The 130,500-nt window shown below is 35.0% G+C and overlaps 3 protein-coding genes and 1 non-coding gene across 7 annotated transcripts; 1 reads left to right on the top strand and 3 right to left on the bottom strand.

Annotated features, from left to right (window-relative positions):
• Positions 1-9,254: 9,254 nt before the first annotated feature.
• On the bottom strand, positions 9,255-21,704 carry LOC136031209 (tRNA (guanine(37)-N1)-methyltransferase-like). 4 transcript variants are annotated; one of them, XM_065710578.1, is made up of 3 exons: positions 21,583-21,704; positions 20,702-20,871; positions 9,255-10,606 (listed from the first exon to the last, which is right to left on the bottom strand). In XM_065710578.1, the coding sequence occupies exon 3, from the start codon at positions 10,596-10,598 to the stop codon at positions 9,261-9,263; it is 1,338 nt and encodes a 445-aa protein (XP_065566650.1). In that variant the 5' UTR covers positions 10,599-10,606; positions 20,702-20,871; positions 21,583-21,704; the 3' UTR covers positions 9,255-9,260. The 4 variants fall into 4 exon arrangements, with proteins under 4 accessions (XP_065566650.1, XP_065566649.1, XP_065566651.1 ...); XM_065710577.1 differs by lacking the exon at positions 20,702-20,871 and having other exon boundaries at positions 21,583-21,681; XM_065710579.1 differs by lacking the exons at positions 20,702-20,871; positions 21,583-21,704 and adding an exon at positions 20,464-20,587.
• Positions 21,705-21,847: 143 nt separating this feature from the next.
• On the top strand, positions 21,848-60,416 carry LOC136031210 (transcription factor E2F1-like). Its single transcript, XM_065710582.1, has 8 exons — positions 21,848-21,989; positions 33,272-33,444; positions 36,244-36,425; positions 44,460-44,809; positions 46,932-47,020; positions 49,598-49,755; positions 51,607-51,964; positions 54,484-60,416. The coding sequence occupies exons 2-8, from the start codon at positions 33,345-33,347 to the stop codon at positions 54,600-54,602; spliced, it is 1,356 nt and encodes a 451-aa protein (XP_065566654.1). The 5' UTR covers positions 21,848-21,989; positions 33,272-33,344; the 3' UTR covers positions 54,603-60,416.
• A 3,806-nt stretch (positions 60,417-64,222) lies between these two features.
• On the bottom strand, positions 64,223-64,296 carry Trnat-agu (transfer RNA threonine (anticodon AGU)). Its single transcript has one exon. It is a non-coding gene; the product is annotated as a tRNA-Thr (tRNA).
• Positions 64,297-69,499: 5,203 nt separating this feature from the next.
• Positions 69,500-127,478, bottom strand: LOC136031208 (dolichyl-diphosphooligosaccharide--protein glycosyltransferase subunit 2-like). The gene is made up of 11 exons (XM_065710576.1): positions 127,222-127,478; positions 116,817-116,954; positions 104,859-105,007; positions 94,837-94,976; positions 94,295-94,467; positions 91,073-91,260; positions 86,059-86,262; positions 82,708-82,912; positions 80,232-80,417; positions 75,577-75,672; positions 69,500-69,856 (listed from the first exon to the last, which is right to left on the bottom strand). The coding sequence occupies exons 1-11, from the start codon at positions 127,423-127,425 to the stop codon at positions 69,644-69,646; spliced, it is 1,896 nt and encodes a 631-aa protein (XP_065566648.1). The 5' UTR covers positions 127,426-127,478; the 3' UTR covers positions 69,500-69,643.
• Between the last annotated feature and the right edge of the window lie 3,022 nt (positions 127,479-130,500).

Here is a 130,500-nt window from a genome sequence, read left to right as displayed (position 1 = left end):
CTAGGAGAATACCTTGGGGCACTCCATTGTGGACAGGAAGTTGACTGGAATAACGATTCTAATTTTTGACTACCTGTGATCTATTTGATAAAAAGGAGGCAACCAATTTAACCAGTAAGGAATCAATATTGAAATCAGTAGCAAGTTTATCTACTAAAATATTGTAGTTAACAAGGTCAAATGCTTTTTGAAGGTCAATGGCAATTAAATTTAGCCTGCAATTAGGTTTTTTGAAGAATTTTTCGAGAATTGAGTCAACAAGAAAAACAAGGTAATGGTAAGTAGTAGTGGACTTGACGTTTCCGGATTGTCTCAGGTAAGTAAAAGGTAAGAATTTCTCCTTTAGCCTGTCTGCAAGGAATCTTTCATGTAGTTTAGAGAATATAGGAGTGAGTGAAATAGGGCGAACACCTTCAGAGGCAGGTTTTCTGTTTTAAAGGGGGTTTTGAAACCCTATTTCCAAATTTTCGGATATTGACCAGACTCAGTAGTCTCATTCAAAGTAACAGACAAGGGCTTTGAGAGAAAGCCACTGAAAGCACTTATAAGTGAAAACGGGATATCGAAGGGGCAGACATTTGTTTTTTGTAGTTTCCCAATTCTTCTCTCCATCTCAGACGGAGATATGGAGGGGAAAGCAGGTGGGAGAACATCAGCAGGTAATTGATAAGACAATGTCAGAAGGTTCTGGACGATAGAAGCAAGAATCTTGTTAAGATTATTTGCACTAACTTCTGCGGATTCAGGTAGGTTGAAATCAAGCTGATCTAGACTCCTACCATACAACTTTTTTACCTCGGAATATCGATTTTTCAATTATTGGGAAACAATTCCTTGACCTTGTTCTTGTAGCAGGATCGGGCAGATTTGCGTGTTTCCTTTTTAATTGCTGTTCTTAGTTCATTAGCTTCATCCAGCTTGCCATTTCTGAAAAGATTCAATTTTATCTAATTAGCGCTTTTATGGGTTGATCAATGAATGGTTTGTCACTGGAACATTTTTTAAATCTTTTTTCTGTGAAAGAAATTAGACATTTATCGTTTAGATTCTTTTGAAATATAGTGATTTTATCATCAAACAAGCAAATTATAAATATCAGACCAATCCTCAGTACTGGGCCAAGTTCCAAAAGAAAGAAGGCCAGCATTTTCAAGGAGGTATAAGTTACTGAGAATGTAAGCTTAAAATCAAAAGAGGGGGACAGGAGGAGGGGAAAATGATAACTCCCACCCAATGGAGGCAAAGCTGAGGGGGAACTGTAAAAATTATTCAGACTAGTTAGAATGACATCTAGAGAGGTATTTCCCCTAGTTGTTGGTATTTTAACTGTTTGTTTAGCTTTTAGAGAGGAGAAAATTGAACTCATTTTAAGTTCATTGGCGTCATCAACCAGTACCGTTTGGGAACTTAGAGATCACCGCTTGTCTGCAACTACTGGAGAAATTTGCGTTTTAAATTAATATTTTGGTTTGCCGAGAAATAGAAGACAGCGAATGCTATGATATTATAGGGACTAGTAATTACAGATTGAACTTGTAATTACAAGAAAACTTTCACGAACTGTTCAATCAGTAGCTCAGAACGAGTGGCTCGAAGTAGAAGCGAAAACAGATCATTCTCATGCGATTCAAAACTCCCACTTTGACCCCTCTTAAAGAAAATTAAATAAAAAAAACAAGTTTTTTAACGGAAAGTAAGGAGCGAAATTAAAACTTAAAGCGAACAGAAATTACTTCGTATAGGAAAGGAGATGCTTCCTCATCAACACCCCGCTCTTTACGATAAAATTTGACTCTTTCTCTTAACTCTACTTTTTAAAACAGTAAAAAACTTTAGCGTAAAGAGCGGGGCGTTGATGACGAAGCATCTCCTTTCATATACAAAGTAATTTCTGTTCGTTTTAAGTTTTAATGTCGCTCCTTACTTTCGGTTTAAAAACTTGTTTTTTTTATTTAATTTCTGAACGTTTTTGAATCAATGCATGTTTTGATTTTGGCTCTCCGCAAATGAATAATTAAAACGAAATTTGCATATTTATTTTATTTTGCTAAATGGCTTTCTCATAGTTTTGATCGAATGATTTTGAGAAAAAAGGAGCGGGGGAGGAGGCTTAGTTGCCCTCCGATTTTTGGTTACTTAAAAAGGCAACTAGAACTTTTGACTTGTTTACGAAAGTTTCTATTAGAAAAGATATACGTAACTTACAAATTAGCTTACGTAGCGAACTTCTGCATTCTCATGTTTTTGTTACGTATACAAAGGTCTCACCCCCTCGTCAGAACCTCGCTCTTTACACAAAAGCTTAAATTTTGTTCCAATTTCTTAAGAATGACCCCTGAATCACAAAAGCCGTAGAATAAATAGTTGAAATTACTAAAAATCCTTTAGCTTTAAAAAGGAGCGAGGTATTAGGAGGAGGTGAGCCCATCATATGCGTAATAATTGCTGTTCGTTTTAAATTTTAATGCTTTTCCATACTTTCAGTTGAAAAAACTTTTTCATATTTATTTTTTAATTGTATTTTTTAAATAATGCTAGATAATCCTGCGCTCCTTTCATGAAAATTTTCTTCCCCCGTGACAAATTCCTCCAAGAACATTTCCCCCAACATATCCTCCTCTTCTCAACTCCTCCCCCAACCTAAAATCCCCCTAAAAACGTCTGTACACTGCCAAATAACCATTACTATATGTAAGCACCGGTCAAAGTTTGTAACTTGTGGCCCCTCCAACGGGGACTGTGGGGGAGTAAGTCGTCCCCAAAGACATAGCTATAAGGTTTTTTGACTACACTGAATAAAATGGCTATCTCAGAATTTTGAACTGGTGACTTTGGGAAAATAATTAGCGTGGGAGGGGGCCTAGGTACCCTCCAATGTTTGGAGGGTAAATAAAAAGGGCACTAGAACTTTTAATTTCCGTTAGAATGAGCCTTCTCGCAAGATTCTAGGACCACTGGGTCGATACGATCACCCCTGGAAAAAAAAAAAAAACAAACAAATAAACACGCATCCGTGATCTGCCTTCTGGCAAAAAAATACAAAATTCCACATTTTTGTAGATAGGAGCTTGACACTTCTACAACAGGGTTCTCTGATACGCTGAATCTGATGGTGTGATTTTCGTTAAGATTCTATGACTTTTAGGGGTTGTTTTTCCCTATTTTCTAAAATAAGGCAAATTTTCTCAGGCTCGTAACTTTTGATGGGTTATTTATCAGGCTCTGATATATTTAAAGTCATCATAAAAATCCATTTCTTTTGATGTATCTATTAGTATCAAAATCCTAATTTTTAAAGTTTCGTTTACCATTGAGCCGGGTCGCTCCTTCCTACAGTTACTTTTGATGGGTTATTTATCAGGCTCTGATATATTTAAAGTCATCATAGAAATCCATTTCTTTTGATGTATCTATTAGTATCAAAATTCCAATTTTTAAAGTTTCGTTTACCATTGAGCCGGGTCGCTCCTTACTACAGTTCGTTACCACGAACTGTTTGAAACTCGAAGTCAAATGCCCCAATGCCAAAAGAATCGTGCTTTTATTTCAAAAAAGGTCACTGTAAATGGGGATCAGAATGCCGACTCAGTCATGAAGAAAAACTGCCACCGATCTGCCAAAACCATCAAACAAGTAAAGACTGCCTGATTGCTCCGGGATATTGTGGAGGGATCCATCCTCAAAAGTGCAAAAATTCGCAGCCACTTGAAGCAGGGGATTACCCTGCAAATACTACCATGCAGACATCAAACCAACCCCAAATCCAAAAACTGACCAGCCTAAAACAAATATATAAAAAAACTGGAGATGAGCCCTAGACCACCACCCACCGGAAACGAAAGAATCAACCAAATGGTGGCCGCGATTTTTCTACAGAACTGGCTCAGATACAACCAGCAAGGACCATATCGATGACAACTAGTAGAACACCTCAAAAAAGGTTGCAACTTCATCAGAAAGGAATATCCATATGCTGGAATCTATCTTTGTGGGACTTCAACGACCTGAAGCCAAACTGGATTGCAAGCTCCACTGCCCTTCATCAAATAGTTAAAGTGAAAATACGGGGAGAAAACACCCTTGACTTGATCTTCACTACACTTGGTGGTTTCTACTTAGATCTTTTGGCAGAAGCGCCACTCTCAACCAGTGACCATGCAACAGTTAAGTTACAACCAAAGTCAGCAATGAAACTTAGTAAACCAACCCAGTTCATCTACCGTCCACTGACAGAAGAAGGTATAATTGGCTCAAATCAGTATGTTGGGCGCAAACAGCATGACCGAACTCCACTATAAATAAATGATTCGAGAGTACGAACGATTCTTCCCTGAAAAGCGAGTTACAATTAGGGCACAGAATAAACCATGGTTTATTCCGACACTTAAAGCCGCAATGGCATAGCGAGACATGCTTTATGAGAAAAAGCCACACTCTGGAAAATATAAACGGATGAAAAACAGAAAATAAAGCAAGCTAAGTGTCTGTATGAACACCAAATTAATGCTAAGGTGTCAGCCAGTGACCCAAGGAAGTTCCAAACAACTGTACAGAAACTAACGGGACAGCAGAAGTCTCAATCCACCCTGAGGGACGGGCAAGGAGAGAATAGAATCGCAGAAACAATTAATGCACACTTTTCAAATATTTGTCACCAACAGCCTCCCTTCAAGCAGGGTTGCCAACTTGCACACTTTTCGTGTGAAATACACTCTTTTTTTATTGCACCCTTTCACTCCACGGACCAGAGTTACACTCTTTTTGCCCATTATTTGCTCTTTGCATTCTTTTTTGCAGTCTTTTATAAAATGATTATAGAAAAGGTATTAAACGACATAAAAAATCCAAATTAAATTATTGAAGTGTGAAAGATAAAACAGCTAGCCGGTGTGATCTCTCTAATCTCTGCCTGGGCCGTCCCCCAGGCGTCTTTCTGGTATTCGCAACCACTTATAAAGAAGTAGATCAAGCATAAATAACAGGTGAAAACGTGGTAGATTCAACATCAAATCTTACAGAAGGAAGTTAAAAGTTATTGGGCAAAACTATTCTTCTTGGAAATGGAAAGTGAGTATGGAACATGCAGTAGGGAGAAGGAGAAACAACAACCAAAACAAACCTTTTCAAAGTCTACTCTTGAACTGATTAAATTCTGCAAAGACTTTAGGCCTATGCACCATTTTAAAGCACGAATGACCAATCACAGCTTGTGATCGCAAATCTTTCTAAAATAAAAACCCTATCTTACCTGCCACGGGTCCAAGAATTTGCTTTGGATGGGACCCACACTATCAAAATTTCATAAAAGGGTATATTAGGAAAATATGGGGCCTATAAAATATAGCCTAAAATTGTAGTTTAGATACTTCTTGCTATCTTGGAAAGCAGCTGAGTTAGGTGAATTACACTTCCAGAAATAAATCCACGGCCAAAATTGCTGGAGCCAATTGAAAAATAACATGAAAAATGGATAAATATTGAGCAGTTCATATTATTGACCTATGAATAAAGTAAAATACCACTCGATGCCTTTTCTTATGCTCTTTCCGAAAATAATAATCGCTTCTCCATCGCTGTATACCAATTCAGGGTATATATTTGCACAATGGGAAGGGAGGTAAAGTTCGAACTTACCTCTATAGTCAGAATTACATCCTGAATCCAAATTTAACATTCATTTGCGCAAGAATGGCCTTCCTATTACTCAACAGAATTAATTTATTTCCTGATATTTCTAATGCAGGAAATTATCTTTTTTTTTTACATAGGAAGAGAGCGTAAACAAACACGTTATTGTTTTAACCTACCTGTTTTTCAGACTTGTATACTGTCCATTGTGTGTCAGTTGCATTTTAATCTTGATTGTTCTATAGAGTTCTATGGTATTTATGATTCTGCAGTTTATTAATTAAACACTATGCTTACAAAAGGCTAAGATATTCCATTTCTTACATATTTTGTAACTCGTTCGATTGCTAGTTTTAACAATTATTTTATCAATATGAGTTAGAACCTACACATAATTTTGTGTTAATACCCGTCATTCTATTAAAATCGCAAGATTTTCGTGATTTTTCCTATGGTTTCTTGTTATCTGTGTTCTTTTTTTTAAATTTGTGTTCTATTTGAAATTTTGGACCGCTCCAAAGTCACTTTCTGCGTATGTTTCTCATCACAAGGGTGAACTTCTGCCTTGAAGATTATCGTATCCTCCTGGGTTTTTTTAATCATTTGTGGTAGCATATGCTTGTAGTTGTAAAAATTATAGTTGTTTACAACTACAATTCTTGTAGCTCTAAAATGAGCTGGGAGTAAGTTGTGATATATTGGTGTTTGTGCGCTGGGAACTATTGTTTGAAGATATAATAAAAAAATTGTTTTATCAACTTTATTATTGTTTATGAAATTCTGTGTAGTTATCGACAGGCTCCGACTTCTCCTCGATCCACACTGCAAATACATCAAAATAAAATGTTATGCCACATGTATCACTGAACATTTTTGCAAGCTATTGATGTTGTTTTTCTATAGCATAAAATTTAAATTTGCACTTCTCTGTTGTTGGGATAAACAACCCAGAAAGACCCTTTTCTCTTATTCAAATCTAAAATACCCTTTCGCAGGAATCTTGTCTCATTCGCATTTATTCATATTTATTAATGTGCTCTAACTTAATGTGCTCAAAGCAAACCAGTACATTCACCAAACAAGCAACTATTCACTTTCTGGGAATGTCCCAGAAAACTACTCATTTCACATAAAAGTTAAAAATAAACTTACAAGAAAAGGAAGAAGGATAAAATCCAGTGGAGGGAGAATAAGAATCATTTTGTGTGACTAAGAATATTTTCACCATTTTTTTTTCGCTGCTAAGGTTACTTGGACCTCTTATATTCCTTTCAAAACATTTGGATGAAATTGAGACGAAACTTTATCTAAACATTTGGTGAAGTCAACTAAAGTTCAGTTAAAGATCCAAGCAATCAAAATATAAACCAGCAAATTTCAAGAAGAGCATTATATTTTAGGCTAAAAAAAGAATGAAGATCACTAACCCATCATTTAGAGGTTGATTTAAGTAGGGAGTTTTCCTAATTTTATTTTAAATACATTTGAAAAAGGAAAAGGTAATTGGTTTATTGATTGTAGGATAATTAATAATTATTTGTAAATACCATAAGAGGGATCAGATCAGTAAAAGGGGTTGCGAACGTGGCGGCAGCAACGCCTGCTCAAATTTTTTGACTTTCACCCTTTTTTAACAATTTGCATTCTTTTTTGTACTTAATTTTATACGTCAGCAGTTGGCGACCCTACCCTCAAAACTTTCCCATAGAATGGTTCAATTGAAACCATCCCTCTCATTAAAGTTCCCCAGTCCAAGAAAAACTCGAAAACTTAGACATTAGAAAAACATCGTACCCTAGTGAAATTTGTATAGGCTGATACATGTATGCTCCCCCTTACTGGCAACACCATTGGCTATGGTGTATAACCACTGCCTACTGTTAGGCATTTTCCCAGATAAGTTCAAAAAGGCATTTAGGACATCAATTTCAAAGAAAACATCACCAACCTCACCATCTGGTCCCAGGCCAATTTTAAAGACGCCCATCTTTTCAAAAGTTTTCAAAGATTTTATTTTACATTGGCTACAAGCAGAAGTGGAACACAAAATTGATCATATGCAGTTCGGTTTTTGTCAAGGACACAGCACAACACATTATCTGGTCAGATTACTACATGATCTATGAGAAATGAGGCCCTTGCTGAAAAAATCATTTCTGATTTCATGAAAGCTTTCGATCAGCTAGATCATGAGACTATAATCAACAAAGCCCGAGCTCTGGAAGTCTCAAAGTTTCTCCTATGTACCACCACAAGCTTCCTTTCTGGTCGTCAACAGTGCGTACAACTCGAAAACATCAAATTTCCAAGACATCACATGTGGAGCAGCCCAAGGAAACAAGTTAGGTCCAATCTTATTTGTGATAGTCATCAACCAACTGATGAGGCAACAAACAGAGGCATAAATTTGCAGATGATCTTCCGCTAGGCCTGCTGTACCCCTGTTACAAAACCCAGTCAACTCATACCCCTAGTTGCAGAGCTTCAACATCAAGCTGATCAATCAAGTGAAACTCCAGCTAAGCCTTGAGAAAAGCTGCGTAATGCATATCAAATACCTGAAGAAGAAGAGCATAGACGAATCTGCAACTCTCTAGTCAAAGAAATCAGTAAAAATGCATGACATTACATTAAGTGACGATTTCCCGTTAGGGCATCACATCAGCCAAACCACAGGGAAAGCAGATGATTTTATAAACTCCTTTGTAAATCTCAGAAGGTCTGGAATGACATAGCAACTCCTTCTTTCGTGCTATAAAACTTAAGACATGCCCGTAAAGTCTGGAACCCGTCACTTGCAGAAAAACACAAAAACCAACTGGAAACAATTCAGAAGAGAGCCTGCAAAATAATTCTTGGGCTACATTACAGAAACTATGGGCAAAGCTTGAGCAAACTCAAGCTCTCAACCCTGGATGAAAGGAGGAATAAAATGCTGATGAAATTTGAGCTGACATCCTGAAGTCCTCAGCACACTGAGATTTCCTGCCTCCATTTAGTTCAGAGACCCAAGCACACAAAACAAGGTTGGTAACTCTGAAAAAGTAAAACAAAAACTGTTAGAATGACCAGCTACAGACTCGACGACAAGATTTTTAAACTCCTTCGTGCCCAACAACGTTTGGTGTTGCAACAGCAATGTCCTGAAACGAGGTGATGGCTCATCATTTGTGTTTTCGGTGTTGTGTCTTTTTGTTCTTTTCTTTGATGATATCCATGTTATTGCAGTGTGATAAAGGGAGCTAATAAAGGTTATTATTATTATGTTATTATCATATTATATTTTTTGGCATATTGTGGCAATAATAAAAACTTGAAATTGGTTCATCAAATGTAAAGCCCTTCACGATTTATGCTGGGTACAACACGGTTAGGGGAGAGCCTAGTGGTTCCTTAAAAAGATACATGTTCCAAAAGATGAGTCCATAGAGTAATACATAGATAGATAAAAGAGCTAGTGACAAACAAGTATTGACCTGCAATATTTTTAGTGGCAAGTAACTTACGATCCTTTGGAATCATTTCTAATATTTGATTCTCTTAACTTATTGTAGACTCACTCAATTGTCACGTTCCTAATCCACCAGGGTAAATATTGAAATCAGTAAACTAATCAAAAACTAAACTCCATTTCAAACTTTTATTTTTTTCTCAGAGGGTTCTACCGAAGATTCGTAATCATATATTATACTTCTAGGTAGTCTAAAGGAAACACGAATCATTTCCTTATTCGGAGCAACATTTCTTACGCTGAAAGATTCCAGTAGATTACCATCTAGAGTGGTTCCTAATTTAGCCTCTACTAATTTCACTGCTTGACATAGATAGTCAGAATCCCCTTTAACAAACGTATATACGTGTACAATTGGCATTTCAATGTCATCTTTTATTGTTGCACCAGCAAAGATTCCTTGAAATGTGGGAAGAAATTCAACAGCCATTGCTGGCAAATTCATTACAATATGAGATTTAAACGAGACGGTCTCTGACTTTTTCAAGAACTCCTCTTTAAACACAGTTCTAAGGAATACAGAGCCATCCAAATTGTTTATTTTTATCTTTTGGCTAACTTTATTTTTTACCACATTTTCTGAAAGCCATTTCACAGACTCAGGATTTAAATCATTGGCTATAACCTCACAATTCTTTAATTTCGCAGCTGGGATAGAAAATGGTCCAACACCAGCACAGACATCATAAATTACCGACTTGGGCTCAAACTTCTGAACAAGTCTTTCATGTTCAGTGGATAATCTTGAATTCCAATAAACCTTTGAAAAATCAAATGTGAAGCAGCACTTGTTCTCAGATACGGTTGTCACCATATCGTTTTCACCAGCAATTATTTCCATTTGAAAATTCCTATATGTGTTATCAATAGTGTTAATTTTATTGACAACACAACGAATACCTTTAATCTTATCTAAAATAACTTGCCCAATTAAGTTTCTATATTCTAAAAGGTGGTCTTTCAAATTTAAATGAATAATGTGCCCAACTCTAGTGTAACTTTTACAGCCTTCATCACCCCCAAGAATAACATTCAAAATATCATCTAACTTAAAATGTTCATAGCCAATATAAAGCTCTTTCACTCCAAAATTGTCTTCGGTTATGCAGCTATGTTCCAGTATTTTTCTATCTTCTTCAATCAGAGAAGAAAAGTCACTAAATTTACTTGGGTTAAGGAAAACTCCCTTTTTGTTACTCTCAGTGTTAAAGACTGGCTCCAATCTAGGTAGCTTCAGTATGTATCCTTTCAAAGCCTTTATAGCACGATTCATATCTTCTCCTACAGGCAATTGAACATAGGGAACTAGTATTTTCTTCGAAAAAGCTTCTCTGTTTAAGACTTGCATTCCTCTCACATTAGCAGGAGGCAGCAGCAAGGGGTCTATTTTCATAGTTCTGTAATTCCGCTTAGCAAAAGTCCAAGTATTACTTATAAAGAAACACCGAAAAAAACTCATCCAATAACCTGCAAAGATAGGTAGAGATTTCAAAATTAGACATATTAAGACAACAATGGGCAATGCACATAAAAACCAAGCTGCTAATACTGTGAAAAACTTGTTATAGCATTTAGTCACCAAAGGCACAGACGCTGGTAAACATATCTTCTCTGTCTATCCAAATAAAACTAACTATTGTGAAGTTCACTGACTACTATAATTCTTACACTCAAATGCAATTGTGGCAGGGCAGGAATCAGTTTTTTTTTTTTTTAGCATAGCATCAGTGGTCTTTGACACTTAAATTGAGCAAGACGATAGATCTGTGAGATGTTGGATTTCAAAAATAGCCAATAAGGTGGTTGTTGAATAACAAATTTCTTAAGAGCGCCGACAATTTCCAAGCCCAGCTTCGTCCGATTTTACAAACGCTTCGCCTGTCTTTTCTTGCTTTGCTTCTAGGAGCTAAAAGGTCAAACCTGAATAATCTTTCTAAGCACACACAGTGGCTGGTATGTTGTATATGTGACTTAATAGACTGTATCAACCAATAAAAATAATCTACATCTAAACTATATAAAAAAACGTTTTAGATTAACAAAAAGCAGCAATAAGGTTAAAGAAAACTAACCTGTGGCTTTAATATGCCAGTCAGATAAGTATAAATCATTTATGTTATCAGAGTCCAAAGAAAACTAGCCAATAACTATTTATATTACTGTTTCTATCCTTGCTTTTGTATCCTTGCTAGTAGGTTTTTTTATTTATTTTTTAATTTATTTTTTTATTACCTCTTCTTCTTCATTTTTAATGTTTATTCTTTACATTAGACTATCTCCAAGTGTATAGCATTTGGGGGTAACAAAGATTCTTTAAAAAAATAAAAAGTACGGAAGGCACTTTATTTATCAAATATTCTGAACAATATAATTATTTAAATGAAAATTAAGACTAAAACTAAGTTATGCCCTCCAATTTTCCTGTGGAGTTCTTTGGACCAAACCTTGGCGAAGGTGTATCCCCCATCTCTCCTGTTCAATTGTCACATACTTACTCATTTGAAGAGTTAGGAGACAAAATGATAGTAGCGTCTTCCTTCTAGTTTATTATGCAAGATTATGCTCCAAGGAAATAGTTCATGTCACTTAATACCCATTCAGCACTTACATTGAATTGCCATTTTGTTGACTGAAATCGGTCGAGAACTTGAATCACAGGCAGCGCAATAGCGCTGTACAAGTAAAGAGCAATATCGGCACAATGTATTTCTTATTTATTTTATTTGTTAATATTTTATTTATCTTTTTTACCTGGGCACTTTGTACAGAAGGAGTTGTCGTAGAAACTTCGAAAAGGGCTCATTCAATTGGAAACTGAAAGGGCATTTCCCAAAACACATCCAATTGAAGTTTTGTGATAGTCGTTTTTTTTAGTATAGGTGAAAGGTCTGGAAATAATCTCTTTGAAGATGACGACCCCCCCCCCCAAGCCCTGAGGGCAAGGGTTGTAAGTTATGCCCTGCAGGCGTTTGAGGGTTTTATAGAAAGGGCAGTCGTATAAAATTCGGAGGGGGCTCATTGGATCAGTTACAGGAAGTTCTAGTGCCCTTTTTAAGAGTCAAAGTGATGGGAGGGTAACCCCCCCCCCCAAAAAAAAAGTCATATTTTTCCGAAATGAATCTGATAGAAATTCTAATATGGCCATTTGTTGTCGTAGAAACTTTCAGAAGGCCTCATTCGTTTGGAAATTGAATAGTCAAAATTGATTGGAGGGCAACCAGCCCCCCCACGCCCATAATTTCCCCAAACACATCCAATCAAAATTTTGAGATAGTCATTTTGTTCAACATAGTTGGAAGATCTGGAAATTATGTCTTTGAGGATGACAACCCCCCTGCACAACCCTCAGCAAGACGGTTGTAAGTTATGTCCTGAGGGCATACAAGGTTTTTATGGAAAGTGTGGTTGTATAAACTTCGGAGGTGGCTTATTGGATTGCAAATCAGATGTTCTAATGCGCTTTTTAAGAGTCAAAATGTTCGGAGGATATCCCCCACCCGCACATCGTATTTTCCCCAGATACATCCAATAGAAATTTTGAGATAGCCATTTGTTCAAAAACAGTGCAAAGATCATATAACGAGGCCTTTGCGATTGACACAACATTTTGTTACCAACAGTCCATAGACCATACAACAATGTTTCTAGGGTGGGCACAACACCTCCCCCAGAGCCCAGGGGCAAGGGTTGTAAGTTATGCTCCAAGGCACATAAGGTTTTCATGGAACCGGTGGTTTTGTGAAATTCGGATCAGATGAAGCTTATTTTACTCGAGGTCGGAAGTTTTACTCCCCTTTTTAAGAGTTACAAGTGAATGAGGGCAATCAGCCCTCCCCCTCCCTCAAGCCTATCATTAGCAAAAACAAATCCGGTCAAAATTTTAAGAGAGCTATTTTGTTCAGCATTGTTGAAAGGTCCACTAATTAAGTCTTTGGGGATGGCAACCTCCCCATAGTCCTTTAGGCTGTAAGTTGGGCAATTTGTTGCATTGTTGAAAGGTCCACTAATTAAGTCTTTGGGGATGGCAACCTCCCCATAGTCCTTTAGGCTGTAAGTTGGGCAATTTGTTCATTGTTTACATATAGTATATGTTGTTGGGAAAGGTATGCATGTTTGAGTGAGCCTTTCATATAATATTTAATTAAATCAAAACACACATTATATGTATACGGATTGTAAAAAGGGCATAACTCATAAATAACTGAGCATATAAATTCTGAAAATTCAGGAAATGATAAGGGAGATGATCAAAAAGACAATATTTGCATGCTACCAATACTACTACAACCACCAACACTTCTACTACCATACTACTCAATCAACAATACTAAGGGAAAATTTGAACTAAATAAAAAGATGCCATGTGCATGCACATTGTCAAAAAAGCACATCTCGAGAACTGATTTGGGAGATCACTTGGAACTTTCAGAGAATGCTTAAAGGGGAAGGTCATCTGACCAAAAGGTATTATGTCCACACTACTGCTAACACTACTACTGCTAACACTACTACTGCTAAATTTACTACTACTACTGCTGTTGCTATTACCACTTCTATTGCAAATACTTGTAAGGCTAAGAGTATTGAGATGAAATTTTGTATATGAACATTCAATTTATGAAAAAGGACACATCAGAAATGCCACAGCAATGTTTAATTATATTAAGTTGAAAATTCCGGGACTTGTTGAGAGGGATATTTTACTGACTAAAAGGCGAAACCTTAATACTACTCTGGCTACTATCACTACCGCCATTACTATTAATACTATTACTTACAACTATGCCTAAGGGTGTGAAGGTGAAATTTTCGAAGAATTCTGAGGGGAGGTAAACTGAATCACAACACGCCATCGGTATGCAGGTAGTCAAAAGGGCGTACTCCAATATCTTAGGAACAGTTTAGTGTGTGAAGTTGAAACTAACAGAGCTTGTTGTGAGGGATGTTGAGCTTGTTAAAAGAAAATATTTACATACTAATTATACTGCCTTTACTCAGATTACTACTACTGTTATTATTATTTCTACTTCTTTTGCTTCCTCTAAAGCCAAGGCTACAACTATTAATTCTACAACTACTACTACTACTTCTATTAAAACTAAGGGTATTAAGGCAAAAAATTTGGGATACATAGGTACACAATGGAACTAAATCTATGTCCATAGAAACTATGCCCATACAGGTTGTCAAGCGGACGTATTAGAAATGCTTCAGGAATGGTTGATGGTATTAAACTGAAACTTTCAGCCTGTATTGAAGGGGATGTTGAAGAAACCAAAGGTGTTATGCACATACTGCTACAAATATTGCTATTACGCAAGCCAAGGGTATTAAGGTGAAGCTTTTAATGAATATTTAGGCGGATATTGAACTAAATCAAAACAAACTGTGAGCATGCAAACTTTCAAAAAGGCGACAAAAGCAATACCTCACGAACAACTTATATTACAAAGTTAGACCTATAAGGGTAAGTTGTGGGGGGTTTTGAAGTAGCCAGAAGGGACTGTGTGTATACTATTAATGCTACCACGAGAGTTACCGTAGCTAATGATGCCAAGGGTTTTAAGGTGAAACTTCTAGGGAGTTTTTAGGGGCAGTTTCATTTAAACGAAAAAACTGTATGCATGCAGGTTTTCAGAAGCGTAAACAAGCAATATTATAGACAGCACCACTCTATAATAGCTAGAAATATCATTGGAACTTTTAATGAAGCTAATTCAATTCGAAATTGAAAGTTCTAGTCCCCTTTTTAAGAGTAAACAGAGAATGGAGGGCAAGGAGCCCTTCTCTCCAGCCCATTGATTTTCTACACATATCCAGGCAAAATTTTGAGACACCATTTTGTTAAGCATAGTAGAATGGTCCAGCAGCTGTGTCTCTAGGAATATTGGGCATCTCAACACCCCTGAGGAGTCAAAGCTCCTCCTAGAAATCCACTCCCCTTTTCACTACGAAAAACCCTTTGACTTTTCCCCTCAAAGTAAGAAAAATCACAAAGTTTATATACTTTCAAAGCCAATCTGATTTTAGTCAATTTTTTTTTTAATAAATACAACTTTTGTTTTTCTGATTTATTCGAGCCAGGATAAGCGTGCTTTCTCAGCTCTATCATTCAATGAAAAATTCTATATATTATCAATCACATCCCTCACATAAAGTGAATACCGGGAAAAACTGCAGGAAGTCAACACCTAGATCTGAAAGAACTGTAAGAATCAGTAATAATTAAGAAATTTAAAGCTTATCTCTTAATAGCTTTTACCATCAAACTGTTGACATATTTAACATCTCAAATCAACTTTTACCAGAATTATAACCAAATTTACTGTGATTATGATTACTTTTTTCTATGCAAAATTTTTTTGGCTACTGGTAAACTTTTTCTTCAGAAGACTTGAATAACTTTAATAAAGGTTGTTCGACTTTATGAAAGTACTTTACTCAAAATTCAGTTGAGCTATTTGACAGCAGAACTGAAAATTGGCAGTTTGGCATAGCTACTTCCAGAATAGAGGAAGCTGCTATTTGGTTATAATTTTGGTAAAAGTTAAAAGGACTCAAATATTATGGAACATGGCCCGTAAAATCTGATTTTACTAAGTAATTCAGTAAACTCATCACTCAGTGGGAAGTCCTAATCCTTTGTATTTATCAAAACTGCCAGTATCTTTAATATCATTTGCAATAGTTTCCTTTGGCTCATTAAATTATGAATGAATAGAAAGCATCAAACAACCAACTTCAGATGTATCCAAACAGCTATTTATAGTCATTTGCAGTTCAGTCTATTCACCATAATGAGTAAAGTCCAGCCATGCAAAAAGTGAGGTAGCAAAGTAACAATGATACTTGGCAGTTTTCAAACTTGTTGGCAGATTCTGTTTGAAAATACCATTTTTATATATAAAAATAATTTTCTCTCAAAGGAAAGCTGTCAAAACACAAGCTGTGCTCTGCTGTGCAAAAAGTGGGGAAGCATAGTAGCAATGCTATTTGCATTTTTCATGGACTAGTAAAATTTGTTGGCAGATTTCGCCTGAAAATACCAGTACTTCCACTATCCCCAAAATTTTGGAGATTTCCCCAAAAATCTGTCTTCTTATTTTGTTCCTTAAAAATCCTCTTTTGCTCAGGGTTGCCAGCCCTAGTGATTTATCATTAATGACAATCCACCTCTAGTAACTATCACTTTCACTTAACTTAACATAATTTTCTCAATACTTTCAAAAGTTTTGTCTAAATTATTGACTAGACATCAAAAACCAGACATAGATCATTGAATTACTGACCTTTCTTCCTATGCTAGTAGAAGCATAATGTTTATAAGACTATACTATTTCATCAAAGATTCTCCTGTGACTTGTGGTAAAGAATTTCATTTGAACACATTACATTCAGTGTAATTCTGAGCTTTGATACAAAGACGGTTATTTTAGACAACTGGACCATGAGTTTAAATTTTCTTTTCTTTTGCTATTCTATTTAATTTGCAAAGCTCTGAAAATATGAGAGTGTTAAATTGAAAAATCATTCCAAAGCAAAAAATGGAAAGCAAGGTGCTTATGCAGAGACAGATAAGGGGATTTCGAGATAAATTTAGAGATATTTTCATTATTGACCTATAAATTAGATGAGCATACCACTGGAGACCTTTTTTTATGCTCATTCAAAATATAACTGTTATTTTACTCAGAAATTAAATGGACCCTTTAAGATGATACCCTTTTATCTTGTTTTCTGCAATTTAGTTTGAGTCTTATTTTCCTTTCCTCTAAGTTTTGGGCATATTAATATTAATCTTAAATATACAATAATTGAAATCGTGATACATTAAAGGGTACTTATGTATTATAGCACCAACACTCAAGTTTATACTGTGTAAAACTCAGATCTAACTGGTTGTACCTGTCAAAACAAGAAGAACAATAGGGAATTCTTTTCACAAGACATTGGAAATCTAATTTGAATGAATATTTTGGCTGTATGTCCAAGGGCCGTCCTCAGCAAAACATAAATATATAGAAGAAAAAAACTTACAACAATATACAACCAATAGAACTAAAATGAATTTTTTTTTTAAATAGTCCCAGCATCCTTACTCCAGCAAATTTCAACCAGGACTGATAAATAAAGTGAGATGAAATGAGGCAATTAATTGAAATGAAAGAAGAATAATTAAAAAACGTTTTTAGAAATAATCTTGCTTTTTTGGCAGCTGACCTCAAAGGTCTGTTTGTGACTGGTTCTAGTGTTTTTTTGAAATGTTTTGTAAGGTCGTTTTTAATTAAATTTGTATATAGAGCATTTAGTGAATATTTCCCCAAGTGTCCCTATTTAAGGAGATATTATTACTAATCTTAAGTTTGATTTCAATTGCTTCTTGAACTACCTGCTTTATACCAATATCATTGCTAATGAGGGCAGATTCTTCTAAAAGTATTTTGTGGTTAGGATTTTCAAATACATAGCTGCTTATAGCAGAATCAAAAGAAACAGCAGGAATATTAGAATTTACAGCTTTGGTAATACCATCTTTATGCTGTTTAGGCATTTCTCTAAATTCTGGTGAGTTGTACCTACAAAGTATTTTCCACAGTCGCATGGTACTTGATAGACCCCTCTTTGGCAAGTAATTGGGGTTTTGTCTTTACCAGAATTTAGGAGATTTTTAAATTATTGGCAAATACAATATACAGATTACTTTGTGTGCAGACTTTTTTAAGATTCGTAGTGATTTTTGGGATGTATGGGAGGTAAATTATGTTTGAGGGCTTATCGGGATTCTCACATAGTAAACTACCATTGATTTTATGGGAGTGTCTTTTCAGTTTGTTGTTAATTGTATTATTAATAAATAAAATAGGATACCCAGTTCAAAAAAGTATGTCCCTGATAAAGTGTAGTTCTACTGTGATGTAAGAATCAGAACAAATATTTAGAGCATGATCGACAAGAGAGATGACGACAGCTCTTTTAACTTTTGTGGGGTGGTTTGATTTAAAATGCAAATATCTTTTGTTTTGTGTTGCTTTTCTGTAAACAGTAAAATTGAGTTTATCTAAGCTATGAATAATTAACACATCTAGGAATAATATTTTATTTGTAATTTCAATTTCTAAGGTACACTGTAAATTTCTTTCATATATATTAAGTTTATCTAAAGAAAAAAAAACCTAAGTTCATTTTCCCATAATTCCAAAATGAAATTACATCATCCATGTAATGTCCACAAAAGATATGTTTCAAGAAATACAAATTTAACACCTAATTTTCAATATTAATTATTAAATTACTAATTAATTAATTATGTAAAAGGGACACTCCCATGAATAAACTATTGATTTGCTGGTAACAAGAAATTACGGAATTGGAAATACATTGAATACTTGTCACAAAGTTTAACAAAGGTCATTAAGACTTTGGAATCTATTCCTTCTGCTGAGACTTCTATTAAATGATCATTTTTGTTTGTTTTATTTTCTAATAATTGTTCAGATCCTGCTACATCAATATTAGTATACATAGAAACAATGTCAAAACTACTGATAATTGCATTTTCTGAGATAATTATGGTTTTGAGTTTTTCAACTAAATCTATAGAATTACATATATATGGTTTTTGAGAATAAAGCAAAGGTTTGAAGACTGTACATAACCATTATCCAATATTGGAGGAAGGGGCTTTTGTTCAAGCTATGATGTGCCTTAAAGGAATACCTTGCTTATGTAATTTTGGTGAACCATAAAATTTTGGACAAAAGCTGCCCCAAGAGAAAAATTTATTATATAATGGTGGAGTAATTTTACCATTTTCTTTTAGATTCTATTTCGTTTATGATTTCGTTACCAAACTGATCAGTATTATCATGGGTTATAGCTGTATATGTAGTTCTGTCATTTAGATGTAAATAAATTTTTGTGTTGTAATCTGGCATACCTATGACAACCAGAGAATTGCTTTTATCTGCTTGATCAATCATGCAGACGAACCATAAAAATTGGAGCCCTCTCCTCTGCCCATCTTAACGAGACAAGATTAAGCTATAGATCATACAAATATTCAGGGAATAGTTGACTAAAACAGTAGCAACCCCAAAACATGAATTATAAAAAATTGTTTAATATAGCCAAAAAGGAAAACTTTGGCTATTATTTCCAGACTGTTTTCCTGTAAAGTTTTATATTATTTTCAGACTTTTTTTTTACAAATGGCTGGTCTTTATTTCTTGCTCTGCTACCTAATTTCTGTGTTTGAAGACTGATCAAACAGTAACTCAACCAAACAGGAACCAAAACTCAAAAAGAGCAACTAAAAAAAGAAAGAGCTGTTTTCGCTTATGATATTCTTTTTTTTACCAGGTGATGTATCTCTTCTGAAATAGCTCTTTTCACAATATTTATATATCTCTTCTCTTCTGCAAGAAGAGATGTATCTCCTCTCATGCTACTGCTTTTTAAAACTTGTTCAAACTGAAAGTTCATTGAGTTTCAATGTTGCTATGTGAAAATTTACTTTAATGTTGTTATCCTTTGTCCTAGTGGTCAAGTTTTACTTACTCTACTTTTTTTCAACTGAAAATGATTATTTGTCAAAATCTTTCATAAATAGCTAAATTCTCTCAAAACTATTTATTCTTCAGTTGACAGAATCTTAAAATGGCATAGCAAGTGCTGAATAGCTGCTTTGCACCCATGCCCAATTTAGCTTATTAGTGCTAATGTTCTTAGTTTCTTGCCCTGGCAATGTAGATAACCAAAAACTTGACCCTTTTGACTTTGTTTATTTCAATATTCATGACAGCCATAATAAAAAAAAATTGACAAACTTTATTCACTTCTACAGATAGTGATGCTATCTAGATTTGTCAATCAATGGCAATTTCGACTTCTAAAATGGCCACCAAATGACAATGTTGTTATGTTGCCAGAAACCACCTACAGATGCGCAAGCAGAGGCAAGTGCGGAAGTAAAAGGAATAAGTGGCAGTTTATCCCAGTGCAAGTTTCAGATCTGTTGACCAGATTGCTTTAATAATAAAAAATCTTTTAAAAACCCAACTGGTGTGGTGTGTAATTGAATGCAAAATTTACAAGATTATTATTGGAAATGGTTTTAAAAAGCATATAATAATGAAAGGAAATGCATTAATCTGACCAGCAGAAATATGCTAGACATTATATAGTAATAATTTCATTCTGTGGTGTTTTCTTTTAGTTTACAGATATTCCTTTGGCTGCATAGCTTAACTATGGGACCATCAGGAGGGAGGGGGGTAAATTTGCAAGTAAGCAGAGCATAAAAAGGAATCAAGTGGTATGTTTGCCTTGTCTTTGTCAGCTATAAAATCTTTGGTAAAATTCTAGTAGAGTGACTTCTTCCTATCTCAGAAAGGGGTTAGGTTAGGAAAATGAAACTTTCAGGGATGGGTCTACAGGCTAGAGTATATCCTGGAAAGGTATTTTAAAGTACCCACCTCAACTCCTTCTCCCTCAAGAGAGCCCTGAAATTTGCCTACATGACAGATCTATACCTATTGAAATTTTGACAAAACAACATTTTACCTTAATTTTCAGTTACCAGTTGCTTTTTCTCTGCCTTTAATTCTGAAAATGCAATTCCTGTTATTTGAGTAGAATTCTGAGCCACATTAATGTTTTTTTTTTTCAAAATTTAGGAATGTATTTGCATATCTTTAAAACCTTATAAATTGGGATTGAGCAAAGTTGTGAAGCTGAAAATAATTTTGTTATACTTTAATCAAGCAAAAGATCTATTTTGCAAGGTTTCACTTTTATAACACACATATTTTGGTAAAATTCTAGTTAATTGACTTCTTGCTATCTTGGAAAGGGTTTAGGTTAGGAAAATGAAACTTCCAGGGATGGGTCTACAGGCTAAAGTATTTTCTGGAAAGGTATTTTAAAGTACCCACCTCCACTCCTTCTCCCTCTAGAGGGCCCTAAAATTTGCCAACATGACAGGTCTATACCTATTGAAATTTTGACAAAACAACATTTTACCTTAATATTCAGTTACTAGTTGTGTTTTCTCTGCCTTTAGTTCTGAAAATGTATTTCCTGTTATTTGAGTAGAATTTTTTAGCCATATCAATGTTTTTTTTCCAAAATTTAGGAAATGTGTTTGCATATCTTTAAAACCTCATAAAATGGGATTGAGCAAAGTTATGAAGCTGAAAACAATTTTGTTGTAGGCTACTTCAATTAAGCAGAAGATCTATTTTGCAAGGTTTCACTTTTATAAGACACATATTTTTAAAGGTCATCAAAGATCAGGGCCCTCTAGAGGGAGAAGGAGTGGAGGTAGGTACTTCAAAATACCTTCCCAGGACATACTTTAGCCTGTAGACCCATCCCTGAAAGTTTCTTTTTCCTAACCTAAACCATTTTGTAGATAGCAAGAAGTCAATTAACTAGAATTTTACCCATATTTTTGAAAGTCATCAAAGATCAGGGCCCTCTAGAGGGAGAAGGAGTGGAGGTAGGTACTTCTAATAGCCTACCTCCCCAGGAAACAACCGTGTTTTTCCTTTTTGAATTATTTGCCAGACAGCTTTGCGAAGCAAGTAAGGCAGTAGATTAATTAGGAGCCAAAATAACGACTATTCATTAAAAAAGAAACTCCAAACAGAAATAAGTCTTCTTCCTAAGAATCTGTTAAATAATATTTCCTTTAGAATGAAATGAAAAACAATGCTGCTACTATATAAATTATCTTGAGAAAAGCATTCTAAAAGTTTTGCGAAAATTTCGCTAAGCTTCAATAGAAATCTGGCGGGAAAAAATAGTCGCTATTCTTTAGAGAAATCTGGCTGTATTCCAGTAAATTAAGGTGGTTATTCCCATGATATTAAATTAAGCCTAATTCTTAAACTAGGACTCAATTTACATTTGTTGTACCATTAGGGATTAAATCTTGTCAGATGGGTTGCCTTTTGCTAAAGGAAGATGAACTAACTTGAGATCATCAATCTGCTTGAAGTCAAGATTAATTTGGCCTATTAAGAAAGAAATAGGCTAATCATAAATGCATGACCTTCAAATACCCTAGTCTAGAGAGCACAATAATCAGATTAAAATATTTATCATACTTTTCATTCTGGGTAAAGTTTCTCTCAGCCTATTTAATAAAAAGTAGGCTGGTTAAACTAAGTGAATTTGATTTCTAAGCTGATTCATGAAAGCTCTATTCAACTGGCCCTAATGTGTTCTTTCACAAATCAAAGGATAAATATTCAGAAAGTGGTTGTTAAGGCTATCATAGGTCTATGTGTTTGCTTTTTATGAAATGTTTACTAATCTAACCTTTGTTAGGTTGCCTACTTAAGCTAATAGTTATCTTATTTTTGGTTTACCATTGCCTTTGTGTGCTTATCTCTCATCAAAAGTTGGTTCATAAAGCCAATTTCAAGAGAAGTATTAGAACTTAATGTAGGCAGCCTATTCATGCTGATAGTTTTCTTATTTTTATTTAGCCTACTTGTGTGCTTATCTTTCATCAAATGTTGGTTCACAAGCCAATTTCAAAAGAAGCATTAGAACTTTTAGGGAATCACTTTCTATTGTAACCACTTGTAAGGCTCAGGGCTTTGAGATGAAAATTTCAAGAAGTTTTTAAACATACTGGTTATTAAAAGGACATATCATCAATGTAACAGCAATGGTTAATTGTTTTAATTTGCAACTACCAGGACTTGATGAGAGCAATGCTCAACTGACCAAAAGCAAATATGTCCATACTACTGCTGCTACTAGGACTAGGCCTACTGCTATTACTGTTAGTGCTACTACTAGTAATACCAATATTACTATTTTGACTTCAATTACACTAATGGTATGAAGGTGAAAATTTCAAGGAATTTTTCGGTGAAAGATGAACTAAATCACAACACACCATCTGTATGCAGGTTGTCAAATGTGCATAAAAGCAATATCTTAGAAACAGTTTGATGTGTACAGTTGAAACAACCAAAAAGAAATATTTGATCAAATGTTGGTTCATAAAGCCAATTTCAAAAGAAGCATTAGATCTGTCAGGGAATCACTTTCTATTGTAACCTCTTGTAAGGCTCAGGGCTCTGAGATGAAAATTTCAAGAAGTATGTAAACATACTCACCACCAGCAAGAACTGCAGGAGGATCTACCACCAAATCTCACTGGCAAATGCAATTTAAGGTAATGTCATCAATGTAATAGCAATGGTTGAACTAACCAAAGAGAAATATTTGCATCCTAATGCTGCTGTTATGCTCCTACTAGCCTACTTCTACTACTGCCACTAAAGCTAAGGCTGCTTAAAAAATTTGGAATGTATTGAATGAAATTAAAACACACAATGCCTACACAGGTTGTAAAGACGATTTATTAGGAATAGTATGAAGTTGAAACTTACAGCATGTGTTGAAGAGGATGTTGAAGAAACCAAGGTGGTGTGACCATATACAATTTAGGCTAACAGTATTAAGTTGAAGCTTTTAGGGAATATTTAGGCAGATCCAGGGGGCCTTTGGCACCTTTGTCACATAGCCCCTCCCTGATTTTGCTCTGGATCTGCCCCTGGGCAGATGTTGAACTAAGCAAAACAAAGTATGAGCATGTGGATTTTTGAAAAGATGACAAAGCAATATTGCTAGAAAAGATTACACTATTAATTTTGAACTTTAAGGATAAGTTGATGTGGCTTTGAAATAGCCAGAAGGCACTGTGTACACAATTATTACTACCTTATTTAGTTGCTCTAACTAATGATGCTAAGGTTATTAAGTTAAAACTTTCAGGGAATGTTTAGGTCAAGTTAACCAAAACAACATGTATCTAAGTTTTTAAAAGGCCATATAAGCAGTATCATCAGCAGTACTGCTCTAGAATAGCTATCATAAAAACTTTTATAAGAGCTAATTTGAAATCAAAAGTTCTTGTGCCACTTTTAAGAGTAAAACAGATTGGAGGCCAAGCATACCTTTTTGCAATCACATTAATTTTCTGAACACATCCTGTCAAAGTTTTGAGACAGCTATTTTGTTCAGAATAGTAGAATGGTCCACCAGCTTTGTCTCTGGGGATATTTGGTACATATATCTCCACAATTATACAATTGACTCATTTTGCTTTAAAACTAAATCAAAGGGCATTGTATGCATGGTTGCCAATAAGACACTTCAGCAATATCTAGAACAACTAGGAGTATTAAGTTTGAATTTTTAGGGCTACTGCTTTTAATGCTTCTGCTGTTACAATTTAGATAAGTCAAGAGAGTGTAAGTGTGTCCAGATTGTCAAAGAGCATAGATTGATTTTTTTTAGGAATGATATTAAGCTTTATGTTTCAGGTCAACTTGATGGGGTAAAAAATTGAATTAAACATTACTAGGCTGCTATAAGAATTGTTGACAAAATTTCTTCAACATACAAATAGCAAGCCAAACTATATATTCTCATAGAAAAAAAAACAAACAGAAACTAATTTTTAAAATTTTCAAAGAAAAGTAATGAGCTTCATTAAGCAAAAAATGAGCTGAAATAAATTCAAATAATCTTCCAAGCAAAAAAATACCACAAATCACCATCAGTAAATAATGAAACCCAAAACAAATATAATTTACAGTAAATAACCAAGTCAAACTCAAAACAATCAAAAATTAAAATGAATAGGGCTGACAACACCCTTGCCTTCTCAAGAACAGAACATAATTTGCACTTTACTGTAAAAAAAAAAAAATCACAGATTTTCAGTTTAATTTTTATATACTGATATTTATCCCTTAGAGTTTTGATAATTTTTTATTTATTAAAGTAAAAAAGGTGAAACATTTAAAACATGCTTTGTTTTGAGCAAAGTGCAAATTATGCTCTGGTCTTGAGAAGACCTGAGGGGTTTTCAGTCCTACTCATGTTAATTTTGGCTTCTTTTGAGTTTGACTCAGTTATTTATTGTAATTTCTGTTTGTTTCAAGTTCCATTTATTTATTGATGGGGATTTTTTATTAGTTTTATGTTTTCAAGATTATTTGAATTTATTTTTGGCTTAATGGAGCTTTTTTCCTTGAAGGACTTGTTTTGTGGAAAACTTTTTTTTAATTTTAGGTCATAGAATGGCCCATAATTTAACATGGTATTCACATGATGGTAAGACAGCTAACCTCATTGATTATGTTGTTGTAAACCAAAGACTGGCAGGATTGGTACAAGATACTAGGGCATATTGGACTGTTGTTATTGATGATCACCTTTGAGAAGTGTCTTGTGTTAATTTGAAGCTGAAGTTTAGTAGACTAAGGGTAACTCCCTTCTTGGAAATCATGACATTGTTAGACTCCAGGACAAGAATTTGTGAGAATCGTACCAGGAACAGTTGAATACTAAACTGGGGAATTGGATATTGTGGAAGATAAATAGAATAATTGTAGAAACATCATTTTGTAAAGTTGGAAAGAAAGTTAGAGATGCAGCAAGGAATGTTAGTGAAAATGCTTAAGTTTAATAGAGAGGAGGATGGGCTTTTACAAGAGATATTTGGGTTTCAGATCATGTGAAATTAAGAGAAATGTAAATAACATGGAGGAAACAATAAACTATGAATTAAAGAAGTGTGAAATGGAGGCAATGGATAAGATTGCCAAAAATCTTTGTGCTGCTATGCTAAAAAATTGAGAGAGAATGGGCAGACCATTTTGAGAATGTGCCAAACTCTGATAGAGTTACAGGACAAGCTATAGAAAAGAACAAAAAGTTACTGACACTAAATGTAAAGGAAGAATTACTTGAGTGCTCAAAGGATTAAAAAATAATAATGTTGTGGGTGTTGATAGTTTGGTAAATGTGTGCTTTATTTTAATATAGGGGTTGTGAGGTTAGAGATAAGTTACTGAAGATTATGAATATGATCTTGAAAAAAGGGGAAGGAGTTAGAAAATTTAGGACAATCAAACCCCTCCATAAGAAAGGTAATAAGAGTGAGTGTTGCAATTATAGAGGCATTAGCCTGATTTCTGTAGGAAGTAAATTACTTAGTATGATTGATACTTTTTTAGACTTAGAGATGTTGTTGATAATGTTTTAAGAAAAGAAGAGTGTGGTTTTAGGAAGGGTAGAGGATTGATTGACCTAATTTTGACTCTTAGATCAACAATTGTGAATTGTTTGAGTCATCATACCTCCTAGTTTTAGTTTTACAGATCATAAGCAAGCAATTTAATTCAGCTTATAGAAGAGCTTTACTAAAGATCCTATCCTTGTAGGGTTAACCAGATAAATTCATTAAAGTAATTAGTACTATGTACAAGAATAACACTGCTGCAGTCATGGTGGGAAATTAGGTTAGTAGCTGGTTTTGTACTTAATCAGGGTTGTATTCTCTCTCCATTTTATATTGATTATTGTGATAAACTTTGTACTAAGATAAAGTCCACAGCAAAGGCAATGGGGGATCACGGAATCAAATGGGGAAGTAAAACTACTAGAGTTATATTATACTGATGATTTAAGAACATGGATGAAAATGGTAGCAAAATGAATAAATTTTTAGAGGTTTTGCTAGTTCAGGGCACAAATTCAAGCTCAGTAAGTTTGTTTACTTGGGCAGGAAGAATGGGGTACATAGGCAGGAAGTTGGGCTCATGATTAATTGTTTTTAACTTCCTCCCCATATAAGATGCTAAGTTATGGTATAAGCTGCTAAGTCTTCTTTAGATTGAATAAGTATTAACAATGGAATACAAATGGCTCATTTTATGACTAAAAAGTGCAGTCTATCATTCATAGTAGCATATGCCCCTATGGAACTTACTAATGGAGATAATAGTGACTTAGATGAATTTTAATTGCAGCTACAGGGACAAATAGAAAGGGCCCCAGTTAGAAATATAGACTTTTTGTAGGATATTTTAATGCCCAGGCTGGTAGAAACGAGAATAGATGTTATCCTAGCCTAGGCAACTTTGGTATAGGAAAAAAAAAGTAATTTTTATCCAACTGCTGCAATTTTGTAGATATAACAATCTAGTTTCAAATATTTAAGTATTTGGTAATAAAATGGTCCATAATTAACATCTTATTTGCAGGATAGTAAGAACTGTTGTTGTAAACTGAATACTGGCAGTAGGAGTTCTGTTGTAATGTTAAAAGTAAAGACCACAATCTAGTAATGTCTAGGGGTTAAAAGCTGAAATTTAGAAAGGTTAGCTACCTTCTGATAACCTATAATGTTGATAGATTCCAGGAACAGCTGAATACTAAACTGGAGAGTTTAAAATTTGAAAAAGTAGAAAATAGATGAAATAATTTTAGGAAAATAGTCTGTGAGGTTTCTGATGGTATTTTAGGGGAGTTAGCTAAAATTGGAGCTAGGAATATTGGTGAAAATACTTTACGTTTAATAGAGAAGAGGACGAGTCTCTACAAGAATTATTTGAGTGGTAGCTCATTTGAAAATAGAGATATGTAAAGCAAGCTGAGAAAGTATTAAAATATGAATTAAGGAGGTGTGAAGCGGAGGTCATGGATAAAATTGCTGAAGATGAGTAAGATGCAGCCAGACAGCATAAAAGTAAAATATTGTACTGGTGTGTTAATAAATTTAGAGCAAATAGTCAAACTGAAATTCTCCCAGTTGAAGACAGGAACAGGGTCACAATTAGTGATAAGGAAAGAGTTACAGAGAGAGGTGCAGAACATTTTGAGAGTGTTCTAAACTGTGTTAGGGCCACAGAAAAATATACACAGAAAGGAAAACGTTTCTGACACTTTGGATGTGAAGGGACAGATCCTTCTAGTCGTCAGTTGATAGATTATGAGCAAGCGTTGATGCAGCTGATAGAAGAGGTCAGTGTAGGTCCTGAAGGTAGGAATTGAGGCTAGGAGCTAATTTAGCATTAAATCACGAGTGAAACAGGGTTGCATCCTATCCCATTTATGTGGGTTGTTTTGACAGACGTATGTCCTAAAGAGCAAAACAAAGGCAAAGTGAGAAAACGTTAGTAAAATTCTCCTAGACTTAAATCATGCTGAGCATCCTATATGAAAATGTTAGCAAAATGAAAGAATTCTTAGAGATTTTGTGAGTTCAGGGTGCAGGGATACCTTTGAAAGTTAATGTTCATGAGACTAAGTTGCTAAGACAGGGAATTAGTGAAGGTAAAGAGGTGATGATGGGTCAGAAAAAGATTGATCAAGTGGACAGGTTCACTTGCCTAGGTAGTATTATTAGTTAAAAGGGTGGGTGCAACAGAGATGTTTGGAATCAAAACAAGTTTGGAAGAATAGGCAGAAAAGTCTGCACACCAAGATTAGAATATTGGAAGCTTCAGCAATGGTAGTTTAAAAGTATGATTCATAAGCATGGGCACCCTGAAAAAAGAGGAAGATATGCTAGATGTATTCCAGAGAAATTACATACAGGTTGTTTTGGGTGCCTGGCTTATGTATTGTATCCCAAACAGTAATCTATAGAAAAAGTTGGAGTCAATCCTGCTTTCTGGGGCTATAAGGAGAGAAAGGTTGAGATGGCCAAGACACATCCTGTGGATGAATCATGGCAAATTGCCCAAGGTTGTTCTTATTGGGCCACTATCCAAGGCCCTACAATAAACAGGAGGTCCCCAAATGGGGTAGATGGATATTGTAAGGAAAAATAAGGAAAATGGGTTTATTTTCCCTATTGAAACCACTGATAAGAAGGGATTATCTGTCTGCTTTGCCTGTGACTTAGTCAAGAATAATCAGTTAAGAATAGGCTAAATTAAGAAAAAAAAATCTTGTACTTTACTAATATTCTGAAAGGGAACCTTATGATTCTATACATATTCATCAGGCTAAGAAAAAGAAGAAAAATGCCCTTTAAAGTTAGAACAATAACTCAAGGCACTCATTTTAAAGCAGAAAATAAGTAAATTTTTTTGCCATTTATCTTATCAAAGAAATCAACATTGAACCTTAACTTAAAAAAAAATATCATATTTTATTGTGGTATTTAGCATTGATTTTTTCGGCAAAGATGTCTGGAAAAACTTACGTCCTCTACCACCCCTGAAACCTGGTAGGATTTGATGTTGAAAACACTTATGTTGAGGTATTTTCATTGAAATCTTTTTTACTTTTCTGTTAAAAAAAATTGAAAAACAGTAAAATTGCCTCTCTGCTATATCCCGAAAGTTACATCTTCTTCCCTCCCTTGTACATATTCGTGAATGGGTGCCCCTCTCCAACGTCTGAAAAATAATTAAATTGTACTCTTAGTTTTGTTTTTAGAAATACAATAATATTCATAAAACTAGAATAAAGGAGATAGTAGTGTTTTAGGCTAGGGGCCAGGTTAGAAAATAAAGTTAGGTGAGGTCTGTGGATCTGCCAACTCTCCAAACCAACTGATATCTTGTAGTTTTTGTGCCTGTCATGTGCATAGGGTTGGGGGGGGGGGGTAATTCCATTCCTAAGTCTAAAAAGTCTAAGCTTAAGTCTTAATTTTATCCATTGAGGCCATAGATAAAGTTGCTGAGGATCTGGAAGGTACAGCTAGATGGCATAATAGTAAAATATTGTATTGGTATGTTATTAAATTGAGAGGGAGCAGTCAATCCAGACTTGTAACAGTTAAAGATAGAAACTGGGCCACTATTAGTGATAAGGAAAGAGTTAAAGAGAGATAGGCAGACTATTTTGAGAATGTGCTAAACTCTGATACAGTTGCAGGAAAAGATATTTATGAAAATGGAAAAGTTTGTGATACCTTTGATGTGAAAGAAGATTTGTTTTATAAGGCAGAATTAGCAACAGTACTAAAGGATTCAAAAATAATAAGGCTTTAAGTGCTGATAGTGTGTTAAATGAGTTTCTTAAAAGTGATGCCTCTGAGGTTAGAAATAAGTTACTGAAGATTATGAATATGATTTTTGAAAAGGTGAAATACCTAACGATTTTAGGGAAAACTCAATTAAACCACTGTATAAGAAAGGTGATAAGCGTGAATGTTGTAATTATTGAGGCATTAGTCTGGTCTCTGTTGGTGGTAAATTACTTAGTAATATGATACTTTTTAGACTGAGAGATGCTGTAGACAAAATTTTAAGAGAAGAACAGTGCGGCTTTTAGAAAAGGTAGAGGGTGTGTTGAAAAAATTTTCACTCTTAGGTTTATAATTGAGAAGTGCCTTAGTTGTCAAACACCTTTGGTCCTTAGTTTTATAGGTTATGAGCAAGCATTCGACTCTGTTGATAGAAGAGCTTTAGCAAATGTCTTATCCTTGTATGGTATGTCAGACAATACATTAAAGTGAATAGTGCTATGTATGAGAATAACACTACTGCAGTTAAAGTAGGAATTGAGGTTAGCAGCTGCTCCTGTATTAAATCAGGAGTTAAGCGAGGTTGTGTTCTATCCCAATTTATATGAATCTTTTTGATGGACTTTGTCTTAAGGAGCACAGGAAAGGCAATGGAATCAAATGGAGAGGGAAAACTCTCCTGGACTTAAATTATGCTGATGATTTATGCATCCTAGATGAAAGTTTGAGCAAAATAAATGAACTTTTGGAGGTTCTGCAAGTTAGGGTGCTAGAATAGGTTTGAAAATTAACGTTAACAAGGCTAAGAGTAAGTGAAGATGAAAAGGCGTCATTGAGTAAAGAAAAGATAGATCAGGTGGGCAGCTTCAGTTACCTTGGTTTTTTTTTTATTATTATTATAAAGAATGTGGGAGCAGTTAAGATGTTAAAAATAGAATAGCCAAGGCTCAAGGTGCTTTTTCAGTATTAAAGAAAAAAGTTTGGAAGAATAGGAAAATAAGTCTGTTAACCAAGATTAGAATGTTGGATGGTACAGTGGTGAGCGGATGAAGATTTACTAGATGTTTTACATAAAAACTGCCTAAGGATTGTTCTGGGTGCCTGGCTGACTAACTGTATTTCAAACAGTGGTTTGCTTGAAATATGTGGTTTAATCCCACTTTCTAGGGCTATAATGAAAGAAAGGTTGAGATGACTAGGTTACATTCTGCATATGAAGGATGACAGATTGCCAAAGATTGTCCTTTTCAGCCAACCATTTAGGGCTAAATGGAAAGCAGGTCGTCCTCGTCTGGGGTGGGAGGATTTCAAAGAAAGATCTAAAGGAAATGGAACTTCCTGGGAGGGTATAAAGTGGGAGGCTTTGAATAGATTGGAATGAAGGAGGAGTGTGCGTAGCTTTGTTGACCTTAGATGGCTTGGTGCTGTGGTGAGTTGTAAGTAGTAGTTGTAGTAAGTCCAAATAAAACTGTGAATTGCATGATTCCGTTTATTTTTCATATGGCTAAACATAACACTGCATAAGAAGTGGAGACTGTAACTCTAAGACTCAAGAAGTGAACTTAGGTTAATCCTAATAAAAATACCAAAATATATTGAAACTATAAACTTAGGCTATCTATTGTCATATTAGGGGTTTGGTGGGGAACAGGTAATTATACCTAAGCTAACATAACCCCATCTGTACCCCACAGTGAAAATATATAGCCCAAATTATATATTCCAATGTATTCTGCCTCCCGCTACTTGTTTTCCACTGAGCATAAGCTAATTGTTGCTTAATACAGACAAATAAAACCAGTTTGTTCATTCGAGTTTTAGACAGCATCAACTTGAGTGTTAATGGTATAATACATATGTACTTTTTAATCTGTTGCCTTTTCAATTATTTTGTACTTAAGATTAATACATTATGTACAAAACCTAGAGTAAAAGAAAATAAGACTGAAATTAAATTGTAGAAAATAAGAGAAAATGGTATCATCTTAAAGGTTTCATTTAATTTCTAGGTAAAACGAGGGTTATATTTTGAAATAGCCTCGAGTGGTATGTTCATGTAATTTGTAGCTCAATAATGACAATATCTCCAAATTTTCACGAAATTCCCTTCCCCCTCTCTGCAAAGGTACCATGCTTTCCCTTTTTCATTTCAGAATATTTTTTCAATCCAACTCTCTTATACTTTCAGATCTTTGAAAATTAAACAGAATAGCAAAAGAAAACAAAATTTAAACTCTATGGTCCAGCTGTCCAAAATAACTTTCTTTGCATCCATGCTCAGAATTACACTGAACATAAACGTGTTCAAATGAATTTTTTTACCACAAGTCACAAGAGAATCTTTGATGAAAGGGTATTGTCTTATAAACATTATGCTTCTACTGGCATAGGACAAAAGGTCAGTAACTCAATCATCTATGTCTGGTTTTTGATGTCTAGTAAATAATTGAGACAAAAACTTTGGAAAGTATTGAAAATATTATGTCAAGTTAAGTGAAAGTGATAGTTACTAGGGTTTGATTGTCACTAGTGCTAAATCACCAGGGGTGACAATTCCTGAATGAAAGGGGTTTTTGGGGAATCAATTTTTTTTTTTTTTTTTTTTTTTGTAGAAGATAGGTTTTGGAGGAAATCCACGAAAATTCGGGGATAGTAGAAGCACTAGTATTTTCAGACAAAATCTGCCAACAAATTTTTACTAGGCCATGAAAACTGCAAAGTAACATTGCTACTATCCTACCCCAATTTTTGCACGGCATAGCACAATTTGTATTTTAACAGCTTGTCTTTGAGCAAAATTAGCTTAATAAGTACAAGTTGTATTTTCGTACCAAATCTGCCAACAAATTCGAAACTGTCAAGTAGTATTGCTACTTTGCTACCCCACTTTTTGCACGGCGGTCTGCCGACTTCCCTATCCCCCCCCCTGTTGCTTGGATATAGCCCTTAGCTATATACAAAGGTTTGCTGATATGTTATTTTATTGTTGTTTTTATGTGGATTGGGAACCAACTGGTTGGAAATAATACCAATCAACTGGTGACCAATAATCTAATTTATTTTTTTGACTCCCCTTCCTTGTTTGCACTTATGCATCTTTAAACCAAATAGTATTAGGTCAATGTGACGTAGTAATGTGAAGTTGTTTTAAACTACCACTTTGTCTAAATTGGTGAAAAGTGAATGAAGTCCTTGCATTTCTTGTATTAATGTATGGCACCAGACAGGAAACACATTTCTCAAATCTTCAGCACTGGTTTGTTTTACTATTAAACACATTTTTCTTGAATTTAACTTCCTCATTAGCTAAATGAATATATTTTGTGTTTTATTTTTAGGAAATTGGATGAGATGCTTTGATAAACTGTGTTTACGATTTTTACTTTTGATTGCAAAAGAAACAATTGTGTCATGAACACAACACCAAATCGGTTTCAAGCGTCTATGAAGGAAGAATCCTCCCTCTATGCCCAAGATCTTGCTTCACAACTTCTCAAACGAGCAGGATTAAGTAAGTTTTAATTTAGTCATGAATTGCATTTTCAGTTCCTCTTAAATCTGAAAATATTCATGTACTGTACTTAATATCTTGTTTGTTTGATATTGCTCTTTTGATATTTTTATAGAGAATCACTGGCTGGCCAGTGCTAAATATTATGATTCCTTGGGGATCTAACTCATTTTAGAGGATCATTTCGATTGCAAAGAAGTTTAGTTTGTAGCCATTATATTGTATAAAAAAATATGTTTATTTCAGTATTTATTACATTAGTTGTTTGCATTTTAGAGAAGCAGGTGATTCAAATTAGTTACGAGGTATTTATGCAATATTGGTTTGGTAACAGAAGGGGGGGGGGGCTTGAGAAGCTTTAGAAAAGTGTCAAAAATCTACAAATTAAATAAACTGCAAGGAATTAAAAAAAAAATCATAATAATCTTGAGCTTTTGGTGTCCCTAATATTTCTGTTGCATTCTTGCCCCCCCCCCCTTTCCCTTAGAAGGTTTTGGGGAAACATCCATGCCATCATCACCCATCATGGAAATCTACTGGAACATGGCTGAGAGAATGTGCCAGAATTCTGATAAGGAAATATGTTTGAACTGAATTGTGGAAATGTATCGGAATTTAGCTCTGGCATATATACTGTAATTAGGGTCATTGAATCTATTAAAGTTTCTCTCAAGGAACCTTCTGTTTAAGTTTCGCTCATTAAATTTACCAAAATTAGGCTCAGGGGACCTAGCGACTTTAGATAAGAGAATATATAGGATTTAGCCAAGAGCTTTCTTGGAAATCCATTGGCAATTATCTCAATAGTTTTACTAGAATTCGGATCAGTGATCTACTGCGATTTAGCCCAGAGAATTTACGCGAATCAAGCAAGGGGAGTTAAAAAATTTTATTGCCTATCGAAAAGACATTAACCTCGCAAATTACTGTGATGACTCAATCTCCAGCTCGCAAGCAATGCAGACATGCAACATGATACACCAGAGCATCTAATTGGTGACTGCATCAAAAGCAGAAAACTTAGATATTGTTCTGGCAGCCAGACTAATTGACGCAAACTTTAAGTACTGGCCAATTGCTTAGGAGATGATATCCATGACCAACTGCAGACTTCGGTAGATCTGAAGAAGATTGTTGCAAGACCGGCAGGTGATGAGAAAGTAACAGCAGAAAGACTTCAAATCTACTATACACACAGTACAGAGCTGGCTAGTTTTAGGGGTACTTCAACTGCCCCAACTCCCAGAACAATTTTTTTTTGAATTTACACTTCCGAAATGAAAGAAGTCATCTCAGTGTTTATCAGTAAATTAAGATTGATAAGGGAAAGTGTTTAAGTTAGCTTAGGCAATCCCTGCTACTTCTGCAAAAATGAGGATACTTTATAGCAAGAAAAATTAGTTATGAGCACCTTGCATTCCGCTACGGCTGACTAGTGTCTCAAAAGGCGTATGCTTATAAAATCTGGAATCGATGACGCTCGTGAAATGGAACGTGTTATAGACAGAAGAATATTGAGTAGAATGTATTGGATCATTGTGTTGAGTAGGATGAACTCTTTTCAGTTTTAATTGCCAAATTTACAAAATAATTTCTTGTTCATAATCAAAGTTATCACGTAAAAATGTTCACTACTAATAATTTTCAGTAAGACCTTGGAAAATTTGGGTAAAACTTTTGAAAAGTTTTGACCCTCCCCTCTACATTATCAGGAAGTTGATAAGGCCTCCAGTATCTTTAAATAGCACTTTTTTCTTTGTGTAATATCAACAGTTTTTTCGTTATGTAAAAAGTTTAAGAATCAAGCATACATACAAATAGTCACTTTATTGATGTACTGCACTTTCGAGTCGTTCAGTACAGTCCATTCATTTCTGCGTTTCGTCCAATGAACCCTTCTATTTGGACAATGGTGGCTCAAAATTGGACTTCTTCGATGTGTTTGACCTGGATGATCAATTTTTTTGCACTTACGTGCTTGACTAACATGTACGAAGGAAAATACTGCACAATTTATACTACTTCGAAATTCATGGTTAATGAGGTTATATCCTTAGTATATAGACTATTATTATTGACAGGATGACGCCAGCTACATCACAAATGTTATACCAATTCCGTTTCATAGTTCTGATTCTTGACTAAGTTAAAAGTACTATCTTTTCAATATCTTAAAGTTATGAATTACGTCTATTGATAACAAATCTATAAATTTCAGAAAATCACAGTGGCCATGGGTACAAAATGTAACAAACTTTAGAGGAAAACAAGGAACCTAAAGATAAAACCCAATTTAATAATATTTCATTTTTACCATTATACAAAATAGAGTACCTATAGCACCACATAATCCATTCTTATTCCATCATTTCAGATGTTCTAAACTTCTTCATTTTAATCAATTTTATTCCATATATTTGAAATACGTTGTAAAGAGTTTAAGTAGTCAATTATTTCACCTATCAATAGCTGTTGATGCAAAGCTGGCCTTAACCTAGGCATAAACGTCTAGAAATAGCAGGCTCTGCGTCGATTAGAAAACCATTTTACAAAGTATACGAACAATACTATGGATGACAAACCTTCGCCTTAAAAAATTATAGTTACTATATCTTGTTATCTCCTTTCGCTTTTTTTTTTCTTTTAGCTTGTTTTCTGCTTTAGCTTTTTTTTTCTTGATATTGTCTTGGCAGTTTTCAGTCTTCCATTCTAGCACATGTATCTTGATTCACCCCGAATAAATAAAAGCTTATTTGTGTTTCATTTAACTTGTCAAAGAAGTTACTTTCTTTCTTTTAGCTCCAACATGCATTCAAAGACCTTCACTTGTTTCAAAAGCAGAATCTGGTTCAGAGGATCATCGACTTAGAAAGAAATTCCCACGAAATTGCCCCGATCAAACACCTCTTCACTTGAAAGGACCAATTATTGAGATAGTCTCTACAAATACAGTTGATGAATTACAATTCACCCCACTTAGGGTCAGATGTCATTTTATTTTATATCTTTGAATTTTTCCCTCCTGTCTTTTTTGTTACCCGGTCACCAGTGTTGTCTTTTTTTCGTCTTCTCTGTTGGTTGAACTTTGGCTTATTTTCCGTTATAAAATCTTCCTCCCATTTAAATCCTCTGAGGATGATACACTGGATAACAATAATTCAATTTCACCATTAACTTCTTCTCTGTTAGAGCTAGATAAATGCCTAATTACGAGCTATTTTTGTGAAGTTTTCATGGAAATACATTTGGTATACATTTGAATTAGGAAATGTATTTTTTCGTATTTTCTATAATTTTGTTGTAAAAAAATGGGGATTTGGAGTGAAAAGTTGTATTAAGAGGAATTTTTTAAACTTTTTATTGAAATAGTTCTTTTTGAGCAAAGGAATCTATAAATAGAACCGAAACTACGCTTCCCGGGTGGAATGGTATATATCTAAACCAGAGAATTGTTTGTTTATGTTTTTTTGTATTTTCTATAATTTTGTTGCCAAATTAAGATCTATTTTTGTTAATTTTCACCGCTTTTTATTGTATCAATCAGCATTAAGAACTGTAAGTACAAGTAAAAAGAAATAAGCTTAAAAAAATTTGTTTAAAGCTTACAAGCTTGAAACAAAACATACCGTTCGCTATCATGATGGCCAAACGGAAAAGTATTTGCGAGACTTCATAATTGGCATGTTGATTTGAGATTTCAATGCAAGATTCCTTTCTTCTCCTACTGTTCACCCGAAGAGCTCGTATCGAAGCATCTTCGTTATATAGAAGAAATGTCTTCTATTATTGTGTTCATAGATAGATAGCAGAGGGAACAACCCCTCTTTCTTTTCTTTTTTTTTGAAGGGGAGTTTAAAGATATATCTTGTTGAACGATTTCCAAGTCCAATTTGAGTTGAAATTAATGGGAGTGCAGTAACAAATTTGAAAATATGATCTGTCTGGTATTATTTCTAAAGGGTAGTATAAACATTATCCTTTTTCACTGTCTATATATGATTTGTGTTTGGGTCAGTAGTTCCTTTGTTAAACAATGTGGACCAGGTCTAAACAATTCGCTCTATAAATCAGCGAATCAACTCACAACGACAATGTTTGTTTTATCATGTTTGAGAGATTCTTCAATTTGCATTGTAGATCTTCGACTGACACTTGGCTGTTCAAATAAAAGCGTAACCTCCTTTTTTTGTCCTTATGTTCAAGATCCTCCCATGCATATCTTTAATATTTTGCTTCAGGAATAAAAGCGATTTCTTGTCAAGATCCTATGATTTTATAAGTTCTATAAATTCTGCTATTTATCTAGCTTATTCTACACACTTTGTCCTTAATGGCATTAAGATGGACTTTTCAATGAGCTCTTCTTCTATAGCTTCCTTTACTCTCTGGCCTTAGGTTTTCTTTTGCAGGATTTGTAGTTTGGGCGAATAAAACGAAAATAAAGAAATATAAAAGTGCTGCTCAGCAAAAGAAAAAACGAAACAACTTACATCTGAGAAAGTTATAAACATCTTGAATCTATTGTTAAAAACTCCTTAAGTCTAATGAAAAGTGAGTTTCAATAGCTCCTTTATGCTCATGTAGCTCTTTTTTTTTTTTTTTTTTTTTTTTTTTTTTTTTTTTTTTTTTTTTTTTTTTTTTTTTTTTTTTTTTTTTTTTTTTTTTAGTGATTCTGTGAAATTTCATATTCTTCTTTAAAATTAGAATCATCTGAGTTTATACTTTGTTTTCTAAATTGAACTGTTGTAGAAGGGGTTTAATCCATAATCTCCCCACCCTTGTGTATCCTGCCCACTCTTTGTTAATTTATTTTTTGTGTGTGTGTTGTCTGTAAAACCATATAACAGCATAACGTAAACATAAACTATTTAATCATAAGTTATATTATGATAATCAAATCAATTAAATGAATACTACGTTACAGGTGAATAGAAAGTTTCTGACATTTTTGTCTCCGCTTTTGAGAGAAATATGCTGTAGTTTTATTCGTCTATTTTATCTTACATTCTTCTGGTTCTTTATAACGGGTAAATGACAAACGACTCTTTTTCTGCTTCCCCTTCTACTATAATTCTTGGTTCATAAGTGACTTTTTCAGGACACCTGTTCTGAATTATATCTTAAATAAATATCTTTTCGGTGGTCTAACAAACTATTCAACTGCAGAATTCACTTTGGTGGCACCTTGCGTCACTGCTGGCTAGATATTGGTCGCAGTATCTAAGTAGCAGCTCTGGGATCATCTGCAATGTATTATCTGAATATGCCTTTCCGTTTCTATTATTATTATTTATAACCCCTCGTAACAACAGAAGGAAAAGAGTATGGAAGGAAAAAATAAAATTGAAATACGTTTCAACAAAACGTTATAAAATCACACTAGTTTAATCATATCCGATCAAAATTCTTATCCTGACTTTTGGGAAGTGGTCTATAAGACGAGACATCTTGTATAATCTGATATTTTTGTGCCGCAAGAGAGCTGCACAAGAAAGTTTGCATTTTTGTAGAATACGCTTTGTATAGACTTATAATCTCCGTTGTCCCGAAAACTTTCTAAAAGAGAGCTTGAGCTAAGAGATGAGGTGTTACGGTAACATTACCAAGATGGGTGACGAAGACTTGGTTAAACAATTCATGTTGGCAATGAGTAAGGTTTTAAACTTCGTCCTAAAAATGCGTTTTTTTTTTTAGGATATGTGTTTTAGACGGAAAATAACCTCATAAGAATGCAAAATAACAAATAATGTAAGTTACAAATAATATGGTACATTTAGAAAATTAGGGGGGGGGGGATAAGAGTTTTTTGTATCGCCGAGGAAATTAAATACATTACTTCAAATGAGCATTCATTTTGGCAATCTTAGGCTTTCTAGAACTACCATTAATGTTCATTGCAGGGAGGGGGGCTTGATATTTACTTAGAAAATTCTGGGTTTAGGAGCCATCAAAGATTTTCTATAGTTTTTGTTTGTGAATTAGTCAACGTCCTGAAAGCTTTATGAGTTGAACTGGATCTGTGGTTTCATGTGAACCCTTTTATTTGGTCATTTCGACTGTCAGTTCTATTTTCAACCTGGCCTAAGTGGAATCAGTGTTTAAATCTTTGAAAATGAAATAGTAAAGGTGGCTTTTAATCAATGTGTAAATATTTTGAATATTTTGCGTCAATTTTAGTTCGCAAGTGTCGAATTTTGCCAAAAAATTGTTGTATCTCTTGGCAGTTCCTTCCAAAAAAGGGGTTTTTTCGAAGAGAAGTAAGAAGCATCATTATGCCAAAGAAGAACCGAAATAAATTCAAGAATAATCAACAGATATCTCTATCAGTGAAGAAACGATACCGAAAACGAACAGAAAACAATAATGAATAATTAAATCAAATTTAAAACGGAAAGAAATTCCCACAAACAGGAGCAGGACTAACGTCTCATAAGCCTTCTAATGGCCAGACGTGATTTGGGCTTTACTGAAAACAATTTTGATTTTAAACAATTTTATTTAGTTTGCTATAACATCAATTAAAACACAACAACAGAAAATACCTAATCAATGTTTACAATTGGAATGGTGCTACCTGCCCCTTTTTACTACTACTGCTACTAATAACCATAGGCGAAGCTAGGCTTTTGAGTTTTGAGGGGGGATATAAAGAATGTCCCGACCGACAAAATCGTCCATTTTGCTGACAAATGCGGACACATAAGCTAAATTAAGACGTCCAAAGCTAATGAGATAATGAAATGTTTCTGTCTTAAACATTTAATACAGTGAGGCTTATCACATTTGTTACGAAAAGTGTTTAAAATTTTTGCAAAATCACTTCTTTCCTTGTATCAAGAATCATATTCATATTTTCAGTATCTAATTTCTAACTTTGTAACCACCATAATTCGAAATTAGATATACCATGCTGTCAGTACTTGCGTCTTTTTTCATTCTTCTAATTGCTCCTCGGTGAATCAATCTCGCTTCGCTCCAAAATCATGGAAAATTTTGGAGTATTTTCTATATTATCTCCTGCAACTTCGATTCGGTTTCGAACACTAAGAATGTTTAGCACACATCTCCTTGACACAGTATATCACCAATAAAACCTCTTTCCTATCTTTAAGTGGGACTAGTCTTGGCTGAATGTTCAGTCTCAGTTTTTGAAATGCCAACACAAAATCTTAGGGGAGAGGTGGGTACAGTGGCGCACTTTCAGGTCAAAGCATCGTAACTTTGGCAAATATTAACATCATTGGACGATTTTTAAACTGTTGTGCAGGCAGTTTACTATTCTACACTGGTGATTTATTTCACACTTCTTCTTTGAACCAGTTTTTGATGGAGTCATGTTTTCTGACAGCCACTTTTTGTGCCATTGTTGCCGACTAGGCGGGAACTATGGCGCACCCCATCTGGAACAGTGGCGCACCCATCTGGAACAGTGGCGCAATCAAACTGCTAAGATGAATACTTCGTTTAATGAGTAAAGAAGTACAAAATAATGAACTGAAAATACCTAAAAGATGAATACTTCGTATAATGAGTAAGGAAATAAAAAATAATGAACTGAAAATAAAAGAAGAAGGCACACTAGTTAATATTGTAAGCAGTCAGGTCAATGGGGAAGACCAGTTGCCCCGCCTGTCTTTCTGTGCCACCAGAAATATTCGGAGCAGGTAGCTTCATTTCGACACTCGACTTGCTGAAAGTGTAATTTTCACTGGTCCTGATGAACTTGTAGAAAGGAACCATTCTCTTAATATACATGAGCTCAATGTCAAAGCTGGACTCAGAGAGGACTTCGCCCACGGAGTAAATTTTGTTCTTTTTTATCTCCCCCTCGCAAACAAGAACATAATCTCCAACACGGACTTCATCGTCACACAAAAAATCGTTTTGGTCTTCAAGGCCACAGTGGAGGCTTTCATCACTATCACAGCTACTATTGCCTTTTGTGGCAGAGTCACCAAAGTCATCATCAGACGAAGAATCAGAAAACAGGGTCTTTACATGACTGTTTCTCTTGAAATTGCGGTCAAATTTAGCAAAGTATCTAACAGCACTGCCCTTTTTCTTAGGTTGGACATCCTGTTTTATTTTTTTGGTTCTGGCTTTTGGGCAACGGCTTTCTTTGTCTTGGGGTTAATCTTAGAAGTCTTGACCTTTTCCTTTGCCTCCCTTTCCATGAATTCTTTCTCTAAAGCATCTTTCACTGGGGTATCCGTGGCAATGATGGTTTTCTTCCTCTTCCGAGCTCCTTCTGGCAGCTTCCTGGGTTGCGCTCTTGGGTAGGGCCTTACAGCTTCGGGTGTAACGGCGGTAGGGGAGGCAGAGCTTGGACCCGCTTCGTTATGACTATTCAATTCTTGCTCGACTTCTTCGGCCTCTGGAGCTGCGCTGGGATTAGGGTCTGGTCTGTCGGTCACAGCTGATGCGAGAAAATCGTCGTCTGTGAAAAGTAGGCGGTTGAAGGGGAAAATCCCAGTAGCAGCAAAGCCACTGACTATGTTTTTCTGTGTGAAGGAGAGTTGGAAGGCCTTTCCAACAAGTTGAGCGATGATAGAGATGCCAATCGTCTGTCCGGGGTCGCTGACCATCCAGTCATTGCAGGCGATGTTGTAGTAGTTTTTGAATGATTTGTAGACTGTTCTGTCCAGTGGCCGTAGCTTTCCGTTGGTGTGGGTTGGCAAAGTCAGAACCACTATCCCGTTATCTTTGCAGTACTGAATGGCCTGGATCGACACATGAGAAGAGTGGTTGTCTTCTATCAGCAATATGGGTCTCTCTTTTGTACAGCGGGCATGTTTCACAACGTGTTCGAGGACAAGCAGGAAGATGTCAGATGTCATCCATCCTTTGGCAGAACCGCTACCGCCACTGCCTGGTGGTGCACCATTCATCAACTGGGAGCCAAATCTTTTCCTTGGGAAGACGAAGTAAGGTGGCAAGAAATTACCTTGAGCATTGATGGTGCAGCAGACTGTGGTCAGTTCGCCTCGCTCAGCAGAAGTCACTTGGCCCACCTGTTTGTGCCCCTTGGGTGCTATCACATTTGGTGGTCTCTGCACTGTTGTTGCCCCCGTCTCATCTAAGTTATAAATATCACTAGGCTGAAACTTAAACTTATTCGTAACAGTCTCCAAGTTGTCATAGAACTCGTTTACAGTTGTTCTGTTGAATGCCGTGGCTCTGGCCAAGCTTGTTCCCTCCGCTTTGCGGATAGACAGGTCTGGGAAGCGTTTCATGTAACTGTAATACCAGTCTTTCCCCGTCGTCTTTTTCTCATGCCATGTTGATGGCACCTTCAATTGGTGCATCTTTGCAATTTCGAAAGCGAATTGGCGGACGTTGAGCCGTGTCAAACCATGGTGCATTTTGCATGCCTTTATCAAATAATCGTGAAGTTGCTGTTCAAGTTCATCAGTTAACACTTGACGGACTTGGTAATTCGACTCAAATTTTAAAGTCAGCTTTTTATCGTCCGACGCGTTGCGAGCCTTATTTACATATCGACGGAGTGTTGTCTCTGGGATCTCGTATTTTTTGGCAGCAGCCCGTTGTGAAAGCTTCAATTCCAGTACCGCGTGCACGGCAAGCTTCATACGCTCTGCTTCATTAGGCATTCTGCAAAAGACCAATATTTAATGTTTGGGGGATGTAGCCTTTGTTACAGAACTTGTACCCTAGCCTGAACCGAGCTTAACCTAGAACCCCAGCCTAACCTGGGCGATCGAATTCCTAGATTAGTTCTACTTAGTGGTCTGAAGGGGGGGGGGACAGGATGTCCCACGTTAGACTGGGACGAGATCATAAGAAATTACCCAAAATCTTTGGGGGCAAAAGCCTTAAACAGGGTGGTATGGAGGAGAAGTGTTCGCCAGTGTGTCGGTCTCAGACGGCTTAAGGCTGCGATGAGTTTGTAATAGTAGTAGTAGAAGTCAAAACTATCATATAGGCTACCTACCGCGTGAAGTTTATGAATTTAAAAAATTTCGGGGTGCGCCACTATACCCTTCACCAAAATACGCCACTGTAACCGAATGCCCTCTTTTATCAGTTTGGTGAACCAAAATTTGAAATAATGACCGAGAGACAAACAGATGGCTGCACTATGTTTAGAAATGTTGGAGCTTCCAGATGAACTAATATTCGCCAGAATTCGACACTATTTGTAGCCTACAAACCTTAGCAAAGTCAAAAAATATTTTCCATTTGTCCAAGATTTTATTTTTCAAAGCACTTAATCACATACCTCAAAAACTGCAATCGCCCCAAAAAATTGAAAATGGCTGACGATCATAGACCATGTGACTGCCCTCCTAGTGCGTATTTTTTTAGAATTTAATCTAATTACAGGTGGCAGTGGGATCAAGTGCGCCACTGTAGCAGACTGCGCCACTGTACTCACCTCCCCCCCTATTGTTTTCCCTGGCTGTATCCGTGTTTCTTTAATTCACACATTCATGCCTTCCCTACTTTCCATTCTTCCTTATTGTTACCAAAGATCTGTCACTCAGGAACTTCTTTCACAATGCTCTACTTTCTTCTTCTACCCTCTGCTGAAAGATTTCTCGCCAATATTCCTTGCCGCTTTTCTAACTTTCTTCCCTAGTGCACCAATAGCTACTTCACGAACTATTTTTGCAAAATCAGCTCATCCGTCTTCGACGCTATCAAATTCCAAACTTAATTATCATATCAACTGCTCTTAGGTCCTCTTCAATTATCATTCCGAAGGCTATCAACGTAATAACTACCTGCTAAGTAGTTACCCTTTAGTTAGTGGCTTTGACTTGGAGCTATTCAGAATATTTAACTAAGGTATAACGGAGTGCTGTTGAACTAGGTTTTTTTTTTTTTTTTTTTTTTTTTTTTTTTTTTTTTTTTTTTTTTTTTTTTTTTTTTTTTTTAATCGAAGTCACGTATTTTCGGTATTTGAATAAAATGTATTTCTAAAAGACTAATTGAGATAAAGATGTTAAATCTTGCAAAGAGCTTCATAGTTTTGATGCACTTAAATTTTTCAGGCCAGACGGAAACTTGATTTGGAATCCGATTCTTCAAGGCCGTCGAGCAGTTCCAGTACAGCCTCTACACCAATACAAACTTCACGGGGAATCAAACGACCTCTTCCTATGAACTTATCTCTAAAGCCAGATCCTTCTCCGTGTCCTGGTAGAACAAGACAAGACGCATCACTAGGCATTATTACTAAAAAATTTCTTCAGTTGCTTGAAGCGGAGCCAACGGGTGTTTTAGATTTGAATATTGCGTGCAATAAAATTGGTGTGCAAAAAAGGAGAATTTATGACATTACTAATGTTCTTGAAGGTGTTGGACTTATTACAAAAGTTTCAAAAAACAATGTTCTATGGCAGTAAGCATTATCTCTCTTTGCATTTTAATTTTAAAAAAGGCACAATTAAGAATAACCTATGGGGGGAGGGTATTTTAGTTCATTAGCATAGCTTTAATTTAGTAATGAGGAAGTTACTTTCAGTTAATCAAGTGGATCATGTAAGTATGCAAGTTTGTCAGGTTTCTTCTGACTTGGCTGATTTAATTGTAATCTGAGAAAAATTATTGCAGTAATATGCATATTGATTTTTATAATTCTCAATACGATGAAAGAAATCACAGTATATTTTTTCAAGTATAGTATTGCTGGCGTTTTAAGTAGACAAATCGGAATATGCTTGGAGCAATCTTTATTATTATTAAATTATATATTTTTTTTCTGTTCATCAGTATGGCCAATGAAAAAAGAAATAATCTGATTTGTCTTTCAAGCTATATTTCTTTTTGTTCGTCAAAATAGTCCCGAATCTTTAGGTGAGTGGTATCAAAGTAGATTTTTTTTTTCTTCTTTTTTTTTCATTTTCCTATCCACGTTCTTTGGTTAGGAGATTCCTTTCAAGGAGTGAATCACTGGCTGTATGTTGGAGAATATTTTGAAGAGATAACATAAATATAGGGAGTTCTTCAGACCTCGCAAGAAAGGGAAAGGATACCCCTCCCCATTTGTTTATATAATACTATAAAAAATAGTTCTTTATCATATGATTTTTATTAAAACTTATTTTGTCTACAAATGACGCTGTTTGTAAAATCTTTACAAATCCAGAGAAGTGTACTTATTCCTATTTGCCTGTGAACGGTGCGTATAGTAGTATAACACATTTGTACAGACATAGTGGAGGAATAGGTTGAAGGGCTCAGAGACTGATATGAAGCCCCCCCCCCCCCAAAAAAAAAAGTCGCCTGAGAAGCAGCTTTCCCATTTTGGATCTTTCTCTCCTTCTCCTTTTCCCTCTCTCTCTCTCTTTCTCTCTCCCTCTCAAGTTTGTTTGAGTTTCTGTATTGACATTCCTCTGTGCAATTTTTAGCGTAATGTAATTGTAGTTTAAAATAGATTCTATTCTACTGTCCTAGAATTGTGTATACATAAACTCTGTCGGTCCGTGAACTGGAGGCCCTCGCGTTTTTACCCCTTACGACACTGCGTTTAGAAAGTGTACCAGTGATTTAGTGAGATTTGTACATTGATCTCTCAAACCTTTTTTAACTGCTTCGAAAAATAAATCTATCGAATTTCAGAAATTCTTTGAATTCTCTTTATAATACATTTTACCTTTGGATATAATGTCTCATAAATTGTGTTGCCAAGATATGTAAATTGTTTTATCCTTTATTCTTCCAACTAGGAATCGGGGATTTTTCCTTTCGTGATATTGTCGATTGCAGTCTATTATTTAGCTTTGGCTGTGATTAACTATAATTTGTGCGTCTGTAACACAGAAATATTACAGAAGTCTTTTTTGTTGTCTCTTTTATTAACTTGAAAGGCGGTATGATCTAAAAAATGTTTCATATTGTTTTTCATGCACACAGAAGAGTTAAGAGTTTGTCTATTCATTAATAAATTTGCAACAAAAAACTCTTCAACGTTGTCTCCTCTGTAAGGCTCTATGACGAGGAAAAAACAAGGGCTTTCTTTGAGAATGGACATACTTCTTTGAGGCAAGGCTTTCCGAGGGAATAGACAAATTTACACCGAGATATTTCGACAATATATTAATTGGCTTAATCTGCAAAAGATGCAAAATAAAAAAAAGCCCGATTTAAAGAGCTGAAGCAAAATTGCGCCGTAAAAATGACACAATTGATTTTTTTTTTCATCAACCGGGTCATGTAATAAAATGGAAATAAAATGGAAAATTAAAACGAATTTCTAAGGCAGGTGGAACATAGTTGAGGTGGGGGTTTGTTGGTATTTTTCATATATATAAATGAATATTTGTGTGTTTGTGTGTGTGTGCTTGAACTAGCAAGGTTAAAATCATACTGTAAGAGGGAACTTTTTCCACGGAATTTCAGGAAAACACGTTGACATGGGCGAGATTTGAGACTTAGGACCAAGAAATGTCTTTTCTAATTATTTTATGCAAGTTTCCCGTTTCCCTAAGGATGCAAGAAGCTATATCTTCTTCTTTTTTCAGACAGCAAAGTAACAAAAGACTATTTGAGAGTGAAATCGAAGTTCTTGAAGCCAAGGAAAATCAATTGGATAAATTGATTGCACTTGCTGGTAAAATTATTTTGTATTACATTATTTCTGCTGTATTAGATTATTCTTATTATTTATGGTAAGCTAATTATTACTATTTGTTTTTGATTGTGTGCAAGAGGGTGTATTTTTTATGCACGCGATTATACCACTCCCAGTCCTTTTTTTAAACAAAACAAAAATTGCCAATTGAAAATTGTAGTTCATCTAGTCCGAGGGCCCGCTTAGTACCAAAGACAGTAAAACTTGCTAGTGTTTAGTTACATAATAATGTTATGCTGTTGCAAATTTTTATTAAGAAAATATTCCAAGTTAACAAAAGAATAATTAATTCTTTTTCTATGCCCTACTTAGAATACTCTTGTCCCATTTGATATCATAGTCTAACCAAATATAAAAGACCTAAGATTGAAAAATGCCAAACATTGAAACAAAATGTGAAAAACATAGGAATAATAAATATTATCAGAAGAGTTATCCCCATTTTAAAGATAAACTTGGAACTATTAAAGCCGTTATGTTTGATTGCCCAGGGATAGACTTTTAGCCCTCTATCTAAAACCAAATTCGGGATTTGCGTCAACTCTGCAGTATGTTGCCCATAGTCGGGTTCGAACTCTAGGTCCCTTATTGCCAAGCTAAGATAAAAACCCACTGGGCAATTCAGAAGTTTGTGTTTTTCTTGATAAGGGTGGCTATGAATGCTTTTTTTTGGCTGATAAATCTAGAATCAGATCGGCCGAAGCTGGTCGTCGCAAATTGGGAAAGGGCTTCCTCTAACAGATATTTTTGCTTAAAAATTTGTTTCAAGTAGCAAAAGGAATCTCATCACAACAAAGTACATTTTTTGGTATTTTTTGCCGCAAAAATTTGAGATAGCCAATGATTTTAGAAGGCTATTTTTCCGGCTCAATATTATATAAATCATAGCCTTGATGTTTGTAATATGCAGAAGTAGGTTGGCCACTAGGAGACGTCTTTACGTTTTTGTTGTTATTTTCCTCTCTTGGGAGAAATTCGTGCATTCGGTTTTAATGTTGTTTTGAAAGTTGTAGCCTTTATCCTTGCTTTCTTTTTAATTAATTAAAAAACTTTTTCCACAAAATAAGTTTTTCCAAGAAAAGTAAAGAAATTCATTAAACCAAAAATGAGCAAAGATCAAATAAAATAATCTACTAAGCGTAAAACTACCACAAATCAGCATCGATAAATAAATGAAACCCGAAACGAACAGAAATAACTATAAATAACCGAGTCAAACTCAAAACGAGCAGAAATTAACATGAGTAGGACTTAAACCCCTATGTCTTCCCAGGGCCAGAACATAATATGCACTTTACTGAAAAACAAATACAAATGAATTTGCACTGTCAGTTTAATATACATGTGCTGATATTTGTTCCCTAAAATGTATATGATAATTTAGTTATTGAAGTTTTAAAAGTGAAAACATTTAATTTTTACTGCCTACAGAAGTAGTAGTGGCAGCAGTAAAAGTACTTGTAGTATCAGTAGAAGCAGCAGTAGTTGTAGTAGTAGTAGCGTGCAAATATTGCCTTTTTGGTCAATTGATCATCTTCCTTATCATTTCCTGGAAATTCTAAATTAATATACTCAGTAATTCCTGAGTTACTTCCTTTTGACAACCCATATGCGATTTACCCATATGCGACCCATTGAACGATTTAGTTCAACACTCCCCTCAACATTCCCTGAAAGACTCATCTTATTGCCCTTCATATTTTGGGAAGGTAGAAGTCAAACATATATACCTTTATATTAATTCCATAAAAACTTTATATGCCCCCAGGGCATAACTTAAAGTCCTTGCCCCATGGCTCTGGGGGGCTGTGTCAACCCTGGAGGCATTGTTATATGTGCTTTGGACTCTTTAAAAAAAATACCATCGCATAATTTCGATTAGATGTTTGAAAATAATAAGGGAAATTGGTTATCGAATTTTGAAACCTCTAAAAATAACGAGATGGTTTCTGGTCAAAGAATAAACTTTTTTCCTCTTCCAATTTTCTGTACAATGGCTTCACTGGGCTTCGTTCGTGGTAAACATCGTAGCTGCTTGCTTTGTTGAGAAACGCGCCTTCCTCCATCACGTAGCAGCTGTTAGGTTGTCGATTTACAAGTCAGCTGCAACTACATTAACGACATTTTTATTTCATCCTCAACTTGTCTTTCAGAGTTGTTGTCCTCCATTACGAAGCTATAGAAAATTATTCACATTGGAAATTTTCTAACTGTCCTGGGAAAAATATCTAATGTATGACAAAAAAGAGTCATATAACTTTCTCGAAAGTGGTAAATAGTAAAGTCGTTATTCATCCTATTGCAATTTATCTGTAACATAAGCCAAGTGGTTGACGACAGTATTGATAATTATGAAACTTGCATAGATTACATCAAAATCCTCGCTGGAAAAATTGTTTCCAACCTTTTTGTCACAACATTACTCTCTCGCACATGCTTTCCCTTTTTATAATGTGCTTTTTGGGGTTGGGTGTAAGCTTTTTCATGTTCCAGAATCGTTCCCTCTATCATTTTTGATATGCCTTGACACGGCCCTCTAAATTTCTTCTATTGCAGAAGGTGAGCTGCGTTGTGCAAACAATGATGCTGAAAATAAAGCATCTGCTTACGTGTCACAAGCCGATCTTCGATCTATAGAGATGTACAAAAACAAAACGGTTTTAGCCGTTCGCGCTCCGACTGGTACCTCTTTGGAAGTTCCTCCTCCTGAACATGTAAGTTTGTCTTATTCGGTATGGTTTCTTTGGAGCAATAAGTACACTGAACAGAGATAATCAAAATCAAAACAAAATTGAACAATAGATTGACAAAGAATTGATTTAAAAAGTAAATAAAAATAATTGTACAGAAATATGCATTTGTTGGATGTCCTATAGTAATGTAAATTTTGAAATTTAGTGGGTACAGATTTTATGTTGTCTATAATCGAGTCTGTCCTAAATTTTGGATCTGTGGACGGGGTGGTCCTAATACGGAAAGGTCTTTTATCCTTTTGTAACCGAACGATTTTTGGTTTTACTTAATTTTAACCTTAAAAATGCATAACTATGAAAAACCGAAATGAATGGGAATCCTACTATTCTGAAAGATGGGAGGGGGGTGGGGTTGATTTTACGATTTTTCCATATCTATAATTTTTAGACAATTTGCTACTCTTCTTTCTTACGTTTTGAAATTTAATTCACATACTGGTCAATGTTTATGTCTCTTTTCGAAAACTCGAGGCTAACATTCGGTAATCTATTGTTTTGAGATGTTCTCGGTAACGGACAAGACTCAGTGAGCAGATCGCTGCAGGAACTGCACGTAAGACAGCCAGTCGTGTATAGTTTCATCATGCCTCTAAAGGCTGGCGACTCCTTCTGAAAATTCAGTTATTGTGATATTTGGTCAGTTTTTCAATTTTGATCGTTTCTTTTTCTGTAATGTAATGGTATTGTTCTTTTATTCATCTGTAATATTACTGTAACTGGTGAAGATACTTTTAGTTATAGGTGCCTATACGCATGGATATATAGTTCAAAACGAAATATTCGGCTTGACTCTATTTATGTTTTGTAGTGCTGTTAGCAAAAAAACTTGGGAAGAGTCTCTTAGGAAAACTGTGGCTAAAGTTTATTACCAAAAGTGTATAACAAACCATCATATGGATTCCCGAGTAGCGTCGAGTAGTTTCGGGTACTTTTATAAAGGTTGTTTTTGGGCCATCCACAGTCAAAATTCATCAAGTGTAAACGAAAAGAAAATATCAGGGGAAATTGCATAACTAATGGGAAATGGTGATATAATTATGAAAAATTGAAAAACTATTTTCCAGAGACATGTCAAAGATCATCAGCCGATAAGGAGGAACTGATGAACGTAGTATAGGGTGGATGTAGCACAGACCAACGAAGAGTAATTTTTTTTTTCAGTTCCAGTCCAGATCCCTCTCTCTCTCTCTCTCTCTCTCTCTTTCTCTCTCTCTCTCTCTCTCTCTCTCTCTCTCTCTCTCTCTTTCTCTCTCTCTCTCTCTCTCTCCCTCCTCTCTCTCTCCTCTCCCTCCTCTCCCTCTCTCTCTCTCCCTCTTCTCTCTCTCTCCCCCTCCTCTCTCTCTCTCCCTCCTCTCTCTCTCTCCCTCCTCTCTCTCTCCCTCCTCTCTCTCTCCCTCCTCTCTCTCTCTCTCTCTCTCTCTCTCTCTCTCTCTCTCTCTCTCTCTCTCTCTATCTCTCTCTCTCTCTCTCCCTCCTCTCTCTCTCTCCCTCCTCTCTCTCTCTCCCTCCTCTCTCTCTCTCCCTCCTCTCTCTCTCTCTCTCTCTCTCTCTCTCTCTCTCTCTCTCTCTCTCTCTCTCTCTCTCTCTCTCTCTCTCTCTCTCTCTCTCGCGATGTCAATTTGTGTATGTCCGTGTGTCTTATTACTTTTTCTACTTCTTTTTTTCTTTTTTGGTCTAATTGCTTTGACGTTCCATAGTACTTCTGTATTTATTCTGGATAGGGTTGATATTTTTATTTAAAAAAAACAAAAAAAAAAAACAATTGTAAGCATCTTTATTGTATGCTTAAAATAAAAATTTTATTTCTACTAGGGACTCCAAATATACGTAAAAAGTGAAAATGGTGAAGTAGAGGTGCTTCTTTGTCCCGATGAAGAAAGCTTGTCATCCAATTCATCGCCTAGAATAGAGCACAGTCCTTTAGTACATGGAACACCTAAGACAATGTCACCTCGGAAAGTGTTATTTTCTCCTGACAAATATCAGTCTTCAACTAATCGGAAGATACTTTCGCCAAATAGTGCCAGTGATTCTTTTCTAATGTCCTTTATGGCGCCTAAAACTTCTCTTTCACCCCTTAAAAGTCCAACGAACTTACAGCGTGAAAAAGTGAACAGGAATTTATTTATTGTTGGTAGTCAACAAGCGGGAAATTCTCCTGTATTTGAAGGTAATTGGAATTTTTTTTGCTTTATATCCATGCCATCGTTGGCTTCTTTTTTTAGGGAGCTTGCAGCAATTTTGCTAAGGGTGTCCCAAAATGCGTCATTGTTCAATTTTTGTATCCGATTGACTGCGATGTAAAAGTCACGTCTTCAATCGATTTACTTTTTTTCTGTGTTTACTGTACCAAACCAATATTCCATAGGTAAGACATACACACTCGTTCTCCCATTCAGTATAAGTCAATCAGGGTGGGATTGTAAAGGATCTCAATAAACTCATTGATTTGTCCCTAGTTTTTGCCCGCCTGCCTTGACTACTTTAAAAGCAGTTTGGTGAATTTTTGGACTATCTCTAGTTGAACTAGTAACTTCTGGTATTCTGGTCGCATTCACGGTTCTAGCGTTGCAAATTCCTTTTCTCTTTTTTAAGTGCTAATTTGTGACTTGAAGTTTTGTTTTTGAGAAAAGAAAAGAAATCTGTTTTGCTTTGTTGTTTTTGCGAGTTTAGGGAACTATACCTCCATAGTAAAAGGTTAGAAGATTAGGTGCTATAGACCACCCTCCTTAAATTATATGAATCACATGGAAATGGCAAGGCTATTACTGTCTGTTTGGCCTGAATGCTGGATTTTATGGATGCAAACAAATACCCCGAAAATGCTTGTTATTTTGCTTTATTATCGAATTCGGGGATAAATTTTACGTTTGGAATAAATCTTTTACTTGTCTCCAATAATTTTTGTTCAAGTCAAGTATTCTTGTTTCTGGAACCAAAAAAAAAAAGTATCCCTAATGTTTGTTCGTACTGTGATAACCCTTAGATTCAGAGCAGGTGTAAAGTTAACTTTTTGAAATACGTTCTAATTGCACAAAATTAGTATTGTCTTAGCAACATTCATAGTTTTTTAATCAATGGGAGATTCTGGCTCTGAAAAAAAAACCTGAAAGATTCACAATTTTATTTCTTTAAAATCATATTTATGAATCTATCAAATAACAATTTTCACTTTATTTTTAATATTTATTTTTTCTAGAGCGTCAAAAGTTTTTTTTCTTAAAAAAGAAATTCGTACTTTTTCTTAGAAAAAATACAAATTATTTTCATTATCTTAGTCAATTTCCAAGTCAACCCTTTTTTTCTAACTTTTATTTCATGAGTCATATTGAACGTGTGGCCAAAGAAAGTTGGGTAAGGGCTCATAGAATTAAAAGTTGTTCTAATATCCCTTATGGGATGGAGGCTTCAAAGATACATGTAAGGGTCGACGCAATAGCGTCAAAGTCAAAGCACCTTGCTTTACTTAGCGCTGCTGCGGTGACTAGGTAAAGAGCAAGGTACTTCTCAAGTATCTTTTCTCCTGCCACTTCTTACAGAAAGGATAGAATTAGAAGCTTAGGAAGTGGCTCATTCTTACCTTAGACCTTATACCTGCCTGTGCCTCCGGAAGCATCCAGGGCATCAAGAAGAAGCCGCCAATCTTCCCTGAAGTTTGTTGTTGCCAGTATATCCTCCCACTGTGGCTGGATTTAGGTGTTTTGGTTTTGCAGATCTGTCTGATACGTACGGTGCAATGTATTTCTGAGTCTGCCTCCGTGTGTTTACCCGATGGTTACCAGTAGAGCGCTGATTTGGAAGTTCCTTTGTCCTTTTACGAGCCTGAAGGGACTGGAGGATAACCAGCCTTATTTTTGTTTGACCATAGAGGCCATAATGTCGTGTTTTTGTGCATTTGTCTCTAAAGACATCTAAAGTAAATGCCCAATAAACAATTATGATAGAGGATTTTTATACTTTTTTTTTCCTGTTTTGGTTTATGGAGTTAAGGATATATTTTTTTTTTGTCCGCGTCACTTATATGGTGACTCGTTTCTTCTTGTGTAAGTTTTCTTTCTTGTGATTTGCTATGTTTGCTCAGAAAACTTAGAAACACGCTGTTTTGTACATTTTACGTCTCCTCACTAAAAGCTGCCGCTGACCATTTGTTCTTAATAGATTTAAAAATAAATATCCAGATATCAATTTTTCTAAATGTGTTTTTCTCATGACGTTCCTAGACTAGCTTGGCGTGGCCTCTTAAACTTAACACGTAGCTTTAAGTTCGCATTCAATATTGTAGTAAAATTTGCTAGTCTAAATTTTACAACTAGTAAAAGCGGCACAAACGTTTTTCAGGCAATTATGCGGAAATCTAAATTTTTGTAAATAAGAAGAAAGTGACATAATACAGTAAGAATAGCACGTCAGGACGATTTAAGAAATATATTTTATTAAAGAAGTAACCCTAGTAATTTCACTTTGTTGGAAGTTTTGTGATTGCTTTAAAAGGATATCCAGAATAGTTTAAAGTTGTGTTCTATTAAATAATAATTCTCTCAGTATATGCCAAAAGCACCGGTTTATTATCAACAGTATTAGAATAGAAATATGACTATGTTGCTTAAGCATCCGAAATTATGTTTGATTTTAAGGTTAAGAACATAAATTCTATGTTTTTCTAATTAATTTACTTAATTTGTGTTGCAGGTGTTGAAGTGAAAAGTGAGCCTTTCTTAGAGTTAGAACCTCCCTTGAGTGTTTCAGATTACAATTTTACTCTTGGCGAATCAGAAGGGATTGCAGACCTGTTTGACTTCAAATTATGAACTTTTTTTGCAATGTGTTGCAGAGGGTTTCAGTACTTTTAGTTTTAATTATGTTTTCGTATGTAGTTATATTCAGGTTAAACCATTTAGAATGTTTTTAATTCTTTTATGTGTTAAGAAAATTAATTTCACTCCAATGTTTTCTTCTTTCCCCTCTTGTCCTTTCTCTTTCTTTCTCTAATTGTTTTGTTTATTTTCATAACATTTTTTTCTGGGTGGGGGGGGGGGGGGTAGAGGAGATATTCACTTCCTATTACCCTTCGTTGAAAGCTTTTGCTCGCTTATAGAATATTTGATTCTTTTTTGGCAAAATCCACGTTTGTAAGTTTTCATCACTACTAAGAATTAAATTGCTAGAGCTTTAAAAACACTTTATTTAAATTAGTACTCGGCTTAAATACAAATTAAGAAAATTAGTTCAGATCGAAGACGGGCATTTTTGTCAAGGGATAGCGATCACACGGATGTCGTAATGTAAATTCATGTGAATACATCTGATTGAAAGCAAAATTTTATGAAGTCTTCCAAAAACAAAAAAAAAAAATAGGGAAAAAATATCCTTGAATACTGTTAGCAACAGTACTTAGCAGCATAAAGCCACCTGAGGCTACTAAAGGTTTGCAAAGCCATGTAAGTTCCTTGGCTATTTTTACTTCAAAGATCGGAACTTGTCAAGGGAAAACGTTTGTCCGATGAGCCGAATTAAACCGTAGACCACAGAGATTCCAGATGCAGCTGTAATAAAAAAAGACTACCAATACTACGCTCTGATCAATGCATATTCTGGAAGCTTTTATTATTCTAATCATATATTTGCCAGCCAAATTTTTTTTTTAACTTAATCTGAAACAGAAGCGGACCAAATATGTTCTTAAACGAAGAGATTTTTTTTATGAGACAACTGGAAATTCGACTGCTGGAGTGAAAACTGAAACGTCTTAGACCGTAATGATGCGGAAAATATTATTTGGCAACGTCTTATTTTGAATATGTTTGCAATGTGTTGTAAATCAGAAGCCTTAAAATTTGATATTCAATTCTAAGATCGTAAGTAATCATTTTCCCATCAAAGTACTGCGTTTATGTTCTGACTATGGTTATAATAAAAAACATAAAATAAGCTTATGGGTGCAGCTGGTTTCATGGCTTGGTTGTCCTTAAATAGATAGGCCATTTAAAAACGCTTTATAAACCAATATTTTTGTTTTCCGGTGGACGTAGAGGGCTGGTCGATCCTATTGCCCGTCTTCTAAACGGAATCATGACGTCATAGCAGTCAAATATCTCGTTCTATAATTATTTGAAGAATTTGGCATGAAGAATATGCGACAAACATAGTCTTTTTCGGGCTTAAGGTACCCTATCTCCGTTCAAAAAGGCATTAGGGTGCTCTCGAATTAACCTTTGTAGTTCCAATATTGAAGAACTTAATAGAATCCTTACACTGAGGAGTTAAATTAAACCTTTTGTTTTCGCTCAAGAACTAAAATGTGTGGTTCTGGTAGAATTGTTTACTTTAAGTAGAAATTATTGTCAGAATATTTCATTCGCCTATTTGTTTTTAGAATGAGATGTAAAAAAAATCTATTACGATTTCTAATCAAAAGATTTTGTATTTTCAATATTCAAAATCTTCATCACTTGTTTATTTCAGTGTAATATGGATGCCCCGATAGTTTTTTTTTTTTTTTTTTTTTTTTTTTTTTACAATCAATTTTACCCTTAAGTTCAAAGACTGCTGACAATACATTTGAGATCGTCCAGTCGTATTCCTTTTCACTTTTCCCTCGATTTTGCTTGTTTTTCTAGTATAACTGTTCTAGTATAAAAAGCTAAGGAGGATAGTATCCTATGTGGAGTGAATTATGCTGCTCTTGCAAGAACTGGCTCTACTATAGATAGTTAAAAGAAAAGAAAGAATTCGGTTTAAAAAAGGTAAAAATACGAGTTGCTCGAGTTGATATTTAGTAGTTATTAATTCGAAGTTAGTTGAAGTTTTTCTCTCAGTGCAGAAGTATTTACTTACTTTCACCCTTTTTATTTTTGTTGTTCCTGTATTTTTTCGCTCATCTTTTTTAGGTTGTATGTATTTACGAAATCGATTCGGTTTGTTTATTTGAACTGCCAATAAATGTGCCTATATTTCCTTTCGTTTTAACTGTTCCTCCGTTTTTTTTTTATGTACTGAAGAGGGTAGAAAATGATTTTTATATTCTAAGTATCAAATTATTAGATAGTAAACTTGGATTTTTTATTTTTTTTTTTTTTTTTTTACTCGATTGGCTGTAAGGGAAAGACGATGAATATAAAGATGCACAATCAAGATCACTTCCATGGATAACACCTAGGCGATTGGGACATTTGTCGAAACGGTTTTTGGAACAAAATGCTGTATAATTTGTAGAGTTTGTGCAGTTATGAACAACAATTGCTGTGAATTCTTATTGTAAACCATGCGACGCCTATGAAGAGCTGTTCAAATCAGAAGAAGAAGCAACTGACTTCTGGAATTGTTCTGGTTTATGAGACTGCCTTTTCTCACAGCAACGGCTCCTAGAGTAATTTAAGTGGGATATTTTTCGCACACCCACCTTTTAGTTCTGACTTAGTGCCTAGTTCTTTCCCTCTTTTCTTTAAATTAAGAAATGGATTGGAAGGCAACAGTTCCAAACTGTTGAGGAGCACAAAGGAGTTGTCGCAACTCACTTTTAATCCGTTGTGATATTTTATGAAGATTACAGAAGCTATTTATGACACTTGCCTCAATAGTCAAGGTGATTATGTAGCTTGATTGTACATTGCTCTTGGTTATAAAATCTCTGAATATTCATATATGTGTACATTTTCCCGTCTTTCGATTATAGCTAATTAGAAGTTGAGAAAGAAACAACTCTTGTGTATCCTGCTATTGAAGAAACTACAAGGTATTAATAAAGAAACGTAAGGATCATTTAAGCTTGGTTGTGCTGAAACAATTTTAAATTTGAGCTGCTCTACAGAAACTATCGCTGCCAGATCGAGCTCTTTTTCAATTTTTCTACTACTGAATTTCACCATATCAAAACTAACTATTCAAGTATGTAAGGAGGTTTTCGCAGAAAAAATTTCTGAAAAATTTGGTTGCCAAATTAGATTTCTTGTTTGTTTTTTTCAATTGGGAGGTATTAGCCTTTTCTGACGCCAATAATCGGGATTCAGTTGTGTAACCAAAGTGGATCTGCTCCATTCCCCTCTCCATCTAAAACACGGCATAAATGTGTACCCTATGAAATTTTAATTTATATATGACTATACCGTCGTACATTTAACCGCCCCTGCCCCCTCCTGCCGCCAATGAGTGTAACATCTCCAAAGTACAGTTTGACAAAATACCTATCTCTGCACTCCAAAATAATAGGAAGAATATTAGACCTGCTAAAATTTAAGATTGTTATTCTTGCTTAAATTGCTTAAATTAAACTGACACAGTCAAAAACTCCAATCCGGTCCTAGGTGCAAATCTTGACAATCGTGCATCCAGTCGGTGATGAGTAAATGATTCATAATCCGAAAAGATAAGTTCTGCTTTCTAGCTTCTTTAGATTTCATCATGTGGTTTACTCTTTTTTTTATGTTCTTATCGAAAATCCCCAATAATCACATTTTCTTAGTAATAATCCAGGACATTTTACAGTTTAGAATCCTTAGTATAACTGAAGGAATTTTACGAACTAAATAATAATAAAGTGGATCTGTGTTTTATTTTTACTAATTTCACATTAAAATATGCTCCTCGACGTTCAACTATGCAAACAAACACACACTCTTCAGTATTTATGTACTGGGTGATGGCTACATTACAATAAAAACACGATCCTTCTTCTGTTTTGTTTCGTTGAGTTAAAGATTTATTTTCCGTGCTGTTCATTCTCGTTTTTGTTCCTTTTTTCGTGTAAATTTGCTGTGTTTGAACTTAGAAACACGCTGTTTTGCGTATCTTAAAACATCTTTCCGCTAGAAACTTCTGCGGAATATGTGTTCCTGATAGAAAATTTAATTTATATTATTGTATTTTCTACCTTCTTACTTTCTTGTTTTAATACTAATCCTTTTTTCCCGCTGTTTGTGATCTCTGATGTTAATTAGTATTTTAATGGGATGTTTGCCTGGACTTAAATTATGGTTTATAAAATGTTCGAGTTGTCATAAATAGCTTTAGCCAGTTCTGTCGTAAGAAGTAAAGAAGAAGTAGGTTAGACCCAAAAAACTATAGCATTCGTCGTCGAAATCATTGATTAGTTTGCAAAGTTAATCTACTCATTATATGATTTAGGATATCCTGTGAACTATATAAAGAAAAAAATACTGAAAGCTTTTAAGTATATTGAATGTGTATAATTTCTGGAGGGATTTTATTTGTAGTTTTTGTCATCTGTAAGTGTATTAAATGCTTGTACATTTCATTCAATTTAGCATTAGTTGCCTGAAATATTTGGAGAAGATAAAATTTGTTTTTTTTTTTATTAGATGATGATTATTGCGGTTTGGTTATTGAAAGTGGCTAGTTAAGAGCAACCCTTCTAGCGGAGATTTGCTGAGCTTTGAAAGTGAATCCACTTTGGTAGTGCAAGGAAAAGTTGGCCTTGCCATTTATTGTTTTTACATACGGATTTCAAAGAGTAAAAAACAAAAGAGAAGAAAAGCGAGAACGGGGTTATGAGGTTAAAAAAAAAAAAATACTGGATAATACAAAACGATTGTTTCGGGAGGATAACTGCTTCCCTTCTTCAGCAATATTTGAAAATGTCTCAAAAACAGAAGTTCACGTTTTTTGAGCGAAAATGCGAACACTATAGACCAGATAAAAAAAATCAAAACGTGGAGATTCGTTGCCCTTATTAGTCCCATTGTTGCTTTTCTTTTGTTTTCTATTTTTGTGATGGTAGGCCAATGTGGTTTGTGGTATTATCTTTAAACATGGATTTACTTTCCAATGATTTTGTACTCAGCACTGAAGTGTATGGTACATTGATAACAGAACTCCAGTTTGTCCTTGAGGGAAAAAACACAACCAACGTCATCTAGTTTCACGGAGCAGAAACATAAATTTATTCAGAAACGTTTAACTATTTTGCCTTCTAACTTTTGCTTAGAACTGAGCCTGAGAAAAAATAATACTTTTGACAGATGGTTTATTTGTCAACATTTCTTTTTAAATTGTCCATGATCTACATATGAACTACTTTACAATCTGAAAAAATACTTTAAAAGCAAAATAATTCTCTTGCTATCAAAAAATCTCAGTTTGAATGCAAATAAATCTGTACCATTGTAAGTATACATACATATATATATATATATATATATATATATATATATATATATATATATATATATATATATATATATATATATATATATATATATATATATATATATATATATATATAGATCTCCTGTGTAGTGCTGCACAGCCTCAGTTTATCATGCTCTTTACTTTGCGCTTTTTTGAGAACGAGACCATCCTAATCGCAAAGTTTGTCCAGTAGTTTTTAGGATAATGTTCTTCTTTATAGTTCTGGTGAAATGACTAACTGGCTTTGTACTGAATATCGCTATTGCGGCCTAGTCAAGACGCATTAGCGGCTCATTTCTTCTTCATCTTAGTATGTACTTCTTTGAATAAGGTTAACTTGTATTTTAATTTTGAATTTAATTGTCAAATTTTTGAACTTTGTGTAATATAACTGTGGAAAAATACTACATGTGCTGGCATTGTTGCATTCTTTGATTGTAATATTTTAAAAATAAATATCAGGTACCGATTTTGATAAATTTGTTGTTTTTTTATTATTATTATTTCCTACTTAGTTTTAAGTTCGTATTGAATATTTAAGGCTATATTAACATTTAGTATCTATATTAATATTTAAGGTGTGCGTGTAACTCAACCCCCGTATAACCGAACCCTCGTGCAACTCAACTCCATTTAACAGAACCTCCGTGCAACTCAACCTCATTGAATTGAACTGTCGCACAACTGTGTACCTAAACTACCGTGCAACTGAACCACCGTATTCAGTTTTTCAGTGTTCTAAAAACACGAGGCAATATCATTGGGTAAAACACAAGTTAGAATCTTTGTGTTCAACCTTGTCGGAATTATTTATTTATTTAAGTCATGATATAAACGTCTGTCATTATCATTTATAAAAAAGCTCTTTTTTATTTTCGCAAAAAAAAACATGAGATGTCACAAATCATTAAAGAAGATTTATTTCTTCTTTTTTTTCAGATAAATCAGACGACCCTTCTGAATATTGAGTAATAAACATCTGTGTTGAAAATATTTGAACTTTTTGAATCTAGGTAACGAATTTTGATCAGATATCTTTAAGGAGATTGCAACTAAAAAGGACATGGGAGGGGGACTGGTTGCACTCCAGCCTTTTTTTAAACATTCCCTCAACTTGCTCTGAAAGTTTAAACTTCATTCCCTGAGCTGTTCTCGAAATATTCCAGATGTGCCTTCTTGTAAAAGTGGATGCACATAGTGCCTTCTGATTTAGTTGAAGATGCCCCTACACATTTTATGAATGATGTGACGGCTGATGCATTAGCCATTCTATGGGTTGCTAGTATTTCCTTCTCAAAAACAATAAAGGGAAAAATGTTTTTTGATTGTGTTTGGTTTTCTTCTCTGTGCTTTTTTATGGCACTTGGTATTAACCAAGTGACATATAGCAATTGCAAATTCTGTCGGTCCCGGTTTTGCTACTTTAGGCACTTTAAGGTAAGCTAGGACGATGAAATTTTGCAGGCGTATCAGGGACCGGACCAGATTAAATCATAAATAGTCGTTTTCCCGATTTGACCATTTGGGGGCGAGGAGTGGGGGCCCGTTAATTCGGAAAAAATAGAAAACTTGGAAGTATTTTTAACTTACGAACGTTTGATCAGATCTTTATGAAATTTGATGTCTGGAAGAATATCGTGTCTCAGAGCTGTTATTTTAAATCCCGACCGGATCTGGTTACATTGGGGGGAAGTTGGGAGGGGAAACCTAAAATCTTGGAAAACACTTAGAGTGGAGAGATCGGATGAAACTTGGTGGGAAAAGTAAGCACAAGTCCTAGATACAAGATTGACATAATCGGAACGGATCCACTCTCTTTGGGGTAATTGGGAGGGGGGGTTAATTCTGAAAAATTAGAAAAAATGAGGTATTTTTACTTATGAACGGGTTATCGGATCTCAACGAAATTTGATATTTAGAAGGATATCGTGCCTCAGAGTTCTTATTTTAAATCCCGACCGGATCTGGTGACATTGAGGGGTTGTTGGGAGGGGAAACCTAAAATCTTGGAAAACACTTAGAGTGGAGGGATCGGGATGAAACTTGGTGGGAAAAGCACAAGTCCTAGATACATGATTGACATAACCGGAACGGATCCGCTCTCTTTGGGGTAGTTGGAAGGGGGGGGGTAATTCTGAAAAATCAGAAAAATGAGGTATTTTTAACTTACGAACGGGTGATCGGATCTTCATGAAGCTTCATATTTAGAAGTACCTCGTAACTCAGATCTCTTATTTTAAATGTCAACCGGATCCAGGGATCGGGATGAAACTTGGTGAGAATAATAAGCAGAAGTCTTAGATACGTGATTTTCATAATTGGAACGGATCCGCTCTATTGGGGGGGGGGGGGGGGTAATTCGGAAAAACTAGAAAAAATGACGTATTTTAACTTACGAAGGAGTGATCGGATCTTCATGAAGCTTCATATTTAGAAGTACCTCGTAACTCAGATCTCTTATTTTAAATGTCAACCGGATCCAGCGTCTTTGGGGGGATGGAACTGGATGGGAAGAATAAATACCTGTCTAAGATACGTGACTGACATAACCGGATCTGCCCTCGTTGGTGGAGTTGGGGGGGGGGGGGGTAATTTTAAAATTAAGGTATTTGTAACTTACGAAAGGGTGACTAGATCTTAATTAAATTTGATATTTAGAAGGATCTTGTGCTTTAAAGCTCCAATTTTAAATTCCGACCAGATCCTGTGACATTGGGGGGAGTTGGAGGGGGAAACCGAAATTCTTGGAAAACGTAAAAATTGGGGTATTTTTATCTTACTAATAGGTGATAGGATCTTAATGAAATTTGATATTTAGAAGGAATTCATGTCTCAGAGCTTTTATGTCAAATCCCGACCAGATCTTTTGACATTGAGGGGAGTTGGAGGGGGAAATCTTGGAAAACACTTCGAGTGGAGGAATCGGGATGAAGCTTGGTGGATAGAATAAGCAAATGTCCTTGATACGTTATTGACGTAACCGTACTGGATTCCCTCTCTTTGGGGGAGCTGGGGGGGAGGGGGGAGTGATTTGGCGAGTTTGGTGCTTCTGGACGTGCTAGGACGATGAAAATTGGTAGGCGTGTCAGGGAGCTGCACAAATTGACTTGATAAAATCGTTTTGCCAGATTTGACCATCGGGGGGGGGGCTAAAGGGAGAGTAAAAATTAGAAAAAATGAGGTATTTATAACTTACGAGTGGGTGATCGGATCTAAATGAATTTTGATATTTAGAAGGGCATCCTGACTCAGAGGTCTTATTTTGAATCCTGACCGGAATTAAGCCTCTGATTTTCTTTTTAAATCAATCTATTGATTCTTAGAATTGTGTTAGAGCTCATACCATATGAGCTCTTGGCTCTTAGCTCTTCTTGCCTCGTCACAAGTGCCATATGAGCTCTTAGCTCTTGTTTAATTTATAAGATCAAACATGCCCTTGTTTCTTGTTAAAAGAAAAACATAACTCATATGTTAACAATAGACAACTTGCGGCCCTTGCACCAGGGGCTGAGGGTTGTGAGAGATTGCAGTTCTAGAACTGCAACGTATGTAGATTGCACAGAGAGCATTTCGAGAGCAAAGGCCAGCATTTATAAACGGTGAGTACCTTTTTCTTTTCTTTTTTTTAAATATCTGTCTAATAAAAACAAGCATTTACCTGGAACGGATACAGTAATGACGCAAGTTTGATATTTAGCTTGACTGTGCATGCACAATAAATTTTGGATGAAAGGGTGACATATTCGGAAAAACGACAAAAATAGCTGACTGATGTAGAATTTGAAATTACTAGTTATATTTATTTAAAAATTTCGAGATATTAAGGGGGAAGATATGGCTTCAAAGGCCTCTACTGTCCATACTTACCGTTAAGGAATGATTTCCGGTGATTTGGATCACGAAATAGCATTTTAGTTCTGCGAAAAAATAATAAATCAAAGAATCACACATATACAAGCATGCCGTGTATCGAGTGCTAGGGACGATATGAAGCATGGTTTCCTGGTTAAGACTAACACGAAGGGAATAGTTTTAAAGATATTCTTTTTAACAAAAGAGTTTACAGGGAAATATATAAATTTCTTACAAATATTAGAAATTTTACACCCTTGAACTCTTTGATCTTCTAAGGGGGGGACTAAAAATAATTCTCGTTAACTTTTATGAAAGGTAAAATTTTACAAAAAGGCTAAGCTTTCTAACTCATGAAACCGATTCTTTAGTTAAGTATATAGAAATGCGATTTGCCCTTTATTATTAAGTCTGCACCAATGTACTTAAAAAAAGGCACCAATGGGATTCGAACCCATGATCTCCTGCTTACTAGGCAGGCGCTTTAACCAACTAAGCCATGGCGCCTTAATATTATATAGACATACTTTAAGGTCTTATACACAAATTAACCAACGTAATTCCCTGCGAGTGAAGTTTTGAACAATTTTAGTTGGAAAAACTCCATTCTAAAGTGACTACAAAAACAGTATACAATAGTACTGTGATGGTGTTCGATTTAGTGTTTCTTTGAAATCTGTTTGTCTATTTGATTAAAACTGGCTTCGAAGCATACTTTTTTTTGAATTTATCCTCAAAAATTTCACGTGGAATACTTCTACCGTCATTGCAGATTTAAAAAAAAAAGCAGACTAGGCAAAAATAATGTGAAAATTCTAAAGAATTTTTCGAAAAAATCCGTTCCCTTTAATCAATAAACCAATTCCAATTCCCAAATCACCTGTATATTACAGCAGTAAATAAAGTCATGTTGATAAGAAAAAGCAATTTTTTTTGTTGTTGTTATTATTTTGAATTAGGAGTGAAAAATTAGTTATCCACAAGGGAATGTTCCCCTCTCACTTGTATGAGACTTTGGTCGAGAAATTTTGTTCCATTCAGATTTTCTGAGCTAGTTCTTCAAAGCTAGCTCAGCACCCAACATCGGTCAAACAATTTACTAGAATAAAACAGCAAATACGAATTCTGTACTAAGCTTTTTGTTAATCGGGTGTTTTTGAGCATTATTTTTATATTTCAGGTATTGCCTATTTCAAGAACATCTATGTCTCATTTCAACCAGGCCTCGTGTATTTAGAACATTTGTAATGCATCAATATATTCATTAAGAATCATTAACAGTATCTAAGTTATAAGGAAAATGCTCCCTCTATGTAGTTTAGTTTTCAAGAGAAACCAATCTTGAAATATGCCTGTTCATTTTCTATATTCCATCAACTATATGCTCATTTTATTTATATATCTATTAATACGAATAATGTTATGCTTGTCATATAATGTGAAAAGAGAAATAAAGCCACTTTGTATACAATTTAAGAAGAAAAAGTCAAAATTCAATAAGCAAATAAGCACAAAAATAGTAAAAATCTATAAATGTATTTTAATATGTCTTGTTAAGTTTCCAGAGAATATTACCCGTTTCGGAGTTCCAGGAGAAAGTTTGGAAATGTTCGGTTCCTGAATCGAATGAATTTCAGCTGCCCTGACGACCAGAGTTTCATTTGTACTTTACCGAAGGCATTTTTTTTTTTCGAGCAGTTTTTATTTGTCAAAACATAGATAAAAAAGCGAAAAAAAAATCACCAGAAGACCCAAGGATATTGAAAAGAAATAAAGAAAGTAGAATGAATATTTAATGTATTACGATATTCACCCTTGGAAAGCTCAGCAATTTAGGAATTAATAACATTATAGAAGAGAAAATTTGAGAATAAATTTCGTATTCGGGAAAGTGTCAATGCAGCTGTAGCCTTCAGAAAGCTTAGGGGACTTTAACCCTACTTTTGTTTGTAGTGATTTGTGCTCTTTTTAGGTTCGAATTGATTATTCATTGTAATTTCTGTGCGTTTTGAGTCTCATTCAAATATTCATAGTTTTCTGTGTCTTTTTAACCTTGAATCATTATTTGATTTTATAACCAACTCCAAGCCGCTCCAAGGCGTCGGCAAGCAGTGACGATTTTTTCGGCACATTCATTATATCCTCCCCCCCCCCATCAAAACTCTAGCTTCACCTCTGTCTATAGGGCTAAAGCCATCCTGTCCATCGTCCTGCTACAACCTCGAATATAGACGAGCATTGATCAACTATTTTATTATCAGAATCGACTTGTATTATAATTTTAGGTGCTTATCGGTTATATAATAGACACTCGGGAAGTGAAGTTCGATTAAAGCTAATGAAATGAAACAAAATATGATGAATATATAATAGTTTAGAAACAAATTCGGGCTATATATTTGCACATATTTTGGGTAAAGCATAGCATATATTAAATACCTAAACCAACCAGTGCTGTATTTAATATATGCTATGCTTTACCTCACTCCCCTAATTTGCAAATATATAGCCCAAATTTGTTTCCATAAACCAAACTAAACCAAAATAACAAAATTAATACTTAAAATATAGCTTCAATTTATTTTGCAACCAAACCAAAGCTAATTGTGTGGTATAAAAAAGCTGCTTGACCAGTTTCTTGTGTCATGCTCGCATCATTCGCGATCGAAATTTTACAATGTCTTTTATATAACCGATAAGTACGTAATTTTATTTTAAACGCTTGTTTGCTTAAATATTTGCCTTTTTAGCTCATGTATTGAAAAATAAATTCCGATTTGTTGCTTAAAAATAAAATTAGGTGGTAGAGAATGCCCTTAGCTGTTCTTGATATACTGCACACACAATTGTTTTGACAACATCCGTGTACATAGCGTCTTTTGGTTGGATTTAGCATCCTCTTCAACAACCCTTAATGTTTCACCTTAATGCCCTTTGAATTTACTGAAACACCGCAGATACGCCGTTTTAACAACCTGGATGCACATAGTATCATTTGATTTGCTTAAATATATACTGAAAGTTTCAACTTATTAGAGCCTTTCCTGAGATATTGTGGATACACCCTTTTTGAAACCCAGAGGCCCGAAATATATTGTCATTTAATTTAACATCCACCTCAAAGTTCTGAATTAATACCCTTAGCCGTTACCCAGACATAAAAGATATGCCCCTTTGACGACCTGGATACAAACAACATCTTATTAATTAGTTCAAAGTCTCCCTCAACACACCCTGAAAATTTCTACTCAATATCCATAGCCGCTCGTGACATACTGCACATACACCCTCTTGACAACCTGTCATACAACCATGACGACCTGTCAACTTGTCATAGTGTCTTTTGACCAAGTTCAATATCCTATCCGTTTAATTTCAACATCTCTTGAATATTGATGCAAACAGTCTTTCAATTTAGCTCAGTGTCCTGAAAATTTGAAATATTACCCTTAGCCGGTCCTGAGATTTTGTAGGTACATTCTATGAACAACGTGGGCACAAATACGCTTTTTTGATAAACTGGATGCGCATAGTGTTCTTTAAATTAGTTTAATACCCTTCCTTCCCTGAAAGTTTCAACTTAATGCCCTTAGTCGTTTCAGAAACATTACAAATCACAAAAGCTTTATGTAAACATTGGGCAACTTGAACAACTTACAGCCCTTATCCATGGGGATGTTGCGGGGCATATCATCCTTAGAGGCACAATTATTTGACCTTCGACTTTTTTCGAACAAAAAAGCGGTCTTAGAATTTTTATGGTATGTCTTTGGGAGTTAGGGGGGGGGGAACTAGAAGGGAATGATAGGGGGTTACTCCTTTTTCAATTACTATTGCCTCTTAATAAAAACGCTAGAATTTTCTACTTACAACTGAACGAGTCCCATCCAAAGCTTCTATGACAACCCGTCATTACAAAGTGGGCAGAAAAAAACAATAATACATTGAAGCCACACTGCTGTTTATTTAGGCAGCGTCATTGTGTGCCTATGATACATTCAATTTACCCCCTCCCGGCTTTCTTCTTTTGACGCGTCAGAAAAATATTGACACTTTGACAATCAGATTCAAAGTAATAATCAGAGGTAGCACACTAAGATTGGCTAATTGAAGAGTGAGAGGCGTGTCTTATTATTTTTTTTTTTCACTTGCCACCTCTTGTCAAATGTGGTCATAAACCCGATTCGATTTGAAACCAAAAGTTGTAATACTCTTTTTATGGTAAAAACTGATTAGAAAGCAGCCTCTCCTCCCTTCCGGGTGCCAATTTTACCCCGCCCCTCCCTCAGCCAAATGGGTAAAATTTTCTGATTATTCTTTCAGGATTGTCTAAAGGTTAAAAAAAAATACATCTGGGGATGATGCAATCCATGGAGTCCAAGGGGCTAGGACCACGAAACTATGGTAAATTTCCAATTGTTGACAGGTATAATTTTGGATATCTTGATAAGGTAAAGGATACGGCATTAGACTTTACAGTCCGTACCGGCGGTGCTGATCTCCGTTTCTTGGCGCTTCAGCCAGGAAGTGCAATGGGGGGTTAGGGGCCAGCCATCCTGTGCTTTCACACACCCTTCCTGTTTACCTTCCCCAGATTTTTCCAGGTACCCATTTAGAGCTGGGTCGACTCTGGCTAAGTAAAAAGCAATACACGGAGGGCATCGCTCAGAACCAAGTCAAAAATTTTGCACTGACTCTGGAAATTGTGTTTTCCTTTTCCTTTTCCAAAAATTGATTCTTTTCTTGTATCTTAAAAATTTGGGATGCAAAAAAAACGGATATTTCGAGAAGACAACTGCTTCCCTTATTCCGCAAAATCAGAGAAAGTTCCAAAAAATCAAGTTCAGATTTTCTGACCAAATTATAATGGTTACAACTCGTACACAGTCCATCCTGCTACATTATGTTTTAATGCATCTCCAATCCGTCGTTCATATTGAAGTGCTTTCTGCTAAAAAAGACTAGTGCAAGGCATAGTGCAACAATGGAATTAAATGGCATTCAACACGTGAAAATTCAGGATTATCAGTTGAACCAAGGACCCGCCTTCTTTTCTGAGCCGGTTCCAAAGATAATTTCTTTTTATTAACATTAGTTATTTCGGCAGTACCATTTCCAAGATTCATTTTTTCACGATTCTTTTTAAGAACACTTCTTCGAATTTAATTACATTTGGAGCAAGAAGAAAACTCGCAAAAACGTAGAACGGTTGCTTTGTCAAATACAAATTCTTATTTATTCACAGCCATGACCTTGAAGCTTCTCCCTGACCTTGCTTTTCCACCCCAAATAAATTAACCAACGTTAATCTCAACTGTGTTACTTTTCAACATGTTAAGATTATCAGATCTACCTCTTGTTTCCAACTAAGTTTCTAGCTTAGGTTTTCATCACTAAGTGGAGGTTTTCATCGCCAAGTGGAGGTTTTCATCACCAAGAACTGTGAGGAACAAAGGTAGCAAACCGAGCCTTGACCAGAAGGTTAGCAAAATATATAACCTATCTAATAAGTACTCGAAAAAGTATCTTCATAGTGTTTGACGCCCTGAAGAGATTCGACCACCATCAATTTATGTAAATCAAAAACAGTAAGACGCCATGCCCTAAAAAAAACCCTTCTCTATCTGTTCTTGCCTATCGAAGTAGTAACTCGGACATTATTAGTTCTAGACTAACCTCTACTATTTCCATAATAAACATAATTCTGCTATCAAAACATTTCATCAATTTATTAATTAAAGCTTCAGAAAAAAATGAAAAAAAAACAAAACACATAAACCCTGCACATTACATTGATTTATTCCAGCTCACATACTGAAAATCAGAAAAATAGATACTATTTTCATATGAAGATTCAGCTTTGATAGGCTGATGGATGTGTTAAAAATTTATGACCAACAAGGAACGTAGCACCACCTAAGAAACATAGATAGTATAATGTTTGGAACATGTTCAATTGAATCCAAAACCAAGCATAGAGGGCAAAGGTGGCAAGTAAACACAAATTGAACCCAAGTGACCAAATAGGAGCTGGAAAGTGGATGCTTGGTCCAACAAGTCGCAAAACCTGTAAATAAGTAAATGTAAATTTACAAAACAAGCATCATTGGACGTATTTGTACAACGTAAAAAGTATCTCAAAAATCAACATAGTCAAGTGACAAACAATGAAAGAAAGACTGCTTTTTCATTCCTCAATAGCCATTAAATAACTGCAAGAGCATATTTTTGTAAAAGCTTTTAAAAGTTCAAGAGATAAAATTAAACCCAGAATTAAAACCCAATCTCCGAACGGCAGTGCTTTCTATGCACGACATATATTGACCTAGACCAAATTTGACATTTAAAAATAAACAAGAGCTAAGAACTCATATAGCACTTGTGACGAGGTCGGAAGGACCAAGAGCCAAGAGCTCATATGGCATGAGCTCTAGCAAAATTTTAAGAATCAATAGATTGCTTTAAAAGGAAAATCAGAAGCTTAATGCCGATCGGGATTAAAAATAGGAGCTCTGAGTCACGAGGTCCTTCTAAATGTCAAAATCCATTAAGATCCGATCACCCACTCGTAAGTTAAAAATACCTCATTTTTTAACGTTTTAGAATTAACCCTCTCCCCTCCCAACTGCTTCAAAGAGAGCGGATCCGTTCCGGTCATGTTAATCACGTATCTAGGACTAGTGCTTATTTTTCCCACCAAGTTTCATCCCGATCCCTCCACTTTATGTGTTCTCCAAAATTTTAGGTTGACCCCCCCCCCCCAATGTCACCAGATCCGGTCGGGATTTAAAAAAAAAGATTTCCTTCCAAACATCAAATTTCATTAAAATCCGATTACTCCTTCGTAAGTTATTTTCCCACCAAGTTTTATCCCGATCCCTCGACTCTAAGGGTGTTCCAAGATTTAAGGCTCTTCCCAACTCCCCCCGATATCACCGGATATGGTCGGGATTTAAAATAAGAGCTCTGAGACACGATATCCTTCGAAACCTCAAATTTCAATAAGATCCAATCACTCCTTCATAAGTTAAAAATACCTAATTTTTCAGAACTAACCCTCCCCCCAACTCCCCCAAAGAGAGCGATTCGTTCCGTTTATGTCAATCACGTATCTAGGACTTGTGCTTATTTTCCACCAAGTTTCATCCCGATCCCTCCACTTTAAGTGTTCTCCAAGATTTTCGGTTTCCCACCCCAACTCCCCCCAATGTCACCTCATCCGGCCGAGATTTAAAATAAGAACTCTGAGACACGATATCCTTCCCAGCATCAAATTTCATTAAGATCCGATCACCCTTTCGTAAGTTAAAAATACCTCCTTTTTTCTAATTTTTCCAATTTAACCGTCCCCCCACTCTCCCCCCCCCCGATCGTCAAATCGGGGAAACGACAATTTCTAATTTAATCTGGTTCCTGATACACCTGCCAAATTTCATCGTCCTAGCTTGCCTGGAAGTGCCTAAAGTAGCAAAACCGGGACTGACAGACCGACAGAATTTGCGATCGCTATATGTCACTTGGTTAATACCAAGTGCCATAAAAACGATTCAATTTACGATACCAAGGACAAAGTGCAGCAACATTCGTTACACGTTGTCGACTAAAGAGTTTAGACAGCAGCTTTTTCACTTAATTTTTTGGGTCTGTTTAACATTGTAGCTTTCAACCTTACATAAGTGCGATGTTTCTCTTCAAAACCAACTTTACTTTCTATTTTCAGACACGCAATCAATGCAGCTTTTTTTAATCTACGAAAAGGTTTCAACTTGATACAACTACTGCTCAATGTTATGCAGCTAAACCCCCTTTTATAGAAGTCCTGTCTCGATTTTCCAATGCTAAGCTCCGTTCTAGCAGAAAATTATTCATGAAGAAAGAAAACGATCAAAATGTTTTTTCTTTTTTTAAACCGAACGAAAATACTGAAGAAACACACAGAGCGAATATTTCGAGAGAACAACCATCTCTCTTCTTCAGCGCAAACAAAATAATGTAATCAAGAGAAATTCACAAGAAAAACAAAACAAAAAACAAACGCGAAAAGTCAACAAAACCAATAAAAACAAATAAAAAAAAACAGCCAAAAAATTAAAAGATAAATAAAATTCAATAAAAGACCAAAAGTTATAAGGATTAGAATCAAATACCAAACAACCATAAAGTGAGTCATTCGCCGATATTTACGATTTGCACAAAATTAAAAATTATGAACTGCCATCAGGGGATACTAGAGAACAACTCAGAAAAAAAAAATTCATTCACTCAAACAAATGAACCATAAATAAATTGGAGAACTAGTTCACCTGATTTCTGATTTTAACCATTGCATTTCTTGCGGATACCCTTTGAGACCTAAGGGGTTGTTGACGCGTTTGATAATATGATTGGGAAGGTGGTTCAAGGTTTATTTCAGGGATTACTGAAGTATCGGCTTCTCTTTTGAGAAACCCAAAATACGACTCATTTATTTTTGCTCACCTGAATCTCTGTTCAAAGCCAGACATAAACGGTGGTACTTATAAATTTAAACAGCTTCTCTGTAGAACCGGACAATAGCTTTGGCATAGCGAAATTCTGCTAGATTGGTTAAATATAACAATATGGTATGGGTTATTGTTTTCTGCAAGGGCAGTCAAATTTTTCTGTTTTTTTCCGCTTGTAAGGGTGTGACTAGTTGAGATAGAACGCTGAGTTAATTTTTTAAGGGATGAGTATAGTGAGTAGTAGTAGATTCTTGAGGGCTGAAGATGAGTGCTTTTATACTTCGGATTTTCTCAATCCGAAGTAGAGTAATAAAAACTCAACTTTGTAAAATAAAAGACCTTTACAGATCTGGAAGAGAGTTGATCTTCCAACTAAAACAGAGCTATACATTCCAAAGCGCAAGTATTATTTCTTGAAACATAATTAAATAAAAAAAAAACGATTTCTTTTTTAACTGAAAGTAAGGAGCGACAATAAAACTTAAAACGAACAGAAATTACTCCGGTATGAAATGGGCTGTTCCTTCCTCAACGCCCTGCTCTTTACGATAAAGTTTGACTCTCTTTTAATTCTAATTTATAAACCAGTAAATAAATTTAGCGTAAAGAGCGGGACGTTGAGGAAGGAAAAGACATATTCTAAAAGGGAAAATCCTCCCATGTAGCCCCTTCCCTCCCCAACCAAAAAAATACCCCTGAAAACGTCTGTACACTTCCAAATAACCATTACTGTTTGTAAACGCTGGTCAAAGCTTGTAACTTGCAGCCCCTCCCCCAGGGACTCTGGGAGAGTAAGTCAGCCCCAAAGACATAGTTTTTATGTTTTTCGACTATGCTGAACAAAATGGCTATCTCAAAATTTGGATGCGTTGACTTTGGGAGGAAAATGAGCGTAGGAGGGGGCCTAGTGCCCTCCAATTTTTTTGGTCACGTAAAAAGGCCACTAGAACTTTTAATTTCCGTTACAATGAGCCATCTCGCGACATTCTAGGACCACTTGGTCAATACGATCACTCCTGGGAAAAAAATAAATTCAAACAAACAGATAAACACGCACCCGTGATCGGTCTTCTGGCAAAAAAAAAATACTAAGTTCCACATTTTTGCAGATAAGAGCTTGAAACTTCAACAGCAGAGTTCTCTGATACGCTGAATGTGATGTTGTGATTTTCGTTAAGATCGTATGACTTTTAGGGGTGTTTGCCCCTATTTTCCAAAACAAGGCAAATTTTCTTAGGCTCGTAACAAGGCGATGAAACTTATATATTTAAACTCAGTATAAAAATCCAATTCTTTTGATGTATCTATTAGTTTAAAAATTCCGTTTTTTAGAATTTCGTTTATTATTGAGCCTTACTACAGTTCGTACCACGAACTATTTGATTAGAGCTCTATAACAGAGCTATTTCATTTCGTCACATTTATTAAAAAAAATCTTAGCATAATTCTGGTTCAAATAAGGTACATCCCGCCTACTTTTCCGCTAAAATGTCAGAAGCATGGTGGGAGTTTCTGAAGGTGCCTGAGATCCATTTTCTTCCTCCAATTATTCTAACTAAAAATTTACTACTGGATGCAATAAAAACGATATTTCAACAAGAAAAGTGCTTCACTTCATCAGCAAAATCAGAGAAAGTACGAAAAAACAGAGAATAAAATAAACAAAAAGACAGAAACAAACAACATGGATATCAAAAAGAAACAGAAACCCAAATGGGAAGAATTAAAAAGCTGTCAACGCGGAATAAAACAACAGAAAAAGTAAATCAAAAGAATAACCCAAATCAAGAAAGGTCGGCCACTCAGCCCAAAACTAACAACTAACGATGTATTCAATTAGAATCTAGAGAAACGACTAAAAAAAATAAAAAAATAAATAAAATAAAATAAAAAAACGATTTATAATATCGTTAGTCGTTGGATTTTGGGCGAGTGGATGACCTTTCTGATTTAGGTTTATTGTTTGAATTTTATGTTTTTCTATTTCATTCCGCGTTGACGGCTTTTTTTATTCTTCTCATTTGGGTTTTTGTTTCCCTGGACTCAACAAACCGATCACGCAATCTTACACGCAATCAACTAAGCATCAATCCTTATCACAAGCAGAATATACAAATTACAATTCGTAATCAAGTTTATAATTTAAAAGATAATATCATCACATTGGTTCAAAATGTGTAGAATTTAAGGAGATATGACTGCCATATAGAAGTAAACTGTACAGGGGCATTTGAATAAGTTAAAAAGGAGGAGGAAAAATAAAAGTAAGAAACAAAGTCTAACTGAATTCTATACCAATGAATTCAGCACTCATTAAAATCTATGACTAAACTTAAACGCCACTTGCTCAATTGTAAAAGTGGGACATGAAATCAGGAACTTAGAAAGTCAGGTGAAAGCAATTTGTACACTTCAACAATTTTGGCCAAAACATATTGTCTAATGCGAATAAATTTTTGTTCGGCTAGGCCTAGATAGTATTTGCAATCCTTAATTGTATTTGTACGTTTTAATTGTCATATTAAACATATAGTGAAGCGGCAATTGGTAAAAACATTGATAATTACAGTAAAATCATAGCGATAAACAGATGTTACATACTACCTTTAGATCTCTAACCAAAGCTGCCACTCAACGTCAAAGTTAAGCGCATAATGTCTATTATCAACAACGGGATCTACGTCGATTCAAACATCTTTTGCTTACTGGTAAATAACTGAATACAAATAAAGCAAAAGGGTTCATTATACAGCATTATTTAAAAGGAAACAACTAATTTCTAAAAAAGTAGTTCCACCCATCATTTGTTATTGTCAGGCAGTTTTTGTCTGCAATTCAATGGTGAACAAATATGAAGACTAATCTAATGATCAGTTGAACGCCTGTTCCATGAGAAAGACGAACAAAAAAATTTACTAAAGAAGAATATATATATTTTATATATTTTAATATATTTTTATATTTTATATGTTTATTAATATATTAATATATATATATATTTATCAATCTATATTAAATATTTATTAATATTTTATTTTTTATATATTATATATATATATATATTATAATATATATATATATTTTAAATATATATTAAGATATATATTTAAGAATAAAACCCTTAGAATTTGTTTAAGAATCTTAGACAAAAAATAGATTTGAAAAATAACAAAAATAGACACATTTATGCTCATTTCACTACTTCTTAAAAGTCTGCCCTGAATTTTATACTCTTTAGAGCAAGAAACCGAAGAAGATAGGATAAAAGAAGAGAATGTTGTCAATTCAAAATTAATTAACTTACCGTGAAAAGATAGATAACAAACAGACCACCAATAATTGCACTGACGATATTTGACATGATGACAGGCGGTCGTTTTTCCGGCTGTCGGAACATGTGCTGAAAAAAGTGGATATATATATATATATATATATATATATATATATATATATGTATATATATATATATATATATATATATATATATATATATATATATATATATATATATATATATATATATATATATATATGCTGGAAACAATTAAACTGAGCATGTTAGATAGCATAAGCAGCAGTGAGAACAGGTAAAACGGGTAATGACCCACTTTACAAGTACACTTTGAACTGCCAAAATAATTTAATTTGATCAACTTCTACAAAAAAAAAACTATTCAAACCAGCCCTATTTATTTTTTGATATGTATATTCGTAAAAGTTTATGTGAGGATACAAGAATATTTGTTGAAAAAAGCGACAAGGGCAAGCTTTCCTTATGAATATTAAATAAGGTATGTCATTATATTTATTATTATTTTTTTTTTGTACGCAGGGCAACAACGAAAACCAAGTTCCATATTATGATCTTTGCGTCCAGAAATTGTACAAGACATTTTGAGAGAAACCTAGTTACGGTTTCTTTGTCATTGCGTTATCAAGCTGCGACACTTTTACAACCCAAAAACATATCCATGAGCAGATAAAAAAAGATTTCATCTGAAGTGAATAACCCATATTTATGATTAAGTAAAAAAACACACACTTCATCGATTTTTTTTCATTAGCCTTTAAATTGACGAATTTATATAACGTAAAATATGTTTATTCCCAATGTTTGTTTATTCACGACCAATAAAACAATACCTAAAATTATGTTTGACATTTCTGACACACAAGGTGTATTCAAGAGGACCACGGTAAAGAAACGAACTTCCCCAAGTCTCGCCTTTCAAAATTGCATATACGTTTTAATACAAAGAATATTTGACCTTCTGATTGAGCCTTCCACACCCCTGATTACAAGTAGACTCACAAAATAGGACTGAGGACTCAAGGCCAAAAAAGTATGTTGTCCCCCCCCCCCCCAAAGAGAAAGAAACAAATACCACTGATAGCCACTCAGCTATTGGTGCCCTCCCGGGCTGAAGTATTTTGACATTACGCTTACTTATCTTCTTTTTTTTACCTTCGTAGAAGAGCCTTCCTTGGTAGTATCAAGACCTCCACCATTTGTTTTTCCCCATCATCTCGAAAACCACAGCCAACAGCTTTAGACAAACATGGCAAGCAACACTCTTTCCTCAAGCAAGAGGGAAGAGTTACCCGCCACTCACCAGCCATCAGAAGCAATCGGCATCTGACCTCAAAATCGGTAATAGCAATAGAGCTTCTTTCTCAAACCTCGGATTGCTCTTCAAAGGATCTTTCTAGTGCCATGGCCAGTGCTTCATATACCAAAGAGGATTGACGCCCCCCTTCCGGAATTATTCATCCATTCTCGGCAGTGTGTTTCACAAAATACCCTGCCTCATGATCAGACAGTGGACAGGATAGCCAGTAGCTAAATGGTGACTGAAATTAGCATTAGTAGGCTCATATTTTTGGCTAGTAATCTCAGAGATATCATGAGAAGATTGTCGCTACCACATACTTAACAACCCAGTCTGTTAATTTTATTTTACCGTGTAAACTCGAAAGGCTGACATATTTTATTTCAACATGAAAAAACTGCTATGGACGCACGTAAAATGCCATTTTCAGCAAGAATCAATTGTTTGAGGTGTACTCGAGGAAGCTGCAATTTCTTATATATGCCTTTTGCAGAGAATGTAATAAAAAAATAGCTGACTTATGAATAAGTATAAAAAGCAACCCCCACCCAAAAGATAAAAGAACAAGATATTGTACTTCCAGCCTCCTCGCCAAATGACTACTTCACTGGAAAAAGTAGTTCATTTCTTTCTTTTTACAGCCAAATTAGTGTTTTTACCGCCAGTTTCAGTGTTTTTGCTGTAAATTGGCAATACTTGTTAACAAAATTATACTAGCAAATATGCAACCCAGCTTTCAATGAAGACTTGATGAATATATTCTTAAGTTCATTGGATACCTTTATATTATTTGTAAGAAAAATTGGCAAAAGAGGAAAATTCTTATCTTTTTCTGTTATGATTCAACATTAAACCAAGAGAGATTGCTGTACACAAACGATTTTCATTTTTTTTTTCTTCCAGTCAACGTCCAATCAATCTATACAATCAATGCAATTAAAATATTATAAAAATCCGTTTGAATTTATACAATAAGTCCATCAAGATCAATTTAAACAACCAAAATATTATCAAACTCCGTTTAAATTTATACAATAAATCCGTCCAAATCAATATACAACCAAACCCGTTGATTTTGAATTAAAATCAAGTAGTTGTGGGCATCAAGCCATAGCTAATTGTAGAAAAAGCCAAGACAGATAGTCCCATTGAGTGAGAGGCAAATCTGGCATAGGCCCATATTAGGATTGTATGAAAATGATGTCAGTTCATTTGTTGATAGATAAGCATATCTATCATCCGTCCATGGGTCATTCCTAGGGCAGAACTAAGGTAGATGGTCACAGAACTAAGGGATGAAAGAATTGGATTGATTTTGGGTTGATGCATCAGGGACAAAAAACAATATGTCAAAATACATCTTTAAAACAAAAAAACAAATAATTGTGTCTATTTATACATAAATAGAACTGTATTTTAAAACTGTTTGCTATAGAGAAGGTGAGAAATTATGACATAATATTAAAATTGCACTCCGTTTCAGTGGTTAGCTCAAATGGTATAAATTTCCACTTTTGTTCGTAAAAAAAAAAAAAAAAAAACAAAAAAAAAAAAAAAAAAAAAAAAAACAATATCGTTCCTCTGATTTAAACAGAGAATTCAAAGCCCCATCTATACCGGCTGGATAATAAAAAATAAACACATAATTATTGACCTTCTTTTATATTTTATTTTTAAAATCCATGTTTTAATTATTACTCCAGGCTTTCAAGGAGTATTACTTAGTTATAATATTAGTTATTATAGTAATACTATTAGTTATAGTAGTATACTATTATAGTAGTAGTATAATACTATGCTCTTAGTTATTGATTACAGTATGATAACACTATTAGTTTTTATAGTTAATATAGGAGTATTACTCACATACCTAGTTTTAAGTGCATTCGAATACAAACTTTTATTAGAGTTCAGATGAGTTTGGCCTTTATTTTAGTGTTTAAAGATGGACAGATTCGTGATATGTCATAAAGGCATAGCTTTAATTAAGTGAAAATAGGCAGTAATTTGGCCATCACTTGCTAACCCAAATACAAAATGTAAATTAATAATATCTTTAAACTTCTCATACAATTATTTTCCTATTATACTATCATACTATTATACAAATTCCCCAAAAAACAACAATGTTGTAAAAAAGCAAACCCAAATATCATGGCACCTAAAAAAAAGTAATTATATCAATTTCTTCGCTCTGTGCCATAGCAAGATTCGAAAACAAATCTTTGACAGTAAAAAGAATTTATGATTTTAAGCTTCCCCTCCTTTTTAATACGAAATGAGGATTTTTACCTCCCAGTTGCCTTTTGTGGTTACACGGACGGATTCCCCTGAGAAATCTAAATTAAATACCTTAAGGGGGTATGCCTCATCAGCAAAATCTAACAGAGATACCATAAAGTAACTGAAACTTTGTTTCAAACTTGTTAGGAAAAAGAAACAATATTAACAATTAAAAACTTACTTATACCTCACTAATAAAGACTAATTACAAAAAATAACTTTAAAGTGTTGCATCGTCCCAACCCCAATAGGATCAAGCGGTCCCAACCCCAAATCTGCAACTAAGTTAAGGGGGGATGCGCCCCTCCCGCCCCCAATTGTATCTACCACTGCATATACTATCTTTATAAGCTAGCAATAATTGTGTATGTATGTGTGTTTTTTCTCCAAAACGGCTCCGTATTTTTCGGGAAAGACACAGGCGGTTGGAAGACACGCAACACCAAGAATGTAAGCGAGTGAAAAAATTAAAACGAAGAACAAAGACAAGGGCGGTTAGAAGATATGCAAAAACCACAATTAGAGCATTGAGGTCACAAGAACAGTCTAAATAGGTCCTGACTTTAATCTTTGACGTTAGAAGACAAACAACAATGATAGAAGCCTGTCACGTGCCAAGAGCTGGGACCCGGCTAGCGGTACTATATATATATATATATATATATATATATATATATATATATATATATATATATATATATATATATATATATATATATATATATATATATATATATATATATATATATATATATATATATATATATATATATATATATATATATATATATATATATATATATATATATATATATATATATATATATATATATATATATATATATATATATATATATATATATATATATATATATATATATATATATGGGTTAAAAATAAATTGTTATTATTTATAATATTATTAATTATTAATAAATATATATATTTTTGTTTACGACGCGAGTTTATTTTTCCTAGCTCTTGCTCACTCCCTCGCTCTCAAAGTTCTGAAAGTTAATCTTTCAGTCCCAATTTTTCAGTAGTCAATTTGAACCAAAAAACCTACCTTAATCTCTGGCTTTGGGGCATAGAAGCTTTCATGGGCTGTTACTTGAACAACTTCAGTAACTGAAACCTTCACAGAGGCTATATTCCATTTCAGAGAATTGGCAGCAAAAGAATCACCAACAATAAGATAGACTTCGTATACGCCAGACACACCACCAAAGTCTTTTTCTTTAACATTCAAATCCTATTCATGAAACAACAAAAAATGAATTAATTACTCCATTTATAAATATAGTCCAATACTATCTTTCAAGGTCTAGTGGTAAAGAACCTTTAATAAAAAAAAAAAAAAAATTCTCCTGTATCCAGAACGAAAAAAAAAGTTTGAAGAACTAGCAGTTTGTAGTACTAGATATATATACAAACCAAACAACAAACTTCTGTTTGGCGAATTCTTTCATTTCCGATACATGAACGTAGTCCAGCTGTTGTTCACTTAGCGGTACATTTACAGAATGGTCAACGTGTTTATTTCTCGGAAACCAACGTGCAACAAAGAGCCCTGAATCCACCGGATACAAAGTTAACCGGTTTCTTTTCGCTTTGCAAAAATGATTCTTTTGCAAAAAAACTGCTGTATGTTGAAGTGCCTTCGTATTACACGTGAGTTACTAAAAATAAAGTATTTGAACGTCGAAAACAGGGTAAGTCAGTCAACGGCCAACCTACCATCTTCAAAGATACCACGATAGGAAGACTCTACACCGTTCACCCCAATCAACATGAATGCTTCTTTCTACGCCTGCTTTTGGTGAATGTACCCGGTCCGACATCCTTTGAGTATTTGAGAACTGTAAACGGTACTATACATGACACCTCTGAATTTGCATTCTACAGAAACTCCCACGTGCAATATTTCCAAATCATCTGGGATGGGTAAAGTATTGCAGCAATGCAAACTTATTATTTGGGATGAGTGCACAATGGCACACAAAAAATCGCTCGAGGCTCTGGATCAGTGCTTGAAAGATTTGCGAGGGAAGTCGAAACCCTTTGGCAGCACATTAATATTGCTTGCGGTAGATTTCAGGCAAACATTACCTATAATACCTAGATCAACTCCTGCAGACGAAATGAATGCTTGCCTGAAAAATTCTAATTTATGGGCACACGTAAAAACATTAAAATTAACTACAAATATGCGTGTCCGATTGCAAAACGATGACTGGTCAAACATTTTCAGATCAATTGCTGGCAATTGGAAACGGAAAGCTCCCAGTAGACTCAATTTCAGGACGTATACAACTACCTGCTGATCTCTGTAATTTAGTGACGTCCAAAAATGAATTGATTGAAAAAGTATTTCCGAATATTCTAAACAATTATAAAAATAATAAATGGCTAAGTGAAAGAGCGATTCTTGCACCCAAAAATATAGACGTCCACGAAATCAACAATATTGTTTTGACCGAGATTCGAGACCAGGCAGTCCTTTACAAGTCAGTCGACACAGTTTTGGAACCAAATGAAGCGGTTAATTATCCATCTGAATTTTTAAATTCCGTGGATCTTTCAGGGTTTCCACCACACGTGCTACAACTAAAAATAGGCGTACCAATAATACTTTTAAGAAATATCAACCCACCAAAGCTTTGCAATGGCACGCGACTTGCCGTAAAAAAAAACAATGGAAAACCTAATAGAGGCCACAATCTTGACAGGGCCTTTTGAGGGTGAGGCTGTTCTTATTCCTCGCATTCCCATGATTCCAACGGATCTGCCTTTTCAATTTAAAAGATTGCAATTCCCAATTCAATTAGCATTTGCAATCACCATTAACAAAGCTCAAGGTCAATCATTAGAAAAATGTGGTATAGATCTTAATACTGATTGTTTTTCCCATGGACAATTGCACGTTACATGTTCGAGGGTCGGTAAACCTGACAATCTATATATATGCAGCGACAATTGGACAGCGAAGAATGTTGTATATTCGCAAGTTTTACGCAGTTAATTTGTATTGTATCTATCTATCTATCTATCTATATAAAAACGAGTTGTGTGTATGCATGTTTGTTTGTTTGTAAAAAGAGCGTTTGCATATGACGTCATATATATATGAAAAAAATTTCAAGTTTCATAAAAAAAAACAAAAAACTTAAAACTTTACTCATTTTAGTTCAACTGGTCGTTTTCTTCAAAGAAAACGTTCAAACATTTTAAAAACAAACCTTTCCGCCGCTATTTTCACAGACTTCCTGAATAGAACAATCAACAGCCTATATTGAAGCCATTTTCTACAGCCTCTTTACATACAAATTCAAATTTTTTATTATTCTTTAACTATACATATTTCCGTCTTCAAAACTGAGAAACATATAGACGATCTTTAACTTTTTTGAAAACTATTAAAAAGCTCTGTGTCTATATTTATATTTCTCAACCATTCTTTTTCTTCCCTTATGTTCCTTTTCTTCTTCCCCTTTAATGTTTTTTTTTTAGTGTCTTTACACAACATTTATTTTTTCACTTACCATTTCTGCTTTATAGATGTCTTTGGCGTCCCGCTCAGCAATCAAAAATGCTTCTTTTCCGGATTTTTCATGGAAAAAACGAACGAACGCCTGATGAGGAATGAAATTTGCACCAGATTCTTTTTCCTGAACTCTAAATCTGATTAGAATTCGTTGGTGGACGTCCAATTCCAGCTGAGCCTCAAGCTTAGTGTGTGGTTGGACACTTGACGAAAGAAAAATACGTTACAAAATGGTTATATGGAGCGTGCTAAGAGTAGCCCACATATTACTCTTTCAACCATTAGAATTAATACTGCATACAATAATACTGCATATAAGTTTTTAATAGAAAAACATTCATTGTATTACAGACGATCATTTGAGTTGATTAGAACCGAAAATCACAAAAGCTTGTTTGAAGGAAATAACCTTTATTATTTTTGAGAAGCTTACAATTTGACAAGATGCCACCAACGAAAGTCGAATTTGATCTGAATCCCAAGCATAGAGAGGGTTTTGGAAAACCTGACAAAAGATAAAACATAGATAATCAGGGACTAATGCTTCAGTTGGCTGAAATCACAAGTCGTAGTCTCCTTTAAATGTTGAATATTCGCACGCTGACCAATTGTCTGCGTTGCGTAGGTTCCGATCTCCTGATTGAATACCTTCGGCTGGGAGGGCAATACGTGGTTGGGAGCAAATCATCCGACGCTTCCCGTGTTTTTCCCAGATTTCTCCAGGTACCCATTTAGAGCTGGGTAAACTCTGGCTGAGTTTACAGAGTAACACCATTGACCCCCATTTCAAACTAAATAATCAGCGACACCAGGACTCAAACCCCCTGACCCCAGGATTTCGAGCAAACTGCAAAAAAGAAGTTCGCGGTTCCTACTATTGTTGCTAAAGAAAATAGGAAACTGAAAAGGCTCATATTTTTAGTGCTTACACTGACTCTCATGACTAAAAGCTGGTGGCACCATAGACATGGTTTTACCCTCTTTTACAAAAGGAAAGTTAATATAGCTTCTGACACGAGCATCTCTAACAGCCCAGCAAGAAAAAGTAAAATCTAAAGAGCATAAACAACTTCAGAATTTTACTCAGAAACGCTTGGCTTACACAAAGAATTTCTGAATCATTTAAGCAACTAGACAAAGTAAAAAAGGCTAATCCAAACTTTGACCAAGTATGAGATGAAAATACATTCGGGTATTATAATTTCCTGGTAAAGAAATATGTTTCTTTTTAGATTCAGAAATGGGAAATAAAAACACTAATTGAATAAAAAACAGGTTCAAAAAATAAAAGTGAAGAGTGATTTATATTAAAAAAGCCAAAAAGCCTTATTACAGAGGGGCTATCAAACTCCTCAGCTATCCTCTAAATTTGAATAAAATATAAAAAAATTTTTACTTTAATTTTGAATTAAATAGAAGAGTCACATGGTATAAGTTCATTCAAGTGTAGTCACAAAAAGACAGACAACAGTTTACCTTTGCCAACGAACAATACAACATCCCGACTGTATCCAAAAAACAAAATAAATCGAAGTATCAGGTTCACTTGAGTATATCGAGAAAAATGCTGATTATAGAGGCACAAAACAATAAAGAAAAATTAACAGTCAAAAAAGAAAAAAAAGGGAACACAAAAGAAAAAAAAGAAAAAAATCTCACGAGTAGTAGTAAAAATCTTGGGGCTTTCAACCCAGACTTTGGATTATCTACAACCTTATTGGATTGTAGATTAAAACCTACGAAATCAGGCTTTTTTCATGCAATTCATGAAATAAATAGATAATAAAAATTTCTTGTAAATTTCACAGGTAAAATATTCATATGGAAAGACAAAAAAGAGTATTATAATGATAATAATCGTGATTGTTACTCTTTCAAATGCATTTTGGAGAGCAACATTATTCTGAAAGTCTCCAAACTTTCATTCATTTCTTGCATTCTTTCAAATCAATAAAAATTTTGAAATGAAGTATCAGCAATAGTGTTTAAAAGCCCCCCCCCCCCCCTCCTGAGAAAGACAAATGAAAGAAAGTACGCTCAAAATGTTTCAAAGGATAGTAGAGAAGAGCTACAGAACGTTTTGCTCTGAAACCTTGCCCTAAAGGAAAATTCGCCCGCAGCTTATTTTGACAATGTAAGGATATTGCCTCTTGAAACTTGACCCATTGATAAGGTGGGGCCATCAAAGCAGCTTAATGAAAACAGGCAAACGTTTTTTCGAAACCTGTATCCTAAAGAAACAAATGGAGGTAAAATAACCAGAAGCTACTGTTCTAAGTAGGGAAAGAGACTGGAGACAGGAATTTGAAATCAGCTCTCGAAGTTCTAACCTGGGTTGTGGATCTATTCCTGAAAGCTTTCTTTATACAGCATTATAATTTTCTGAGCCCATAAGAAGTCAATGTTCTTAAAGGGGCAAAGATGGGAGCTTGAAAAATATCCTCTTGGATCCTAATTTTGACGTAGGATCAAAAAGGGACGGATTCATTAATGCATCATAACAATTTTTGTTTCGACAAGAAGTAACTTTTTTTTTTTTTTTTTTTTTTTTTTTTTTTTTTTTTTTTTTTTTTACAAAAAAGCCATTCTTTTCGTGTCTTAAAATTTTTAGAGCCACTAAAAATCTTTGAAGAAGCTATAAATTCACTCAAACCGAGACCCTGAGAAATACAATAAAGGTAAAATGTCTCCTATGAAAAATAAAGAAAATTACCATAGACGTTATATTGAATTGAAATAATGAATGAAGAATTGAGGAAGTAAACGAAGAAAAACCAGATGTGTATGCCAAATAAAGCAGACTAAAAAAGTACTGTTCTCTTCTTTTTTCTTCATAGAAAAACGAAAAAAAAATTTAGGATTACTGGATTTTGATCACAATCTGGGGTACAAGTAAACTTATTGACCGGAGCACTGGTTAAATATCCGTCAAACTGAAGGAGATTTGACAATAGTTTAAGAAAGCCAGAAAAAAAGAAACGTCTTCCATTTTAATTAGCACGATAAATTTATTTCACAACAAGCAGAGTAGAGTCTAGCTCCCTGAAATTCAATAGGCTAAAAAGTTATTTATATAATTTGAACCTGTCAGCTATTGATGAGTCAGCCCTGGAACATCAAGCGTATATAGGGAGAATCCTCGATGCCCTTAAGAAAAAAATCTCATTCTCACGGAACTAAGAAAAACGCAGAAAAATATACAAAAACAACAATATAGAGGCTAAATACGCATCGTTCGTAAACACTGAATACACTCTTCCCTTAAGACACTCTCCAGGGCTATTATCCTGTGTATCTACTAGGTAACCCCTTTTTTCAAACAAAAAAAGAAAGAAAATGACGTGACTACCTTTTGGTTTTCAAAGCTGTTGTCTGATCAATGTCACCAATTCCAATTTCCACGCCAGTGACAGCTATCTCTGAAACAACTTTGAAACTAACTGTAGACTTGTCAGCTCCAATAAAAGGGCTATCACCAACAACATCGACCGATAACTCTGCAGTGTAGAAACCCACAGACATATCTCCGTCAAGTGATAACTTGAAGTTATTACTAAAAAAACAACAAAAAAACTGCGATTTCATGGAGTATAGAGCTTCAACATTTTATATCATAGAATACCAAAGTAAAAAAAAAAAAAAACAACCTATAACAAAATATTGGCATACTCGAACCTACCTGCTTGCTCTTGTGATTAATAGTATCTATTTGGAACTAGTAGTGACAGCTTTCTCGTGATACCCTTTAGAGAAATTAACACCGATAAGAGTTAACTACAGATAATTTCAATTACCGTAAAGCAACTCGCCGTCCTGCCCAGTGTCTAACCAAGAGGTAGGGTATTTTGTGAAATAAACTTTCGAGATTCGGCGAGCTGAAGCCAATGATGGCTGCCAACACCCTACCTTGGGGCCAAGGACCCCACTGGACACATGAAGCACGGGTCACAGCGCAAGAAAAGATCCCTTTAGGAGTAATCCGATCTGGGAGAAAGAAGTTTAATTGCTAGTACCACTTCTAAGATAAAGTGCCACTTGACACAGGTAAATAGTGGTGGAGGACCCCTTTCCTTCTTTAGAGGGATGAGTAATCGATTGGAGCCGAGTGTCCACAGACGAGGACAGGAAGCTTTCCAATCTCCAAGTTGAAGATTTTTTGAATTTGCAAAATAGTCACTAAGAGTCACAAAACTCCGAAAAAAATCGTAGATGGTATTTCTGGCAGAAACAACAAATACAAAAAGTGGGTAAAAGGCATATCGTTGGCATAAGAAATTCCACGAGGGGTTTCCACCGATGTGTATGTCCAGTTTCAGCAGGTTTAACTGCCCAAGCCGGTCTGAAGCTTCCAAATACGGTTCTCAGGATGAGGGAAAACAGGGTATACACAAGTACTATTTCTTAAATATAATGTCCGAGGGGACAACAATAGCCCAGTCGCTATTTTTGCTATATTTCTTCTTAGAAGAGGGGATGGGGTAGGGTGGTGAAAACAACAGGCCGTTTTAGTCTCAATTTTTGCGAGATCACTCATAATAATAGTATCTATTTATTTTTTATAGCGATGCTCGAAAGGAAACGATACAGTAATCAAGTAACTTCTATCAATGCCTCTTGAACATGAGTAAGAATCAAATTGAAGAGGAGTGTTTCAGCAATAATGCTTGAACTTTTTCCACCAATATTACCAGGAACGCACTAATAAACTAATTATACTTGGGGAATCGTGAACAATTCGACTGAAATGGCAACATCGCTTATTCGACACCAATCATAACAGAATCGACGAAGGGATTTACAATAATAATGAATAAAACTAAATCGTGAAGATTATCTGTCCTTTTAAGTATCTCTGACAAGAAAAATATAAAAATATTTAACTCAGACATAGTAAATATAATAAGTATCTAGATTCGATACACTACCATTTATTTTTCCTTACTCAGTACATATCATATGTTCGCTTTTGTTCTTTATGTCAGTTTTGAGATACCTAAAAAAGACACTGAGCAGGGCAAAGCGCAGCGAAGCAAAATCATAAAAAGCAGCTTATTTACACTTTCCAGCACGTTTCTCCTGTCTTTCTCTAGACTCAGACCGTTTTTTTTTAGAATGTAGCTTGAGATCAAACGTAAAAGACAACACAAAAAAGAACGATACTTCTTTTTTTGACAAAAAAGAACGATACTTCAGATAATTACTTAACGATAACGACTAATAATGAACGGCATTCATCACAGTGGATGCAACTAGTTCCCTCTCCCAGAATAATCCGAAGGCCCCCCCCCCAGAATGCATCTATAGTGTGATCTAAAATACAATTATTTAAATTTTTTTCCCTTTCCCCAGGAAAGAGCCGATGGTATCCCCTCCTAAGGGTCATACCTACGTACACCTAGATAGGAATAATTATATGTAAAAGATGTTCAACTTCTCTGATTTGATTCTTTAATCAACAATTTTTTGTATAGAAAAAATCCATTTTTCCAGATCTTCTTAGAAAAAAAAAATATTATTTATTGATAATCTATCAATTACAACATTTAGCAAGTTAGGACAGATAAAGGAAAACCGAAAATAAATTAATGCAAGAAAAAGAACGAACTCGTAGAATAAAAGGCAAATAATATAAATAATAAAAGGAATATGAACAAAATATAATAGTCCAATAAAAATCAGAAAGAGAGAAGGAAAATGATCAAAGCTAAACCAAACACAGATCCTACATGAATCGTCATGGATGACTTTATTAATATGTCACTGTGTTGACGACAATAACATCAGCCTCAATTAGTTTAAATTACTTAATGTTAACACAGTTTCTGTACATAGGGTAAAGAAGGTATCTAGAAAAGCTAAAACACCATCGTAAATTTTTGAACGACCAGCGTTTGTTTTCAGCCTCGAAAAGGGACCTGCATGAAACATGTGGAAGGAAAATTGGATTTTGTTGGCAATTAATTAAAAAAAAATTTTCCACGCCAGTTTTTCACAAAAAAATAAAGGTTTCATTAATCCTAAAACGAACAGATATAAAGTCAAATAATAATAAAAGCATAAAACAACCATAAAGCACTATCAATAAATCAGTTGAACAGAGTTACCCGGCTAACACACCCTGTGCCTTTTAAATACTAAAACATAAATTGCACTTTACCGAAAACAGTCTTTACACCGAGCTAAGTGTTTGTATTTCCCATAACACGAGGGAAAAAACATCATCACAATAACCAAGATTAGTGAAAAGCCAAATGAATGTGGATAGACCGTTTGATATATATTGATGTTCATTCCTGTAAGTCTCAACAATTTTGGATCAACAGTTTTGTTTTGAGACTTGTAACACATTACATGCACAAAAAGTAAAAAAACAACAACACACTATGTGCCTACAGGTTATCAAAAGAGTGTATCAGTAATATATTAGGAATGATTTAGAGCATTAAGTTTAAACTTTCAGGGAATTTGAAGTAAATGTTAATCTAAATCAAAGTACAATACCTCAGATACAGCAATATTTCAGGAACGGTTTAGAGTAAAAGGCACTATGCGCATAGTACTACAACTAATGCTATAACTACTACTGCTACAACTAATAACCCTATAGCTAAAAGTGTTATGGTGAAAATGTTAAATGTGTTGAGTGGGATGTTGAACTAAATCAAAATATACAATATGCATGGAGGTTGTCAAAAGGGCGCCGTAACAATATTTAAGCCTTCAGGATAGTTTGAGCAGGATGTTCAACTAACCAAAAGGTACTACTTGCATACTAATTGTACTACTACTTCTATTGCTATTACTACTACCACCACTAGGCATAAGGGTATGAAGGTGAAATTTACAGGGAATGCTGACCTAATCTAACCACATTATGTGCATGCAGGTTGTCAAAAGGGAGCGTCCGTGACATCTCAGGAATAGTTTCCAGTATTAAGTTGAAATTTTCAGGGCGTGTGGAGGGGGAACTTGAACTACCAGGCAGCACTACGCACACTGTTACTACTATAACTGCTGTTACTACTATAAAGGCTACTAAAAATTGCAGAAATTTAACACTTTGAAGTCCAGTTGACGAAACTTTATTTCCGTATGTGCCAGATTAATGACAAACTAGCCCAGTTTTTTGTAATTGAAAGCAAGAGAGAATAGAAGAGAGGGAAAAAAAATGATCATTATTACTGAAATACCGCATTTAGTAAACAGAAAAGGCTATTTTATGATAGATATTGGGATTTCTTATTTTAATTATGTTATTTTATCAACAACGTAATCTTTATTTGAGGTTGGCAAGCTTGCTTGTTTTTGCCGTTAATAGAATCACCTGACTTTTGCTATGAACATCCCAGCATTAAATAGACCATTCAACCTCTAAACTTGTCAGGGGACCACTTGAGGGGGAGGAGGAACATACTTTCCCAATATTTGGAAAAATATATTATTTTTTTGTTTGTTCATATAAAAAAAATCCTAAATCCTTCCTTACATTCTTGTGTTGCCACAGATATCAGTAGGTGATATTGAAAAAAAAGAAGCTAAATACTTATTTTTTCTATTATAACTATATACTATAACTATTTCTAGGAGAACTGCAAAGAAAAAATTTTATATTTCGTTAACTAGGGTCTGAGAGAATCATAATTTGTCTCCATTAGCGGGACTTCCTGGCCTGTTAAGTTGAAAGAGCCAACAATTTTTTTTTTGTCTGAAAACTGTTGGTCTTATCTTCTATTAATATTATTCTTTTTTTCGTCTGACTTTCTTTTTTATGCATTGGGGCCTACTAGATCTGCCAGACTCTATTTTTTCCGCCATTGAATAGCGCAGGTATAATTATGAAATTTTCTGTATCCCACTTTTAACATAATTTAACTTTTTTATTGCATTTTTTAGCCATAGAGAGGAGTTTTGATTCTCTCTGCTGGCTCATTTTTACTTCGTATAAACAGAAAAATTTCAATAAAGTAAAAAAAAATTAAATAAAAAACAGGTTAGTAAAATAAAAACAAATAATTATAACTTAGGTTTTTTGCTAATTGAATTTTACATTTTGTTGATTGAGCAAAACTAAAATAGAATTTAGCTAACTCTTCCTAGATAATCCAAAAAAAAGGAAGTTTCTGGCATGAATCAGAGTTTGTGATGATTGCATTTTTGTGCCCTTCCAAGTTTCTAAGACCGGCCTTTCAATTCAAAGTGGCCCAGGGATAAGAAAGGAAGAAATAAATACAATTTTGATGGCACACTACTTATTAGCCTTAAGTTCTCATTTTATTTTTATTTTTATCAGTTTTTAATGTCTTCATGTAGTAAATGCATAAAGAGCCACAAATGATTCTTTTAAAAAGGCAGGAGGTCCTCACCCTTCTGCAGAGAGAGCAATGTCCTTCTTCACTTCCACTTTATCATCAGTAGATACGATACTATTTGCTTTGACTTTCGACACCTGAATTTCATTGCCAAGTAAATCGCAAACACGGACTAAGAGGTTGCGATTTTCAGAAGATATGACTGGTTGCGAAGATACTGATAAAACCAAAGGGATAAAATACTGAAAAGAAATAAATATAATAGGCTTATTTATGAAAACTAAGACTAAGACTTAGTCCGTGAACTAAACCAAAACAAATCCCCGACAGTAAATATTCTAAAATACGCTCTAACTAGCATGAGATGTGAGGTCGCCGGTGATTACCCAAGCTTAAGATTATGAAAAGCAAAACACAGTAATTACATATTTCACAAATGCCATTTGATTTTCACCGAGGTTGGTAATGGTGGTGATCAAAACGGGACTAATAGGAAACAGTCCATATGGTGGTTCTGAACTGAAATAGGGTCAATCAGTAAAAAAGAAAAAGAAGAAATCTGGCCCAAATAGCTTTGTAAAAATCCAAAGAGCTTTGCGCTCTTGACGTCAAGGAAAATTGCAATCATTAAAAGTCCATTCTGGAGAGCATATAAAGCATTCTTTTTTAAGTACAGCAAATTTTCTATGGTACTTTTGTTTTTCTGAAGCCGCATTGTAGATCTTTAAGGTCACCCCTTTTTCTACTTCTCAATTAAGTTTTTTCTTAACAAGTCGTTCATATACTTTCCCTAAAACTGGAAGTAAAGTTATGAACCGATGGTCTTCCAGTTTTGAATTGTCCTTTCCTGGTTTTGGGAGCATAATTGATTGGCCTCTTTTCCATGCACTTGGAAAATATCCATCATTTCAAGCCAAATCGATGATGGCACGCAACACCATAATCCACTGCTTTGGCAAAGCTTGAACAAACTATGGATAAATCATATCTTACCCTGGTGAAGTTACAGGGGCATTTCTTATCACACTGCCAATTTTAGAATTGGTAAAGGGTTGACTGCAAGGGTTGACTTTGCAAATCCTGATTTCCCATTCTTTCGATTTTAGCTGTCATTCTGGCAACTTCTATAGCATTTGGATAATTATTTCATATATTCTTATTTAGATAATGGGCACTTGAATTAGCTTTATCTTGATCTGTCACTAGTAAGCCTAACTGATTTATGTACACTAGAGGGGGTTGGAGTTCCTGGGTGGGGGGTTACTTTAGAATTGTTTAATGAAACCGTAGACCTTAGTACTGGTTTACAGAAGTTCGAATTTTCAATAAACTCTTCCCAGCTCTGTTTCTTGGCTTGTGAAATTGCTCTCATAAATGCGGTATAAGCTCTTTTCACCTCAATATAGTTACATATTGTTGATACATGTTCATACTCATTTTTCTTTCTTAGATATTTCTTTTTAGCTGTACCACAATCTTTGTTCCACCAAATACATGAATTCCTTTGTCCCTTATATTCAGCCTTCAGTGGGACAGCTTTCTTTGCTGCTTTAATTATGCTATTCTGGAAAACCTTCAATTTGCCATTAACATATTGCTCCATTTCTACTACAGCCACAATACATTTTTCTTCAAGCAGTTCTTGAAACTTTCTCTAATCTGCTTCCTTGATTTGAAACTTAGCAATCTTGTTTGTCTCAATATTATCATAAATCTCAAATAGACGATCACAACGATTTAATACAAAGGGGACATGATCACTAAATAAAGCTGTATTTACAAAAGTTGACATAGTTGCTGATGCTGCTAGATCTGGACTATTGAAGGTCAAGTCTATAACGGTGGAAACTCCTGTGATAGGATTTTCTCGGTTGGAAGCCCTTTTTGTATCATTAACCATATATTATTTTCCAGTAACATATCTTCGAAGCTTCTACTACAAGCATTCAAAAAATCCCAATTACACCAGACTTTACTATCGGCATTAAAATCTCCAATTACAACAGCCTGTGCTATATTTGGTATTTTATGAGGCAGTTCATTTATTGTGCCGCCAATGTCTTTATTGTTCCCATTCGAGCTGTATAACATTTATAACATTAAGTATTTTACCGTTTCCCAAATGGACCTTACATCCAAATATTTTAACAGTCTCACCATAATTGTCACCTAAATCGATGCAGTTTTATTTTTTACTAATATCTATCAACACCCCACCTCTTCCCGTTTCAATGCTGTCTTTCCTCAGAATGTTGTAGCCATGGAAACTCATATTTATAAAGGGTTTTAGTCAATTTTCTTGGAGACATAAGACATCAATACAGTTTTTATGGCAAAAATCAATTACAAGATCTTTCTTCTCTTTCTTCATTGATTGTAAATTCCGTGATAAGATTTTAAGGTCCATATTGCTGGGCCGCTGTCTCATTAATTAAACACACACTTCTACAATAGTTTTTAAATATACCGATCTCTCTCTCTCTCTCTCTCTCTCTCTCTCTCTCTCTCTCTCTCTCTCTCTCTCTCTCTCTCTCTCTCTCTCTCTCTCTCTCTCTCTCTCTCTCTCTCTCTCTCTCTCTCTCTCTCTCTCTCTCTCTCTCTCTCTCTCTCTCTCTCTCTCTCTCTCTCTCTCTCTCTTGAAAACTTAACAGATTCCAATATCAGATAGATATGACTTTCTTGTTACAGCAAGTCAAATTCCTAGCTTTTAAGACGAACAATTTAAATCATTCTAACATTTTGTTTTTAACAATGACAGGCAAGGCCAGTTAGCAACAATCACGGATTTAAAGGAATGGTGATTTTTAATGCAATAACCATAGCAGAGTCACTATAAAACAACAATATAAATGAGGAAGGAACAAAATAAAGTTCAATTTCAATGATGGTACAGCAATACTTCAAGAAAGATGAAAATCATCCCTAAAAAAATGTACAGCTTCAAGAATTTCTCGAGGGGATTTCTCCCACTGAAATGTTAAAATTAATTTTATGGTCATCCCTTTCGTGCTTTTCAATGAGTTCTTCGAATAAACACTTTTTATAGGGATACCCCAACCCCACCCTCACTCTTACTATGCAAGTAAGCATAAGTAATCTTTAATGTTACCAATTAGCATATTTCTGCGATAAGAGGAGAGATTAGGGGGTAGATACACTACACATACCATATGCTGTATATTTTTGACTGAAATCGGGATTGTCGGACAATTGTGTATCACATGTAGGCTCTTCATTACACCCTTTCAGAGTGCATGTCCAGAAGATAGTACATACCTGATTTGTGGTAAGGTACTCCAATGATGTTAGGAGATTGGCGATACTTTTGGCTTGTCGCACCGTCTTTCGACTAACCAGGTACTCTCCAAAGCCAACCACTTGCTCAGCATTCAAATCTGGCTTTCTGCCCAGCTTCGTGGAGATTTCAAAAATACCATTGAGTACCAGAGCTGAAAAAAATTTAAAATAAGGGAAAATAGAATTTAACGCCTGCTCAGCCGCAAAATTAACCCATGTGAGGCCCCATCCTTAGCCCTGGACAGGGCTACATGGAGAAGACTGATGGCGCTGTAAACCAGTTCTCTCTACGCTGAGGACCCTGCTGAGAAAGAGCGTTAAGTCAAGAAAGTCAAAGTCAAGAAAATAGAAGAAACATTGAGTAGACATAGAGCCACAACAAGAAACAACAAAACACGCCACTTTAACAAAAACGGAACTATACTCAAACAACAATAACATAAACAGAAAAGCAACAAAAAATAGCGACGTTACAAAAAGGCAAAAATTAAGGCAGACATATGTAAACAGAAATCACATACTTGTAACAGATAGTCCTCCTTCAAACTGAACATACTTGTTGTCAACCGTGTCTGCTTGAACTACGACATCTTCTATACGGTCATAATATTGTTCAATATTTCCAGGGAAATTGGAAGCAATATGAAAAGCGTAGCCCAGACTAAAAAAGGGAAATGATTGTATAAATACTCTAACATCGAGAAGGGGGTGGTAAAAGGGAGAATGCAAGAGAAGAACAATCGTCAAATCAATACAGAATGAGATTACATTGTAGTGCATTACAAAATCTATCTCAGGCAAAATGAAGGATTTTGTATAGCACTGACAAAATAATTCTTTCTAATATTAGATACAAAATTTGTAAAAATAAATTCAGTATTTTTAAAGCCTGCAAGTTGTAAAATAAGGGTTGAAAAATAAGCCTCTGATTAAATCTTCTATTTGGATCAAAATTGTGTTTAGGAACGTATATTAGCTATGTTTACTCTTTCGTTCAGCGACGCTAAAATAACGCGTTCCTTTTTTCCAATATATGTCAAAATTTTCATTTGCAAGACAATTTTCAAATACTTCTTCAATTAAATTACCACTAGAAATCATATTCTCAGGTGATTCGTTTTCATCGAAGTTACTTTTTTGGGAGGTTTTTATTTCCCAGTTCCAGAGTATACTATGTAAATGCCTCATGTTCAGAATCAACACGTGGTCTTTTTAACAAAAATTTTTGTTCCGCATCGTTTTCGTTTGCGATTCGTTGTGACTCTCTCTGTCACTTGTCTTATAACCACAAGTTTCGTTGTGACTCTCTCTGTCACTTGTCTTATAACCACAAGTTTCGTTGTGTATTATTTCATTTGTGATTCATTATGACATGTCTTCAAACCACATATTCCATTGTTCTTCATTATCGTTTTTTTTACTCTTAGTTAGATAGCGTTCTTGTTTTTCTCATAGTACTCTCAATCCAAACTGCAAGTTAAACTTCATATTTCTAACATATTAATTCAAAACTGATTTCATAGATGAAAATTTTTATTTCAGTCCTGTGGTGGCGCAGTGGATTTGACCTTAGCTTGGTAATACGGGACCCAGAGATCGAATCACGCTGCAGGAATGCACTGCAGGGCCGACGCAGGGACCATAGTAGTCAAGAAGCGTCGCTAATTCTTAAATAAATAATAAATAATTTTTATTTCTATTTCTTCGTGTTTCAGTTGATTTACACTTTATAAATTCAATTCAGAACGACTGACTGAAAAAATTATTTTGTACTTTCTCTGATTTAAGTAAATTTATTTTAATGTAATTTTCGCATGATGTCATAAATGGGCCCTATCTGGATCTTACAGGACCATAAATGTGACACGATACCCCTGGAAAAAACAACGACTGAGTTTTCGCAAAGTCGTGACCTATCTAGATGCTATTTCACGCCAGAAAATGTTAATGTAACAATATTCAGAAAGAATTATCGAGCCGTTTTGGAAAATATTTACATATATGTAAATATATATTGAATATGTATTGATTGGCAACGCTGTTTTCTTATCTTAACTAGTGAAATCCAAAAATCTTCAAAAATCAGAGGAAATAAGTATCAATCTGCTTACCTGCTTTGCAAATAAGTGACCCTATAGAGTGGTGTATTACCCTAACTCGCATTTTTAAGGTCAATCTCGTTATTTAAGGACTTTTTTGTTTGACCTTGTTTTAATTAGCCCAAGTGCACGCTTGGTTTCAAAATTAGCGAGCTCGCACTGTTGTCACTATTAGAACGGTAGAGTTAGGGAGAAAAATAAAGGATCGTCTAACTCAGTTGCCCAAAAAAGACCAAGACATTCGCCCAAAAAAGGTGTTGATGAGTGCAAAGGTTGTGACTCCAAATTGCAAGATGACGATTTTGCATTGCTTTGCGACTCATGCGAATCCTGGGTATGCATCGTACGCTTGGAAATGACAGAGCCGGAATACAACTTATTCGCAAAAATGACTCGGAGGCTCGGGTCACTTTGGTTCTGCCCCGTATTTAAACAAAAGAAAAACACGATCAACCAAGGGCTGACATCAGCAGAAATTAAAGATATTTTGAGGGGTGAAATTCAAACGTCATTTAAGGCGATGGAGGATGAGTTTTGCGGTTTATTAGAGCCTATCCAATGGAAAGTAGCTGAAATCGAGAATGACAGGAAAAATAAATGCAAACTTTCCGACGTCCTGTATTTTACCGAGAACCTAATAGGAGGAAGTGTCAGAGCTTGGAAAAAACCATAACTGAAAAATTTGTGAAAAAGGACGAGGAAATCAGTGTCAGTAGCTCGAACTTAAGTTCATTTTATGTGTCAGATTTTGTGGAAAAACAAAAAAACCTGATCGTGTTTGGTTTAGCTGAAGACACTACTTTGTCATCTCGTAGACAACAAAACGAAACCGATTGCAAATTTTTCAACGACAAGCTACTTGTACTTTGCCCTGCGAAATGTAGCTACTTTGTTAGACTTGGTAAACAAACGCCTGGTAAGATCAGGTCTATTAAGTAGATGTTTAAGTCAACGGTAGAACGAGATACAGCTTGTTTCTTTCTGATGTCCGAGACTGCTAGTATCAAAGCTACATACCCCTTGTTCGAAGTCTCTCATGATTGTACTACCATTGGAGTGATGGAAAAAAAGAAGTACGATGCCCTGAAATACGAGCTGAAATCGAACGTTTTATAAATAAAACGTAGCAAAAACGGACTAACCCTCGTGAATAATAACTCTTTTCGTGAAACCCCAAATAGCTACGCGAGCATCGAAGAGTGACTCCCTAAAAAAGTTGAAGTGTCTGAGTGATAAATTTTTGGTGACATGTACAAATGCAGACTGCCTGTCATCTAAATGGGAAGAGTTTAGTGAGCTAATAAAGCAGCGTAAACCATATTTAGTTGTTGTTACCGAAGCTTTACCAAAACATTTCAGTGACCCGTCTATTTATTTTCAGCCGCAACCACAATATAATTTAGTATCTAATAATTCAGCTAAAAGAGGGATTTGCATTTATATTCATTGTTCTATGAAGTTTTCTGTGGTTGTTGATTCATTAGTAGACTCAGTGTCGGAGTGTCTTTTGGTTGATATTAAATTGCCTTATCATAGTACTTACATGTGTATTGCAGCTTTTATCGTAGTCCTACAGAGAATTTATCGAGTCCAGTTAATAATACCAATATTCTAGCGTGTATTTCTCGTCTTGTTGGTCGTAGTTCAAAGTTCCTTATTCTAGGTGACTTCAATTTACCTTTGATAGATTGGAGTGCGCATAGTACAAGTTTGTCCACTTCATCGTATGAGCAGCAATTTTTAGATAGATTGGATGATCTGTACTTATACCAACATATTGATAGGCCAACTCGAGCCAGGAATGATGCTATTCCATCGATTTTAGATCTCGTTATTACCAAGTCAATCGATGATATTTTGAGTATAGATTTCCGTCCGCCTTTAGGTAAAAGTGATCATGTTGTGTTAGATATTTACATGAATATTGATGCTCAACAGAGAGGTTTTGAGTTTTATCGGCATGATCATGCTAAAGCCGATTATGAATCAATGCGACAATTTATTTCGTCTGTTAATATCATGTATGAACTAAAAAATAATCATGTTTCTCCGGACACCGCGTTTGAATTTGTAAAGAAAAAGTGTGTTGAGGGAATGTAGGGATAAATTTGTTCCTTTGGTGAAGAATTTTTCCGGTCGCAGAAATAATCCTAAACTTCCGAGACACATACTCCAAGCAATACGTGAAAAAAATAGTCTTTGGCGATCTTATATTGAGTCACGACATAGTAAAGTATTCAGACAAGGGCATTTGGATACTCAGTTCCAAGGGGATTTAGGTGAATAGCATGCGTATTCACTAGCGAGAAACAAGGTCACTCGGCTTCTTAGGGCTAATAGTGAAGAGCTTAAGTCGCGTATTATTCACTCAAACACCGCATCACCTAAAATATTTTGGAAATATGTAAATAGGAATAAGCCTAACTTTGCACCTACATCTACGTTCACACCTCAGGATACACACCAAAAGATTGATAGTGATTCTGAGAAGGCTCTTATTTTTAACCAAATTTTTTCTTCAGTTCTTGTTAAAACACAGCCAATTCATTCAAATGAAGCTAATTTTGCATCTCAAGTAGAGTCGATTGCGTCGTCGGACATTCTTGCTCCATTTGATGATTCAGATTTCTTATTGACTGAAGTTTATACTATTCTTATAAAATTGGATACGTCTAAAGCGAACATAATGATAAGACAAATTGCTCATGAAACTGCAGAACAACTTACCTATATATTTAACTTATCTTTGGCGCATGGACTGTGTCCGTCAGGGTGGAAGAAGGCCTTGGTAAAGCCACTTCACAAAAGTGGCTCCAGGTCAGATTTTAAAAACTATCGGCCAATTTCAGTTACGTCTATTTTTTGCCGAGTGATGGAAAAGTTGATTGTTTCACGCGTTCAAAAGTATTTTGACGGAAATCATCTTTGGAATCCTGCTCAGCATGTCGAAAAAATAGGTCTTGTAATACTCAGCTTCTTGAGGTTATTTTGGACTTTCAACGTTTTGCCGATTTAGCTATACCCTTTGACTGCATTTACATCGACTTCTCGAAGGCATTCGACAAAGTCGCAATACCCACCCTTTTTAAAAAATGTGCAGCTTATAAATTGGGAAAAAAAAAACATTGCATTTATTGCTGATTATACTCAGCAGGTTGTTGTTGGTGAAGCTATTTCATCCTCAATTGATGTGTTAAGCGGAGTCCCCCAGGGTAGATGCCTGGGTCCAATTTTATTTTGTTTATTTATTGTGATCTGCCTTCCTCTGTTCAGCATTCTACTGCCAAGATGTTCGCGGATTATGTAAAACTTTATCTACCAGTACGAGACCAAAATGATGTGCAACTTTTACAGGAGGATCTTGACTCTCTAACTTATTGGTACGAATCTAATTCCATGTTCATAAACCCTTCTAAGTGTGTTGTTCTACACTATGCTCGTAAACTCCCACCTGTGCATACTTACCAGCTGTCTGGCATACGAATCCCTTCTAACGAAATAGTGCGTGACCTTTTCGTTTACTTTGATACCCAAACTGAAATTTGATAAGCATGTTTCGGAAATTGTAAAGAATGCAAATTATCGTTTATCGTCTATAAGGAGAAGCTTTAGTAGGTTTAACCTTCGTAATTTCTTACTACTATACAAATCAATGGTCCGCCCTCTTCTTGAGTATAATACTTCTGTTTGGTTTCCATTAAGTCTAACGGATGAGCATAGGATAGAAAAGATTCAGAGAAGGGCCACTAGATTGGTCCCATACCTTCAGCGCCTTTCCTATCCGCAGAGACTTTCTAGGCTTCAACTCCCGTCGTTGAAGTTTCGTAGACGTCGCAATGACCTTGTAAATGTGTTTCGTATAATTAAAGGAGTGGATGATGTTGATCCAAATTTATTTTTTAAATTTACCCATTATCACTCTACTCGTCAGCATGATTATAAATTATATCCCCAAAACCACTGAAAAAAATTGGTCAATTATCTTTCGTTAGTAGAGTTGCCGGACCATGGAATGGTTTCTTTGGAGGTTGTCGAGACAGAGATTGTTCGAATTTTTAAGAGTGCATTAGTAAATACGCCTTTTTATTTAGACGCTTTTGTTGTGTAGTGTCGTGTTATTTAGAAGTTTTTGCTGTTTAGTTTGACGTTGCCAATTTACTTTAGATTAGTATTATGATTTTGATGTTTTTATGTTTTTGCGACAAGCATTGATGCTTACCGCTATCCCTAATAATAAATAAATAAATAAATATGTATACACAATTGTTACTCATTTAATTAATTTTTTTAAACCCTTGATTTGACAGCTTCCTTGTTTCTCTCATAGTGCTCTTTTCAAATTAGTTCAAAACGTATTACAAAGGCGACAATTTTTCTTTCTATATCTTTTTGTTTTAGTAGCTTGACAATATATAAGTTCAATTCAGAATCATCAACTGAAAATTTTCTTCTCCAGTTTCTCCTAAGTTATCCTGATTTATTCAAATTTATTTTAATGGGACTTTCACATGATATTACGAATGAGCCATCTCCGATTCTATAGGACCATAGGTTCGGTGCGATCTCCCATGTGACGCCATTTATATGAAAAATGATTCCTCCAAAATTAAGGCTCTATATGAATTTTCCCTAAGTCGTGACCGATTCAGATTGTCTTTTCAAGTCAGAAAATGTTGTGGCTTTCTGACTTTGTTAATGACGTAGTCTTGCTAGAAGAATATAAACAGAGGTTGGAGCAGCTACTTCATGTAACCATAGAAAATGCAGAGAACGTCTAATGACCATTAATGTAGACAATCAAAGGGCATGTCCAAAACAAATTCACCATTTTTTCTCCATGGCAAGAACATGAATTTAGAGCAGGTCAAGGAGTTCAAGTACCTGGGTAGCTGAGCTGATTGTAATGGCAAATAATGACCAAGATAAAACACAGAAATGGGTAGTCAACTAGAGCTTTCAATAGGTTAAAGTCCATTTGGAGGAAAAACAAGCATTTACTATGATTGAAGTTACATCTCTTCAATAGTGACACACTCTCCTTACTCCTTTATCCAAGCGAGTGCTGGAAAATGAGCCAGTAACTCCATAAGCGGATTCTTTATGTCAAAAATATCCACCAGAGAAAAATCCTAAATACAAGCTGACAACAAAGAGTCAGCAATTCTGAAATGTGTCCTAGAATGGGGAAGCTTTGGGATACGCCCTTTGTATGCAACAAAGCCTTATTTCATGAAAAAACCTAGGACCTATAAATGCACTTTTTAAGTTTTACTCTCTCCTTCTACCTCATATTCAGCCTATGAGCTCCAATAGTGATGCTATCTCAGCGCGTTAAAAAACCTATTCCTTCTTTCACTTCTTTTACCAACTATGTTTAATCTGTCCTCACATTTCTCACATATATGTAATGACGCTTTGGGTATAAATACAGTGATATAGGTGCACAAAAAACAAGAGCTAAGAGCTCATATGGCCCTTGTGACGAGGTCGGAAGAGCCAAGAGCTCGTATGGAATGAGCTCTAATAAATTTCTAAGAATTAATAGAATGATTTAAAAGGAAAATCAGAGGCTTAATGCCGGTCGGGATTTAAAATAAGAGCTCTGAGACACGAGGTCCTTCTAAATATCAAATTTTATTTAGATCCGATCACCCATTCGTAAGTTAAAAATAGCTCATTTTTTCTAACTTTTCATCTCCCTCCAGCCCCCCAGATGGTTGAACCGAGGAAAACAACTGTTATCAAGTCAATTTGTCCCTGACATGCCTACCAATTTTCATCATCTTAGCACGTCCAGAAGCACCGAACTAGCCAAAGCACTAGAAATTCCCCCAACTCCCCCAATAGGAGCGGATCCGTTCCAAATATGTCAACCACGTATCTAAAACTTGTACTTACTCTTCCCATCAAGTTTCATCCCGATCTCTCCACTCTAAGCGTTTTCCAATAATTCCGGTTTCCAAGATTTCTGTCTCCCCCCCCCTTCCAACCCCTATGTCCCCAGATCCACCCCAAATTGAAAATGGAGCATCTGAGACATGAGATCTTTCTATATATAAAGTTTCATTAAGATCCGATCACCCATTCGTAAGATAAAGATACCTCAATTTTCACGTTTTCCAAGATTTTTTCTAAATTTTTCCGAATTAACCGTCCCCCAGGTGGAGAAATCGGGAAAACGATTATTTTTAACTTAATCTGGTCTGGATCCGGACTAGTCCCAGTTAAAGATAGAAATGGGGCCACAATTAGTGATAAGGAAAAAGTCAAAGAAAGATGGGTGGAACATTTTGAGAATGTGCTAGACCGAGATACAGTTGCAGGAAAAGATATAGATGAAAATGAAAAAGTTTGTGATACCTTGGATGTGAAGGAAGATTTTTTTAGTGAGGAAGAATTAGCGACAGTACTAAAAGGATTAAAAAATAATAAGGCCCCAGGTGCTGATACTATGATTAATGAGTTTCTTAAATATGGTGGCTCTGAGGTTAGGAATAAGCTACAGAAGATTATGAACATGATTTTTGAAAAAGGGGAAGTACCCAATGATTTTAGGGAAACCTTAATTAAACCACTGTATAAGAAAGGTGACAAGAGTGAGTGTCGTAATTATCGAGGCATTAGTCTGGTCTCTGTAGGTAGCAAATTACTGAGTAATATGATGCTTTTTAGACTGAGACATGCTGTAGACAAAGTTTTAAGGGAAGAACAATACGGTTTTACAAAAGGTAGAGGATGTGTCGACCATGTTTTCACTCTTAGGTTAATAATTGAGAAGTCCCATCGTTGTCAAACACCTTTGGTCCTCAGTTTTATCGATTATGAGCAAGCTTTCGATTCTGTTGATAGAAGAGCGTTAACAAAGGTCTTATCATTATAAGGTATACCAGAAAAATACAATAAAGTGATTTGCGCTATGTACGAGAATAATACTGCTGCGGTTAAGGTAGGAAATGATGTTAGCAACTGGTTTTGTATTAAATCAGGAGTTAAGCAGGGTTGTGTTCTATCCCCCTTTATATGGATCATTTTGATGGACTTCGTCTTAAGGAGCACAGGAAAGGCAATTGGATACTATGGAATCAAATGGGGAGGAAGAACGCTCCTGGACTTAGATTATGCTGATAATTTAAGCATATTAGATGAAAGTTTGAGCAAAATGAATGAATTTTTAGAGGTTTTACGAGTTCAGGGTGCTAAAATAGGCTTGAAAATTAATGTTCAGAAGACTAAGTCACTAAGGCTAGGAATAAGTGAAGATGAACAGGTGACATTAGGTAACGAAAAGATTGATCAGGTTGGGAGTTTCAGTTACCTTGGTAGTATTATTAGTAAAGATGGTGGGAGCAGTGAAGATGTTAAAAGTAGAATAGCTAAGGCTCAGGGTGTTTTTTCACAGTTAAAAATTTTTTGGAAGAATAGAAAGATAAGTCTACAAACCAAGATTAGAATAATGGAAGCTACAGTGATGACAGTGGTCAAATATGGCTCTGAAGCATGGGCACTCCGAAAACCAGATGAAAATTTACTAGATGTTTTCCAGAGAAATTGCCTACGGATTGTTCTGGGTACCCGGCTGACTGACCGTATTTCAAACAGTAGGTTGTACGAAAAGTGTGGTTCAATTCCGCTTTCTGGGGCTATAATGAAAGAAAGGTTGAGATGGCTAGGCCACGTTCTACGAATGAAGGAGGACAGATTACTGAAGATTGTCCTTTTTGGCCAACCGTCTGGGGCTACACGGAAAGCAAGTCGTCCTTGTCTGGGTTGGGAGGATTTCATAAATAAAGATTTAAAGGAAATGGGAACTTCCTGGGAGGGTGTAAAGAGGGAGGCTTTAAATAGATTAGGTTGGAGGAGGAGCGTGCGTAGCTGTGTTGGCCTCAGGCTTGGTGCTGCAGTGAGTTATTAGTAGTAGTAGTACCTGATACGCCTGCCAAATTTCATCGTCCTAGCTTATCTGGAAGTGCCTAAACTAGCAAAACTGGGACAGACAGACAGACAGAATTTGCGATCGCTATATGTCGCTTGGTAAATAACAAGTACCATAAAAAACCACAGTGTCTGTATTTTTTTTAGCTAACTTATTTTTAAATATGTAATAATTTATTTTCACTATGACCATCTAGTCACACTTTTTTTCTTCAGCCAATTTTTTTTTCAATAAGAAGCAGATTATTTTTGGCTTCTTTGCTTTTCTAGTTACAAAAAATAGCGACAAGAGGAGCTGTAGTAGGTGAATCAGTAAATTAAAGGATGCGGCACGCTATGGGGAGCGGCGCACAATGGGGAGTTGGGGGCAAGCCATCCTATGCTTTTGCATAACCATCCGTCTACCTTCCCCAAGTACCTTCAGATACCTATTTGGAGCAAGGTATAATCTGACGAAGCTTACAAAGTCACCACCATTGACCCCCATTCCAAATAATAGGTGAAGTGCATACCTTTGAACGGAATCATCTTGTTTGAGGAGCCTATCCAGGATTGGACGAATTTTTTCCACAGGTATAGATAGATTGAAGGCAGCCAATGATTCAACGACATAATACAGATCAGCCACGGAGCTTATGTGGTTTAATGATGACTTGAGGACCTGAAAACAAATAGATAGTTTTTATTCACAGAATGGTCTCAAATGTGGGCAGTTAGTCTATGTTTTTATAACCTGAATGATTTCATTGCAAAGACTTACACCTCTATTAATTTAGAAGTAAAAACCTTTGAATGGCAAAATAGCGCAGCTTTTAATTTGTACAATTGAAATAGTTGAATTCGCGGATTAATTAATACACATTGATCTAAGTTCTTTTCTTATTTAAATTACATTTCTCTTTTCTCCTTCCTTTACATTTCAAATCAGTATATATCAGCTTAACTTATTTTCTTTCTTAAATTATATTTGTCCTCTTTCCTTAATTTCACATTTCTCCTTTCTTAAATTACACTATTCGTTATTTTTTTTTACGATACAGCCTATGTTATTATAGTTTCCATTTTAAAATATAAAAAAAAAATTGTTTGGGATACAATTTAGACAAAGCTCAAATTTCATATTTAATGAGCATTATTTTCAATCATCGACCTTTACCCAAATGAAAGGCATTTAAACGAAAAATCTAACTTTTATGTCGAGATTCATATTGTCTCCTTACAATCGGTTTTGTCAGCTACATTGCTAAGTGATAAATTTCAAATATAATATAACATTGCTTCGGAAGAAGCGGAATCCATACAAGCTAACTGATACACCGTTCCTAACTATTACTGAAAACTTGCTATTAGGGACTGTTTAATTTACTTTAAAACTATATGTTTAACAATGGAACCTATCTAAATGGTGTATGGGTATAAGAAACATTTCTGGAATTTAGCAAGCGACATTCACATTCTAAATGCACTTGCTGTTTGATCTTGTCAACTAGATGGCACAGAGACAATAACTCATTTATTGGGGCTGAATTGTTTCCTTAATGCATCTTCACACAATATTGACTAAAACACACACGCCCATACTGACCCTTTGCATTTTTAATTCAAGGAGTGCCTGTTCTTTTATTTATTTTTTTTTTACTATTAACAATCACAAACATCAGAAATGCTGCCATGATTTGAACATCATCTATAAATTTTTTATTAGCCCCTGTTAACTAACACGAAGTCCAAGAAACTCCCAAGTCGAATATCATGTTAATTTTTCATTTTGTTTTTAGAATTCAGAGTCATCTCTGAGACTATCTGTTAAAATAGACACCAAGAGGGACTGTCGTTCTCGGTAATCAAAGTCTCTATCATGCATGATGATTAAAAATTAAGCCAACTAAATTAGATCAAAATGAACAGAAACCATATGTGAGCGGTTTTGGAGTCTCGTAACATTTTTCTAAGAGCTAGAGTGTCCTTGCACTTTCCTGAATACGAAAGACTTTCAGCTATTTTGTTTATTAAATCATGTAATAAAAAAGAAAAAAGGTCTGTTCAAGCCGTCAGAAAAGTTTTGTTCGATATTTTAGTATGTTTCTAAAATATTACTAGTATAGCATTTCGTAAATTTTTATCCTTTTACTTTTTTTATAATCTTTGCATATTTATAGAAAGTAATTTCGTCAAAAAAAGCCATTTTTAAGTATACTATTTTGTTTAAAGTGAACTTTCAATAAAATAGTTCCAATCTCAAAATTTTGACCTTCTGTAATGTATTTAGCATTCAGCGAAGTACAAATAACGCTCTACTTTCTAAGAGATTTCAGTGGGACAAAAATATCACACTCATAATAATTTTTGTTCCACTTAGGTTTTGTTTCGTCACTTAGTGCAACCTCACTTGTTGGAACATGCGCCAGACTTGAACCTATTCATAAACTGGTGTTTGAAAATGACACATTTGAAGTCACAGAGGTAGCCAAGGAAGAAAGAAGAGGTTACTAGGTTGCAGTGGAAGATGCAACCAAGCAAATTACTGTGACTGAAAACCATGTTCGGGAAAATCAGTCCCCGTACTTGAACAATAATGAAAATCGCTTTTTTTTCTTGAGCAGCTTTTCATTTTATTTTTTCCACTACTAGCAGATCAGTGGAACATTATGGAAAATTTTTCAAGAACCCATTTTGAAGTAAATTGCTATGTCTAAGGGCCAAAACATCATTTTAAACTAAAATCCATTTTTTGACAGAAACTGCATCTTCGCATAAAGATGATAAATGACATCATAAAAGTATATCCATAAATGCCGTCATAGTAAAACTACATGATAACGTTAGTTGCAAATGGGGTTGGTTCTTTGCTATATTGGAATAGTAAAAGCCGAACCATGGGGAATCAGGCTGCGAAGTCGGTACAATATGGCACCATACTCCAGGAAAGTAACATTTCAAAAGATATATGTATTATACTATCTCCTCAACAGATAAGTGTGTGTTGCATCCTCTGACTTGACTCTGTGTTGCATCATCAGACTTGACTCTGATATATATATATCCACATCTCACCTTAAAATACAAGGAATATGGTAGTATGATCAATTTGTGTCGTTCTATGAATAGGAAAATCGCTGCTCGTAAAAATGATGCCTCCTCATTCAACTATTCAATGGAACACAGGAGAATTAACATTAGCTCTCCCGTCAAGAATAAAATGATTCATCTCAATGATCATCTGAGAGATTTTCTTGGTTTTAAACGGTATAAAATCGAGGGTTAAAGTGCTGGAAGCATCAGTGGTATGGAACAGGTTATTTTTGCAGAGTACCTTCCCCCGGCTTCTCATCAGACAATTTTATATTTCTTTACTCATCCTTTTTTAGACAACGAAAGTAGGTAATACCAAAGTCCCCCTCCTGTGTGTTCTTACTAGAAAAACCACTCATAGCTTCGTATTTTGAGCTCTGTCAGTTAACATTAAGAAGCAAATTGGGCAATCCTCTATTAATAAAAAAGGTTTGGCTGTGATTACATGTCCTTTTCAACCTATTCAGTGAGATGGCTAATAGAAAAAATACTTTTGTTGGTCCTGATATTGATTTTTACGTTGCTACTCTTACGACAATTGGTTCATGGAATGGACTATTACAGGGGTTGTTCGTCAATGTAGAGTTACAGTCCCAACGATTGGTTTGACTGTGCATTGCCCCTAGCTAAAAATTCACCGGTTGCCGTAGATTTTGTGTCCTCTACACTACATGATTTGGGCTCTGGGAAAGATTTTAAAGAAGGTGCTTCACAAAATCTCAGGTCTGGCGCGCGATCCCTCTATGAGCGATTGAAATCCGACAAAGCCAAAAGGGTTTAAAAAGAGCAAGAAATACCACATCATTCATCAGTCTCAATTCAGGCCAGAAGCGTCAAACATAGCTCTTGTCAAAGAAAAAACCAAAACTAAAAATTGATAAATCGAAAAAGGATTTATTTTCCTAAAAATGGCATATCTTCCATGTAAAGAGTCTCATCCTTCAGTCAACTCATCTCTAAACCTTTTCAATACGAAAAGTTTTGATGTGAGTGTAAAACATGGTTACTATGAGCAATTTTATCCGCAAAACTCGCTCTCTGGATACGTAGATTTTCAAATTTATTCCAGTGAAGATTTTATAGATTTGACTTCCATATATATAGATTTACAAGTCATTGTCGACAAATCTAATATTGAAATACCGAATGCAGTTGAGGGCTTATCCTATGAAAATTGTGTGCTGAACAGTTTGTTTAGATAAATCAGTGTCTACATAAATGGAACATTGGGGAGCACAAGCAATATTCTTTAAAATTATGCAAGTTATACACAATTCATGTTTATGACTCCCATTTCCTATAAGAAATTGAGAGGTATGGCTATTGGATATGAATAAAAAAACAGACACTGACACTAGCAATATACGTAAGAGATGCGACAACGAAGTATTTACGCTTGGTTGAAAAAATAAACCATGAGAAATTTAATATACCTCAATGGTTCCCCCCAATGTGAAGATTAATACAAAGGTACAACTTGCTCGGTCTAATTTTATTTTGCGAAAAGTAGTTGGCACTGCACCTGATGTGACAGTCTCTTTCAACTCGGCAATACTTTATGTACGGCAACAGCAACAGCAACATGAGTTCTGTTGCTTTGGCAATTTAACAAGTAAGAGCTAATGGAAATTATATCAAATTGCTCGTTCCTGATGCAATCATGAATCAACGACATATTGCTACTGATACACGTACCTACACTGATTCGTCATTTATCAATGGTGAAATTCTTTCAGCTTGCTTTGGCTTTTGTAAAAAGTTCTAGTACCTTTGGATCATAGACGAATTCTCCACATAAATTTGAAATGTTTGAACTTTCATCTCTGGTATGTAAAGTAAATAGAATTCCACTGTACAATTCATTCTTTGATAAATGCGATAGGACCCTAACTTTCATCTCTGATATGTAAAGTAAATACAATTCTACTGTACAATTCATCCTTTGATAAATACGACAGGACCCTATATGAATTGACAATGCAATCCCTAGATCGAGATTCAAAATTATTTGAAAATGGTATAACCAAAGAAATGTTTGCAAAAACTCATGGTATCATTGTACTGGATTTGTGCGGTACTCAAGGTACGACTATTGTCCGATCAGGTACAGTACGTTAAGAGGGTACCTTGGCCGAACCATTGGAGGAGAGTATTCCACTAATCTCGCTAAATCAATTTGAAACCTATTGGGAACGTATCCCTGATGGCAGTGTTCTATCAGACTTGGCACCACGAATACAAATCAAATAATCAATGTCTTCAATTGGGATCCTTACATGCCCAAACACAGATGCTATTGCAAAACTTCGGATTTCCTCGATCACATTCAAAGTTTTAACAATACCCTTATCATTTGTTAATAGTAGCCAATTAACTGTAAAGACGAGACATTGACTATGCATTTTTCAAACAGTGAAGAATATTTTTTTTATTCTCTTGGCCAGCAGTATACATTCTACGCGATTCATACTAAAAACTTTCTTGGGCAAAGTGAAAAACCTATTATTCAAAATCGGAAGCGAGTACAAGATTTATCAACTAAAAGCTGTCGTTTTCACGCACTATATATTTTTAGATATTTTTTTCGATGTTGCGGTTATACTTATGGTGAATTTCTTGGCATTTATGGTGACGATCCTCGATTGAATGACTTTCTAGTTGAAAATACTCATTCCTACCTGTATAATATAAATTTTAGTGCCCTAAAAGTTAAATGCTTTTAGAATGTTTGTGGATTTATTGATTAGTAAAACTTGTATGTACAAAACTCTGTGTTCTTTAAATTTCTTCCTCCAAATACAGGTAATCGTCAGAAACGATATAAGTGGCAGCAGGACGTCAGGATTCAACTTCTATTCATCTTGACATGCGAAGTCAGGGTCAAATTTTCTACAATATAATGTAACTTCATTTTTATGGTACTTGGTATTTACCAAGTGACATATAACAATCGCAATTTCTGTCAGTCTGTCGCTCCCGGTTTTGATAGTTTGGGCACTTCCAGATAAACTAGGACGATTAAATTTGAAAGGTGCATCAGGGATCAGACCATATTAAATTAGAATTAGTCGTTTCCACGAATCGACCATCTGGAAGGGGGAGTGGGGGTTCGCTTAATTAAGAAAAATTAGAAAAAATGAGGTATTTTTAACATAAGAAACGGTGATCGGATCTTAATGAAATCGGATATTTGGAAGGATACCGTGCCTCAGAGCTTTTATTTTAAATCTCGACTGGATCTGGGGACACTGGGAGGAGTTGGAGGAGGTAACCTGAAATCTTGGAAAACGCTTGGGATTAGGACCAGGATGAAACTTGGTGGGGAAAATAAGCATAAGTCCTAGATACGTGATTGATATAACCGGAACAGATGCACTCTCTTTGGGGAGTTTTGGGGAATGGTAATTCGAAACGACTAGAAAAAATGAGGTATATTTAACTTACGAACGAGTGATCGGATCTTAATGAAATTTCATATTTAGAGGGACTTCGTAACTCAGACCTATTATTTAAAATCCCGACCGGATCCAGTATCATTGGGGGAAGTTGGGAGGGGGACCTGAAATCTTGGAAAACGCTTAGAGTGGACAGATCGAGATGAATCTTGGTGGGAAGAAAAATTACAAGTATTAGATACGCTATAGACATAAACAGGCCGGATCCACTCTCCTTGGGGAGTTGGTGGGGGGGGGGGGGCTAAATCGATAAATCGAAAAAATTAGAAAAAATGAGGTACATTGGGGATAGTTGGAGGAGGAAACCGGAAATCTTGGAAAACACTTAAAGTGTAGAAACCGGGATGAATCTTTGTGGGAAGAATAAGCACACGTCTTAGATACGTTATTGACATAACTGGACCAGGTCAGCTCTCTTTGGGGGAGTTGGGGGGATTTGCTAGTTAGGGCATTTCTACATAAGCTAGGACGATGAAATTCGGCAGGCGTATCAGGGACCAGATTAGGTTAAATTAGAAATAGTCTCTTCCGCAATTCGACCAACTGGGAGGGAGGGAGGAAGCAAACGAACTAAATATTCGAGAAGAATTTTATTTTCCGATAAAATAAATGAATGGCTTGTCGTCTAGGGGTATGATTCTTGCTTAGGGTGCGAGGGGTCTCAGATTCGAATTGTAATGTCAATAGTACTATTCTGAGTCATATTATAGAATTCACGTGTTTCAATTTACTTATTTGAAGCAATGTCAAACACAAAATTCTCATGTGAAGAATCACTTTCTGTAACAGCCAAATAAAAAGTTAGTACGTTTACTATCATAGTAGCCAGTAAATTGGCATAGATGTCGTAAAAACCAGACCTTTATCATTCCATCAATTGACGCGTAGACCACGTTCTTCTTCCCAAAGCAATTCAAAACAACGACAATACCAGTCTGTTAAAAGTAAACTAAACTCACGCATAGGTTTTTTTTCCAAATATGTCAGGGTGTATTTTCCCATTGATCACATTTATCATAGCGACAATTAGAGCATAGGAAACCTCCAATGTGAAATTCAAACATCTCTTCGAGAAAGGAATTAGACTTTAAATTGCACTCCGTATTCTCTAAGCAATTTATATGGACTACATAATCTAAGCTTTTCATATACTCGTCAACATAAGTACAATCGTCACAAGATGACCAGCTGCCCACTGTACAGAAGCATAATGGACATGCATAATACATTTTTTGATGCTGAATGTCTCACTTCCAAAAAGAAACTGACTGGGGAAAATGAATGACTTACAGAAAGAGGAGCAATCGAGTTGCGTTACGCATCAAATCGATTAAACCTCTTTAGACATAATTTTTACAATGTCGACTTATTTCTTGTTGTCTTGCAAAATGCCGTTTAGGTAGTGGTTAAAAAAACACAAAATCATTTTGTTTTGTTTCTATTAGTATGTCTATAAATTCAGTAAATAATTCCAGGCCACAAGGTAAAAGTTTCATGCAACTGAGACTCATTTCCCATTATACAGTTCAGCATTCTTTGGGAAAATATTTTCCTTTGAAGAGACATCTCAATCATCATGTAGAATCAAACATTTTTTCCAAAGTCGTTAGATTCCGCATGATTTTATCTTTCTCAAATTCAGACACTCACACCACCGACTATAGACTAGCACTGAATCTCACTAGTAGCAAACTTACTCTTTTATATAGATTGGTTCAGATTGTTGTATTCAATATGTTTCACTAATGCATTTAATCCGCCTTGTAATCTTTGTATATGCATTATATTCACCTCTGCTACGAAGCAAGACTGTTCTTCTGACTTGAATTTGATTAATAATATAACATCGCGCAAACATCTCGTCCCATTCAGGGGTTAACTGGCAACTCCGTGTAATTTCTACTGTAGCATTAGGCACTCAATGTTTCATTTCGCAATTGTTAGTACCATCAATATCCAATAGAGTAAAAGCATCCACTACTAGAGAATAATATCCTTGAGTCCTGCAGTGGCGCAGTGGGTTTGACCTTAGCTTGGTAATACGGGACCCAGAGATCGAATCATGCTGCAGGAATGCACTGCAGGGCAGACGCAGGGTCCTTAGTAGTCAAGAAGCGTCGTTAATCCGATACAATACAATAATATCCTTGATGTTAACACAGTGAAGTCTTTTTCAATACTGAAGCAAAGTCATGCAAGATTACGAAACTCTTAACTCCAATTACGTAATTAGGACCTGCATCTCTTAGAAAATTAATGACACCTTCGTGTTGAGGGGGTCACTGTTCAACATAAACCATTAAAGGAAGAAAGGAGTAGTGGCTGTGTGTCATTCTAAAAATTTTTTAGGTATCACTACTTTTCTTTTTAAAGTTATTTTGTTAATTAGGATTTTCCAGTGCCCTGCAAGCTGCAGAGAAAAAAAAACGGAAAAAAAGATGCCGTTAATGTAGAGTATCGTTTTTTGAGCCACTTTTCTTGTTTTTCAACTTAATGAATTTTCCTCGTTATTCAAGCCAAGGGACATTTAGTTGCCTATAGAGGGGTATTGGACAAGGCGGTTCTAATAGTGCATTTCTTTCTTTTTTTTTATCTGACTCTAGTTTTAGGAGCTATGGACTAAATTAATTTTTACTATGGGGTCTGATCATCTCTTACTAGGTTCCTGATTACCACTGCAACTCAGAATCACTGTTTATTGTCAAATTCGAGACCATGAGCCAAGCATGCTTCTTTTGTATGTGGAACCATATAGAATGAACTTTTAGAGTATTCATGAGCCTTGGAAGGAACTCAATTTCCATGGAGACAGGGTAGTTGCCTTTGTTGTTCCATTTCTTTTTGCTTAAAATTTCAGTTATGTTTATTTAAAACAAAAAGAAAAGCAAGTTCATGACTAGAAACAAGTAAAACAATCCATAAGGCTTCACCTTGCAAGCTAACATTCACTTCTTTGAGAAATTGGTTAAATTACTTATCAAGCCTGAATTCCTATTTGGTATGTTTTTCAGCCTGCTCTTTTTCTCTATTTTGCTTTTTCATCTTCTTGCATTTTCATGGCACTCTGAAGCAGGGAATTGGCCAAGGTGATGTCCACAGGATCCTTTGAAGCCCCCATTCAGTGTAAGCAATCAGTGGCCTTTTTTCGAGAGGGCATCAATAACCGCTCGTTTTTGTTTTTCAGAAGACCCCTTTTTTGTAATAATTACTCAAGTCTATGTAGCAGTTATTTTTGCTAAAGGTGTCAGCTAAGTTCAGCTCCCTTTCTTTCTTTTGGTCTAAGAAGTTTCGCTTAGAAGCTAGCTCTTTTACCTTGGTCTCCATATTGTCTTAGTATTTTGACTAAACCAACCTAGTCTACGTCAGCAACTCTTTGAAAATAGAAAACCTTTCAATTTGTCCATCTAACACACCTTTACATTCAGAACTCTTTTTGACGATACTTTTTTATTATGTCAACACTGCTTTTACAAGCTTCAACAAAAGCATTTATAGCAGAGAGTATTTGATGCCAGTAATAGTCGACATGTGATGGCATTGGTTCTACTGAGTTTTCAGCTTGCAGTAATATCTGCTCACTTCTAACATTGTCAACACTTACTCACACTGGGATGTCTCAAGCAAGCGTAAATATATCTGATAGATTTCTAGCTCTTTCCCTTTCCAAGAAAACTAGGCACCTAAGCGCTTTGAGATGATTATTAGATGAGATGGGGTACTTCTTGATCAAGTATTTGGCAGCTGCCTTGAAACAACTTTGCGCCCTTTGACAGAACCCTTTTCTTTAGGCCAAGATGAGTTCTTGAGCATATAATGCAGGTCCAACCTGATCACCTACAATAGTGTCTTGCAAACAGTTGTCCAAGTTCTTAAGCAAATTGGTAGAAATTTCATCAGCAGAAATGAGAATGTCAGGTTTTAGAAGTCTTGCCAAAACAGTGAGAAGTTTTTCAGATCATCATGAATAGCATACACATGGGGTTTGTTCATCTGAAATGTTTCTCTGAATCTCATAAAAAGCTCATACTATGAACACGAATTTGAGTTCTGCAAGCATATATTTCCTTTTTAGGTAGATTACAATCTTGAGGTACTTTGCTGATGTCACAGCATTCTTCAAATGTTTCTTTAATGGCATACAATGCAAAAAATACTTTAATAGCGCTAGCCAATGATCAATTGTTCAGCAAACAGAAGGACCCAACGTCAGCCATATAGTTGAGAGGTGCTGAATGAAACTATTGTATGGGACACCTTTCTTTTTCTGGCATTCTTGAAAATTCACGCATCTTGGATGCCAGTTAAGAAAAAAAATGCCTTAAGATGACAATAAAGTTGGATGACTCCTCTCCATATTCCTGGAGCCCTCTCATAAATGAGGTGTGCACCACATGGATGTTAAACTTTCCAAAGTTTGCAAGCTCTTTTAAACATTTTTTCTTCTTCAATGTGTTCACTTACAACCATACTTATTGGCATTAGGCCCATTACTGCCCATCAGTATTAGTGTTTCAAGAGGTACATTCTTGCTCATGATGCATGACATCATCTTTTTTACTATGTCCTCACCAGTTGCTTGTCCCATGATAAGTTATCAGATGGCAGCTCACAACTTGATCTCAACAATCTGTAGCTCTTTTTTTCCTTCAATATTTGCAGTTGAAGCATATTCAAGAACAAAGTGAGCTTTGCCCATATCCTTCATAAGGTTCTGTTTACAGTCTGGGTGAAGTGCATCAGTTATCAACTACATAGCTCTCTTCACATTCATCAACATACCATGCAGTAGCTTAGCAGGGAAACATGGCTTCAAAGACATCAATGATTCTTTCACACAGAGGTCTAGACATCAAAGCTTGCAAGAATTTGAGTACCCTGATGATTTACACATTATCTTTGTTCCAAAATATCTTGGAGAGTTTTACTTCAATTGATAAATGATGGCTCTTCTGATTGGGACTGTTGCCTAGCAGATCCACAGAATCTTAACTGTAACATATCGAAATGGAGTACAACCTGACTCTTGTGCTTGTCCAACAAAGTATGCTGATTCAAGATGTAAAAGCTTTGATGACAGCTATGGTTTTTCCTCGTTATTTTGTCGTAAAAAGAACATTTGTCATCACCAATCCTGAACCATTCGTTTATCTTTCTGTCACTCAGGTCTCCTTTAGTTACCCAGGAACAACAAATTTGCAATTGCCAATTGTCTTTCCTAAATAAACTTGCAAGACTTGAAAGACAAGTAGGTTTAAACACAGCAGGACAAACACTGAGTATAAGATTTTTGCTAATTGAATATCCCACTCATGGTACCCTCCTCTTCTCATTCAAACCTGCTATAAGTTTATTAACTAAGAAATAGAGGGAAAGAATATATAGTTGATACTATTAGAACAAGTCCTTGAACAAATTCATACTGGTATGGTTCATTTTATGAAGCTACAATAAACTATCTATCCTTGTATGTTACCAAGATATAACCAATTCATCCTACCCACCCTATAGGCTAATGCCTAATGCCTCTATCTGTGGATGGTAAGACAATATGAACCATTTATCCCAGTCACCACAAAGGCCAATTTTGTGCTATTATTAGCTGCCAATATTTACAACACTTAGCACTTTGGCCACAGGCAAAGTTCCCACTATTTGGTTACTTCTTTTTGAACTGCAACAGCATAACCAAGAGACAAGTACAACCAGATTTCTGCAAAAACTACAGTATCTAAAGTGGATCTTTCAAATATATTCTGCTTCAGTTTTCAAATATACCAAGCTCCCAATGAGGGGATTTTAGGGACTTCTGGGAAAGTTAAGGTACTTTAAGCATAAAGAGGGACTTGGAAGGGACTTCAGCCCAAAAAAGGACTTTAGGGACTAATTGTGAGTCCTGCTTGATAAAAGTATGCAAAACATTTTTTTAACAAATGTATTACCTACCTCTTTAATTCGATTGTCAGCTACAACCCCACATTTCGGTAGAACAGTAGCAGATTTGGCAATATAAAAAATATCTTCGGTTTTAACATTATTCAATGCTTCATATTCCAACAAATTGCAGGATTGCTCTAGGTAAGCCTAGAAAAGGCAAACAAATTAGATTGATAATTAAAATAACTACTAGAATCTTACGGAATGTAAGATTGTCAATAAATGTACTTCATAAGAGCTCTTTCCCTTTCCAGTAGGATAACAAGCAATGACATATTTACTTGGGGGAGGGAGGCAGGGGGCTTTCCCCTCCCTGAATTTCCATTTTTTTTTCTTAGTTCAATGTCTTGCTCTCAGCGGTTCCCTTGACTCTTTGTTGCATACTAATGATATAGTGGAAGCACTGCAGAGGAATAAATTTCTTATCTTTAAAGATCTTTTATATATCTGTCTAGGTCTAAATACAACACTTTTAAGATCTCTTTCATGTCCTTAGCCAAGAATTGTCATTCCATCTCTTTACTCTCTAACAAATCTTATTTCATACTTATTGTGACTATGTTTGATAAGACTGAAGGGTGTACAAGCCTTGTTGCTAGAGTTTGACTCAACATGACTCATTGATATTTAAAAAGAAAACATGGTATATATTGACAGTCATCTATATATTGTATTTATCTTCCTTTGTTTAGAACTCGGATATATTTTTCTGATTTACTTAAGGCAGGATCTTCTCTTTATTACATTTCAGATTTGGTGGTTTGAATTTTTGTGGACCTGGATTGATATAATTTGTCTAAGCTTACTCTTAATTTACAGAGATCTTATAAATTATGAACCACACTTAATCAAGATTATAGGAAATTGATAATTATCTGGTTTACAATTTAATTTAACTGGGATGGAAGTGAAAAAGTCACTTGATGTCTTTTTTATACTCTTTCATAATTCAATAATTGCTTCTGGGGCTAATTGCATCTTCAGCCCTTAATGGAACCCCAAGGGTATTTTATTGTTGTGACCACACAAAGAAATTTATCAACACTGGTAAAGGTATTGAAAAATAGCTAAATATATACCATCAGTTTATGAATAAGTTGTTGAAAAGAAAGAGACTTCAAAGAATCATAACTTAATAGGTCACTAAAATATGGACACTTTTTCTTTCATTTCAATTTAAGGCTTTTTTTGCTATCAAAACTTTGCCATCAACTAACAATTGTGCTGAATTTTGCAACGAGATACTTTGCTGTAGTTGAATTTGATGGGAACTATCGGAATTTGAGTATTCACAAAGTTGACTTTTTAATCTCTAGCAATAAACAAAGCTTTGTCTTTTATTATAAAATATGCTTACACTTTTACTTCAAACCAAGTGCTAGATTTCCTAGATATTTCTAAAAATTCATTTTCTAAATACCTAATAACTTACCCACTCAATATGGAAAGTCTTAAAGCTGCCAATAGCAGAATTCCAAAAACTGTCAACAGTTTAGCAGCACAATCAGTGTTTTGACAGCTTTTCTTTCAGCAAAAGTATTTTTATATGTAAAACTGGTATTTTCTGACAAAATCTACCAACAAATTTCACTAGGCCATGAAAATTGCCAAGTAGCATTGCTACTATGCTACCCCACTTTTTGCATGGTAGTACCACTAGTATGCTACAACTTTACCTATCATAATATTTTTTTTTTACATTTCTGGCAAAAATCGCAGTTTAGAGGCATTTTCCTATCTTAGAAATTGATAGGGTTAAAAGAAAAAGCCTCCCAGGAGAGGATCGAATACTTCAATGATCCCCAACCAAATTGTCCTGGAGCAACTACCTCTTCTCCTTCTTCTTTCAAAGGACACTGAACTATGGTATCTTTTATAATCTCTGTGTTATTAAAGTGAAACCTTGACAAATGAATCTACTGGTCAAATGAGGCACAGGTAAATTTTTGAGGCTCTTACATTCACTCAATCCTGATATAGACTATAAAGTTTTAAGATTTGTAAACCAACTTCTTAAATTTAGGATAGAAAATAAGGCTTAGAATACTAGGCTACTGAGAAAACAGGAATTACAATTTAAAAAGTAGAATCCATAAAAAACCCATAACTAAGGTTCTTTTTTAACAAAACATTGACAGATATACACTTAGCATCCAGGTAATCTTTTCAATGCTAGAAACAAGAATTGAGTAGAGATATTAGCTTGAAAACACAGACAGTAACTTGATAACTTGATAAACAGTAAGGTTGTAAGTGCTTAAGAAGAAAAGAGTGATTTATTTTATGTTTTCCAAAGATCCACAGCCCATTTGGCATGCCAGACAACAATCTGTCTAAAACAAAAATATGATTCTGTACCACTTTCTAAGGCTATAATGAGAAAAATGTTATGATAACTGGGACTTAATTTGCACATGACACATATATCCAAAGATTGTCCTTTTTGGGCATCCATCAAGGATCAAACACTAAACAGTATGTTCCCAACTGGGGAAGCAGGAGGTTGTAAAAAGGATTTAAGGGAAATTGAAGAGCATCTACAGCTGCATAGGTTTCAGACAGCTTGGTGCTGACATGAGCTGTTGGTAGTAATATTTTTAGTATTTATCATTTTTTTTAGATCCTTACAAATAATACTTGGTCTACATTCGAGTGTACTGTAAGGAGACAAAAAGCTACCCCAAAAAACTGCAATAAGATTGAGACTAAGCTGCAAAAACCTATTTGAACAAAGAACTTATGATGTATCATGGGGTTCAATTAAATAGGAGAATATTTTACTAGGGCTATAGGAACAATTTCAGCAGGGGAGTAGATTGTCAGGAAAGCAGTCTTGATATTCAGCAACAGCATGAAATAAAGAATCCAAGAGAACGTATTTTATTTGTAGAGCGTATTTTCTAACTAATATAATTTTCTGATCAGAAAAATTTCCTAAGTCATTGTTTCCAATAAGTTTAAAGGGAAATTTTAGACTTGTTGAAGATATGCAAAATATTTCTTATGAGGGGTATGTCAACATAGCTAATACTATTGTTTATGAGGTAAAGTAGTGGGATACTATTGGGTAAGTTTTTAGGTATTTCAACACATAAATTACTAGAAATACCCAGGTAATCTAGCACTTGGTTTGAAGTAAAATAATCAGCATTTTTGGCAATGAAAAATAAAGCTTTTTCTATTGCTAAGGATTAAAAAGTAAACTCCATAAGGCCTCAAATTCAGACAGTCCCCAAGAAATTCAATACTATTGTAAAGTGACAGCAAAGTTTTTCATTGCGAAATCCAGTAATATTGTTAGTTGACAGCAAAACAAGAGCTAAGAGGTCATATGGCACTTGTGACAAGGTCAGAAGAGCCAAGAGCTCATATGGTATGAGCTCTAGCAAAATTCTAAGAATCAATAGATTGATTTAAAAGGAAAATCAGAGGCTTAATACCAGTCAGGATTTAAAATTAGAGCTCTGAGACATGAGGTCCTTCTAAACATAAAAAAATCATTAAGATCTGATCACCCATTTGTAAATTAAAAATACCTATTTTTTTTCTCCCTTTAGCCCCTCAGATGGTTGAACCATGGAAAACGACTTTATCAAGTCAATTTGTGCAGGTCCCTGACATGCCTACCAATTTTTATTGTCCAAGCATGTCCAGAAGCACCAAAGTCGCCAAAGCACTGGACCCCCTCCCTGGCTCCCCCAAAGAGAGTGGATCCAGTCTGGTTACATCAATCAAGTATCTACAATATATACTTATCCCACCCACCAAGTTTCCTTCCCAATCTCTCCACTCTGAGCAATTTCCAAGATTTCCAGTTTCCCAATCCAACTCCCCCAATCTAACCAGATCTAGTTGGGGTTTAAAATGAGAGCTCTGAGACATGAATTCCTTATAAATTTCAAATTTCACTGAGATCCAGTCACACATTTGTAAGTTAAAAATACCTAATTTTTTTGAATTAACACCCCCCCCCCTCAACTCCCCCAAAGAGACCAGATTCGGTCCGGTTATGTAAATCACGTATCTAGAACTTCTGTGCTTATTCTTCCCACCAAGTTTTGTCCTGATCTCTCTACTCTAAGCATTTTCCACGATTTGCTGTCTCTCCCTCCAGCTCCCCCCAATATCACCACATATGGTCAGGATTTAAAATAGGAGCTCTGAGATATGAGGTACGTCTAAATATCAAATTTCTTTAAGTTCCAATCACACATTTGTAAATTAAAAACACCTCATTTTTTCAATTTTTCTCTCCCTCCAGCCCCCCAGATGGTTGAATCAGGGAAATGCCTGTTATCAAGTCAATTTGCTCAGGTCCATGAGACACCTACCAATTTTCATTGTCGTAGCATGTCTAGAAGCACCAAACTTGCCAAAGCACTGGAAATCCTCCTCAAATCCCAAAAAGAGAGCATATCTGGTCCAGTTATGTCAATAATATATCTAGAGCTTGTGCTTATTCTTCCCATTAAGTTTCATCCCAATCTCCACTATAAGCATTTTTCAAGATTTCCCATTTCATAGATTTCTATTTCCCCCTCCACTCCCTATGTTCACAGATCCAATTCAAATTGAAAATGGAGCACCTCAGACATGAGATATTTCTATATATGAAGTTTCATTAAGTTTCAATCATTCATTCTTAAGAAAAGATACCTGAATTTTCATGTTTTCCAGGATTTCTGGTTTCCCCCTCCAACTCCCCCAATGTCCCCAGATCTGGTCGAGATTTTAAATAGGAGCTCTGAAGCACAAGAGCCTTCTAGATAATAAATTTCATTAGCACCTGTTTGTAAGTTAAAAATACCTCATTTATTCTAATTTTTCCAAATTAACCCCCCTCCCCCAAAGAGAGCCAATCTGGTTTGGTTATTCCAATCATTTATCTAGGACTTCTGCTTATTCTTCCCACCAAGCATCACCATGATATCCCACTCTAAGCATTTTCCAAGATTTCTGGTTCCTTCCTCTAGCCCCCCCCCAATGCAAGCAGATCCTGAGACATAAGGTCCTTTTAATAATCAAATTTCATTAGGATCCAATCACCAGTTTTTAAGTTAAAACACCTCATTTTTTCTAATTTTTCCAAATTACCAGATTAGTTCTCCCCTCCAACTCCCCCAAAGAGAGCAGATCCAGTCTGGTTATGTCAATCATGCATCTAGGACTTGTGCTTATTCTTCCCACCAAGTTTCATCCTGATCTCTCCACTCTAAGTGTTTTCCAAGATTTCAACTTTGCCCCCCCCCCCAATGACAAAGGATCTGGTCAAGGATTAAAAATAAGAGGTCTGAGTTACAAGATGCTTCTAAACATCAAATTTCATTAAGATCCAATCACAAGTTTAAAATACCTCATTTTTTTCTACTTTTTCTGAATTAATAGATGAAATAAAAAATGAAGTATTTTTAACTTACAAATGGTTGATCAGATCTTATTGAACTTTGATATTTGGAAGGATATTGTGTCTCGGAGATCTTATTTTAAATCCTGACCGGATCTGGTGACATTGGGGGGGGGGGGGGTTGGAGGGGGGAACCTAAAATCTTGGAAAACACTTAGGAGTGGAGGGATTGGGATGAAACTTGGTGGGAAAAATAAGCACAAGTCCTAAATACATTATTGACATAACCAGAACAGATCCACTCTTGGGGCAGTTAATTCTGAAAAATTAGAAAAGAATGAGGTATTTCAACTTATGAACAGGTGATTGGATCTCAACCAAATTTGATATTTAGAAGGATATTGTGTCTCAAAGCTCTTATTTTAAATCCTGACTGGATCTGGTAGCACTGGGAGGAGTTTGGGGGTAGAGATAACCTAAAATCATGGAAAACGCTTAGAGTGGATGAATGGGGATGAAACATGGTGTGAAAAATAAGCAGAAGTCTTAGATACATGATTGACATAATTGGAATGGATCCACTCTATTGGGGGGGGGGGGGTTTAATTCTGAAAAATTAGAAAAAATGACGTATTTTTAACTTATGAAGGAGTGATTGGATCTTTATAAAACTTCTTATTTAGAAGGACCTCATAACTCAGATCTCTTATTTTAAATATCAACCAGATCCAGCATCATTGGGGGGGGGGGCAAAATATTAGAAAATACTTAAAGCAGGGAGATCAGGATGGGAAGAATAAAAACAAGTCTAAGATATGTGACTGACATAACCAGACCAGATCTGCTCTCTTTGGTGGAGTTAGGGGGGGGGGTAATTTTAAAAAATGAGGTATTTTTAACTTCTAAATGGGTGACCAGATCTTTTTGAAATTTGATATTTAGAATGATCTTGTGCTTTAAAGCTCTTATTTTAAGCTCTTTAAAGCTAGAATTCTAGGGAAACCAGAATTCTTGGAAAATTTGAAAATTGGGATATTTCTATCTTATGAATAGGTGATTGGATGTTAATGAAACTTGATATATAGAAGGATCTTATGTCTCAGATGCTCCATTTTTGACTTGAATTAGATCCAGGGACATAAGGGGCTGGAGGAGGGAAACAGAAATCTTGGAAAACGCTTAGAGTGGAGAGATTGGGATGAAACTTGATCGGGAGAATAAGCAAAAGTTCTAGATACATGATTGACATAATTGGAACAGATCCATTCTCTTTGGAGGAGCTGGGGGGTGTTAATTTGAAAAAATTAGAAAAATTGAGGTATTTTTAACTTCAGAACAGGTGACCGGATCTTAATGAAACTTGATATTTAGGAGGAATTCATGTCTCAGAGCTCTTATTTCAAATCTTAACCAGATCTGTTGACATTGAGGGGGGGTGGAGGGGGAATTGCGATGAAGCTTGGTGGATAGAATAAGCAAATGTAATAGATACATGATTGACATAACCACATTGGATTCACTCTCTTTGGGGGAGTTGGGGGGAGGGGTTCAGTGCTTTGGAGAATTTGGTGCTTCAGGACATGCTAAGACAATTAAAATTGGTAGGCGTGTCAGGGAGCTGCACAAATAGACTTGATAAAGTCGTTTTCCCAGGTTTGACCATCTGGGGGGCTAAAGGAGGAGGAAAAATTAGAAAAAATTAGGTATTCATAACTTACAAGTGTATGATCAGATCTTAAGGAATTTTGATATTTAGAAGGATATCATGACTCAGAGCTCTTATTTTAAATCCCACCTTGCATTAAGCCTCTAATTTTCCTTTTAAATCAATCTATTGATTCTTAGAATTTTGTTAGAGCTCATACCATATGAGCTCTTGGCTCTAAGCTCTTCTTGCCTTGTCATAAGTGCCATATGACCTCTTAGCTCTTGTTTTTTCTATTTTTTCCATATTAACCATCCTCTCATTCTCCCCTTCCCCCAGATGGTTGAATGGGGAAACAACTATTTCTAATTTAATCTGATCTGATCCCTGATACACCTGCCAAATTTCATTGTCCTAGCTTATCTAGAACTGCTGAAACAAGCAAAACCAGGATAAAACTGAGTGCCTTTTAAAATGATGATTTGTATTGTTATAATAAGTATCTTTAGAGTATCTTACTTTTGAACACCTTATTTGTAAACTAATGGTATATTTTAGCCACATTTCAATACTTTACTAGTGTTGATAACTTCTTTGTGTGGTTACAACAGTAGAATACCTTAAGGGTGCCTTTAAGCACTGAAAATGCAATTAACCCCAAAAGGCATCAAATGGTGTGTTCACTTTTATCCTATCTAAATTATATAGTAAACTAGATAATTATATTAGGTATAAGCACAGAGAAGGAAATATGTTGAGAAAATGATTCATGCTTCATAACATGCAAAATAATTATAGCTAACACATTTTGCATGCAGCCCTGCTTTACTTTACAACCAATCTGCTTTACCTTACAACCAACCCCCCTAATGTGCAAATATATAGACAAAATTACATATTTTGCATTTATTCTTCCAATGTGTCTGTCTTGTTTCAACCTGTGTACCTGTAAATTGAATCAACTGTGACAAAATAGGAACCAGAAAAACAAGTGGCAGGTGGCAGGATGCATTGGGAATATATCATTTTGGCTATTCATTTGCACATTAGGAGGGGTAGTCAGGGTAAATTATAGCAGGGCTGCACACAAAATGTGTTAGCTATAACTATTCAGTGTTTTATGAAGCATAAATTGTTTTCTTAACATGACTCCTCAACAGGTCCCTCTCTAGGCTTATACTATAAGTTAAAGGGACACAAGATGAGTTTTCTTCACAGGGAAGTATAATCTATGTTATTAATTTCCATTTACATTAATATACCAATATAAATACGCCTAGAAAAAATAAAAAAGTTAAAGGTTTCAGCCTCTTTAAAACAAATCTACAAATTTGTTTTCTAATAACATTTACCCACTAAGACTAAGGTAAATAATAAGGCAAAATTTTAGTTGAGCTACTTTTTACTATCTTGGAAATTAGGGTAGGAAAATTAAACCTTCAAAAACAAATCCAGGGCCAAATACATAGCCTACTCTGGAAAGATATTTTGAAACTTCTGTATTAACCCTTTTCTGAATTCTAAATCTTAGTAATTGACCTATTTGACAGATCTAAACCTAGCCTATTGAAATTTTGACAAAATAACATTTTCCCTTAACTTTCAGTTATCACTTTCTTTTTCTCTGGTTTTAATCCTGAAAATGCAATTCCTGTTATTTTTTTAGTAGAATTTAAGCTGTATCAATGGTTTCTTTTTTTGAATTTAAGGAATGTTTTGTATATTTTTGAAAGCTCACAATTTGGGATTGACCTAAGTTGTGAAGCTGAAAACAGGATTGACATACTTCATTTAAGCAGAATATCAATTTTACAAGGTTTCACTTTTATAGCACCAATACTTTTAAAGGTCAGTGCCCTATAGAGGGATAAGGAGTAGAGGTAAATGCTTCAAAATACCTTCCCATAACATACTTTAGTCTAGACTCAAACTAAAATTTTACAAAATAATAATAAACCTACCATTCCTGATCTACCTGTAAATGACAATTTTTTCTCACTAAACAGTTTAAAAAACAAAAAAACATGTCTTTATAGTTTCACCATCTATAGACTATTTTAAATTTTGATACCCCATTGATGGCTCAAAACAGAATTTGCACTAGAAACAATTATTGAACTATAAAAGAATATGGTAAAATTCTAGTTAATTGACTTCTTTCTATCTCCAAAAGGGTTTAGGCTAGGAAAAATGAAACTTTCAGGGATAGGTCTAGCCTACAGGCTAAAGTATGTCCCAGTAAGGTATTTTAAAATACCCACCTCTACTCCTTCTCCCTCTAGAGGGCCCTTGTCAAAATTGAAATTTTGACAAAACAACATTTTACCTTATATTTCAGTTACTAGTTGCTTTTTCTCTGCCTTTAGTTCTGAAAATGCAATTCCTGTTATTTGAGTAGAATTTTGAGCCATATCAATGTTGTTTTTTTTTCAAAACTTAGGAAATGTATGTACATATCTTTAAAACCTTATAAAATGGAATTGAGCAAAGTTATGAAGCTGAAAACAATTTTATTGTAGGCTACTTTAATTGAGCAGAAGATCTATTTTTGCAAGGTTTAACTGGTAAAACTGGTGCAAACAGTATTACTGGCTTTCATATAAAGTAAAAATACCACTTGCTGCCTTTTTTATGCTCCTTACAAATATGTAATAGTTTAGAAACAAATTTGGGCTATATATTTGCACATCAGGGGGGTGGGGGTAAAGCATAGCATATATTAAATGCTTTTTTTTCTTTTTTTTATGTGTATTTGTGCACATAAATTTGATGAGCAGAGAGATCACCAGTGCAACAGAAAAAAAAAAAAAAAAAAAAAAACAGCAATGGTTAGTTTATGTATTAAATATATGCTATGCTTTACCCCACCCCCTATGATGTGCAAATATAAAGCCCAAATTTGTTTCTAGACTATTACAGATTTGTAATGACCCCATATATAGGTAATTTTTAAGAGGTCAAAAAGTGCATAAATCTGAATTTGCAATAGTAGTGATTATTATATTTGTAAACAGCATTAAAGAAGGCATTGAGTCATATATTCACTTTATATGAAAGCCAGTAATACTGTTTGCACCAGTTTTACTGGTTTCACTTTTATAACACACATATTTTTAAAGGTCATCAAAGGTCAGGGCCCTCTATAGGGAGGAGTGGAGGTAGTTGCTTCTAATACCTTCCTCAGACATACTTTAGTCTGTAGATTCATCCCTGAAAGTTCCATTTTCCTAACCTGAGCCCTTTCTGAGATAGCAAGAAGTCAATTAACTAGAATTTTACCAAGAATATATCATTCTGCATATAAACCTATGAAGTAAAATGTTTTTAAAACAAATTTCCTCCTCAATGGTCCCTGATCTGGGCCTTCACTCTATATCCTAATAAAATTTCACAGGTGATTTTAGACAAAAGAAAATGAACCTTACTTCTGGTGAAAGATTCAACTTCTGAAGAGCTGAAGATACTCCATAAAGTGTACTAAGATCTTTGCAAGGGATATAACTGATAAGAAGATTTTTAATTCTAGTAATATCGGTCTCATATATATAATTTGTTGCAGAAATCGAGCTCACAGCTCTTAAACACAAGAGTAATGCTGAGAAAGTCTTCACAAAATCAAAATTCTTCATTTTTGGAATGAAGGGAAAGCATGAGGGGAAACGTTGGTTTTTAACTTTTAAATAATGTAAAAAAGAATCATGAATAAGTACTACAATATAAACAAACAACTGTGACAGTAAAAATCTTATTTTCAAATACTGATTATTGATCTAAATCGGTTCATAAATGAATTATAATATAGTAATATTTTCGTATAAGAAGTACTTGGTTGCATGTAAACGTCATCTACTTAAGCAAACTATCATTATTATTTATTGAAAACCCGCCTTTGTACAAAAAGAAAACTACAGAGCACTACAAAGAAAAACAAAAGCAAAATATCACTATACAACTATGAAAAGGAAACTGTATTTGAAAAATTTGGTTCTAAGAGTGCCTCGAAATTTCGTGGGTATGTTTCTCCAGAAGTTTAGCAACAGCTATATTAGGATGTGCTATGTGAAGACTGTTGATGATTTTTGAATTGCTTGTCCAAGTTGGATATCTCAGTAAGTATTTTGTAAAACGGAAAAAAATGGAGCAGATTTTTGATTTATCAACATTTGGTACAGAAAGGTACAATTTAGTGGATGTGGGGGAGAATATGGTGCTGTAAAGCATTGCGAGATAAATGTGCTCCCACGGGTAACCCATTGATTTGCTGATAAAAGGAATCACGAGAGAGAAAATATATAGAAAACTTATTACAAATCTTAACTAGAGCAACTAAATTTCATAATCAAATCCTGTTTCTGAAACCTCGATTAATTAAAATTTTCTTCTATTTTGTTTTTTAATAATTGCTCAGAAATAGCCACATCTATATTAGCTTCAATTTTGAGAGATAACGTACATTTACAGCTCAAACAGTATTCTATACAAGCAACTTGTGCAACATGAGCATTTCAGAAACACTTACTTAAAATATATCCTTCTCTTTTTTTAGTATTGTTTGAACATTTCAATAAATATTGCATCTTCATACTTCAAACGGCATTCTATACCTAAAAACAAAATCTCAAGTAACTTGTGTAACATGAGCATTTCAGGCCAATTCACTTAAAACATATTTGATTTTATAATTATTGTTAGAATGATTTAAAAAAAACTTAGGTATCAGTTTTGAGAAATAACGTAAATTCATGCCTCAGATGACATCCTACATTTAAATAATATATCTCAAGTAACTTATGTACAATGAATATTTCAGAAACACTTCCGTAAAATATTTAATAGATTTATTTCTGCTGTTGGATCATTGTACAAAATATTATACCTTTATGCCTGAAATCAGACAAGTGACATTCTATACTTAAAAAGTAGAAGTTAATGAGCATGCGGACAATGAGCATTTCAGACACATTCGCTTAACATATAGCTGATTTTGTTACTATTCCTAGAACATTAAAACAGAACAAGTTATGTTTCAATTTTGAGAAATAATGTATCTTCATCCCTCAACTTGCATCCTATACTTAAATATAAGTGATTTTACTAATATTATTAGAACGTTATAAAAATTTTAGATTTCAGTTCTGAAATATAACTTACCTTCATCCCTCAAATGGTATCCTGTACTTAGAAGTATACCTAAAGTAACATGTGTAATTTGAACATCTCCGACACAATTGCTTAGTAATTTATATTACTGATTTTATTACTATTGCTAAAACGTTTTAAGAAAATTAGGTTTCAGTTTTTAGAAAAATGTACCTTCATGCCTCAAACGAGATCATATGCTTAGAAAATTTATTTCAAGTAACTTGCGGACCATAAATATTTCAAACATATTTGCTTAGAATATATTCAGTGCTTAAAATATACATCTCAGTGTTTTGTAGACCATGGATATTTGCTTTAAATGTATCATATTCTGTTATTTTCATCATCAGAATTTTGTGAACCATGAACAGTTCAGATGTATTTTCTTTAAATATATTTATTATTATTGTTAGCACGTCTTAAGAAATTATATACCTTCATTTCTCGAACGGCATCCTATATGCTACCATGAAGTTGTATTGTTAGGCTTGTTTCTTTTTTGTTTCGTCTTATATGAACTGTCATTCTAAAAAAACTTACGTGAATGCCATTAAGAAAATAATAACAAATTCGGTCGTTTTCTCGAGAAAAAATTGGTTGTTACGAATCAATACAACTATGATTGTTTGTATAAAACTTTGTCGTATGTTAACTGCCATTACAAAAAAGCCTTTTCTGAATGCTTTTAAGGAAAAAAACATTCATTTGTCTAAAAAAAATCGTTAATGAGCAATAAAGAAAAACAAGAAAAATTTTCTACGAATACTCTTTACAAAAATACCTGTTCTCTCGACTAAACAATACCATAAATGCCAAAAAATAAAAGAACCTTAGCAACATAATGTAAAAGAACACTTTTAATGAAACAGTGTCCTTCACCATATTATGTGTTATTAATATAATTGGAAAACCTTGGATGTTTAGAATAAGTTCCGTAAAACAGTTTATTAGGTTTTCTCTTGACTGGTGAATTATTCTCTTCTCTTACTTCATAATCAGAAGAATATTCATTATTCATTTTTGGGTCATACTCGATTTTTATTGCAGTTTTACTACAAGATTATAACGTGTTTAGTAATTGGTATTATTGGATTGGTAAGCTATATTATATTCAATGATTGCATCTGTTGGTACACCATCAATAGCATTAACAATTTTCGCAGACGCTTTGGTTTTCATCAATCCGTCTTTATAATCGTTAGAGATATTATGTGTCCATACCCTTTTCATTTTGCACTGTCAAATACTAGATTATTTTTACATAGGTAGCGGTTCTGTCAAAAATAAATTCCGCTTATGTCATTGCTACAGCAGTAGGCATGTCTTGTTCTTGCCTTTTGTTGAATAATAATACCAGAACGGTAATGAAACAATTCTCAACATGTAACATCTTACCAAAAGCATAAGCAAGAATTTTTGCCCTCGTGATCAGCTATTCGCTTTAGGTTTGCATTATCTTTGAGGGCTAGTTTCTGGGGAAATGTTACTCTTGCAGAGCCACCATTACTAAACCTGACTCTTTTCGGTACTCCAGAGAGATTAAGTCTTTCATTTTTTGACAA

Source organism: Artemia franciscana, chromosome 9 (assembly GCF_032884065.1).
Source record: "Artemia franciscana chromosome 9, ASM3288406v1, whole genome shotgun sequence".
Taxonomy (NCBI): Eukaryota; Metazoa; Arthropoda; class Branchiopoda; order Anostraca; family Artemiidae; genus Artemia; species Artemia franciscana.
This window is presented reverse-complemented; position numbering and strand designations above follow the sequence as displayed.

Coding starts and splice junctions, on each gene's coding strand:
- LOC136031210 (XM_065710582.1), top strand. CDS start 33,345: ATGAACACAACACCAAATCGGTTTCAAGCGTCTATGAAGGAAGAATCC. Junction 44,810..46,931: donor AAAAACAATGTTCTATGGCA/GTAAGCATTATC, acceptor TTCTTTTTTCAG/ACAGCAAAGTAACAAAAGAC. Junction 51,965..54,483: donor AAATTCTCCTGTATTTGAAG/GTAATTGGAATT, acceptor TTTGTGTTGCAG/GTGTTGAAGTGAAAAGTGAG.
- LOC136031208 (XM_065710576.1), bottom strand. CDS start 127,425: ATGAAGAATTTTGATTTTGTGAAGACTTTCTCAGCATTACTCTTGTGT. Junction 94,977..104,858: donor CAAGATGATTCCGTTCAAAG/GTATGCACTTCA, acceptor TCCCTTTTTTAG/TCTGGGCTACGCTTTTCATA. Junction 91,261..94,294: donor AGTACCTTACCACAAATCAG/GTATGTACTATC, acceptor ATTTCTTTTCAG/TATTTTATCCCTTTGGTTTT.